The sequence below is a fragment of the Acomys minous genome (assembly GCF_964271855.1).
Source record: "Acomys minous genome assembly, chromosome: 11".
NCBI classification, from domain to species: domain Eukaryota; kingdom Metazoa; phylum Chordata; class Mammalia; order Rodentia; family Muridae; genus Acomys; species Acomys minous.
Genome location: NC_140492.1, coordinates 54,510,741 through 54,654,919, shown reverse-complemented (window position 1 = coordinate 54,654,919; position 144,179 = coordinate 54,510,741). Strand labels below are relative to the sequence as shown.

At 43.8% G+C, this 144,179-nt stretch overlaps 3 protein-coding genes across 8 annotated transcripts; 1 reads left to right on the top strand and 2 right to left on the bottom strand.

Moving 5' to 3' along the window:
- Positions 1–69,491: 69,491 nt before the first annotated feature.
- Positions 69,492–69,950, bottom strand: LOC311608035 (small ribosomal subunit protein uS14-like; the record flags this gene model as incomplete). The annotated part of the gene is made up of 2 exons (XM_084800327.1): positions 69,492–69,816; positions 69,931–69,950. The coding sequence occupies 2 exons, from the start codon at positions 69,948–69,950 to the stop codon at positions 69,591–69,593; spliced, it is 246 nt and encodes an 81-aa protein (XP_084656453.1). The 3' UTR covers positions 69,492–69,590.
- Positions 69,816–96,828, bottom strand: GTF2E1 (general transcription factor IIE subunit 1). Of its 3 annotated transcripts, none has more exons than XM_084801101.1 (5): positions 96,696–96,828; positions 94,067–94,533; positions 81,782–81,983; positions 74,302–74,543; positions 69,816–70,807 (listed from the first exon to the last, which is right to left on the bottom strand). In XM_084801101.1, the coding sequence occupies exons 2-5, from the start codon at positions 94,512–94,514 to the stop codon at positions 70,383–70,385; spliced, it is 1,317 nt and encodes a 438-aa protein (XP_084657227.1). In that variant the 5' UTR covers positions 94,515–94,533; positions 96,696–96,828; the 3' UTR covers positions 69,816–70,382. The 3 variants fall into 3 exon arrangements, with proteins under 3 accessions (XP_084657227.1, XP_084657228.1, XP_084657229.1); XM_084801102.1 differs by having other exon boundaries at positions 96,700–96,827; XM_084801103.1 differs by lacking the exon at positions 96,696–96,828 and adding an exon at positions 96,544–96,689.
- Positions 96,829–124,764, top strand: RABL3 (RAB, member of RAS oncogene family like 3). 4 transcript variants are annotated; one of them, XM_084801104.1, is made up of 8 exons: positions 96,829–97,007; positions 100,202–100,293; positions 112,152–112,281; positions 114,145–114,259; positions 117,717–117,867; positions 121,577–121,648; positions 122,807–122,845; positions 123,489–124,764. In XM_084801104.1, exons 1-8 carry the CDS (start codon positions 96,962–96,964, stop codon positions 123,552–123,554), a joined length of 711 nt encoding a protein of 236 aa, XP_084657230.1. In that variant the 5' UTR covers positions 96,829–96,961; the 3' UTR covers positions 123,555–124,764. The 4 variants fall into 4 exon arrangements, with proteins under 4 accessions (XP_084657230.1, XP_084657233.1, XP_084657231.1 ...); XM_084801107.1 differs by lacking the exon at positions 114,145–114,259 and having other exon boundaries at positions 117,770–117,867; XM_084801105.1 differs by lacking the exons at positions 96,829–97,007; positions 100,202–100,293 and adding an exon at positions 102,016–102,097.
- The last annotated feature ends 19,415 nt before the right edge of the window (positions 124,765–144,179 follow it).

Sequence of the window (144,179 nt, the reverse complement as noted above, 5' to 3'; positions counted from 1 at the left end):
GTACCTATTACAAAAATTAACTTTAAATGAGTCAAAACCTAATACAAGAACTAAAACCATAAAACATTAAGAAAGAAAATATAGGTGCAAATCTCTGCAATGTTGAATTAATGAATACTTTCTTAAATGTGAAACCAAAAGCACAAACAACAAAAGGAAAAATAAATTGCATTATAATTTTTTTAAATTCTGTTCTTTGATGAACACCATTAATGAAGTGAAAAAGACCACACACAGAATATGAGAAAACCCTTGCAAATTACACATAAGATAAGGAGCTTGACTCTAGAGTCTGTAAGGAATCACTGAGAAGACACAATTAAGGGGTAAATGAGCCACTTTAAAGTAGAATAAAGATTTGAGCAGAAGTATCCATACAGAGAATATGAGAATAGATGTCCAACATTTTAATCTGTGAATGAAATTCATAGGGATATATCACTTAAACCCCTGGAGCGGACATAAACAAAAGGGCAAACAAAAACAAATGTTGTAGAGGACATTAAAAAAAAAAAAAAAACACCGATCGGGTATGGTGGTGCACGCCTTTAATCCCAGCACTTGGAAGGCACAAGCAGGCAGATCGCTGTGAGTTCAAGGCCAGCCTGGTCTACAAAGCAAGTCTAGGACAGCCAAGACTACACAGAGAAACCCTGTCTCAAAAAAAACAAAAAACAAACAAACAAACAAAACCAAACACTAACCCTGTTACCTTCTCAAGCAACACGAAATGTAAAATGGAATAGATACTTTGAAAATCAAACTGGCATGTCCTTAAACTTTTTTTTTAATTACCATGTAATCCAGAAAGTTCTATATCCAATGTAAGTAAAGCCATGCCCATTGTTCATCCACAAAATCACATGTCAATATCAACATCACAAAAGAAAACATTTTAAAAGTTCCACGGCCTTTAAATTCAAACACTTAAAGGCCCAAGGTTTCTTTGAAATACTTAAAATTCTCTGAAAAATCCAGTCTCTCAATTGTGGGTTTCTATAAAATAAAATAAAATAAAATAAAATAAAATAAAATAAAATAAAATAAAATAAAATGTTAAATGTAAATACATTTTTGCTTCAAGAAAGAAAAGAATCAGGACACAGTCCAATCAAAGCAAAACCAACTCCAACAGTGGAAATAACTTAGTGTCTAATGTCTGGGATTCCTTCGTGATTCTCTTGGGCTCCTCCAAAGAGCTTAGGTCACATCTCTGGCTCCATCCTGTGCGGCATACATAGCTTGTCTCCTAGACCAGGCCAGCTCCACTTCACACCAGCCTAGACCGTCATCCTATAATGCTGGCATCTCCTGCTGCAATTGGGCTGCACTTTCACCAATAGCCTCTCCTGGGCTCTCTTTGTGGTGCCAAGCCTCAACTTCTCTGCACGACCCCTTCAGTGCCCGGCCTTCAACTGCTACTGAGGCTGCACCTTCACCAATGGCCTCTCCTGGACTCCCACAGTGCCAAACCTCATCTGCTTCCCATGACCCTTTCATGACTTCAAAAGCAGTGCCGCTTGGGTGACTCTTAGCACAAGCTCAGCTTCTGCGTCCTGACCTGGAGGAGCACTTTCTAGAAGACTTCACCTCAGTGGGGCTGGTCTCTTCTTACTCACTGCCAACTTCTCATCTCCGGCTAACCAGCATCACCCGTTATGGTAGAGCAAACGTTTCGCTCCAGTGCTGCAGGTCTCTTTTTATTCACAGCTAGTTCGTCAGCCCCAACTGACCAAAACCACAGATTCCTAAGCTAAAAAGCAAATGGCTCTGAAAGAGTCATTTTGGTTTTGTTGTTCTGGTGGTGGTTGTTGTTGGTTTGTTTGTTTAGTTAATTAGCTTAGTTTGTTTTGTTTTTGTTTCTCAAGATAGGGTTTCTCTGTGTAGCCCTGGCTGTCCTGGAACTTGCTCTGTGGATCCGGCTGGCCTCGAACTCACAGAACTCCACCTGCCTCTGCCTCCTGAGTGCTGGGATAAGAGATGTGTGCCACCAATGCCTGGCCTAACTCTAAGAGAGTTTTTGTTGTTGTTGTTTTGTTTTGTTTTCTAAGATGTATTTATTTATTATGTATACAATGTTCCACCTGCAAGCACACCTGCAGGCCAGAAGAGGGCATCGGATCACATTATAGATAGTTGTGAGCCACCATGTAGTTACTGGGAATTGAACTCAGGACCTCTGGAAGAACAGGTGGTGCTCTTAACCACTGAGCCATCTCTCCTGTCCCCTGTCCCCCAATTAGAGTCTTTTAGGGACTTTCAAGTTTCTCTGAACTTTCCCAAGCCATGCTCCATCGCCTGCACTGCCCTCGACGTGCTTATCCTCCAAGTCTCTATAAAACGATTCCCCAGACTTTGAAGATTCAATAGCTAATCCAGCCCAAAGTTTCGAAAATCCTCCTACAATTCTCTCAAAACACATGGTCAGGCTGGGCGTGGTGGGGCACGCCTTTAATCCCAGCACTTGGGAGGCTGAGGCAGGTGTATTGCTGTGAGTTCAAAGCCAGCCTGGTCTACGAATCAAGTCCAGGACAGCCAAGGCTACACATAGAGAGACCCTGTCTCAAAAAACAAACCAAACAAACACATGGCCAGGTCTGTAACATCAATACCCCATTCGTTCTTGGTGCCAACCTATGTCTTAGTTAAGAGTTTCTATTGCTGTGATAAGATAGCCTGGCCAAAACCAACTTGGGGAGGAAAGGGTTGATTTTGCCTGTACCTCCAGGTTACCAGTTCATGTCTAAGGAATCCAGGGCAGGAACTCAAACAGGGCAGGAACCTGGAGGCAGGAGCTGATGCAGAGGCCGTGGACGAGTGCTGCTTACTGGCCTGCTCCTCACAGCTTGTTCAACCTGCTTTCTTATAGGACCCAGGACCCTAGTACAGGCTGTCTCCATCCACAGTGGGATGGCCCCTTCTACATCTAACACTAATTAAAAAACATACTTTCCATGCAACTTGATCTTATGGCAGAATATTTTTAAAAATAGAGAATCTTTTCTTTCAGATGACTATAGCTTGTTTCAAATAGACCTAAAACTAGCCAGAACACCCATGAATAACTTATATATAAGTTTTTATAGAAGCGTTATTTATAAGTAAAAAAAAATCAGAAATAACCCAAAAACCCACCAACTGATGGATGGATAAACAATAGCTATCTAATGCAATATTATTCGTCAATAAAAAGAAATGAACTGGCATTTGATACAATCTGGATGAACCTTGACAACATTATATTAAGTGAAAGACATCCATCATACACTAACATGTTTATATAAAATGTCCAGAATGGGACAATCTGCAAAAAGAGAAAGCAGATTGGTAATTACGCAGGTCTGGAGGTGATGAGGGTGATAGCAAATGGAGGCAAGGCTCCTCTGAGGTGCAATGAAAATATCCTTGAGCCAATAGCAGGCATGTATTTGAAACTACAAACATACTAAATATCATGGAATTATATATCTTACATGGGTGGATTATTCAGTATATAAACTGCATCCTAATAAAAGTGAGATTTCTCTATGATGAGTTTCTAGTCTGTGGTAGACATGGCTACCTAGGTAACCCCTCAAAGAACTTGCTGCCCAGCTGTGAAGAGGGTGGCTAGCCCATATATGACCTCCTGTTGTCGGCTCTTTAACACTCAGTGTCTAGCCACAGGGATGAGCCCTCCCGCAAGGCCACTCTCTTCCAAGGGCAGCCCCATAACCCAGTGAAGCCAGGGCACGTCTCCACAAGCAGAAAGCAGAGACTAGTGAAAGCAGGGTTCAGCTCACATCTACTTTTCGTTCAGCCCAGAACTCTAGTCAATGCAATTAACTTAATCTAAATCTCTCTCACCAACACGCCCAGGAATTTATTTCCATGATGATTTTAAATGCCATCAATTTAACAATAAAGACTGTACTACACTCAGCTACATAGCAAGTTTGGGGCCAGCCAGGGCAGCATGAGCCCCTATCAATAGTATTGAGATATTTTCAAAATCTATGGAGTAAAGTTAACAATGGAAAAACAAAGTCATTTTAAAACCACGATGTTTCTTACTCAAAGGAAAGCAGAATGCTGTTCCACAAGGAAACAAAAGCCACGGTACATTATCTAGCTAGGCTGTAAACAGTATTTTTAATGCAATCGTAGTGTTAACATTTAAGACTAAATTACCTAAAAATTATATAGTTGCTGAGAAGATAGAGCAGGGATGGGAAGAAAACACGTAAGTACACAAAAGTGGAACCCTCACTTATAAAACAAAACATACCAGATAACTTTTTAAAAAGAGGGGGCCTTCCACAGAAGTCTGTGTATGTGATTTTGAACTATGGCCAGCACACAATGAAACTAAGAGACGCGGGCAGGACAGGCTGAGGACGGGAAAGCAGACAGGAAAGTACAAGATTTGGTTATAAATTTTACATTTGCCTTTTTAAAGCTGCGTGCCTACGTTTCCTCTGACGAAAATAAAATGTAATTGGAAAATAAAACCTCTAAAAAGTTTCTCACCTTCGCAGCCTAGTCAGTCTGAATTACTTTTCATCACAGCTTTTGGGAGGAAGAAAAAGCTTACAACAGTGGAGGGCTGGAGCTGTGGTGATAGCTCAGCAGCGAAGGGTACTTAACTGCTCTTGCAGGGGACTCACGTTTGTTTCCTGGCAACCATGCGGCAGCTCTCAGCCATCTATATCTCTGGTTCCAGAAGGTCCCGTGCCCTTTTCTGATCTCACGCGCGTTGCGCAATATACATACACGCACAAGGAAAACATCCACATACATTAAAATAACCTCTCAAATAAGGCACCGTGCTATGATAAACTCATACCTGTCACAGGCCCATCTTCTGATTGCTTGATAAATGTTACCTGTCAGGAATATGGAATCTCTGGGCCTTTCAGTCACCGCCCCCCCCCCCCACTGCCCACACTCTGTTCTCTACCCCCCAATATTGTTTTGCTTTAGCTCGATGCTTGCTATTGGCTATGAACAAACCTCTATCTTCCATTGGACATTGGAAAACTGTCTTCAACATGTCTCTAAAATTCTTCTAAGTTCTCTAAACCACTCCCCCATAACGTGTTTTTTTTCCTTTGAAATTCACTCCCGTGTGTAATTCCTGGGCATTTTAACATGCCGACCTTGGGAACGTAGGTGATTTGTCAACCTGATCAGAAGGCAGTTGCTGGACATATTCTGAAAGAGAGACGGCGCAGCACACACATTTAAATGCTGGGCTGTGCTCATATTTGAAGGGATTTCAGAATGAGGATGATTGGTCCAGGCCCATCTAAACCACCACGTGATACTGTATTATTTTCTTCTTTCTCAGAGTTAACACCCGACTCCCTCATTCTTGAAAATGCCCTAATTTGGTGATCTCATTCTCTATCTTCCAAACTAAATTTTATTATACAACTTCCTACTTGTTTTGTACATTCCCCACGACATCTGATACATAACCTACTCGCCAAATCCTCGATAACCTTTACTTGCTTCAACTGATACATAGAGTGAGGTAGGCCACCATATTGAAGGCGGAAAAAAAAGAACCAGAAACGGAAGCATGCCCTTGAAATAAATCCCTAGTGAAGAACCACAGATATCCACAGTTGGCCTCCTTCAAGGGAAAAAGTACAGGTGGGAGAGAAAGAATGAGGGAAGCAAGGTCTGTGCAGGGGGACAGCAGGGCTCTGGTTGGGTGGGGCCAATGTACGAATGGGAGGGGAGATGGGTCATCACAAGACCACAGCCTGCCTGTAAGTGAGGCTCAGGTACGGCAGTGGTCCTGGGGCTGGCGGGATCACAGTGACTATTATTATCTCCATCTTCAGAGTGTGCCCATCACTGAGCCCTACCACACATGTACAGAAACAAACACACGTTTCAATATTTACTCTCTAGGGCCTGAGTCCATGATGGTGCAGTTGTTGATCCTCCCACAGCCATCAGGCAAACGCTTGACTAAACAGATGGCCTTGCCAGTATTTTTTCACTTGGGTAGGAGGATGGACGCTTGCACAGCCAGAATTCGTAATTCAATATGTCTGCCTGAGCACGTTCTCAGAACAGTCAACCACCTTTAAAAACAAAACAAAACAACAACAAAAAAAAACACAAAAAAACAAAACAAAACAAAACAAAACAAAAAAACCACTGTGTGAAGTGGGGAAGGTGGGTCATGGGAGAATAAAGGACAAGGGGGTGGCTGCTGTGATTTTTTTTTTAAAAAAGGAAACCACAGAACTTGTAGTCAAAAAAAAAAATGTTGTTTCAAGCCATTTCTCATAAACTAAAATGTCATGTACCTCTGCAAATATCTTTCAACTTTCTTAGTCTTGGTTTCCTCGTCTGTGCAATGATGTTTGTTTTGCCTGCTTCTCATACTTTCAGAAGGATAAGGTAAGTTTAATTTGTACCAAAAAATTATACGTAAGCTATAAAACATTATATTGTCTCATGCTCCTACTCTAGCATCAGGTTCAACTATTTAAACCTTAGTTTTACCAAGGGGAAAAAGAAAGGTATTTTATTTTATTTTATTTTAAGGTCTGTAAAACTTTACATAAATTTGGTTTTACTACCAATTGGATAAGCAATTAGGGGACTTTCCCCAGGGAAAGAGATTTTTTTTTAATTTTTTTTATTAATTTATTCTTGTTACATCTCAATGGTTATCCCATCCCTTGTATCCTCCCATTCTTCCCTCCCTCCCATTTTCTCCTTACTCTCCTCCCCTATGACTGTTCCTGAGGGGGACTTCCTCCCCCTTTATATGCTCATAGGGTATCAAGTCTCTTCTTGGTAGCCTGCTATCCTTCCTCTGAGTGCTACCAGGTCTCCCCCTCCAAGGGACATGGTCAAATATGGGGCACCAGAGTACGTGAGAAAGTCATACCCCCTCTCCACTCAACTGTGGAGAATGCCCTGTCCATTGGCTAGATCTGGGTAGGGGTTTGAAGTTTACGGCCTGTATTGTCCTTGGCTGGTGCCTTAGTTTGAACGGGACCCCTGGGCCCAAATCTGTCTATCATAATGTTCTTCTTGTAGGTTTCTAGAACCCTCTGGATCTTCTACTTTGCTATTCTCCCATGCTTCTCTCATCTAGAGTCCCAATAGGATGTCCTCCCCTCTGTCCCAGTTTCCTGGTAAGTGAAGGCTTTCGTGGGACATGCCCCTTGGACTAATATGCAGATATAAGTGAGTATATACCATTTGAGTCTTTCTGCTTCTGGGTTAACTCACTCATTATGATCATTTCTAGTTCAGGCCATTTGTCCACAAATTTTGGGAATTCTTTGTTTTTAATAGCTGAGTAGTATGCCATAGTGTATATGTACCACAGTTTCTTTATCCATTCTTCCACTGAGGGACACTTAGGCTGTTTCCATGTTCTGGCTATTATGAATAAGGCTGCTATGAACATGGTTGAGGAAAGTTTCTTGTGTGCTGGAGCATCTTCTGGGTATATTCCAAGGTGTGGAATAGCTGGGTCTTAAGGAAGCCCTATTCCCAGTTTTCTGACATAGCACCAGATAGATTTCCAACGTGGCTGTACTAGTTTGCATTCCCACCAGCAATGAAGGAGTGTTCCTCTCTCTCCACATCCTCGCCAGCATGTGTTGTCACTTGAATGTTTGATTTTAGCCATTCTGATGGGTGTAAGATGGAATCTCAGAGTTGCTTTGATTTGCATTTCCCTAATGACTTAAGGAGGTTGAGCATTTCTTTAAGTGTTTCTCAGCCATTTGATATTCCTCTGTTGAGAATTCTCTGTTTAGTTCCAAGCCCCATTTCTCAAATGGGTTATTTGGTTTGGTGGTGTTTAATTTCTTGAGTTCTTTATATATTTTGGATATTAGACCTTTGTCGGATGTAGGGTTGCTGAAGATCTTTTCCCAGTCTGTAGGCTGTTGCTTTGTTCTCTTGACAGTGTCTCCTGCCTTACAGAAGCTTCTCAGCCTCATGAAGTTCCATTTATTAATTGTTGTCATTAAGGCCTGGGCTGTTGGTGTTCTGTTCAGGAAGTTGTCTCCTGTGCCAATGTGTTCCAGGCTCTAGGGAAGATTTTCAAACGCTTCTCTTTACAACAGAATCAGAGATCCGTACAAACACTACAACCAGTCAAAATGTAGAAACAAGTGATTTTGTAGTCCCAGCTGCAGTAGAGTCTTCTACAAAGCAGCTCAGAAACATCTCTGAAGAAAGAAAAAGACTCAGAGGATCAGGATGTTTCCTGTGAGATTGTATCTCTTAGACACGCGCTCAAAGAAGCACACCCATGAAGTCTCAACAACATGGCTGCCTAAAGAAGACCAGGACAAGGGAGGCACTGACACGGAAGAGGAAAATCTCAGGGAACCCAAATCGTAGACAAAGAATTCTATTTAACATTAAAAAAAAAAAACTATAATTCAATCATACCTGGCTGTTCTTTTGGCCTTTTTAAATGTCCTGAAAGAAAATCAAAGATTAACAGTGGAATCCTTAAGGTTGTATACAGAAGCTACAGAAAATAACTTACCAGCAGAGAGAAAGCACCAATCTTCCAAAAGATAAGCCAAAAGGACTTGGATACTTAAAATCAGCTTTGCAAACCATTGGAGCCAGGAGGCACTATTAATCTTCAGTGTGTTAATCCAATAATTAATCATTTGACAGTCTCAGGAGAGATTTTAGCAAAATCTAGGTCAGGGGACCAGCCATGCTTGATTGCTGATTAGCCTTGAAGCCCAGCTGGGGTTTGTGGACTTACAGCCTGCTGTGTGACTTCAGCAGGACAGCGTTTCCTCTCAAATACAATTAAGATTTTTTTTTTGAGTGTAAATATTTTTACAAGTTTTCTCTTAGCCTATTTAAATTCACAGTGTTCATTGCACAGTTTTATTGAGTTGATGTCAGCATATTTCTCTCCTATGAGGATAAAATCCCATTCAAGCACCATCTACCGCATATTTATCGAGCATCTGTAATGCAGGTAATATAAACAAATGCTTAAATCTATATGCTGTTGACCTCATGTTGAACTAAGCAAACATAGTTCCTGGGTCATTTCTAGAATTCAAAGCCTCATGAAAGAGGGGAAAAAATTAAATAAGAAATAAGTGTTATAGAGCCGTCTCTTATGATTACACCAGGAAGAAAACAAAAATAATGGGCAAAGAAGTTGCAAAGGACAAGTAAGAGTGGTAAATATGATCCAAATACATTATGTGCATGTGTAAAATTGTCAAACTGATCTTAAAGTTGGAAATTCCTTAGAGGCTTGGGGGTCTCCGGAAGGTGAGGTTTGCACTACGGTATAGCCAATGAGCATAACCAGCCATGAGGAGCCTGTTAGGGGAAAGCAGCATCTACAAAGGAGCCAGTGTCATCAGCACCTTTAAAAACATTCAGTAACTGACAGATACAAAGTTCTCATGTCCAAGACATGCATTATATTATTTGGATCTAGACGTACAACGTTATTTCCTCACATGATTGCCGTTGTCTGTGAGGAGAACGCTTTAAAGCAGATTTTCGTACCATTTTTCAAAAAGCAGAGAAGGGGAAGAGAAAGTGGTGGGGGAGGCCTCATCAGAGCAGTCCAGTCTAAAGGCAGTATTCATGTAGATAGGCAGGTACCCAAGAGAAGGCTGGCCAGCCCTACACAACCAAGATTTAAATTGGTAAAAGGCTCTGCTACCAGACAAACAGGAGACACAGATGCAGAAAGGCAAAAAAAAAAAAAAAAAAAAAAAAAAAAAAAAAAGATTTAGATTCCCAGAGACCTTGAGGAATAGCCCTGTGACGACTAGGAGCCAGTTTATAAAAGCAAATCATGGCTCCTCCCTGTCACATCAGCCTCACATCTGACCGGACCTTAATCTGTTCATCACGGTTTGCAGCTCTAAAGTAGGCTTAGATCCTGAACTATCTATGCACTTATGTGTGTGAACGGGCTGCTACAGTGGTACCCCAAATTTATGGTACTTTGTGGGGGAATTCCCAACTGCTTTGGAGGATTTTGAAGCAGCCTAGGTTCTCTGAGGAGCAGGTGGGGCAGAGCTGGAAACAGTGGGCTTTGCCCCCAAGCAAGAATGACTTCATAGCCTGGGTTAAAAATGTCTTTGTATCTCTAAGCACTTCTCTTGACAGAAAAGGTACTTGATTCATGCCTCTTGGATATATGAGTAAACAAAAAGATCTCTCAGCTAGAGGCTTATATAGCCTTCCTATAAAGTGAGGGAGGGTCACGTTCTAACTTGATCCAAACCCTGCCAGTAAAACAAATAAATAAATAGGAAATCATTTCTGAAGTACAGAGCAGTCAGCCTCAGGGGATGGAACACTCAGAAATTATCTTTGATTCTCGTTGGTCTCAAGTTTCCAGTCATTTCCAGAGATAGCTGTTCAAATTGCACTAAATCTTAACAGGGCAGAAACTGTTCCCATAAAAAACATTATACCTTCCTAAATCTCCATTGTCATTACTGACATGTGTGTCCTTGTTTTGTCCTTAAGCACAAACTCCAAATTTAATTTTTGATTCTTTAGTTTCACCCTGATCAAAGCCCTGTGGCCCATTTCACTGAGTTTTTATGTCTCTTTCCTGTGGAATCCCAAGTCACCACTCTCTTTATAGCCCGTTCTCCTTCTTCTTCTTCTTCTTCTTCTTCTTCTTCTTCTTCTTCTTCTTCATCTTCTTCTTCTTCTTTTTCTTCTTCTTCCTTTTCTTCTTTTTCTCCTCCTCCTTATCATTATTAGTAGAAGTATTCCTTTTCCTCTTCCTCTTCCTCCCCCTCCTCCTCCTCCTTTTCCTCCTCCTCCTCCTCCTCCTCCTCCTCCTCCTCCTCCTCCTCTTCTTCTTCTTCTTCTTCTTCTTCTTCTTCTTCTTCTTCTTCTCCTCCACCAATGTATCATCATAATCCTTTCATAGCTAAACACCCTTTTAAGGATTTCAGTTCTTTCAGCATTGCTTTCCAAACAAATGTCTCACCGTGTCTTTCTCTTGCTTAGGAACTGCTAGTTCAAGCCAAGCGTGTACAATCCCATAGCCCCAGCTACTTAGGAGGCTGATGTAGAAGGATCATTGAGCCTAGAGTTGAAGACAACCTGGGAAACGCAGTGAATACAAAAACTATCCGGGGCTAGATTGTATGTAGCTCAGTGATGGAGCATGAGATCCTGGGTTCCAGCACCAGCTCTACAACATAAAGCATACTAATTCCCTCTAAATGCCTACTGGCACAAATATTAATAAGTAGATATATATATATATATGTTTATATTAATGTTCCTTCTGAGGAGGTTTTTGCTTTTGTTTGCACTTTCTGCATGGTATAAATCAATCAAATTGTACCCTCATCAATTTTCTCCCAGTATTTCTAATGTGTGCATGCATTGCATACGTGGGTGCATATTCATGTGCATATGTGCATTGTATGCACATGTGTATGGGAGAGAGAAGAAGAGAAGGAGAAAGAGGGGAGAAAATGAGAGATGCAGAGAGAGAAGAGAGAGGGGAGGCAAGTTGGGGACACAGCCATGGCAATATCCATTAAGCCATCTCTTCAGCCTTCTCCCAAATCCTGATCATTCTTTTATTCAATTGCCTACAATTTTCATTTTTGCCTGGGTGTCTCTCAACACCCCTCATCAATTCATTATGCCATTCAATTAAAATCAGGTTCAAACTGCATACAGCAGCGTACATCTTGATCCCAGTACTCAGGTGTTTGAGTTAGATGAACTGCAAGTTCAAGGCCAAGTCCAACCTTATCTACAAAGCCAAACTCCATCTCTAAAAACAGAATGAAAATCAGATTGAAGATTCACTTTACTTGACTCGATCTAGGCCCTGTTAACAGGTACCTTGATTTTCATTTCCTTGTCCTATCAGTTAGATGTACAGACAGTTATATAAAAGGCATATACATATGCAAATGTATATAATTATTTTGTGTCCCAATATTATTTCATTTTTTCAAACTACTTTATATAAAATGATGGAACATTAGTACTTTAATGGCTCATCACTGTAGAGTGAGATCAGACACAAACTACTACACAAACATTACTACTAATGCCTATTGAGACACAAAGGAAGGCAGAGGCAGTTTGAGGCCAGCCTGTTCTACATATTAGACTGTATCTCATAAAAAAGGATAAGTTTTTCTTTGTAATATTGGCACTGCCACTCAATTTTCTTCATGAATAGATTTCTTGTGCCATCCATTCATCCATATAGTCATTCAGTCACTTTTGAGTATCCTCTGTGCTCTGAGCCTGCCTGAAGGGACATGGGACCTCAATATGAATAAGACACGGTCTACACTGAAGGAGCTCACAGTTCAGTGAGGAAGCCAGGAAGAACTAGACAGCTGCAGTTACAGCAGACACCTGGAATTATCATTTGCCTTTCCAGAAATAGCCATTTTCCAACCAACCAGTCACAAAGGTAACATCACCTATCTTTTCTCACCAAGATTATTGACCTACTAGTAAACAATTCACTCACAAGTAGTCTACATTTTTGTTGAGTCAATGATCCTTCTAACCAATGAAACAAGACAATATTTCTTGTACATAAAATGTCTGTTCTCAGTAAGATAACTAGAGTTAGACTAAACAAACCAATGGGGATCCAAAAAGAAAATTAAGCCTTTGGGACCTGAAAAAGAGTTACTTTAAAAAAAAAAAAAATTCTCTGAATAAAAAAGTTGGCCAGAGAATTTATAAACAGCCTACTTTTTTGAGCCCATTGAGGCTGTGTAATTCGGATATACAATATAACTTGGTCTTTTCAGTGAACATGATCTTGTTCTCTTCCAAAATGTACAACTCCTATCTGATGGCCGATCACTAATTTCCTCATGGTCTACCATTATCTATCCTTTTTGTTTCTATGTTCTTTGGGGCAATCTGGTTTCCCCTAGTCGCCTGCTGAAGGCACACTTTAGTAGTGCCATGGTTTGGTTTACAACTTTCTAATCCCACAGGATCAAGAACACATCCATGTGGGAAGTTGAAGTAAAAGAAAAAACATTTCCAGTGACCTTGGCAAGTGAGAAAATAGGACAAGATTTACAGATAGACACAGGCAGAGAGCAGCGCTGCACGACAGCACAGACCTCTGTAGCTCACACAGTGCTCTGCAAATGGGAAGAAGAGCTACATTGCACCCCAGCAGCTTGCATATTTGAAAAACTTAGAAAAGACCAATGCTCATCAGTTATCCTTCATGAGCCCAAATGAGGTAGACAGGGAAGATAATAAAAGTACAAAAGAAGAAAATAGGAAGAAAGAAAGAAAAGCTTTACAGTAAAGAACCCGGGTTTGGATCATGCACAAGTAAGAGTTCTTTTCCTACTAGAGGGATGAAATAGTGAAATGGCTCCCCAGAGACATGGTGGGTTCTCTAGTCAGTCAATAAGATTTATTGCTGTCCTCGGGGAATCGTCATCAAGAGGACTGAAAACTCTCTGAGCTAGAGGATTTAGCTCTTTGTTTGCTTAAAGAAAGGTAGCTGGGCAGTCTTTCATCATCCACTCGGGCTCTCAATGCTTTGAAAAAAAATATAAGATTCAGGAAACTTGGGAATCTATAATGCAAATTGTTCGAAACTGTTACGTTTAATCTGCCCCATGTTATATCCCAAATTTAAACAAAACAAGAGCTACGCGTGTGTTATGCGGGCTTTTCCTCTTTTAAATATTAAATCTGACCCTTTAAAGTCTGTTGATCTCCATAGTTGGCGGTGGCCTGAGGGACTATCTACTGTTTTATACTGGCGTCTCCCTCCCTTACCATGTATGACAGTATTTTTAAGTTCAGAATAAAGACTAGAGACTAATATATCTTCATTGGTAAGACAACATGGTAAAAATGGTTATGCGGCAGCTATGGAGATGTGGTGGCTCTGTGGATCTCTCCTCTATCCCAGAATTCCCCTCTCTTCACCCATCCCTCACAAAGTACACTCTTAAGGTGGTCATAGCATAGCCTCAGGCCTAGAAATGCAGACCTCATGCTTGCATCTCTTGACCCAAAGGCCACAGAGTAAAGGATTTTCGAGGAAGATGAAAGGAAAGAGAGCCAGTAAGGAAAGAAAGAGCATACTCACAAATCAAAATTCGCTAAGTACACTAACGACCACCTTCCTATGTCACACTTCAGTGTGTGTTGCCCAAGAGGAATATCACTTGAGCAGCATGTATACTTTCTAAGTTTGTGGTAGTTAAACATTGAAAAGTAAAATCAGATGAATAAGATTGATTTTCAGCCTGCCATAAACAGAATCTGCCTAAAAAATGGGCAACTTAGAAGCAGGCAGAGTCGATGGCCGCACCCTGCCAAGTCAGGGTAAGCAAGTCCTCAATAGTTCCTGCCCTGAGAATAAGTCTGGCAGAAATATTAGGCCAGAAAGCTGAAGATGAGGCTCCAGTGTTATAAAGTGTATTGGGTGACTGGTCAGGCAGTAAACTGTCTTAAGTCAATTTGTACATTATGGAAACTGCCAACCCACATTCCTGGTTCACTCAGGAATTTAAGTTTTATTCCTTCTCAAGTCTCTGAGGGGCATTGAAGACAAGATAGTATAGTTTTACAACCAAGCTTAGTTGATTAGGGCACAAGATTGTCTTAGATTAAGTTAAAGTTGTTAAGCTATTAGAGTTGAGATAGGATAGATATTGAATTTCATTCAGAAATTTAGACCCAACAAGACAGGAAAGACGCTTACTTCAAATGGGATGAATGCAAATGGCCAATTCACTATGAATGTAACGTGTACAGAACTCATTATTCTCATGATTGTCACATGGTTCTCCCTGCTGTATGTAGTTTGTTTTATACATGTGTAATAAAATAAAAGTATTTAAAAAAAAAAAAAAGATTGGGTTTAAACATGTTTTACTTGGCCGAACCACAATATTAACATTTCAGCACAAAATTAATATAAAAACAATAGTGAGTAGCAAGGCATTGTACATGCCTTTTTTTTTTTAAATCCTAATTTTGTTTCACACTTGAGGAATATCACAAAGTAGACATGGCTCACTTCAATAACTTGATATCTACGTAAGGGCTTCTGTGCGAAGTTCTAGGTCACATATCTGATTCCAGCTGGAAGGAGAGGAAAGAGCAAAGCCATTTCTATGGTGTTTGCTCTTCTCCAATAGTCTTCCCTGTTACCAAACAGTGACTATACTGTGGAATGAATCGAATGTTGCCAAGAAAGCTAAGACAAGCAAACTTGACTGTAAGATTGCAGCCACCCTCCGTCTTGCATTCCCGATTCTCTCTCACACTGCATTTTCTCTGTTGCATAGCACTGCTAAGTCCTAATATATTATATTATTAATTTAGCATTAGATTAGTCCTCCATTGTCTGTTTTCCTCCCCCACAGAAAATAAGGAGAGGAAAGATAGTGTCTTCTTAGGCGGCTAAGATACTCAAGTAACTGGACCAGTGCCTTGCACCCAGTTGCTGTTTTAATAGTAGTTGATGGATATTGAAGAAAAGCATGGAATTTAAAACTTTCTAACATTATAGATGACAACACCAGAGACCAAGGAAAAGTGACTTTGCATGGTCAAAGAAAGCGATCCTCGGCAGAGCCAGTGCAAAAACCAGTCTTTGAACTACTCGCCCTACGTGCCTTATGGCACCTCGTGTATAAAAGAACAGGCACAGAGCAATTTAGTTATCAAATGTGAAATATAGTACAACAAATTCATTTCGGGTTATAAATTCCTTGGAGGCAGAGACTGCCTTGTTCATCTTTGACTCTCCCTTTCTGTAACTAAAGAAGGCTTTACCCACAGCAGGCACCGACGCAGTGGGAGAGTGAGTGGCCAGAGGCATCTGTCTGTAGGATAAGGTGCGGGTTTGCTCCACTGAAGATGTTGTTGTGTTCACCATGTGCTATTTTTCCACCATGGCATGGAGATTGGGGATCAAGTTGACACACCTTCTGCCACTGTCAGCAACGAATCTCTAGAGCCAAGGCACTAAAATCTTAGGAAAGAGTAGAAGAGCCTACAGGCAAATTTTAACAACTATGAGTTCCAAATTCTCCTCCTTAAAGATGTCTCAGGGCCATGAGAGTAGCTTGGATAAAATGTGATGCTTTTGATTCTGTGAATCTCGTTTTTGGGTTTGTTTGTTTGTTTGTTTGTTTGTTTGTTTCTGACAGAAATCAATGTGGTGGCGATAATAAGGCTAACTAAATAAGCGACAAGAAGCCTTCCCATACACAAGTAATAAAACTCAAGTGCAACCGGACCCTCTCTGTGTGGTTTTTAATGCAAATAAGATATCTCTTTTTAAAATGATCCTTACCAACATCATTAATCCATTGATACCCCTGAGAGACTAGAAACAGACGATTGTTTCCTTCCCTTTATTCCAGGAGGAGATGAAGCTGGAGAGAGATATTTGGTTTTCACCTAACAAATTCCCAGGTTACAAAATTGCATGTACACACTTCAAGAACCCTTTAAAAGGCTTCGGATAAGAGTTTGATGACCTTCGAGACCTTTTTGAACTAAAGGTCATGTCCTCATATGAAAAGCAAGACCCAGAGAAGTCTTATTTGTGTTGGGAGCCCATGGTCAGGAGTTTACAAAAGCATGCTATCGGCGTCCTACTAGCTTGCTCAGCTTGAACATATGCTGTCAGATCCTTTTATAGACTCATAAAAAAAATGTCACAGTGGAACTTTGGGTGAAGCTTAAAGTGCAAACCTAGGATAGCTAGAAGCATCGCCCCTATGATTGGATTTGACGCTCAGTGGAGAATTTCAGTGGCTTTGAAGTAATTCATTTTATTTGATTTTTAAGTTTCTTTTCCGGGACCAGAGATGGAAAGAAAATACTAAAAACGGAGCCATATTTTGCAGATTAATTTGGCTGGAGGTATTAATGTCTTAATTTGCAGTGGCGGAGATCCAACACAAGGGAGACAGTCTTCAAAGGCTGATGCTGGCCTGGACTGGTAAATTTTATTACCAGGCAGGTGCTACACAAATGCAATTTGAGTTTCCATCTGTGAAATTCATCTTATACTAATATGGCTCTGAAGCAAGCCAGTGTAGCTAAAGAAAAAAATAACCCATTCTTGGGGGATCAGAAGAAGAACTCAAGCCCGGCTCAATTGCTTGACATGTATGACCTGAAGTCATCAGTCATCAGTGACAGGGATGACAATTCCTGAGCCTCAGGCTTTTCTCTCTGTTTCTGTTAGAGAGGGGGCAGGGTCTTACTCGACAGTCCAGGCTGGCCTCCAATTCACGATCCCACCTGCTCAGCCTCACTGGTGCCAGGTCCACAGGCATATGCCAGCATGTTCAGGCTTAAGCCTTGGGTTTTGTTTGTTTTTTTTTTTTAATGTGGAAAAAAAGTAGTAGAGGAAAGAGTCTAGATGAAGGGACAGTTATAAAGAGACTTTGAGATAGAAGTGACAGATTACCTGAGCTTCTCTGGGACAAAGACTATACGTTAAAATACCAAAAGATAATAAAGGTGGCATGGGTAGATTTAAGTAAGCGGAGTGAGAATAAGTATGTAGACTCAACTCAGTGGGCACGTGGTCCCCAGAGTAACATAGAGGACACATATATGACAGATTGTGAAAGAGAGTGGCAGAATGCACCGAAGAGCAAAGTTCCTGGAGTGAGGAAAACCACTCTGCTTCCAGGAAGTCCATTGCAGGCATCAGGCATCAAGAAGTACTGTGAGAAAATAGACAGGAAGATAATGCACACTCGCGCATGCGCACACACACACACACACACATACATACAACACACACACACACACACACACACACACACACACATGCACGCACGCATGCACACAGTGTGAGTGATGGCAAAGATAAGTGTTGCAATACACAGCGGGAGGAGAGAGTGGAAAGAGTTTCTGAGATGTTGAGTTAGAGGGTGACAGTAGCCAGCTATGGGGAAGCATTTAGTGATGTGTATTAGTGACATGGGAATATACATACTTAAAAATAAAGTATGGTGGTACCAGTTGAAGCCACGGGAACAGAGAAGTGCACAGAGAGAACTACTAATCAAAATCTAAGATGGAATGTTGGAGATTTAAATGTGCTAATGGACTTACTGTACTTAACACATGGGCTTGCATATAATAAAAGATCAGCATCTGGTATTTCTAAGACTAGGGGCCAGGAAGCCAGTCACATGGCCTGTACGCAACTGAGAGCCTGAGGCAGGAGGATCATACATTCAAAGCCAGCTTACATAACACGTGAGTTCAAGGGTAGGCAGGGCCACAAAGAAATACCTTGTCTCAAACAAACGAAAAGCCACATGAATACAGACTGGGGATATAGTTATGAAACAAAGAGATTGCATAGCCTTCAAGGCCTTGGGTTTAGTCCACAGCACTGGAGGGAAAAAAAAAGATAAAGAAAAGAAAGAACAAAGAGCGTAAAGGGATGAAAAGCCAGAGAGTTCCCACCGGATAGAACTCCCTTTCCTGATAGAAGGGTGTGGTTTCAAGAGCAGGGAAACCAGCCTCTGTGTGAGGGTGGCTCAAGGCCCCCCAAGACCGTCTTCTACTCAACCTCTCACTATCTATGAAGTAAATCTGAATGTAAACAGCTTCCTGGGTGGGGGGAATTCCCAAGAGCTGTGTTAACTTGTCATTCAGACTCTAGCTGAGAGCAACGGGAAGTATGGTCTATCTGGGGTTTTTTGTTTGTTTGTTTTTCTAAGCAACTGTGTGAAGTCCAAGCTTGCTAGCTCGAGTCAGCTTCTTGAGATCAGTTCAGGTCAGAGCACGCTTGCTTGTGCTGAATCTTACAGGGATCAGCATTAGCCTGAACAAGGACCTCTATCTTCTGATTTTTTTTTTTCCATCAGCTTCATGGTCACTTGACCTCTGTATACCGGGACAGCTCTCTAATCAAACAGCCCTCAAGGGAGGCATCTTAAAATGTCATAGTGCCCGTGGAAGCCCATGTAGGCAGATTCTACTATAAAACCAGCCAGTCACTTAACACATATTGGGCTTCCATTTTGGTCTGGGATGGCATCACCCACACACAAACAAAGAAAGGTACAGAAAACAGTGAGCCAATGAATAGAGAGGAGAGTGGAGCGAAAATAATTAGCAAAGGCTAAAGAGATGCAGGCTGTTAAAAAAAAATGTCACAGAGCATTTGAGGCTTCATCTATCTTTATAAGCTTGCTCCTGTTTACAGCAGAAAAGACAATTAGATGTGTAGGCTACTTAGTCCTAATTTCTGAACTCAGGAAGGGATTAATGCTTTCACAGAAGAGAGTAGTTTTACGGCGCTTTCCCTATATCAATCCAGCATGGACACAAACGCATGTCTGTTAAGGCTGGGAGGGGCAAGGGAAGAGAGAACTCGATTACTGCCAGCCCAGGCTCAGCAGACGGGAACAGGAAAGAATTTTACTGGCAGAAATTAGAAATTGTTCTTTCTCACTCCACCAACACATAAGTAATAATGTGGGGCTACCTTCTGCTGCCTCATAAGCCGTGTTACAAAAACGATGCCTCAAGGGATAGAAGTGGAACCCAAGTGCAGTAAAACTATACCACCCCACCCTAAACACCTGGAACACTACTACAAGGGGAAAAATGTTTTTATTCATGTTATCTTTGATTTGATTTCAACAGCATGCTCGGCGACAAATGACACTAAGATATTTAGGCCCTTGCAAAATCTCCAAAATTGAAAGCTATAGGGACTGTCCTAAGAATTAATAAAAATTAGCACACAGACATACAAACACAGACACAGGCACACTTGGGCTTGTGAACACATACTGACACACTCACTAACACACACTCACACATACACACACACACACATCCTCTCTCTCTCTCTCTCTCTCTCTCTCTCTCTCTCTCTCTCTCTCTCACACACACACACACACACACACACACACACACACACTGCAGTGTTTCATGTATGAGACATGGTATTTCAGAGCACACAAGATATGTGACATGGGATTAAAATGAGCCTTTGCTTGGCTAAAGCCTCTAATGTAACAAATGCCAACTACTCCCACATTCCAAAGTGAGGTGCTACATCCCTAAAGCAGAGGTGCAGTTTTGTGAACATCGATCGATCATCTGTCCCACTACCTCTAAAAATAGGGTGAATGATGCGGAGGAAGGTTAGCCTTGGTTTGTTTTGCAGTGCTGGGATTCAACCCAGGACCGCACGCATGCTACCTAGTGAGCTGCCGCTGCGCTGCCAGGGTATAGAGATTCAAAACCAACTAGAGGGAGTGTGGAAGTGCGATGCTATTTTCCTTCCCCTGCAATGGCTACCTTCCGCCAACATGGCACCTCCAGTGCAGCCAGAGCAGTGTCCAAGAAACACCAGCGAGTTCTGCGTGTCTCCAGGACCAATACGAGAAAAATCTTTAGGCTGCCTAGAGTAGTCTGAGGCAGCAGAACATAGCCCTGCAGCTTCGGGCAGCCACAGACCCGCTAACAACAAAGCAGAGACCTATGCTTGATGCGGCAGGAGAAGGTGGTTGGGAGGGAACTGGATTAGTGTGTGGGGAGGGCGCCTTGAGCAGCGGAGGAGCAGTGGAGGAGCAGCGGAGGAGCAGCGGAGGAGCAGCGGAGGAGCAGCGGAGGAGCAGCGGAGGAGCAACGGAGCCAGGGGGTCTCAGAGGGGTTCAAAGCTGGTGAAAAGGCTACAAGAAAGCTCTTCCCCCTGTATCAATCCCTGAGGAGCCTCAAAGCACTCACCACTGGCTTTCCTTGCCTCTCTGCCACAACTGGAGAAAACGAGGATCCACTACATTAGTTCTCATTAGACTTTTCTGTCCCACACCTCTCCTGGCTCCCTTACTAACATGCCATTAGTACCGAAAGGAGCCAGAGAGCCCAGAGAGAGGAGAAGACCAGGAAAAAACCCCACGCGCTCCCACCCACGTCCCCTGGAACAGCAAGCTTCCACTTGAACCAAGTCCAAGTCAAGGGGATGAAGAAGCTGTGTGTTTGAATGAGGTTGAGAATTCTTACTTACAGTGGACTAGCTATGTTAGTTAGTGAATGAGGGCTGTTTTAGGGAGTCAAATAATCAGAGGAGGCAGATTTTTATTAGCAAAATGTGAGAGGATACAAGCTATGAGGTCTGCTCAGGGCTTCATCTGAGAGCAGAGGAAGAAGACGCAATGGCACTGCACACAGGCGGAGAGAGAAGTCCAGAGCTGGTTTCCGATTGGACTCGACTCTTCTACCTCTGTCGTCTTCCACATCTGTCCGGAGTCTTTCGCTGCAGGAAATCATGTTTGTCCCTGCATATACCCTCTTTCCAAATTCCTGGCCATCAATCATTAGTATCTAACTAAAGCCAGCCAAGCAACAGACTAGCCGACAACCCACGAATAACCTTGTGCAAAGAGATAAATTATACATGAGACACTGTCTCAAAATGCTAAAACAACAACAGCTCTAAAAGGAAAAGGCATGAACACTCAGGGTCCTCAGCATAGGTGTTATGTGATAGATAAATTACACCCTGCATAACAGGTGTGGTACAAGGAAGTTTACTATGGGAAAGGCGAGGCAGAGACAGTGTGGGACAGCATATGAGAAAAGAGAACACAGAGTGGGGAGAAAGACAGAAAGAAAGTCAGAAGGACATGCAGAGAGAAAAGAGAGAGAGTACATAGTGACAGGTCGGTCCTTTATATCTGGTGCACAGCCGAAACACATCTGGCACACACCTGTGGCACCAGCTGATGATGTCAGATGTTGCTAAACAGCCTAGAGGCAGGCTAGTAGATATGCCTGTGAGCTAACAGTAGGGACCTGAGAAAAAACATAAACAGGAAAAGCATACCTACTCATGGGACTGAAACTAAGATATCATTCACCCAACAAATATTTATTAAGATCATTCTCCTGTTACAATAAAGATTAAGAAACAAAATTTCTGTCTTTAAAGAACTAAAATTCTAGTGGGGGAGAGGGCAAACAGCCAAATTAATTAATTAATTAATTAATTAATCACCGATGACCATTATTTCTACGAAGGAAGTAAATAAAATATACAGGTAAGAAACAATGAGCAAGAGAGGGAGATAGATACTTAGTCTCTGTGTAGAATAGAAGTCTGGGAAAGGCTGTCTGGAGTGTGATGTTTAAGCTGGGAGCTGAGGAATAATTGCTCCGTGTCCATAACAACTCCCTCAAATAAAGGCAAATATAAAAACGCTAAGGTAGGAAATTGCTCAGCGCATTCCCAGAAGTGACAGACGGCCAGGGTAGCTGGAAAGGGTGAGCAAGAGGGGAGATGAGGTCAGAGGGAGGCAGGAGCTAGGTCATGCAGAGACTGCTGAGCACAACGTGAGGAGGATGGAGGCCAGCGCGAACCATACGAAATCTACTACCTTGGTTCAAAAGCATGATGACTGAGGCTGGCTGGTAAAACCTAGAGCTAATGATGACAGTCGCCTGCGTGACATCACTTCCACCACCAACAGACTGCAGGTATGGTGAAGACTTCCTGTTGCCAGAATGCAGTTGCCACTGTGACCTCACAACACAACGCATTACTCGTGTGTCTGTGATACTGATGTGTGCTGACCTACTGTGCTGACATAAAAGTATCATATATACAACTATGTACAATGCACAGTGCTTGACTTTTATAATAATGATTATGTCACTGGTTTAAATTACATACTATAAACTACTGTTATTTTACATCTGCTCCTTTTACTTATAAAAAGTTTACTATAGAAGTTGTCATTCTGTTAATGTGCAGATCAAGAGGACCCCCCAAAACCCCCCAGGAATCTGAAGTCCTATGCAAAAGCAAAGAGCCTTTATTCTGCAGAGATCCAGTACGCTGGGGTCCTTGCCTGCGGAAAGCAAGATGGCAAAAGACCCCGAGTTGAGCGTGCAGGCCTTTTTTTTTTTTTTTAATAGATAATCAAGGGAAGTTCCAAGGTGGGTTAGGCGATCTTTGCTTCTATTGGCACAGATCAGGAGCAAGGGTGCAGGTACATCTGGAATTGGTTAGGGCTCTGGTCCAGGGCTAGGGCCTCTCTGAACTGGCTCAAACCGGCTCAAACTGGTAGTTGTTCTTGAGGCTATGTGACACTGGTCAGAGTTAGGGGCACTTCAAACTGGTAGCTAAACAACCTTATCTTCCTCAGGCCAGGTGTCCTGGCTGCCCCTGATTGGCTGTCCATGTTCTGTGGTATTTCCAGTGACTGCTGAGCTTATTTCTGGGGAATAGAGGCTCCGGCCTGCTCCAAGCTGACAAGAAACTGAAGCCCATCATAGAGTCAGCTAGGCTTACTTAACCAGGTCTCTTCAACTTCATGCCACATCTTCTGTTTCTATTTCTCTTCTATTTCTCCCCCACTTCTCCTCCTCCCTTCAACGATGCCTCCTCTTTCCAGTTTTTAGGGGACAGTGTCCCATGTACCTGTGGCCAGTCTAGAATTCCCGATCTTCTTACCTCAGCATGCTGAACGCTGTAGTTTGTAGATACATATGGTGTGCCAGTCAGCTCATCTCTCCTGTGTTTCTTGATTAGCTGAAGCTGTTTTGATTGGCCAACGCTGTTAAGCATGAAATATGTACCATGCGACACATATGGTATGAGATTTATTGCAGACATGTGGGAAAGGAAAATATGGGAAAGGGGCATCCCAGGGGAACAGAGAGACAGGCGGGGGGGGGGGGGGGGAGGGGAGAGAGAGAGAGAGAGAGAGAGAGAGAGAAGGTAGCACATTGGCTCCTTTTATATCCTCCCCCCCACCCCACACACTTAGTGGTGGGCAGCAGTGATGACATCATCAGTTGCTAGGCAGCATAGAGAGAGGCTTGTGGAGCTGCTCATATGCTAACAAACAGTATCTATGGTTTTGTATGTACACTCTATAACATTAACACAACGATGCTGCACTTCTTAGACTGTATCTGCATCATTAAATAACACAGGATTGTAAGTGCTTTCACATTCACCAGCGGTATATGTCAAAGGCTGGCAAGCCCTGTCTAAAAGTGACTAGGTGTCAGGTACCAAGGAAACTCCAACTCCACAAACTCCAAAGGGCATTCCAAACATCCAGATATGAGCTCAAGCTAGACTTTTGGCTGTTAGATAAAAAGCCAGCATTCCCCGGGAACTTGTGAAACTGCTTCCCATCTGCCTGAAAGGAGGCCTTTCCTTTACCTCTGCCAGCCTGGGAAATATGGCTACCTTTGTTGCCTATCAGCATATCAAAGCCAATGCTGGTCTCCAGGCACCCTCAGTATCATCTGTTATGCATTTCAAAGGCCCTATCCTGGCCCTCGCCACTTCTCAAAGCTTCTATCCTCTCAGATGTCCACCCTCCTTCCTTGTGATTCTCACCTATTCTCTCTCCCTCTCTCTCTCTCTCTCTCTCTCTCTCTCTCTCTCTCTCTCTCACTCTCTCTCTCTCTCTCTCCCTCCCTCCCTCCCTCCCTCTCCCTGCTCTCTTGTTTTTCTCGTTCTCCCTCCTCTCACACACAGCCCTGGCCCTGGCCAGTCAGTTGTACTTTGCTCTCTTCTCTGGACTTTTCCCAAGGCCACAGGATATTGTCTCTGTTTTACCTAAAATAACCGCTGCCCCGTCTCCCCCAAACCATAGCACGGAGCAGTCAGGTCACGATGGCAGTCTCTTTGGTGAGGCCCTCACATTCGCTAGGTAGTAAATAGCTGAGGTTTTTTTCAGACCAGGCAATGTTGATCACAACTGTTGGGTCTGGGGGTGGTACAACCAATGAGGACAGAACACCGCCAAAATCTAGTACCCCAGGAAGCAACTTTATTTACCGCAGGAGGAGCTAGCAGGCTAGGACTACAGTCAGACTCGGGTGCTAACTGTAGTGGCAAGAGGAAGAAGTGAATTTTTTAAGCAAAGCAATAAAACAAAACAAAACAACAACAAAAAACCCACAACCAAGTGTTCAGGGCAGGATTAAGTAAGCATTCGCTCATTCTTTGAAGTGAACACTCAGTCATTCTTTGAAGTGAGAGACCCCTTTCTGAGTAAAGAGCCTGTTGGGATGGAGGGGGGGGGTGATAGCGGGATGTTTACACAGGCTCAGGGTGAAGGGCAGGGCTATCTTTTTCTCTAGCCTGCAGAAGGTCATTTGGTGTTTCTCACAATTAGAAGAACCTGGCAGATGTCCCATTCTACAGAGCTACTCAGGGTAGTGGGGGTGGGGGGTGCAGGAGCGGACTTGGGCTAAGGGCAAAGTGGACAGGAGTGCATAGGGAGAGGGGGCCCTGAAAGATCGAGAAGGGAAAAGGAGCTTGTTAGCTCACAGGCATCTGCCTCTAAGCTGCCTAGCAACCTGTGACATCATCACCTGCTGCCAGGTATGTGACAGACTGTAAAAGGACCCCCCACTGCGCTTTCCCTCTTACTCCTGCACTCCTCTCTTGCGTACTCCCTAAGGGGAGCCCCCTCCCCATTTCTCCTTCTCCCTCTCCCTCTCCCCCTACCCCTTCTCTTTCTCTCCCTACCCTCTTGGCCCACACAGACCCTAACTCCTCTCCCCTTCTCTCCGCACACTTCTATAATAAATCTTTCCATACTAGATCTCTTGTGTGTCAACTCTATTTTTAAATCCTAACAGGGAGGGAGGCAGATTTCCACCACAGAGCAGCTGGATTTGACCCCAGCCCTGGCCCTGACTCCTGCCATCGCACCTCAGATGTATGCGGGACCCCCATCAGGAGTCCCAAGCCTGCATGGATGGACCTGGGCCTGAGTCATGCGGAGTCCTCCATGTGGGAAACGTGGTAGCGTGACCTCAGCCAGGCCCTGTGGGCTCTAGTCGGTGGTGGGCTTCACTCAGGATAGCGGCTGGCAGCTCGGGCAGCACCTGGGGGCATGAGGGAGGGCCTTTAACAACAGCTTGGCTTTTCTGTTGTAGCATGAAAATAGTCACAGATAACAAATCGGCATAATACTATTTGGGGATGCTGAAACTTGAATTTCATATAATTTTCATGTAAGAAGAAACAGACTTTCACAGTTGGAGAGATGGTTGGGGCGGGGGGCAGGGAGTTAAGAGCACTGGCTGCTCTTCCAGAGGACTGGGGTTCAATTCCCAGCACCAATATGGCCACTATCTGTAACTTCAATTTCACGGTATCCAACATTCTCTTCTGGCCTCAACTGACACTGCATACACGTACATATGCATGTATGCAGGCAAGACACATAAAATAAATGAATAAATAGTTTTAAAAATAGACTTTTATTTGTAAAGCATTTATAAGTACAAAAAATGGCCTTACCTCGTGGCCACAAAAAAATTAATGGTTAAGATAAATCCCCCTCCCAAGTCATAGTTTCCCAACTACCATCTTAGATTATTGGCTGGTAAATAATAAATTTAATATCTTCAAAGCCAAGATAGATGCAATGCATATATTCATTTTACATTGCTGGATATGGTGGCGCATGCCTTTAATCCCAGCACTTGGGAGGCAGAGGCAGGTGGATTGCTGTGAGTTTGAGGCCAGCCTGGTCTACAAAGCAAGTTTAGGATAGCCAAGGCTACACAGAAAAACCCTGTCTCAAAAAAAAAAAAACAAAAAAAAAAAAAAAAAGAAAGAAAGAAAGAAAGAAAGAAACTGAGGCAAATGTCTCAGCACAACCAAGATATGAACCCAGGCAGATATATCTCCAGATCACACGATGTTAACTTTGCAACCCAGCTTCACATTACTGAGTATTAGAGTCATGTGGAATGAAGGAATAGGGACCTTCAAAATCTGCTCCTCCACAGAATCAGAAAGCTGTGGGCTTCAAAAATCTATAAATTAGCCAAAGGTTTGCAATACTCAAAAGGAATTTTTTGAGTTCAATAAAAATGGTCAAATCTTCATATAAATAGAGAGATCTGTGGCATTTTAAAAGAATTATTTATGTTTATTTTATTCCCATTGGTGTTTTGCCTGACTGTGTATATGTGCACTTTACATGCAAGAGCCAGAAGAGGCCATCACAGGCCGCCTGGATCTGGATTTACAGATAGTAACGAGCTTCTGTGTGGAGGCTGGGAACTGAATCCAGGTCCTCTGCAAGTGCTCTTAACCACCGAGTCACCTCTCCACCCCTAGTTTGTGGTATTTTAAGCATGTCTTTTGCCCACTCTCTTCCCAGCTATTTAGTAATGCCGGAAATGAACAGCTTCGAATGTGAGATAGCTGTGAAAGGCGGCAGGCCTGAGGCCCCTGTAAGGGAGCAGCGCAGGCTTGAAGCACTCCCATTCCAGACAATGGACACATTTGCAACTTGGAAACCACACTCACAGAGCTTTATTTACTGTGAGTGGGAGCTCACTTACATGTTAACAGCCTTTTCTTTGGGATAGATGTAAAAATACAATCAGTGACAACCGCTTAATAGCACCGCTACCAGTGAGGAAGAAAGACAAGTGTTGGAGAGCAACTAAAACAATTTTAAAAATCAGGAGATGAGATAGCCCTAGAAAGCTTTAGAAAACTCCCAACGTGTTTCTGAAAACACGGAGATGGTGATGTGAACATCTAGGCGTGACCTGAGACCTGACCATAATGTCTGAGACTGAGGCACCCATGTAAGCAGTAAGCGCAGGATAACACAACGCTGTCAATTGTTGGAGTGTCTCAACAGGCACACACAAGACCCATGAACAACGACCAGAGACTTATGGCTTAAAGCAATTAAAGAAATCTTTGTACCATCATGAGGTACCACTGAGATTACCAAGCACAGCCTTCAGGGACTAAATTTGATGGAAAAATGAAAAATTGGCATAATTAGTTCAGGAAAATGACTAAACAAATAATAATAATGAGAGTAAAACCAACAGAGGTTAGAGGGATGGCTCAGTGGTTAAGAGAACTTGCTGCTCTTCAGGAGGAGCCAGGTTCAGCATCCAGCATCCACACAGTAGCTGGCAGCCACCGCTAACTCCAGTTCTGGAGGAGCTAGCCCCCTCTTCTGACTTTCCCAGGCACTACACATAGATGCAGGCAAGACATCCCGACACATAAAATAAAAATAAATAAATGTGGGGTTTGTCGTTGGTTTGGTTTGGTTTGGTTTTAGGTTTTGTGTTTTTGGGGTTTTGTTTGGTTTTGGGTGTTTTGGTGGTGGTGGTGGTTTTTTTGTTTTGGTTTTGTTTTTTTGGTTTTTTGAGACAGGGTTTCTCTGTGTAGCCTTGGCTGTCCCAGATTCCCTTTGTAGACCAAGTTGGCCTCGAACTCACAGTGATCCACCTGCCTCTGCCTCCCAAGTGCTGGGATTGAAGGCATGTACCACCACGCCTGGCTGCTTTTTGTTTTTTTTTGTTGTTGTTGTTGTTGTTGTTGTTGGTTTTTTTTTTGAGACACGGTTTCTCTGTATAGCCAATTTCTCTATGTAGCCTTGGAACTCACTCTGTAGACCAAGCTGGCTCTGAACTCAGAGATCCGCATACCTCTACCTCCCGAGTGTTGGGATTAAAGGTGCACGCCACCATGCCCGGCCTATAAATAACTGTTTAAAAGAATAAAACCAATATATTTCAATAAAAGGAGCAATCTGGTTCAAAATGTTTACAACACGTTATTTAAATGACTAGTTAGCAGCAAAAAATTAACTAACAAACAAGCAGAAAGACACTCAGCAAATTGTTAGCAAGAAAGCCTAGACACTGGTTATTCTAGGCAAAGACTTTATATCATCTTTCACAAATATGTTCAAAGAAAGAAAGCCACAGAGAAATGCATGGCAATGTCTTACTAAATGGAATGTCATTAAACTATAAGTCATATTTTCTTTAAAAGGATAAAATAAAATAAGACAAGTGAAAGAGAACCAAGCTGGGCATGGTGGCACACACCTGTGGGAAAAGAGTGAATTCAAGATCATAACAAGTTCGAGACCAGCCTGGACTACATGCATTTAAAGGCAATATACAGCAAGCCCATACCCCATATCAAACTAAATGGAGAGAAACTTAAATCAATTCCACTGAAATCCGGGACACGACAAGGCTGTTCACTCTCTCTGTATCTGTTCAATATAGTACTTGAAAGTCCTAGCTACAGCAATAAGACAACTAAAAGAGATCAATTTGGATACAAAGTGGAAAGGAAGAGGTAAAAGTATCACTATTGGCCAATGATATGACAGTATACATAAGTGACCCCAAAAATTCTACCAAGGAACTCCTATGGCTGATAAACACCTTCAGCAAAGTGTCTAAATACAAAAACAAACAAAAAGTCAGTAGCCTTCCATTATACAAAAGACAAAAGGAACAAGTCAACCAAAAATTCTACATTCAGTAAAATTATCTTTCAAAAAGGAAAAAGAAACTAACGAATTTTCAGACAAACCAAAAAGGAGGGACCTTGTCACTAGTGTGCCTGCTTTATAAGAAATAAAAGAAGAATGAAATGAAAGAATGCTTGGCAGTAACTCAAAGCTACACCAAAATAAATAAATAAATATTACTCAAAAGTTAATTACTTATAAAGGACTACATAAACATACTTTTGCTGTGACTCATTTTTCACCCGATTTAAAATATGTGTATATAATCAACAATTATAAAATCATGTTGATAGCTACAGCAGATAAAAATATAATTTGTATGACAAAAAATAAAGTACAGAAGGTAATAAAGCTATTTTGAAATATATTTTTAAATTGCTATTGAAGCTGAATTGGTATTAATCTGGCCTAGATCATTAAAATTAAGATTTTAGTTATAACTTCAAGGCAATACTTAAGAAAATAACAGGACCGGTGTGAAGGCTCAGGGGGTGAAGGCTCAGGGGGTGAAGGCTGTTGCCAGCCAAGTTGGTGAGATGAGTTTGGTCCCCGGAAACTGCATGGTAAAAGGGGAGAACTGACTTCCGTTAAGGTGTCCTCCGACCTTCACGTACACACTGTGTCACATACACAATGAATAAATGAAAAAAAGGAGAAAATAACAAAAATAGTAAAAAAAAAAAAAAAAAAAAAGATAATTTAGTACTATGAAATATCTCTCGATGACAACAACAAAGCTTCAGTATAAGGCTGGGCTGGCATGGTAGGGCGTGCCTTTAATTCCCAGCACTTGGGAGGCCAATGCAGAAAAATCTCTGCGAGTTAGAGACCAACCTGGTCTGCATAATGAGAGTCAGGTCAGCCAGTTACATAGTAAGACCCTGTGAGGAGACAGACTATGTAACAAACCCTGTGAAAATGCCACTGAGTGTTAACATGCAATCGCAGAGGATGGTAACATTCAGTTCCTCAAACCAAGAAGTTTAAAGCCACTGTTGACTTCTTTTTTTTCCTCTTCACAGTCAATATCTAATTCATAAGCATGTTCTTGGACAATGCGAATGCAACGCAACCTCTCTCCCAACAGCCTAGCGTCACTGGCATGGAGTTATTACACGGCCCCACCCCCCACCCCCCAAAGCTGCTTTTCCGCCTAATGCTCCTACAATCTAGTTGTCAAGCAGCAGGCAGAACAACAGCACTGGCAAATTGCAAATTAGATCATGACTGTTCTATGCCCTGAAGGAGCCGCTTAATCTGAGCCCTGGAAGCATCTCTGGCCCAATGTGTGTAACTGCGCATGCGTGCGCCCACCTCCTCTCTCAGCATTCTCATAGAAGCTGGCTTCTGGGTTGGCCCCAGCATTACAAACGTGTACTTGCCTTTAGCGCTGTGTCCTTGCTGTTTCTCTGCCAGGGGCACCCTTACCTCCACAGCCTTCCCCCTTCATTTACTCAGGTCTTGTGAAGTTTGACTTCTTCAGAGAGACTCTCTGTATCCCATCAAAAGTAATAGCCCGCAATTCCCTGTCTTCCATAAATGCTTTGTCACAGCATTTATTGCTACCTGACATTGCACAATTTTTATGTTTATTGCCTGTCTCTTCCTAGAAATAGCTGAACTCCATGGTTTTGTCTCTTGTTTACCGTTACGTTATTTTATTCCTACCTATAACGTACAATTCCTACGTGACACGTGATAAATGGAAACCATTGATTGGAAAATACTAACGAGGGGCAGAAACATCATTTTCAAGAAATAGGAGGGCTGTAGGGATGGATGGAAGAGAGTCAAGTCCAAGGTTAAAGCCTGAAGTTGATAAACCAGTGTCCTGGGCCATTTCCAGTTACTTTGCTCTCTTTATAAATACTTTTTTTTTATTAGAACGCAGCAGAACTCATTCATTTGCACAGCTTCTATGGCTTATTTCATGCTGCATCATGAAATAGTTGAAACAGACAACTATGTGGTACACAAAGATGAAAAATAGTTGCTCTCTGGGCCTTTACAAAATGCCCACTGAGCCCTGTTTACAGCAGCCGCGTGAGCAGCTCTCCTGTGATGCCGAGACCCACTGTCAAGCCTGAACCACTGTCCTCTCCCACTGCCCTCCCAAAGTCAGTACCTGAGGCCCTATTAAACCCCTTCCTTCTCAATGAATTCCAACTCGGCTTCAAAGACAAAATAGCTGAGTAAGGTGGTCAAACATATGGCTTTCATAGTTGGCAGGTTCTGGATTTTACATATGACAACAATACTGGATTATAAATATGATCTGAGCTGTAACCACGAGGCGACAGTGGCTATGCATGGTTGAGAGAGAATGATAATTCTTTACCTAAATAGCGAGCCTGTCCTTTTCCCTAGAGGAGTTCTTGCTTCTGGTAGTTTGCAGCTCTGGACTTTGCATTTTAGTTACCTCAAGACCTTTGGTTGGCTATCGGAGCATCTGAGTAAACTGGGACAGATAAGTGCTACGAGCCCCCCCCAACAAGTCAGCACCTACGTCACTGTAGCTGCCCTTTTAATGGAAAGTGGGGAGACTAAATTTTCTCAAGCTAACAAGTCAAACTGTTCAAATAAGATATCTACACATGAGACAAATAAAAGCCTTTTCCAAATTTCAGGTCAAGTTGTCCCCTCTCCCATGGGGTTTTTCTGCTCTACTAGATGAAATCAAACTCAGCTTATGTCACTTGTAGTATATAGAGTGCACCTCTAACAAATATGTCGCATTGTGCTTTTCAAGTCCCTTGTGAATAGATCTATACCCTTATATAAAAGATGAGCTCTTCCCTTGTCTGTCTTTTACCTTGGTAGCTTCTGAAGGCCAAGTGTCTGGAATAACATCACACACACACACACACACACACACACACACACACACACACACACACACTAGCTAATAACTGCCAGTGTTTGGCCTCCATCTTTTTTCATTATAGAGTCTGTCAGAGCTGCCTCGTGTACCTTGTGTTCTCTCCCTGTGGTGGTTTGAATGTGGCCCCGAAAAGTGCATGCCTACATTGGAAATGTCAATCCTCAAGCTTGTATTAATGATGTGTGGAGGGGAGGCATGTTGAAAGACAGAATGAGATGCAGTCAGGAGTGTAAGATGCGCCGTGATAAGAAGAAAGATGTGAGCCAGGATGCTTGGGGTCCTTTCATGTGATGCAGCTCAGCGGTCCTCACCACATGCTAACAAGACACTAAAACCATTATTTTGGACTTCCCAACCTCTATTTCTTTCTTTCTTTCTTTTTTTCTCCCTGAGACAGGGTATCTCTGTGTAACAGCCCTGGCTGTCCTAGACCAGGCTGGCCTCGAACTCACAGAGATCCACTTGCCTCTGTCTCCCAAGTGCTGGGATTAAGGGTGTGCACCACCACACCCAGCTCCCAGCCTCCATTTCATAAGCCAAAACACTCTATTGTTTATAAATTCCCTGTATTTGGGTGCTCTGTTCCAACAACAGAAAACGGACTGTGATACGTCCCTTTCTCAAACTGATTTGCTCACTTAAGGATCAACATAAAAACGTAATTCTGAAAAATGTGTCTTTGACATTGAAATTTTCTTAAGCACAGGTTTTCTTTCACGTCTGAAAAAAATGTTCATTGGGTGATAGTTTTCTTCCCTGGGCACTGTTTTCCCTCTAGCCTTAAATTATAGTCACCTTTGTGCACTCTCCCAAGCGGTGAAGCAAAAAGAGAGAAAAAGAGCTTTTATTTCCCTGTGTTCCCACCTCCCTGCTTCTGTGTCTCATCGATCCAAAGTCCCTGCAACCTTTTCTGGCTGGAGTGTCTGGTGAGAAGCATAACAGCTTCTTGCCCTGAATGTTAAACGTCATAACTGAGTGTCTCTGTAGCCCCACCCTCATCAGAGCATGGCTTTAGGTATATTTATATATGACAAGTAAATTTTAAATCATAAAAGAGGGAACTTATAAGAACAGAGAGCCCCACCATGCCTATAATATGCCCTGGGCCAGCTGAGCTACTGTCAGCAAAGATCCAATAGCTAAGTAAAAGGTTATGCATCCTTTCTGGCCCCAGCTCCAGGCCTGTGGCCCTGCTGCCTTTCCTGACGGTTTCCAGGGCTGACTCTCAATGTTCTGTTTTCCTAAGAACCTACCAGATGCAGCCACCAGACTGAAAGGGAAGAAGAATTGATTTCAGTTTCCAACTTGAGAATGTCCTAACTGCTTTGACCTTGGCCAGGGCTATTTCACTTTCTTGCCAGTCCTCAGGCAGAGTTTGCTATCAGCACTGTGTTGATGCATTTCTCTGGAATGTTTGGTTTTTTTTTTTTCCCCTTCTTCTTTATTTCTTTTCTGTGGCCTCTCATCTTGCCTGGCCTTGTGCCCTGACCCTCTCCAAACCCAGCAGGGCCTCCCAGCCAAACCAGGATAATGATGGGCACCAAGGCAGAGATGCGACACTGGCTCTTGGCAGGTTGACAGACACCAGGAAGGACGCACAGCTGGGAGGGAACTGGGCCTGCCTGGCCCGTCTTTCCAAGCCTGAGAATTGATCTGACCCTTGTTAATGAAGAGCAAATGGTCCTAATCTTGAGGTAGGGTGACCTTTGTCGGGAATCATGCTTATTTTTGTCTTCTGGGCTTTATTTTTAAGATGAAAATACCTGGAAGGCAGAAATATTCAGAGAAAGATAATGTCAGGGCAGTGGTCAGCGATCCTTGGAAGGAAGCAGTAATTGCTTTAGGTAAAGAATGAGAGAAAGTCGTACAGGGGAACTCAAATTTAATCAGATTCCCCAACAATAAGATCCAAACTAGATTAGGAAACTTCATCTCTGAGCAATTACACTTCCCTTTCCAGGGACTGTATCTTATTGCCAAGAGCTGAAACCTGCCTAGGAAATAATGCTTCCTGAACAACACTATAAAAAAACAAAAACAAAAACAAAAACAAAAACAAAAAACCACCCATTTATGCCATGGCCTATTCCTCTGCCCCCTCATTCGGGGGTGGACGGTGGGGGAGGGGGGACGGTGCGTGCACATCCCTACAAAGGATGCTGTGTGACTCTGAGTCAAAGTTTGGCTTTGTTGCTCAGATGCACAGTGAAGCTGTCAGGGGTAGACCAAGAGCTGGGGCCAGTTTGCTGTGGTTTGTTTGCTCTCTAAGGCTTTATGAGCTGGAAGCTTGGTCCCCAGTAGGACAGTATTTAAATGGGGAAAATTGGGAGGTGAGGGCTAGTGGTGGAGGGTAATGAGGTCATTGCGCCCCACACCTCAGAAACAATGAATGGTGGTCTTGTAGAGTAGGTTAGTTCCTGCAAGAGTGGGGTTTTGTGTGTGTGTGTGTGTGTGTGTGTGTGTGTGTGTGTGTGTGTGTGAGCCTGGACCCTCCCTCTTCTCTCTGTCTTCCTGTCTCGTTTCTCCACCTTGTATACACACCCCCACCATGACACCATTAACTATACCAAGCTTCCTGTGGAAGGCCCTCACCCAGAGCCAAGGGGATGCTGATAATTGTGTTCTTGAGTTTCCAGAAATAGGACTAAGCAAACCTCTTTCCTGTATAAAACACCAGCCCCAGGTATCTCGTTAGAGCAACACAATAACTAAACGACAGTTGTGTTTAAATTCGCTTTCCTTCTCTAGATCTCAATGTACTTCTCAAGCAAGAGAGATGGGTTCTTTCCTTACAGTCTCTTTAAGGCTCGAACAAAACCTTCTCTCCTGGATGCCTGAAGTATATCACAGCTGAAGCAAGAGGAAAATAATTAGTTTTGGGGGGGTCTATTCACTTTTTATTTGCAGTGTGAATGGAAACTCTTCTCAGGGGACCCCTCATATAACCTTAGACATAGGGGAAGAGGAGTGGTCACAGAGAGCTGTGTCTCAGCATCCTGGACATCAGCATCAAGTCCTTCTAAAGGTAGAGGACGGCATAGAGATCAGTAAGAATCTATCTCTGCCAGCTTAAGGTCTAGGGAGAAATGCCCATCAGAGGAACACCAAGCTGGGCAGACATGACCAGGCACTGGGGCGCATGCCCCATCTCCTATGCCCAATCTTTAGATTGGAACCGACTCCAATAAGCGTGGCCGTGGTGAGAAAGCTAAGGCTGTTTGAAAGGCATTGGCCGCTGGAGGAAGTCAGTTATGGCACGCCTTGAAATTGCATGCCAGTGTCTTGGAGGAAGACCCGTTTAGTGTATCCCCGCAGGTGCCCACATTGCAAAAGAAACCACAAGACAGGTTCATGTAAAGCCTTAACCTAGGCTCCCCCGACAAAGTCATGTGAACAGAGCCTGAAGGAAAAAGTCAAGAGACTCGCTAAACCAAGAGTGAACAGAAAGGTGGCTTCTAGCCAGGCACAGGGAAATTGGGCAGCAAAGAACGGAAGCGAGCTGCAGGTTAAAAAAAAAAAAAAAGAGTGGGTTTAGGATAACTACACAGCAGGATAAGGAATCACCCCATGCTTCAGCAAGTGCCTGCATTGCTTTGGGTACCCACGCATCTTCCCACTCCCCCCACTCCCCCACCTCCCACCCCCGCCTCTTTGGTAACGTACTCAATTGAGACTTGAAATAAGACTTGGAGACTCAAGCTCAAGCAGACCTACCCACAGAAATGTCTCCCTACTTAGGACAGGCTGGCCTCAGACTCACAATCCTCCTGCCTCAGCCTCCAAAATACTGGGATGACAGGTGCGTGTACCACACCTGGCTTTTCAGTATGTGTGAGGAGTATGTCTTACAGGTGTTAGAAAAACAAACAAACAAACAAAAACAACCAGTGCGGTTGTTTTGTTGTAGTTTGTGGTGGTGGTGGTGGTTTTTTGTTTTGTTTTGTTTTGTTTTGTTTTGTTTTGTTTTCATCTCTTGTCCTAAAGGAGGTGGCTATGATGAGGGAAGGAAGCTGGAAATGAAGGGTTTTCTCTGTGGGGCAGAAGAAGATGATTCTGACTTGTGTAGAACAACATCAGGGCCACTCGCTGAACATTAAAACAAGAGCCTAGACCAGAGACTTTGGAATCCTGAAATTTATCAAAGAAATCTAAGGCTGAGGCCTGATGACACTAGAGTAGAGACCGGGAGTGAGGCCACATTGCAGAGAGGAGCCTGCCCTGGGCCGAATCTCTACCTTCCTCTTAACACCCTGCTCCTTGATTTGCCCATCAACCCAGGAAACAGAACTTATCTCCCTCTTCCGGAGTCGCTGGCGACAGGGAGAGCAGCAGGGCTTTGTTCGGAGAGGAGCTGCTCTGGCAAAGAGATGTATCGAGTGTGAGCGCTCAGGGGGAAGAAGCTCCATTTCTGCAGGAGAATTAGGGCCCTTATTTGCATTTGAAAAACAATCTCATTACAGGAGCGTAATAGATGGTAAGATATCCTCCAAGAGAATGTTTTATGAGAACTATAGCACACGTTCGTGGGCATGTGCACGTGCACACACAGAGGAAGAGGCATCTTTACTGTTTCAGTAAAAAAGTGCATGCGTCCTTTTTCAACTAAAGGCCAATACATTGATCAATAGAGGTTCTTAAAGGAGGAAAAAGGATGTGGGGGTTAAAAAGGACTGGGAGGCGGAGGAACACGTATTAGAAGAAGCTGTGTGGAAGGCTGGGGGAATGGTAGGACTGATGCTATTTTAAAAATAGTCCCATTAAAACCTTCCTAATGGAAACTAGTGCATTTCAGTGACTTGGGGGGATTATAGTAGCTGCTCTCATTTTAGGCCTTTTAATTAGCTGCTTATAACCAGATGCACACAAGGCATCATTGCTGGTTACCAGAATTTTAATCAGCATGTTCTATACAACAGTGGGGTTCAATTCATCAGCTGGGTAAATCCTCTGATTTAAAGGGCTCTGTACCGGGTGGGGGGTGGGGGGACCTTGGATATGGGTCAGTGCCTAAAAATGCATGTTGTTCTTGCAGAAGACGTAGGATTGACTCCCAGCACTGACATGTCAGCTTAAAACTGCAGTTTGAGGGGACCCAATGCCTTTCTGGCCTCTGTGGGCAACAAGGATGCATGCGGTGCATAAACTTGGACACAAGCAAAACACTCGTATACATAAAATAAAATAATTAATCTTTAAATTTTCGTTAAAGAGGATTTTATGTACTACTACGTAAAACTCACCCCCAAATGGCTCCTTTGCTTTCACGTTCCTCCACCAACAGCTTTTCCTTTTCATGAAACCGCTTCAAATGCGGCTACTTGTTCACTTACCCTCTCCCTTACTCTACCTCTCAAATCATTTCACGGTCTTCTCTCCTGTCAATAATTAGAGGCACGAAATTACTTACATTGCAAAAAAACAAAACAACAACAACAAAAAAAACTTTAATTACTGTCTGTCTTGGGGTTTCTGTTGCTGTGATAAAACTACATGGCCAAGTTTAACTTCTGGTAGAAATGGTTTATTTCACTTACAGCTCCAGGTAATAGTCTGAAAGGGAAGTCAAGGCAGGAACTCAAGCAGGGCAGGAACCTGGAGGCAGGAGCTGATGCAGAAGCCACGGATGGTGCTGCTTACTGGCTTGCTCAGCCTGCTTTCTTATAGGACCCAGGACCAGCAGCTCAGCGGTGGCACCACCTACCATCAGCTGGGGCCTTCCCACATCAATCATTAATTAAGAAAATGCCCTACAGGCTAGTGTACAGCCTGATCTCATAGAAAAGTGTTTTGTTTTTCAATTGAGGTTTTTTTTTCTCTTGGATGGCTCTAGCTTGTGTCAAATTGACAAAAAAGTAAGAAAGAAAGAAAGAAAGAAAGAAAGAAAGAAAGAAAGAAAGAAAGAAAGAGGGAAATTAGCCAGCATACAATCTTTCTCCTTTCTTTATTTTAAAACTAAATTGCTTGTTTTCCCTAGAACCATGCAGCCTGACTAGAGGCAGATATAGACAGGCCTAGAACCCTTATACAGGTCTGCCATGCTGTTTGCTCTCCAGTGGCCCTCAGAGAACAGCTTTTTCATCTAATTTTCCCTTCTGGGAGCTTCTGCCAGCTCATTACAGTTCTCCTATGACATGGAGATCAATAGTACACACACACACACACACACACACACACACACACACAGTATGTTTGTACGAGTACAAGCTCACAGGCCCTGGCTTGATTCTTAACACATTTCATGGCCTTTTGGCCTAGTTTTGACGTTGGGCATATGTCTCACTGTAAGTGAGCTGCTGCACCAAATGCCTTTCCTCTACAAAGAAGGCTTAAGATGAGAGAAAGGAACTCAATAGGGATCATCTACTTTAAAAAAAAAAAAAGATTTAAGGTAATACAAACACATAACAGAAAATTAGAAGCTATGATCCAAGGCTAGAAGTGTACATACAGTGCTTATTTACCACATGCAAGGTCAGAACTTCATCCCAACAGCATACACACAAAAATATTTATGGCCCTATCTCCCTACCCACTGCTGTCATGTTTCTCATGCTTAATTCTGCCTTCCTTCACAAGTTCCCCTTTTAAACATCACTGCTATGCTTCTTTTACCCGAGTTAGGGTAAACCCAGTGTTCTAGCATCAGGAAGTGTCTGCAAACTGTCTTGGCCTTCCTTGGAAGCGACGAGAGGGCATCTCGAGGATGTGGATCCATCTAGAGCTCTATCCATCACATAATTCATAACTCTGTGGTTAGAGATTTACAGCCCAGGTGGCTACTTGCCTACTTAGTATCCTTAATTTTCATTTACCTTGTTAAGAGAACTTTAACTTAAAGCAGTCTAGGGCTGGTGAGGTGGCTCAACCAGCACAGGCTTTGCCACCAAAGCTGATGACGTCAGCTCTATCCCCGTAGCCCATGTGGTTTGTCCTCGGGCCCTCACATGCACGCTATACACACACACATCCACACATGCATGCCATGCACACACACATCCACACATGCACGCCATGCACACACACACATCCACACAGGCACACCAGTACAGGTGCACGCACAATTTACTGCCAAACCTAAGAGTTATATTTCAGTAGTCTGCCTTTCAGTTAGGGTTTGTCATATCAAGGAGAAGTGCCGACAGAAGGTGTGAATAGGCATTACAAAGTGTAATATTACAAGAAATGCTCTTTATAGGAGACAACCGAGCCAGTCAACAAGTATGTGCTCGACCCTCCTCTCCTCCTCCCTCTGTGGTGGGTGTGGTGGGTGGCCGTAGGAACAATACACTTGAAGGTGGAAACCACAAGCTAAAGATGTTGGCATTAAAAAAAAAATTTAAGTTTTGGACCTGGAGTAATGGATTCACAAGTAAAGGGCTGGCTGTGCAAACATGAGGACTTGGTTTTGGGGTTCCCAGAAATGACATCAAACAAACAAACAAAAGGGGCACACATCTGTAGTCCTAGAGTTGGGGATGAGGTGGAGGTATTCAGCTAAAACAGTGCCTTCCAGGTGGAGTAAGAGATCCTGATTAAACAGTTACGGTGGGTCGTGATGAAGGAGACAGTGGGACGTCAACCTCCAGCCTCACTGGCACGGCACACCTGCACACACGTGTGCATTCACACATAAACACATAAGTACACGCACTTGGCAGGGACTGCAACACTAATTACAACATAGTGCTACTGTACCGGGCCTAGAGTCCCAGCTTCCCAGCTTGATGCTATTTGAGAGAAATATATTCTATCTTCTTCAAGTCTTATTTTTTAAAAAAGCCTTTATTAGCTCTTTGAAAAACTTGTCCAATGTATTTTGATTATATTCACTCTCTTCTTCAACTCCACCCAGACCCACCAACCCTCCCCTGTTAGAGTCAAAGGAACAGGGTGTCTGCTGCTACATTCTCCTAGGACTGTCAGAGAAGATACACAATGAATGCTCAACAACATGGCTGCCCAAATATAAGAGCAAACAAGGATGACACCAACAAGCATGCTAACATGGAAGGGCGAAATCTCATCGGGGTCCAATCCCAGACAGAGAACTACAGGCAAGTAAGGAATGCTGAGAGCAGGAGAAAATTGTCAGAAAAGAGCCCCTGACTGGTTATCCAACACTAATTTCAGATCAGCCTGAAAACCATAAACATAGCAAGTAACAGTGTAGAGCCTGAGAGGGTCTCATATATATTTATTGTATGTGTGTGTGTGTGTGTGTGTGTGTGTGTGTGTGTGTGTGTGTACACATTATGTGTATGTATATATATTCAAAGAAAACGAAGCCAGAGGCAATGTATTTGAGATGGGGGGGGGTTAACATGGGATGCGGTTGGAAGGAGGAAAGAGAAAGGGATAAATGATGTGGTTATATTGTAATAAAAAAAAAACTATCAAGCTCAACTTATGCTGCCTATATACTCCTGGAGGTGTGGCTTTCCAGCCAGGGTTGATTTGTCAAGGGTCACACTCTTTGCTTGTTTGTTTGTTTGTTTTTGAGACGGGGTTTCTCTTGTAGTCCTGGCTGTCATGGACTCACTTTGTAGACCAGGCTGGCCTCAAACGAGTGCTGGGACTAAAGGCTGACACTCCTAAAAGAAACTGATTGTCCGTCTCCTAGCAGCTTTCTGCTGGCAAGAGTTCCTTGGCTAGGGGAACCTAGTGCCAACCTCCTTTCTCCATGCTGGTATTTGGTCTGGTTTGGACTTGTCCAGGCTTTGCGCATGTCGTCACAACAGCTCTGAGTTCACATGTGCACTTTCCCCGCTGTGTCCACAAGACACTGTTCCCTGTGGCCACCCACCACCTCTTGCTCTTCAACTCTGACCCCTTATCGTTTCTTCCACAGTGACCCCTGAGCCTTTGAAGGAGAGGATGAGACACAGCGGTCTTGTTTAGAGCGGAGCAGGCTGCAGTCTCTTATTCTCCGCACTTTAAGCAGTTGTAAGTATCCATCTTAATCACCGTCTACGGCAAATACCATATCCTCTGAGGAGAGCTGAGAAGCATTAATCTATGGGTATGACAACAAGTCATTAGGAATCGGTTTAATACTATGTCCATTTAGCAGAGTAATAGTAATAGGGTCTCCCGTAGGGCCCATAACCAGTCTGGCTAAAGGTCCTTAGACTGATAATGGTGCCAGGTATGGGCTTCGTCTTGTGGAGTGGGATTTGAAATCCAATCAGAAAGCCGTTAGTTACTCCCACAATGTCCATGGCACCTTTGCACTAATGGGCATGTCTTAGCAGGCCAGTCGCTATTGTAGCTCAAAGGCTGTCTGGTGGGGTAAGACTGATAACTTCCTCTTCCAGTAGCATGTGTAGCCCCTCCCTGCACTATAAAAGCTAGCCAATAGGGATGAAGCTTCTGGCTTGATTTCTCCATGTCCTATAACTCAAATATGTAATATCTTCAGTAGCCAATAGCATTGGCAATATATTCCCTGTAATGTTTGGGGTTCTATGGGACTTCACTGACCAATGGCTCCAAAAGAGATAACCTATCCCTGGCATGGGTCTCTATTTGTAGAGGCTTCTACAGTAGCGTATTTCCATATAACTTTTTCTAAATGTCTTTAGTGTTATCTACCATTGATCATACTTGAAAATAACCAGTTGATAGGGGATCGAGACAACCCTGAAATGCTCTCAAGAAGAGCTTCTCTGACATGCTCTGTGAGAACTGGGTCAGGGTCCTTAGGTGTTTGAGATGTCTCAGTCCTTTCTGTGTGCCTCCACTTCGACATCAATCCGTGCGACAAGCCAAAACCTCAGCCCTTGGACTCTTCAGGCTGGGCTCTTGTGAATGTTAATGTGGAGGCACCTTCTCGTTACTCTGCCCTTATTTCCAACTGCACTCCCCACACACACACACACACACACACACACACACACACACACACACACACACACACACACACACAAGGTCCTGGTTTTTCTTTAGACTCTGTTGAGGCTTCTGAATTTCACTCCCATCTCAACGCCAAGTTACTCTGTGCACTGGATAAGGGTCCTTTTGGCAAACTTTCTACCCAGGGCCTAACATGTAAAATTTCCCCCACAAAACATTCTCTAAAATACACCCAAGCTTATTAATTTTTTCATCTAAAATCTCTGGAGTTCCTCCCTCTATTCCAAAAGTCTCTATCAAACCCAGTCCCTCTCAGTTTCAGCCCACCTTCAACATGCCTGATTAAAATCAGCCCAAAACCTGCCCACGGGTAAATAACGCAAGAGTCTTTGATTCTATAAAACATATTTTCCTAAAGGTCAGTCATAAAAATATAGGGGCCCCATCCTATTTTATTCCTTTTCTTTTAACCTATCTATTTGAACACAGAAGATCTTCAAATATTGAGTCCAGATTTACTTAAAGAATACATGTGAGGCCGCGGCCTCCAGCACCACCGTGAAGAACATGGTGGAGGCTGGTGAGGAAGGGTGAGGCCTAAGTGTGCATAAGTGTGATCTGTGCCTCAGCTGCTGGCAAGGAAGGGTGATGCCTAAGTGTGCATAAGTGTGATCCGTGCCTCAGCTGCTGGCAAGGGTGATGCCTAAGTGTGCATAAGTGTGATCTGTGCCTCAGCTGCTGGCAAGGGTGAGGCCTAAGTGTGCATAAGTGTGATCCGTGCCTCAGCTGCTGGCAAGGGTGAGGCCTAAGTGTGCATAAGTGTGATCCGTGCCTCAGCTGCTGGCAAGGGTGAGGCCTAAGTGTACATAAGTGTGATCCGTGCCTCAGCTGCTGGTTTTCAGGGAAGTTCCTCAAAAGGGCCCCAACCTCTTCAAACACTACCAGCAGCACATCCAGAAGGCAATAAAGAACAAGATTCTGAGATGGGCGCAGTGGAGGACACCAGCAATCCCAGCACTCGGGAGGCAGAGGCAGGCGGATCTCTGAGTTCGAAGCCAGCCTGGTCTCCAGGACTGTCAAGGCTACACAGAGAAACCCTGTCTCGAAAAACCAACAAAACAAACCAAAGCCAAACAAACCAAGATTCCTACTGGACTTGGAGCTCATGGGCCACGGCAGAGAAGAGCCGGAAACTCCTCTTGACGTGCCTGTCACTTGGGAGAAGTCAGGACATGAAGAGGACCCTGGGTTTTGTCAGCTAAGACTGTGAAGTTTGCCACAAGATTCAAGGAATTCGAGAAGAGAGTTTTGTTTCTTCTTTCTTGGTGTTCCCTTCTCACCTCTGATGGGTTATTTGTCACTCTTGCTTTGAGACAATTTCACTTGTGTTGGCATCTTGCAGGAACTCTGAGCTACAATCGGACATCTTGGGGTTGTGATAAGTTGTCCAGAATCTACTCCTTGGATGTACATAATTACAAAGTGGCCATGCTTTTGCTGCAGAGGACATTAGGGACTCTACATGGGGGGGGGGGGTATGGGGAACTGGGGGGGAGAGGGCAGGAGACGAGGTTGGGGGGTGGGGGTGGGGAGTCATTGTTCATAAGCCTAGTTGATTGGGACCTCTCTTTCCTCTCAGGGAATTAATGCTCTGAACAGGGACCCAGACACAATAGTTTCTTTTTCTTTTCTTTTTTAAGGTATTTGAAATATATTTTATTAAGAAATTTGTCTCTTTTATTTTTTCTTTTTTAAAAAACTTATTTATTCTTAATTTGTTCACTTTACATCCCAATTGTAGACCCTTCCCTTGTCTCCTTCCAGTCCCCCCATGCCCCTCCCTTAGTCCTCAAAAAGGGGGAGCCCTCCTCCCCTATCATCGGACCTCAGCCTATCAAGTCTCATCTGGATTTCCTACACTCTCTTCCTCTGTGGCCTGGCAAGGCTGCCCTGCCAGGAGGAAGTAATCAAGGAATGGGCACCAGGGTCCATGTCAGAGGTAGCTCCTACTCCCCATATTATGGGACCCACAAAGAGACTGCGATGCCTACCAACTACATCTGAGCAGGGGGTCTAGGTCCTCACCATGCATGGTCCTTGGTTGGTGCATCAGTCTTTGCAGCACCGCACCCCACACCCTAGCACCCACATTTGTTGGCTCCATTGGTCTCTCTCTCTTTTTAAAGATTTATTTATTTATTATATACACAGTGCTTTTGTCTACAGGTATGTCTGTGCATCAGAAAAGGGCACTAGATCTCACCATAGATGGTTGTGAGCCACCATGTGGTTGCTGGGAATTGAACTCAGGACCTCTGGAAGAGCAGACAGTGCTCTTAACCTCTGAGCCATCTCTCCAGGCCCCATTGGTCTCTTTGTGGAGCTCCTGCTCCCTCTAGGTTTTGTCCCCCAACTCTTCCATAAGACCCCTGTGTTCCACTCCAATGTTTGGCTGTGAGTCTCAGCATCTGCGTAGGATCCTCTGCTAGGTGGAGTCTTTCAGAGGAGCTCTGTGGTAGACGCCCATCCTGTTCCTTCTCTTCAACCACTTCCAGTGTCGATTCTACTTGCCCTTTCTGAATGAGAATTAAGCATCCTCCCTAGGGTCCTCCTTATGATTTAGCTTCTTTAGGTCTGTGTAGTGTAGTGTGGTTATCCTGTATTATGTGGCTAATATCTGTTTATAAGGGAGTATATACCATGTGTGTCAAAAACAGTGGCTAGATGCCACCAAGTAGGTGGCAATGCCTTAACCATACGGACGTTGTTAGGCCCAAGGGCCCCTTCCGTCCTTGTCATGGGGAGTGCTAACCTTCTCTCCTTTCAGCCAACACTGGACACAGCAGTTTCTATCATGGCTTGGTTGTATTTTTATATAGTAACAGTTGTACCTGATGGTGACCTGGGCTAGCAAAGTGGAAGGCAGTCTAACTCGGCCTCTGCCATAACAAGGGGTCGGATTAACATGTGAGAGCTTCAAAAATGATGTAAACATTTTAGAGCTCATGCCATGGCTAATGGTTCCGCCATCTGGAGTGGCTGTGGAAGAACCACGGCCACATGGCCACATCTGTTCGTGGTCATAAATTAGTTTGGTCAAGCATTTTCTTCTTGGCTTCTAGTAGTTGTGTTTAAGCCAAGTGCAGAGATACTAGGCCTTCTTGGTGTAGATTTTCTACTAATAAGGCATCGATAGCCTAACATTGTGGCTAACATGGGTTAGGCTGTGCTATAGGACTCCTCCTTTCCCAAGAGTCTGAGACAGAGAAACATCATCAACAAGATCGCCATGGCCACACTGAGAGGAGACAAGATCGCCATGGCCACACTAGGAGGAGACAAGATCACCATGGCCACCCTGGGAGGAGAGGGCCGCCATGGCCACCCTGAGAGGAGAGGGCCGCCATGGCCACCCTGGGAGGAGAGGGCCGCCATGGCCACCCTGGGAGGAGAGGGCCGCCATGGCCACCCTGGGAGGAGAGGGCCGCCATGGCCACCCTGGGAGGAGAGGGCCGCCATGGCCACCCTGGGAGAAAAGGGCCGCCATGAGAAGAGTGACTTGAAGTAGGCTCGGCTTTCAGATTCATCATTTCTCTAGGGGTAAAAAAGTGCAAACGCAAATAAGCGATATCACAGATTGAATCTGTCCTTATAGAAGCCATTCTGAAACTTGGGGCCACCAACGGTCGCTGTTGAGACTGCTCAGAAAATCCAAACCTTAAAGTCTCTCCTTAGGGACTCTCATTTGCCCTTTCTGTTTATTATGCAAAGCCATTCTGCTTTTACTCACCAGAGTTACCTCTGTACGTTACCCCACCAACAACGATGACTTGACAAACAAAGGACCTCATCTCAGGTCCTAAACAGCAAAAGAACACTTTCCCACACACATAAACAAAAGAAAACACACCAGAATCCATGTAAGTGTCAGGACTCTGTGTGATTTTTTTTTCCTTCCAATTCTCAGTCTTCCCATACTTTATGTGATCCTAATACATATTAATGAGTGAAAGCATTTCCTGCACAGACTCTGGACCAGGCACTCTGCTAAGCACATTACATATTTTATGTCTCTTAATCTTCCTTAGCATTTTAAAATTTTACATATAAGAAAACCAAAAACTTAATTTCCAGTGAGTAACTTGCATGTAACTCCGCGTATATCTGACATTACAGTCAGAATGATTAGCTACTATGTTTATTTTTATAATGAAATACATGTTGACCTGGGCGTGGTAGCACATGCTTGCAATCCCAGCAAAAGGAAGATGCTGACTTTGAATGCAGCCTGGGCTACACAGTGAGTCTCTGTCTCAAAAATAAATGAATTCATACAAGCATGCATACATTTAGAAACACCTTAACATATTTAAATTAGGAAGTTGTATCTTGTATTTAGCTCAGAGAACTGAATTGTTAAGGCAGGAGGAAACGGGGTGCGGTAGTATATAGTGGCATATGCGTGTAAGGTATACAGTGGTATATATGCAATAATATATGGTGTTATATGTGTGATAGTATATGGTGGTGTGTGGAAAGTAGTACATGGTGGTATATTTGCCGTAGTATATGGTGATATATGTTTAGTAGTATAGTATCCAAGAACTTGGTTTCTGGAGTCAGAAATCACAAGCCTAAAACCCAGTTTTCTGTTTTGCTAGCTCTGTGATCCTAAGCAAGTTACATAGCTTCTCCGTGTCATAGTTTCTACACCCATAAAATAGAGATGGTAATGGCACCCACCATTGGGTTATTGTAGAGATTAAATGAATTACAATCTATAGGGTGACTTCAATAGGGCCTGGCGCATAGCAAGCGCTATAGTAACATTTATTATGGTTGTTGTTATATTAGCTAAAGTATTTTGGAGTCGGGTTTATACTCTCTTGCAATACTTGAAGTGCATTTGCTCTCCATTTCCAGGGGCACCCACCTTAAAGCCTTGCCACCTCAGGGTGCTGCGTGCCTTTCTGTATGTTCTTGAGATGAAGGGCGGCATGAGGCCAGGCACTCCCACTCTTGGGTACTCTGAGGTTGAGGCATAGTTGCCATGTGAACCAGTCTTGCAATTTGAGCAGTGCTTCCCAACTTGTGGGTTGTGACCCTTTTGTGAGGGTGAATGACCCTTTCACAGGGGTCACATATCAAATATTTTGCTTATCAGATATTTGTATTATGATTCATAGTGGTAGAAAAATTACAATTATGAAGTAGCAACAAAAATGTTATGGTGGAGGGGCGGTCACCACACGAACCACTGGATTAGAGGTTGGAATCAACAGATCTCTTGGGGTCCTCAGAAGGACTGAAAGTTGGGGTGCTGACCGTGACCAATGACTTAACTAATTGTGCCAATGTGAGGAAACCTTTATTTAAAAATAACAGACTGGACGCAGGTGGAGGGATGGATACATAGAAGTGCAAGTGTCTGAGGGTTCATGTTCCTGAAAGAACGTGGCAACTATGGAAGGCCCTGCCCTGTTCCCCAACACCTTGTCCCATACATCTCCTCATGTGGCGGTTCACCTGCACCCCTTCATACAATCCTTTATAACTAAAGGTAAAGCAAAAGCTATCACAAATGGAAGTTCTGAGAGCTGTCATAGGAAGTTAATTGAGTCAAGGGAGGTTAGTCATAGGAACTCCAACCACACCCAGGGGGTCAGAAGCAGATGCTGCAACTGGGGGTTTACAACAACTGGCATTTGAAATGAGAGATGGTCTTGGAGGGGCTGAGGCCTCAACCTGTGAGATCTACCACTGTGTTGAGGGTCAGAGTTTAATTATAGGACACCCAGGTGTTGTCTACTACAGAACGGCATGTGGAGTGTTGAGGGGGCTGCACATATCTAGTGTCAGAAATGTTGAGTGTGTGAAAGCAGGCTTCCCTTGTCTCTTCTATCCCTTAAATAGAAATTTGAGATCTGACTTTCATAAGTTCCTGGATAAGGGTTTCAAGAGTGACATAATGTGCTTTCCTAGTGGGTGAGCCTCAAGGTGAGGGAGAGTCTTTAATGACTAGAGGTACCAGGAGGAGTCCCCTGGTGCCGCTGTTATTGTGGCACAGCCAAATCTCAGAGCAGAAATGTCCTTTTCTTTCATTTTACTAAAGGCTTGTTCACTGTTCTTAAAAGCAGAAAAAAAATGGTATTTAGGGAATACCAAACAGAACACAAAGAATAAATAAAATACAATGTTTGGAATAAGAAAAATATTCCCACAGCAGAAACAGTAATTACCTAATAGGTGTTTAAAAAGTAAAGTGATTTCTGTTATTTGGGAAACTGCAGTTTCACAGTGGAAGAATTCCTAAGTACGCCTGGGTTATAGGATCAGGTGTTCCTAGGTGCTGCAGAAAGTGGCTGTGAGCCCAGGCTTGTCTCTTTCAGATAGTTAGCGGCATCCAATTTGGGACACAATATGCATAAAATATCAGATGAAGTTACAGCCGAATCCAACTAGTGCAAAACAGACATTGTGGTGTTCTGTTAGGTTCAAGGGATAGACATGAAACTGGTGATGTGTCTTCACGACTCACCTCACCTCTGCCCTGTGTCAAGGGGCAGATAGCTGAAAACTGCCAGATACTCAGAGATCTCTCTCTCTCTCTCTCTCTCTCTCTCTCTCTCTCTCTCTCTCTCTCTCTCTCTCTCTCTCTCTCTCCTAAAGGACAATGGTTCAGCTATTTGCAAGCTCCTACTGAGGCTGAGGCTGAGCTGAAATCTGCCTTCTTTAACCTCAGCTCCTTGGTCTAGCTTTACATCTTGACAGAGCTGAACAAATTTATTCTACCTGCCATAGGACAGAATCCTAAGTATTTGAAGACAATGAGGTAGCATTCTTTTGATGATTTCCCCACCCCCACCCCCCATCTGTCTCTAAGGTAAATGAAACCACTTCCGCAAACTCTCTTGGTTTCTCTAGCCTCACCATTCTATTAGCCTTATTCCAGTTGGTCAATAGCCCCACATAATGTGGTACAACTGTCACAGAACACAACACCCTGGGTTTGCTCTGAGCACAGGCCATTGCAACAAGACCAGAGGTGCTTGTAACTGCACCGGGCATCCCTTCATGTAGTTAAAGATCAGTGTGTTCTTTTTCTTTTCCAGTAGAATGCTGGATCACAATGTGGGCAAATATTCACCTTGTGGGTAATTAGTCTCCAATCCTTTCATATGAAAAAACTCACCTCAAACCAGAATTTATGTGGCTGGTTTTCCCTTTACTCTAAACATAGAATTCTGTGATTGTTTCTGAGATACTTTATCTTACTGAGTTAGACAAGACACTCCAGACTGTCTAGACAATTTTGAATTCTGATTTAGGGTAGTGGCTGTCTTTTCCAACTGTGTGTCACCTGTAGGTTTAGTAAAAATGTCACTGAACCTGCTGATGCATTGCAGGAATTCAGTCAACTCTTCTGACACCACTGAAAATTCAGGCTCTGGTATGTGATGCAGAAGGGCTTGGAACTGAGCTGGAGCAGTCTATAGACAGCTCCTTTCGAGCCTTTCCAACCCGCCTGCACAACATGTAGCACAAAGCACACAGAGAAGAAACGGCAGCCTATTGACCTCAGGTAGTGAGAGAGGAAGTGCACACCTGGATCTCCTTCCCTTTTCAGGACCAGGCAGTGTTGGGATGTGGTCCAGGCATTATCTCTTCGAGATCGGCATGTTTGTGATGTGTTTATAGTTTCTCTTGGACTGTGACTCTTTCAAAGCTCCCTTCTCCAAGGGAGATATAATTATACTGCTCAGTTTAAAAAAAACAAAAACAAAAACAAAAAACCTCTCTTACATGGGCTGATGTGTGTTCTCCTTTTTTACAGACCATGAATCGCATAGTCTCAAGTTGAATTTTAATAAATATCCTACACAGTTCTTTGAGTAAGACCCATAAACAAGAAAATAAAGGATAAAACTGTAGAGAAAGCAACCAGCCTGGTTGGTTTGGAATTGGGCCTGGTCTCAACTTTTGGCCTCTCTACTTATTAGTCCTGTGACCCTGGGCAAACAGTTTCCTCTGTTCCTCTGAGATGGATACATAGAAACCAAGTTGGTGTGTGTGGTGGTTTGAATGGAAATGTCCCCAACAGAGCAGGAGGCTGGAAGACTTGGTCCCTGGCTGGTGGTGCAGCCTGGGGAGGATCCGGTGTGGCCTGGGGGGGGGGGTGGGGGGGGGGCAATGAAGCTCCGGGATCAGGATTTGAAGTTTCAAATCCATGTGCCGTTCCCAGTTTACTCTATGCTTCCTGCTGGCAGTTTGGGAGCCATTCCTGCTGCCGTGACTGCCACATGGCTACCACGGTCTTGCGTGCCATGGTGGATTCTTATCCTTGGGAATCATAAGCCCAAATAAGCTCTTCTGTAAATTCTCTCAGTCATGGTGTTTTATCACAGCAGCAGAAAAGCAACTAATACAGTGTGCTGAGAATTAATTGCAATGTTATATAAACAAGTCTGTGAAACAGCATTTTTTTGTTTTGTTTTGTTTTACTTTTTCAAGACATGGTTTCTCTGTGTAGCCTTGGCTGTCCTGGACTTGCTTTGTAGACCAGGCTGGCCTTGAACTCACAGAGATCCACCTGCCTCTGCCTCCCAGGTGCTAGGATTAAAGGTGTGAGCTACCACGCCTGGCTTGAAACAAACTGTTAATATGGCTCAGCTTCCTTTTTAAAAAAATTGAGAGAGGGACAGAGAGAGAGAGAGAGAGAGAGCATGCCTGTGTGGCCACCTGTGGGTGGCTACGGAGGCCAGAAAAGGCATTAGATGCTAGAGATGGAGTCACAGGTGGGTGTGAGTGGCAGGCTATGGATGCTGGACCAAGCTCAGCTCATCCACAAAGCAGCAGGAGGCCCTGTCTGCTGAGCCATGTCTCCAGCCTCAGTGTTCAGGCTTTTTTTTTTTTTTTTTTTTTTTACTCTAGCGTACCAATTCTATGCTGTGATTTAAAACAATTAAGAGACACAGTAACCATTGTCACTAGGTCCTGTGGAACCCAGCATGCTAAGGACCTAATCAAATCTTCCTTTGGATGACAGCAATGGTGCACAGGAGGAAAATGGGGCCCCTTCTGGAAAGCAGTAAGTGGATGGCCAGGTACCCCAATCCCCACCCTGTTCCACTGTGGCCTTTACTTTTCTTATATATATATATATATATATATATATATATATATATATATATATATATATATATATATATAATGTATACAATGCTCTGGTTGCATATACACCTGCAGGCCAGAATAAAGCATCAGATCTCATTACAGATGGTTGTGAGCCACCATGTGGTTGCTGGGAATTGAACTCAGGACCTCTGGAGGAGCAGTCAGTGCTCTTAACCTCTGAGCTATCTCTACTTTTCTCTATAAGTAAATCAGAACTAGCTATGTGACCAAATGCAGATTTCCATGTTAGTGTACTTTATATGTAGGAATGTGACAGTCATCTTTGTGGCATATATTTAGAAGCTGTGTATTTATATATGTCATTTTGCAGAGAGAAATTATAGGAATTATCTATAAATACATATGCACAGCACTGTGAAGCTCATGCTCAAAATTCTGCAAGCACCGCCCCCATTCGCAAACAGTACAGAAGGATGAAAACAACCCAGGACGTGCAACTGAGTGAACCTGGAGTTAAATCCCAGCACCTGCTGCTTGTATGACCTTCAGCAAGTACTTAACCTTTCCGAGCCTTAATTTCCCCTGGAAAATGAGGATTTTGAAATCTGTTGTGGTGGGATCCATTCGGGGCACACAATACCTGGGTATGAAAGATGCCTCCTCAGCTGGATAGGGTGGCACACGCCTGTAATCCCAGCACTCGCGGTGGGATGGGGGAGCAGAGGCAGGTGGATCTCTGTGAGTTCGAGGCTGGCCTGGTCTACAAAGTAAGTCCAGGACAGCCAAGGCTACACAGAAAAACCAAGTGTCTAAAAACCAAAATATATACATAGACACACACACACACACACAAACACATACACACACACACACACACACACACACACACAAGATAGGTACTTACTCAGTTCCTTTGCTTCCCTGATTTCGGTGCTCTGGTAGAAGCCAGGCACTGCCAGGACCCTGGCAAGACGTGGGGGAAGAGGAGTCGCTGCTTTGCTTGTTAGACGTGGGATGGGCTTACGGACCTGGAGTGTTCCTTAAGACACCTTGGAAGTATAAGTGTACATCCTAAAATCCATCAACGCAGGAAGCACACATGAGCCACTGCTCCTCACCACCCTTTCTCTAAGTTGTTCATGCCAGGCCTCCCATGTTATTGGCTGGCCTCAGTGCAGTCTGCACCAGTCTGCATCCAAATCCTCAAAAGTCCACGATCACCTCAGAGCGCCTTTGCTTTTGGCGCTTGGGAGTGTCAGCTGCGGTAACACTATCTTAAGCTTCCTTATGCGTTAGGTATTGATAAATATTTATGAAAGGGAAGTGGGGGGAGGGGAGGGGTGGCAGAGGAATGACAAAAGGAGGAAGGAAAGGGAGGGGGAGAGGAAGCAAAGCCCAAAGGGCAATGGTGATTGGCACCCCCATGAACCAGAGAGTAACATTTTTGTCCTGAAAATTAGCATACACGACCATCCTAAAGGGGATCGGACGGAAATCCAGTAAGATGCAACGTCATCGAAAAGTGATGTAAAACATTCTGAAACAAGAATTTCACAGGAGCTGTTCCCTGGCCTTAGCATCACTGGGAACCCTGTAAATATTCAGCTTCCTAGAACCCCTCCCCCCCCCTTCCCTGAACCTAGTAAGTTAGAATTTTCCACGCACTACGAAAGTCCGTATTGCTTCCAGGGACCCAGGTGCTGCGGCAGCAACCAGCTTCCCCTGCTCTGCAGACACATGGGAACCAGTTCCCCTGCAGAAGAAGATTGGGCCAGCAGAGGGAACATGGGATGGGGGGGGGGCGTGGGAGGGGGACAGTCCTGGCACACTCTGACTCAAGCAAGCCTACTTCTAGAACAAAGTGCTCCAGTGATGCCTGCAACGCTAGGCTGTCTGGGGTGGGGGTGGGGGAGGTGTCCTGTGGAGGAGATGGGGCCCTGGGTGAGCCTGGTCACGCTGAACACTCCCACTGAACACTTCCTATCCTCCAGCATTCCCTTCTCAACGCTTCCTGCTCACCGAGCAACCTTCCGATGAACTCTCTTCCCATGCAGCTGGCATTGAGGGAGAGACGGGCCAGAGCGGGCCAAATGTTTCCCACTGTAAATTAATCAACTGCCATGCTGGTTATAGATCAGTCTCTTGTGGGTTAGCATGAGTCAGCATCGCTGAGTCTGATCACCTCAGAGCCTCTGCCAAGACCAAGTTCCTGATGCTGCAAAGTCGAGGGCTTGACCCTGGACCCCAGTGAATTGATCAGACAAATGTGTTCCCTTTGGGCTCCAGGAACCAGGCAGTTAGCCTCGCCAAGAGAAGGGAGAGGAAAGCACACTGTGGGGGATCTTTTACACCTGCTTTCTGGGGAGCACCAACTGAGGAGGACCGTGAGTCTCTGGTTAGCATGCTTTTTAAGTACAGCCCAGAGGGTCCCTTATGTATTAGCTTGTGGGATACTGGTGACAATCCTGGGAGTGTGAGGAAGGAAGGGAGAAAGGGAGAAAGGGAGGGAGAGAGAAAGAGGGGGAGGGAGGGAAGAAGAGACAGACACAGAGAGAGGCACAGACGAATAGATAGTTTTTTTTTTCTTTCATTAAATCAGAGATGAGGAATATGAGCACATAGCCACCACCCAGGAGCCAACGGCAACGTCGAGGCTGGGACCAGAACCTAGGGCTTGAGTACAGTACTCTTATCCCTGTCCCATTTAATATAAACACCTTACACTGAAAAAGTATTTTTAAAAAACCCAAACAGAAGGACAAGGCAGGAAGAACCGTGTGTGCTTTGTGTGGGGGGAGGTAGGGGAAGAGGAGCAAGTGGGCTGGGTGAAGGGCATGGATATAAGGGGAGACCAGAGAAATCAGAGCCAAAAAGGCTGAACACCTACTGTGTGCAAAGCTTCGTCTGTTAAATGTTACCAAGAAGAGCAGAGCTTAGGAAAAACTTTTCACAGATGTCCTGGGCCCTCCCATGCCAGAGCAGAAGTCACTTGTTTTTGCTTCAGTGGAAAACCCCATCTAGACCTGGTCTATGTTTTTTCCCTTACTCCTGGCGATGTAAGAATAAAAAAAAAAAAAAATTCTCAACATGATTTCATGAGGTGAAAAGTGAGCCTCCAATCTGTTTCCTTAATGGCAGCATCAAAAGTGGCCAGCTCTGACCACAGCAGTACAAGGGCGACAGGGGTTACAGCTGGCTGTGGACAGGATCTGGCAGCCTAGAGCATTTAGACATCCAGGATTGACGGCACGTCACCAGGGAGAATGTGCAAGAAGTAAGCAAGTGTCTTCTCAACCCCTTTCCTACCATGGCGTTTTATTTTAGTGACTTAAGTCCTAGGTGACGTCACTAGTGACAGTTCTCAACATGAATTGATTAAAAAAAAATGCTTTATAAACTTACACACACACACACACACACACACACACAATCTAGATTTCAAAGGCCCAGTCACTGGAGGAGTATGTCCCTCGGCTCTTCCTTCTGCTCTGACATAAGTTTCAGCGCTGCCCACAGTGGGGCTAGGGGCCCTAGGCAGAGATGGCTCTTAGCTAGCCCAGATGCCGTCCCATGACTCCTTTCAGTCTTCACATTTTGCTGGCTGGTTGATCTTGTTTTTTCTATACATCTGCATATTCCAGTGAGAGCTCTCTAGGGTGGTAAAGGGAGAGAAAGAAGGAGCTAGCTGCCTGGTCCCCACCCAACTGGTTCATGTCTGGCTGGATCAGCCCTCCCACCTCTCCTGCTGATTCACCAGGCTCAGTCTATTCAAACAGATGGCACATCTATTTAGGTATTTTAATAGCATGTATTTAAGATACCCTATTGAGAATCTGATCTGACAGGGCTTTGATGAAGCACTGATGTACTGAAGAAAAAAAAAAAAAAAACCAGGCTCACGAGGCAAATAACTTCTTCATCCCCAAAGCCACATCCTTGGAGTCAACCCAACAAACATAGACACTTAACTGAGGGCCTACTGTGTGCGAACGTGCTCGGCAGTAAGCTGAGAGCCAGAAAAGAGACAGAATGTTTGCCACATGCCCTTGGAAATTTATACTTTCTCTGGAGAGAAACGGCACATGGACAGACGGATGCAATTTTATAAACCTATTTTAAGGACCTACTATGTGCAGATAATCTGAACAAGTGAGTAAGCAGTAGTCAGAGTAGGTAACCTGCACCAAATAGTCAAGAGACAGTCAGAGGATGATGACTCTCTATTGTCTTTTGTGACAAGAAGAGTGAAACATAAGAGCTAACACTTACTAAGCCTCAACTGGAGGGAGTGAGTGCTCCAGGGCAGCACTTCAGGTGGCATCCACACTCCCAACTCTACCATGCTGAGTACACGCTGCCTCCCCCAACACCCAACCCCTGCTTTAAGATTACACTTGGCTTTCTCCAAGCCTTTGTCACTGTTCCTAACCGCAGGCAAGCACGCACCACCTCCCTCCTAGCCTTTGCTGTCCGTACTGTGCCCTTTGTGTGTTCGGGCTTGAAATTAATAGCACATTCCATCTTGAATCTTTCTGAGCTCCATGAGACTTGGGGCTTCAACAATACTGTAGGGTAAATTTCAATGTATGTTTGTTCAGTTGGTCCAATATTTGCCCTGTACCCACTTATGTATTATTTGCCACGGAAACAAATATACATAAGAGAAGATTCTCTCAGGGAGCCCAGACACGGGCTTGCTAGCCAGATGTGGAACGGAATCGCTTTCTATCTGGAAATCACTTAGTATGGTGGCATGCACACAGTAGGTCTGTGTAAAGGGATGCTACTGTCACTTATTACCTCTCTGAGACGGTGCGGACTAGTGGGAAATAGAATAAGCTACTTCCATGTTTTGACGTTTACAGCAAACCCGACCCAGGTGGCTTAAACACTAAAGGGGATCCGTTGGCTTTCCTTACTGACAAAGTCCGGAATAAGAGTCATCATGGCTTCCGCTTGCTCTGTGCTTTTCCCTGCATGGTACCTTTTACCATGTCGGTGCAGTGACGACTTCCCTAGGAACTCCAGGTACCGCACCCACACATAAGATCAGAGAAACGGGGACTTGGTCTTTCCTGATTGGATAAATAAAAAAAGGAAGTGCATGCCTGCTCCGAGGTGTGATGGAGGAGAAGGTTTGGTGTAGATAAAAGGACGAACACAGTCAGAGGCAGAGACGTCCGGAGAGTCCAGAGTTGAACAGGACCCTGAGCCCTCCTCGCGAGGAGCTGGGGAAGGGAAGGGGAGAGGAGCCGCCCACCAAGGGGGGGCTCAGGCATGGCCTGAGCGAGGAGACTGACCCAGAGGATCAAGGGTAGACCAAAAGGTAACTGAAATGGCTCTATTATATAGGGAAAGGCAGCAGGGAGAAGGGCAGACTAGCCTCTGGGCTGAAGACATTTAGGGCAGGGGCCGGAGCATGCCAGCCAGAAGGACCCTGTAACAGGTAGGGACTGAGGGAGGCTGGGATAATCTGGAGGTCAGCGTATGATCTGCTATGTTAAAGGGCACCTCAGCCATTTGTCCTGGGTTTGAGACCTAACACCCATGAGTCTATAAAAGTGCAGAGACTTCCTTCCCTGAAGCCCCAGAAGCCTTTCCTTATTGTCTTAGTGTGACAACTGACCCGGAAGCATTTTTCTTAACTCACTGGCCACTGAACACCAGGGACTGCTCACTTCCGCCAGTACTGTCCTGACCCCAGTACCGTCAGAAAGACGAGCCTGCTCTATGTTAGATCGGCCTCTTCTTAGGCAACAAGTTAATGACCACTCCTAACTCCAACCATTGTGCTAGGCTGCTCAGGGAGTGTGTACACTTCCCCAGGAAAGGGACCCTTAGAAAAAAATTAGGTATCATTAGAAAGGAAATGGGGGGAGGGGCAGAGTGTGATGGACAGTTGAAAGTGTTTACTACTGAAGTTTCATGAAGGCAAAAGGAACTCAGACATTAAAGGCACAAAGACATCACAATTATGAACAGACTGGCGAAGGCCAAGGGGAAGAGAATCGCCTGCAGTGGGGACCATGTAGAGATCAGCGCAGCTGAAAGGATGCAGACGGAAAATAAGCCAGCAAGGCCAATGGCGTGTGCTTACACCTCTGCTGCTGTCCCCTCCGATACAGGACAGTGTGCTTAAATAAACAATCAGGAAGAATATGGCAGGAGCAGGGGGGTGGGGTGGGGTGGGGTGGGGTCAGTGGGATGGGAGGCTTCAGGGGCTTACAGTGTTCAGAGATCTCAGATTGTTGGGAAATGGCAAAGAACCCAAGTCAAATGGGCAGTAAGGCCAAAGCCATCATCACCTGGAGGTGAAAAGGACCTTCTTAGACAAGGGTATGTCCACTACAAGTCACCTGCAGCAATAAAGAGCTATAACTCGGGAGGGTTGGTACAGACTGCTAAGACAGCATCCAGATGGTGGAAAGTGAGAGACAGCCATTTGGAGAGCAGTCCTGAAACAAAGACAAAGCTTCTAGCACAGTGGCTCCGCAGGAGTTAGAGCAAGGAGGTGCCCTGGGGGAGCAGACAGCGGGGAGGAGTTTACATTAGAGCCCCGTTCCTACCCAGGGGAGGCAACACAGTGTACAAACAGTGACTCTCGCTCTGCGGTCAGGAATCTTGCGCGCTAGTCTCAGCAGTGACCCGACATGAGCAAGTCATCAAAAACTGCTTTCAGCTAGTTTCCTCGGCTGAAGAAAAGGGAAGGCAGCTCCACCTCTGCCTTCTCTGGGGGTGGGGGCGGGGGGTGGGGGGGATGGGAGGGTGGTAGTGGGGAGTGGGATGGGGGGCAGACTAAAAGGCTTAGCATATGCATGGGATGATGGTGTCAACGTAAAGGCGGAGACCCACTCAGAATGGCCTAAGGATAAAACAAAACGTGTCGGGTCACATTCTCCGAGTAGTTGCAAAGGTGAAAATGCCTGCAAGTGTGACAAGGGACTTAGGTATTAATGTTGAACCTGTTCTTTCTCCCCACTGAGCTCCTCCTATTCTGTCTGTTGGTTTGATTTTTGGGCAGGCTGCCCTCCTTTGGTGACAGAGCTTGCCCTTAGCAGCTACCAATTATGTGCCACCAGCGCTGCGGCCCTTGTAGAAAAAGGGACTCCTTTCAAGGAGTATCCCCAGGGAGCTCGTGCTCTCTGGCCTGGATCACACACCCCTCTCGGAAGTGATCGCTGTGACAGACATTGAGCAGAACTGCACCACGCGGGGATGAAGACTGGGGAAGGGATGCATTGCACTGCACACCGCGGGGGGCGGGGGGCAGGTTTGGAGGACTCAGGAGGGGGGGGGGCGAGAAATGTCAAGGGAAGGTTCCAGGCAGAGGAAGCACCAGGAGAAAGGCAAGTTCAAAAGGGAGCTTAGCAACTGCAGCTTGTGAGGTGGAGGATACCGCGTATGTATGCAACACACGTGAGCAGACCTGTGAATGCAAGGGGAGAAGAGCAGTGGACTTAAACATCCTCAAGGTGGTTCAACACATACTCTGAGAACTCAGCATAGGCGGGGAGAGGCACACACGTTCATTTAACTCCTTGCATGGTGAGTATTCTACTGTTGGTGGGGTACGATGCTCTGAGCAGGGTGGGTGTTAAAAGGCTGCCTCCGTAGGAGCTATGCAGCTAGCTGATGCTGCAGATGTGGACACAGATGCCCGCAGTGCTACAGTAATGTCACAGTTTAATGAGTCCCCACGGAATAAAAGCGAATGATCGCTGGAGTTATTAAAAGTTATGGCCTCCCAAAAGGACATGAAGTGTGATTGACGTATACCTCACGGTTGGGCCTCTCCACCCACACACTAAACATAGAGGCCCAGGCTGCCTTGCCTTCCCCGCCCCCACCCCACCCTCCTACATGTATGCTATGCCTGCGCAGAGCAGCAGGGAAGGATTCTCTTGGAATGCTGTCAGGATCATTCTTCAGAGCTCCCAGGTAGGTCACTACCCTGAAAGGAAAAGCTGCCAGCCTCCCCCTATGGAAGCCAGAGGAAGAGGGCTGATTAAAGCTGACTTCACACTGAGCCAACGCTGGGAGAGGCAGTTTAGCTCCAGATCCGTCTTCTGGATGCTAACAAGTGCCATCACTATCACCCCTGATACGGGTCCAGCTTCAGGAGTGTTCAGACAGAAGGGCTTTACCTCCGTGCTTAAGCAAAGGAAGATGCTAGGCCACCTCTGACCCTGCACTTAAAGGCCTGAATAGGCCAGGACTGGAACACAGACAGCACTGCTCCAGCTAAGGGCACTGGAAGAACCACGCGAGTCTAGATTTTAACTTATGGTCTGAGTCCTAGGAGTGAGAGTGGACAATGCGGAGAGGCGAATTCCTTCGAGGGAAGGAGATTCAAAGCTCATAGGAATACCAGTCTCCCAGTCTCTGCAGCTATTGCCAGTAAGTGACAGTGTCCTCTTGGGACCACCACCACAGCCAAAACAGGCATCTTGGCTACCGTCCCCTGGCTACTTACTTCCCACTGATTGACAGTAATTGTTGCCCAGAGTGTAGGAAGAGAGATTTTTTTTTAAAAATAGTACCCAAAGAGCATTACTGTGTCAACCAGCAATGCATAGAATTTAATATTTGCTCTAGTTTGCTTTCTGTTGCTCCCGCTAATAATCATGACTGAAAGCAACTTGGGGAGGAAAGGGTTTGCTTTCAGGGAACAACGCCCAGGTTGGAGCCCATCACTGAGGGAAGCCAAGGGACCCAGAGGCAGAAACGGAAGCAGACGCCGTGGAAGAACGCCTACTGGCTTGCCTCCTTGCTTCTTCTCAGCTACCTTTTTCATACGAGGCTACCTGCCCCAGTTACCTGTGAAAACAGGTACTTACTCTTGATAAGCAAATGTACACAGCACTACTCTTCACAAGAGTTCAAATGGAAACAGCCTAGATGCCCAACTACAGCTGAAAACAGAAGCACAAACACACAGTCACAATACTAATACTATTCAGCCATAAAAAGAATGAGATTTTGACACATATTTCAATGTGTAAAAGTTGTATGAATATTATTCTGAGAGAAACTAAACATAAAAAATCATATGCGGTTTAGTCCCATGTATATAAACTATTCTTGAACTCACTGGCACAGGAAAAGGCTTTCTGAACAGAACACTGACAACAGAGGCACCAGGAACAGTAATTAATAAATGCAACCTCATGAAAATGAAAAGCAGGGCTGAGGGGCTGGAAGGTGCTCTGAATACCAGAGGAGAAAGGTAAACAGCAGCCCAGCTACAACCACTGCGGTCTGCAATGGTGACCTTCCTACAAGATACATGGGTGCTGTGGTGGCACAAAAGCCGTGAAAGTAACCAACCACTATCTGCCTGGATTAAGGCCCACTTCATGGGATGGGACAAATGACCAACACTGCCATGGTGCCCAAGAATCTGAGACTAGACAGGCCATGGACCCAGGGGAAAACAGCCATAAAATGACTCCTAACCACATCCTGCTCTACTCAGTGTCTTGCTCAGCCAACATCAGAGACGTTTCCTCGTGCAGTAGATGGGAACCAACACAGAGACCCAGAGCTGGGCAACGTGAGAAGAATAAGAGATCTTGGAATACTTCATCCTAAACGGACTAAACGTCTCCATCAAATCCTTCCCCTCAGGGCTCAGGAGAGGAGGGAGAAAGATTATAAGAACCAGAGGGGCTGGAGGCCACCAAGGAAACAAGGCCTTTTAGATAGAGGAGGACTGACGCACATATGAACCCAGAAACTCTGCAGCAGCACGCACAGGGCCTGCCCAGGGCTGTGCCAGGTGGAGGCCTAGAGCTGCAAGGAGAAGTGGACACAAACCCCCATGCCCTAACCCGGAAGCGTTATAACTGATACCCTCTTGCAAATGAAAAATTAGTTCTCTCTAACTGAGTCTCCCTGGAAATACAATCATCTTAAAGGTAGGCCCTGTGCCCAGCAGTAGATGCCAACACAAAATGGCAAAACAAACTCAATGGAGTCTTTGGAGACTGTTTGTCTCATGTTTTGTCAAGGATTTTCTCCCCAATTAAAAACAAACAAAAAACAAAAACTCAAACCAAAACAAAACAAAAACCCTTGGACTGGAAAGATGGCTCTGAGGTTAAGAGCACCATCTGTTCTTCCAAAGGCCCTGAGCTCAATTCCCAGCAACCACATGGTGCCTCACAACCACCTGTAAGGAGATCTGGTGCCTTCTTGTGGTGGGCAGAATACTGTATAAATAATAAATAAATCTTTTTTTAAAAAAGACAAAAACAAAAAACTTTACAGGTCCTGTGTGTATGTGTGTGTTGGGGGGGGGGCGGGGCCGACTGACTTCCAGTCTTATCTTTATGGGATTCCTGTGTGTACAAATATATTTGTCCTGCATTTGTGTTTCTTGTGCTTTTTCTTTGGCTCTTTTTCTTCTTCGTCCTGTCCTATTCCAGTTAGTTTTTGTGGGGTTTTTTGTATCTTATTATTATTCTTTATATGCCTGTTTGTTTTTTGAACAAGAGACAGGATGGCAGGGAAGGTAACGAGGGTCTCAGAGGAACTGGAGGAGGGGAAACTGTAATCAGGAATATATTGTATGAATTGTATGAAAACTATTTTTTTCAAGAAAATAGAGGAATAAATTATTTAGAAAAAGTGAATCCATAGGATAGAAAAGGATGGCAGGGATTAGTGAGAAGCCAGAATTAGAAACAGCCTGGTGGCGTCTGGGCTTCCTGTAGGACAGCAACAGCCCAGTGAAATGGATTGTGATGGTTACAACAGATTCTGTACATACTGGAAGCCACTGGAATTTCCACTCTTGAACAATTAATGTTACGTCATGTGAATTTTACCACTAAACAGACAAACGAACAAACGTAAAAAGGTATGCTGACTCAATTGACGGGACCAGAGCTCTCTCTCCTTTATGCCCCTCTTTTCTAACTGATGGGAAAAGAGGCGCAGCCGTTAGCATCCAGGAACTATCTGCCGAGACGAGGCGAGCATCAGATAGAAGGACCTGCACCTCCGACAGCATGAAGACCAGCACAGCCACCGATTCCATTATGAGAAACGTTAAGTTCTTAGTTGATTTTAGAAGAAGAAAAAGAAAATTGAAAGGAAGAGCTGAGAATGCAGCTTGGCCATGGAAGGCTTGCTCAGCATGCGCCAGGCCCAGGGGTCAACTCCCCAGTGCTGGGAAAAGTAAATAAATTGAATAAAGCACAAACACAAAGGAAGAAAATATTCCAACCTTTGCTCTTTATACATTTTTCTCCTTAAAGAACGACGTTAACAAACATGACATAAATTCCTGCGCGAGCCTTAGGTTAGATGCATTGTTAGATGGACTTCTGGTGAGGTGGTTTAAATAGTTACTCGGGGGGGGGGGGGCAGGGGGGGGATGTCCTTTGTAAAAAATGTTCTTCTAAAAAGGAAGCTGTAGACAGATAATACAAATTAGTATCATAGACATGAGTTATACAATGAACAAAGAAAATGCATCTTTCATAGCTTGTTCATGGTCTGGAGAAACTGCCATGTAATTTATGGTTCACTCATTCAGCCAGTGCATACTGACGACTACTACCTACGTGCCAGGCCTTGAGCCCGAGAACTGAACGGAGCGCTATAGTGAGCAAGAAGCAAAAGATTCATGGTAAACACAGGAGCAATTTAACTATAATCAGCACAAAGGGCTTCCCGCTGTCCTGGCTTAGTTCCCGCCTCTCAGCTCTTCCTCTTCTGGTGGGGCTTCCTTGTCCAGTATAGTGCCACTGGTCCAGCTAAGAACTTGTTACATCCTTATCAACAATGCTGCCAGTTCCCCTCAGGAAAGAAACAGAGCGCCCCACTCCGTTCTCCCCCATACAGCCACAAAGGGAAAAGAGTAAACCAGCAGCAAAGTTCACTATGGTCTCCAAGAATACTGAACCTACACACAAGACAAAGCTGACATTCCGGGGAAGTGATGGGAGGGGCAAGGGTGGTGCCGCATCCAGGCGAACTGTGTGAGTGGGGCTGCCAGCAGCCATTAAGCAGAACAGTTGGCGCTAGGAGCTGGATAGATGGCTCGGGATTTTAGAGTTCTTGCTGCCCTTGCAGAGTACCAGAGTTTGGTTCCCAGCACCCATAGCAGGTGGCTCACAACTGCTCATAACTGCAGTTCCCAGAGGTCCAATGCCTCTGGCCTCCATGGGCACCCACCCATATATGTAAGCACATATGTGCACACACGACTGTCTGTCCATAGAAATACATAAAGCAAGCTACAAATGTGACCTCTTAAGAGTTTTCAAAGTTCTACTAGCCACTTCAAAAGAGGGAAAAACAGTTAAAAATTATTTTAATAGTGTTTTTCTTTAACCCAACACATCTACAGTACTACTCTTTAAAAAAAAAAACATAATCAATATGAAAATTAGCTTGTGCTATTAATCTCCACGCTGAGTAGTCAAACCTTGAGTGTATACTATTCAGTTCTAGCACGTTTCCACTTGGGTGAGATATATCTCAAGTACTCGGCAGCCACACTTAACAAGTGGCTGCCATATCTAGAGAATGCAGCCCCACTACTCAGTACATTTCCTTTGCCACAAACGATGAAGCTAATGGCTCCCAGAACCGAAGCTTCAAGATGGCTAAGCTGCGCCTCAGAAGCTATAGCCCAGCACCCCCTACTGATGGGCTTGCAGACAGAGCCCTAGGCACCATGAATCACAAGTGAGCATAATTATCTGATTACGAGCATAATTAACTAATTTGCGATTCAGGCAGGAACAAAATGATCGGCCTTGGTACAGAAAAGTTCGTACCCCTCGACTGCTAACTCATCTGCCCATCCCTCCACGGCGTACTTGCTGAGCTCACCCCGCAGCGGAGTTCATTCTGCATGCTGGTGGCCTGCCCTCTGGTGGCTTACACTTTATTTTTAGGGGGGGGTGGGAGGGAGAGGGATGATGGGCATAAAGAAGACATTTATTTCAAAATTCAAATGTGCAATTAATAAACAAAACAGGAAAATAAAGAAGGACTGGCCTTTCGGAGGTGTTATCTGTGCTTATGAACGCAGTAACAGGCAGGAATGGCTAAGTGTCTTATACAGAGACTGGACCTAAGGCAGGCAAAAAGATGGTCTCTGCAAGCTAAGAGTTTTCAACGAGGAAATTAGTGGAAGGAGCGAGCAGTTAAAGGCCAGACCAAATAGGAACTGCTGGAAAGGGTAAGAGAGCTGGATGTTATTCAAAGAAAAAACTGATTTATGACTTTTTTCTTTTAAATCCGCGCGCGCGCGTGCGCGCGCGTGTGTGTGTGTGGTAGATGCAGGGAGAAAAGCTGGAGGTGGCTGCAGTCAGCAAGGTGAGAGTCACCATGGCTGAGAAGAGAAAAAGTAGTGGCGAAGGCCCTAGAACTGGCTTACAAGGCATCTCCAGTTCGTTGGTGAGTCCTGTCAGCTCCACCTTCAGAATCAGGTTATATAAGTTAGATTATGTTTTCAGTCCGACAGGACTGGGTGATACATTTGATGTACAGTGAAAAAAGAAAACAGGTCAGCTGCTAGCAGTTTTTAGGTTGCCCTTTTGGTAAAAATGGTGGAGCTATCTGCCGAGTGTGGAGACTGCCCTGCCCCTTCTGTTTCCAGTCCCAGTGAGCAGAGCCACTGTCCACACAGAAACTTCAGGTTCATCCAAGAAAACCATCCTGTCCAGTCACTAAATCATATTACTTCTCTCTCCACCATCTTTCAAAAAAATGTCCGCATCTCCCTACCAACACGGACTCGGGACACCAAGACTATTACTATGCCTCCTGACAGAAGCTCCAGTCCAGGCCAGGACTTCCCGTTCATCATCGCCGGCCACCTTTTAAAAGGACAATTTGGCAGCATCTGGAGGGGTCCTGCTGATCCGGATGAATGTACTAGGCTGGTCCGAGGTGCGGTCGGCGCGGTCGTTCTGGGATGGGAGGAACATTTAGGAGCTGGGACCTAATGACGGTCACATCGCTGGGAATGCAGAAGGGGCCAACTAATGCTGACTCTCCAAACGGGTTCTTTCGAGAGCATGCTGCAATAAAAGCAAGTCCTTCCCAGTGCCTGGCCTCCTCTGCAAACGGCCATTTTTCTCTCCACCCTTTCGTGTTGCAGCCAAGCGGGGCCCCGACCTGAGGCCAAACAGATGGGGGAGTCTGATTTTGGGACTTTCAGCCTCCAAAAACTCATTAAACACAAATGTCTGTTCCTTAGAGAGGAACCCGCCTCGGCTATCTGTTACAGTAACATAAGGCAGACCATCACACCCGTTGGCTATTTCTCTTATGACTCTGTTACAGAAATAACAAACAAAACAAAAATTCCACTTCTACATAGTACTGAGGCTAAAAGCCTAGAAGATGCACAGAATGACAAGCAGACTGTCAACAATGGTTTCCTCAGCACAGAGAGATGGGGGTGGGCTGAGGAGGTCTCAGTTTTTACTATATATATTCCTAACTGGGTAACTTTAAAGCATTAGGTACATTTATGTAATGATGAGACTATACAACCATCTTGTATGTCTTGCCGTGATTCAAGAGCCTGGCACTTGCACTCTTTCTAGGCTAATTTCACAGACTTACTTACACCGGGTAGGCGATAACGCGTTTTTGTGTGATGGGAATCGTGAGCTGCCGGTTGAAACTGGGTCATGCACTCGGCCTAGCGGCTTTCTGAGTGAATTCGAAGGGCTGCCTCTGGTTCTCGGGAGGTAAAGCTCATTCCGAAGACAGGCCAGTTTATCTGCTCCTGCACTTAAAGGCGTGGGGGAACCAACCGGTGCATCCCTTTAGCTCTCCAAAGGGAGATTTCATCACCTTCCCCATTCTAAACCCACTTTGGCTTCTCAGGTTTTAAGAGTGTCTGCACTAATCCTGTTCAGTTTATTTTCTTTTATGGCAGGGGGAAAAAAAAACAGGAACCAAACAAAACAAGAAAAACCCATGAACAATTTGCCATAGGACTGGTTTCTTTCTAAAAGTCATTTTCTGGGAGGGAATTTTTAGCTATTAAAAAAGTGACAGCAGCCCAGCTGTTAAAGGTAACATAGCTCTGATGAAGACAAAGCAAAAAACAATAGGGAGCAAATCGTGCCAATTTTAAAAATCTGAGGGCTTTTTATTCCCCGTGGTGGGAGATCCAGCCTGAGGCCTTATATTGTTAAGACAAAGAGCTCCACCAATCCTCATGGCTTTTAATAGTTGAGAATAAGAAACAGTTATTTTATACTTCCTTTAAAAAAAAAAACAACTCAGGAATAAAGATGGGGTGGGGGTGGGGGATCAACAAATCTACATCTCTTTTACTGTGGTCCTGGCTGGAAATCTAGGCATGGAGCCAACTGACGGAATAAAGTGAACTTGCTCTGGCTGTTCCTGTCTCCTGCTGGTGCCCCAACCTCTTATCATGCCAACAATTATAAAAATACTCAATTAGTCTTCCTCCCTTAGTCGTGCAGATGACTAGAAGTGAAATACCACAGCAAGATGGGGCAGCAGAAACCCCACTGGCTGCCGTTCATTCTGTGACTCGTGACACTGCCAGTTCTGAGTCCCATCTTCCACCTTAGTCTCTCAATTAAAACGCCCTCTGCCTGGTCTTGACTTCCTCTAGCACATCACAGGGCGTTTGTGTTAGTGTTGCTTGGCCTTATTTTAAAAATATGTACCACTTACCTCCCTAGGAGCTGGAATAAACCTGGGGACCCTAGTACAATCAATCCATAACTGACCCGCTGAGAAAATGGCGGGGAAATGTTACACTGGGTAACAGCATCGAGGTGAGGTGTTTGTCCAGCCAGTGTTAGGATTAGCACCCGGTCCCCTGACTTACACCAGGATTTGCTGAATAGACTTTTAAGTCATTTGAATTTAATATTCCTTAAAATGTTTTGTGGAAAGGTCGGAGGAGAGGCTTCAAAATAAGCAAAAAGCATCAACTTCAAGGGCAGATGACAAGAAGCACCCAGACACGTTTGGATATCCGAGGGCTAGGGTAGCCATGATTAACTTCCCACGCTGGCTCCTTGGCTAGGGAGGCAGCCATCTCGACAGGCCCTCTGGATGCTCTACAAGCTTAAAAGGCAGCTATTTGAAAGGAGCAGGAACTTAGAACTCATGAAAACGTTCCAAAGCCTTTTAGGGGATGGGGGGAGATGTCATGGAAAAGAAAAAGGGAAGCTGAAATCTTATTCAAATTTCATGGCTGATTCCTACAAAAAAGGTCACCTGTCCTCCCCCCCCCCCAACACACACACACAAAAGGCTTTTCCTGATGCCTTCCTTCCCTCCCCCAGTGAAGACCCTGCTAGTACACAGACTGGGGTTAACGATACTGGATAGAATCCATGCAGGTAGTGTAGACAGAGAAACCAAGGTAGCAGAGTAGAGAGAAGATCCGCCCCTGGCTTCCTTCCCCGCCGAGGAGCAGTGCTTTCCTTAAGAAATGATACTAGAGCAGTGTTCCGTGTTAACAAGTCCAGGAAAAGCTTGAGAGCAGTGGGAAAGATGGGCTACATAGACAGCTGACCCAGCACCATGAAAAGATGGCCAACCCAACTCAGAGAAACTGCGCTCCTGCCTGCCCCTCCCGACAAGCTGTGGGTGGTGATAACTCCTGGCGCCCTGGGGTCCCTCTTCACATCGCCACCTCTGGGGAGAGCTCTGCCTTTGTAGAGGGTCAGAGACTAGCAGTTAGCAGCATTCCCATTTTTGGTTATTGAGCAGCTTGAGAAAAACATACCTGTCTAATAAAATAAGAGCAAGCTGTCCTGAGGCCTATTACATGTTATTGAAATGTAGAAGCAAGTCAAAATTTACATATTAAATTATATTGTCTTATTTTAATTTGATTAACTTAGAATTTAAATACAAAAAAAGGAATATACCTAAAACTCCTAACACTAACATAGAATTTGCTTTTGTCATTCCACTATTTCTACATGTATTCCATCATTTACATGCTATTTCTATTTCTCTTTTCTATTGTAGACGGCACTGAGGTCAGTGCAAGTGCCATTCCCTACCTCCACTCACACCACCATCCCTGCTTCATGCTTGTTCCAAATCATCAGTCAAATAAAGAAGCTAAAAGTGTCTTGCACACAGCACCCGATGTCCCTGACAGAAAATGTGAATCCTTCCCATGCGTCACAATATGGACACCTTTTCTTCCCCAGGCCTTCCTATGAATGGCTCTATTTGCATTGGAAAATACTTAGTTCCTGACTAGTGCAGATTTAGTGAGCACAATCATCCCTCATGCATTTCATACACTGTTTTAACAAGTGCCTTTATTAAGTCATTTTCCACCACAGAAATGCACACTCACACACTCAGAAAATACAACAAAGAACATATTTAAAATTACTCAGTTTAAAACTTAACGTCTTTCTAGAACCATGAAAGTTTAAAAAACAAAACTTAAAGCTGAACAGTTCATGTATTTAAGATAAATACATAAAAGGTATTCTAAAGCAATTAATTTATTGCTCCCAAAAATGTGTAGATCACATCCAATTGTACCTCTGATGTCAGATGATGGCCACTGAGAAGCCTCCAACCTCTTTAAACGGGAAGAACAGTCAGTCTAGTTATGCTCCAAGTTGCTAGAGCTAGAAATGAGCCAGTATTAACCAGTAGTAACCAGACTGTCAATATTCAGTCATCCAGCCACCAGGTAAATGAATCGTCACTTTAAACAAGGCTCAGATACTCTAAAATGCTCTTAGCTTCACACATACACTTCAAAATGATAATTAAAAGTCACAATGCAAGGGAAAACACTATAAAATTTTAATTGTTGTAGACCTTTCATCAAAGTCCTTTACTTTTAAGGTTGTGCCTTCAGGAATAATACCATGCTACGTGACTATGTTCCTTGAGGTTCGATGCTCAACAACCCAGCAGAGGCACTAAAATACGTTGTCTGACGAGCCTCAAAGGAGGGACAGATAAAGGCTTTGATGATGCTTAGAAGAAAGTGAGGAGAGAGTGGAGGCATCAGTAGATCTATACTGATTTCTACCAGGATAGGCTCCTTAGTTAAGAGACCTGGCAAAAGGGCTGCAGAAGGGGAAAAGCAGGGCCGGTCTCAGCTTTACATCAAGGAGCTCCGAATCAAACCGGGGCAGTTCTACGGCACAGTCCCCAACGCTCACAGTTCTTCAGCCCCGGACAGACTCCTTGCCCTTTGTGCATGCTCTCCTCTACTTTCTCCATGAGGGTGTACTTAACCTGCTTTGTCATCTGTCACCTAAAATATAACCCAAACCATATAAGGAAACAAAACAATCTACCAGCCTCATCAGTTGTTTTTGAAGGTCTTCACTTTTTTATTCTTTATGTACAAAGGCTAGCATGATCGGTTTCACTGGGTAGACAGTCTTGAATAATCCACTCAAGGTCGCTCAGTCCAACTTAATGAAGCCTGTGTCCTTCTCGTACTGAGGGAAACACTGACGGCACATGTCGAGCCCATATTTCAGGATCAGACCCTGGCGGTTAGAGCAAACGCAGCAGGAGCGAGAACCCTGCCTGAACTTCCGTGGGTGACTCCAGCAGAGCTGCTGGTGACCCAGCTTGCCTTCAGACAGCCAACGAGGAAAAAGGAGCGAGCTAGCGCACGCATGCGCTCTTTAAAGATTTTTTCCCCCAGACTCATCAGTTCTACAGATATGAACTCTAGTTTACACATCAACTTAAGATTCAGACCCCCTGCCCCGCCCTGTACTCTCTCACTCCTTTTACAGGTTGACCCCAAACTCCATTTTGAGAAAAGATGAGGTGTCTGGGCATTCCCCTCATCAGCGATCTGTTTCTTGGCAAGCTGCTGTTGTTGAGAGGAATATAAGGAATTATCTCAAATGTTTGACCAGGATATAGTTATAATACTAGGAAAAGTTTTTCCTAGTAGGGTTATGTAGGTAGACAGCAACATTTTAGTCAGAGTGAGGAAAATATGTCTTAATAAGGAAAGGAAAAAATTAGACAAGGAATTACAGAAAAATGTTAATACTTTAGTAATAAGAGGGTAGCCTACCTTATAGCCTGCCTACCTTTCTGGGAAGTTTCTGACTTAAAAAAAAAAAAAAATTCCTCTCCTATTATGTTTCAGTACTAGATTAACAGGTGCTCTGCATAAAGAGGCAGGCAGCCACCTGAGCACCTGGTGGGCAGTTTCCCTCTGAAATGGGGAAAGCTCACTCAAAGAGATCCTCAAACATGCGCTGCCCCATGGCTATGTATGCTTCCTTCTCTTCTGGCGTCATCTGGGCTACCAGCTCTGGCCGCTGGTTAACTTCACTGTAGGAGACCGGGCAGCCAGCCACCATAACAACGGGGTCATCCGCCACTTCCTCAAACTCATCATCTTCCTCCTCTTCGTCCCGATGATGAGTAGCCATGGCTGCTGGCCGGGGTGGAGAGTCATCGTCTGACTCACTGGTCTCACTCTCCGAGTCACTGCCATTGGCAGCCGTGGCTGGAGCGGCTGCTCCCACCGAGCCAGCTGTCGCAGAAGAAGTCTTTTTCTCGTGAATGAGTAGCGCTCGCATGACCTCCTCATTGTCATCAGGCCCCGCACGGGCTTCCGCACGCTCCTGAAATGCGTCCATATCGATGCCACCTGGAAGTTACAACCCACAAAGTCAAGATCCTTCAGTACAAAGAACATTCATTTGTAACTGATGTAAAAATAGACTCACGTGTGTAAAGTTTAAATCGGTAAAAACAACACAGAGCTCACTGCTTCCATTTTCTGAGCTACTGTTGTACAAACGATCTCAAATGCTTCTGCACAACTAGAGCTTGGAGTAGCACAATGACTAAGCACATGGAATTTACAGGTGACAGAAGCTTCCACAAGTGTGAGTTCTCCCTCTCCCCCACGCAGCCGCACTATCTTGAGCAAAAATTTTGATTTCTAAACTTTAGAAAGGTGACAAAAGGTGCACCTACGACTCTGGACAAGAACCTGTGAGTAATGCCGAGATAGGACCAAGCACAGCAGCAGGTACGGCAGAGAATGTGGGCGTGGCTCTTCGCCTAGTGAGGAGGAGAAGCCAGAGGCCATACAGTGCCTATAAAATGCTGCCTCATCCTGAACTGCTCCTGGCCACCTACCCATCCTCCCGCCCTCATTCACTGTGCATACTCCTCAGGGCAGTTGTACTGCCTGTTTGCTCTCACAGAATTATTATTTTTCTAAGTCTCTATGCAACTAACTCCCTCCATCTTTTATGTCTTTACTCCAATGTCACTTTACCAAGGTTCTCTGTTTTCCCCCACATGATGACGTAGGCTTCCTGCCTCTGTTGCTCTCTTCCTAAAGATGAAGATTCTGGCACGGAAAGTTTTAATCTTCCTTACTCACTGTAACCCAGTGCACTGGACAATACCTGTCACGTGCTAGGCAGTGAGTAAGAATTTGCTGAACAAGCAAATAATAAATGGCAGTATCATTTTTCCTGAAGCAAACTGCACAGATCTGAACTCATTATAAAAAGGTTACTAATTTAAGGAACACATTTTCCCTCGCCACATATCACCACTTTATACACACATCTTGGCTAATACACTGCAGATGACACATTTAAGAAGAATGCTTGTATTCTGCATTCTGTTAGAATCAAACAGACTCCTCTTTCAAATACATAAAAGGATTAAAAGTGGCACTTGGAAACTGCCTCCTTAACTACAACAGTAACACATATATATTGGCTGTGTGGTTTGGGTAAAGTTGCACTAATTTTCTCTTCTCCAATTTCCCCAAGTACAACAATGGAAAAAATAATAGTATTTGCTCACTGTGGAGCCCAAGTGAATATGAGGTACTCACAATGGGTCTGATAGATAGGAAAATTACCAAGCATTAAGAGAAGGTTCAGAAAATGGTCAGTTCTGGCCAGGAGTTAACTGAAATCACCTTGTTACCATACCGAACATTCAGCTGGAAGCTGGATGTTTGAAAAGAACATGAGATACTGGGCAGAGGAAGAGAAGAGACTTAGTGTACCATGGACTTCAGAATGAAAGTCAGACACTGCTGAGGGCAGAGGCTCCTCCCAGAGTGCTCGCTGCCACAGCAGCACTGCAGCAGGGAGGCAGGGAGGCACGCGGCCCTTGGGGCAAGCTGTTTCGAAAGAGAGCTTGCTCTAAATAAATTTACCAACATGGTATTTTAATGTTCAAAGTACAAAATTAGAAGAAATGCAAATCCATTATATAAAATAAATGAATACAAATCCAATAGATTCTGATGACCACAAGGCTGGGGGGAGGGATTGTTTTGTTACAGATTAAGACAAAACAAAACAAAACAAAAAAGATGAGTGTGCATGCTTCTGGTCGAGAAAGCAGAGGTCAGACTTGCAGGAAGTCATATGTAACAGCTAAGAGTTACAAAGAAGACGCGCACCCTCAGACCAGTTCACTAATGCTACTAACCAATTTGGGGGCTGAATATCCAAGGCGTAGAAAAACGTTTTGAAAAGCTAAAGTTTGTACAAGACAGCAAAAAGGAACAGGCGGGACAGAATCCTCCTTAAGGTCCCTGCATGTTTCTCATGGTATCAGTCCTAGCATGCTTCCAGAACCCAAATGACAAATGTCAGGAAGAAACCAAAACAGTATTGAAGATAGGACCTGAATCTTCAGTGACTGTGTATAAGCTACAGGTGCAGTTCTGGTGACTGGGTCTCACGTTTATTAGGGCTAGAGATAGTCTGAAAAAAAGACAAAATAAAAACTCTGATTGCAAATGACTTTCGGAAAGAGGGCCACTGGTTTTTGTTTGTTTGTTTGTTTTGTTTTGTTTTGTTTAAAGCAAGAGTGTAGGAATTAGAGCTTTGGCGTAGTAATGAAGATATGACTGACGTCAGCAAAAATTCAGGTAGGTATAAAAAATAACTTGATGTTTGAGGGAAATTCAGTACAGGACAAACATGATATTGAACATGATTAGCCCATGTCAACATCGTGACAAACAATGACAAGTCTAAGTGTGTAGATTTAGACAAATATTGACCATCTCACACAGAAGACTTGGGGAGACTAGGTAATTAAAGCCCCATGACTCATTCTATTATCCTAGACATTATAAATATCTAAAGTTAAACTTATTAGCTTAATTGCATATTTATTGGTTAAAAATAATTTTATCTGAGTTAATTTTGTTTTTAAGTTCATTTTAAAAAAGATGCTATTGCTTCAAGAACAGGAAGAAGACAATTTTGGGAAAGTAAATCTATTAAATAATACAACCAAACTACTACATACATCAAAATAACTAAATAACGCAGTTAATCAGTGAGGAGGAAGGAAAAGTATGGTTGTCATGGAATCAATTCCCTGCAGCCTCAGTACCTACACCTCCTCACCTTCATCACTGCTGGTATATATAGTATACTAAATGCAAATCTTAGGAGAGAAGGTTAAAACACAGGTGGCTTTCAGCAGCTGACGATGCTCAGCACTGAAGAGCCCATTCATGTGACAGCTAATAACACCACCTAGCCCAGGTACAGAGACTGCATTCCCATGGCCTCTGCTTTCCAGTTCCTCAGCAGTTTTTGCAGTACAATTTCAGGGGCTGTTTTCTATATCATCATGCAAGGCTGACTCCAGTACCTAAGCTAGAACTTACAAAGCCTTGCACTTCTTACACTTGAAAAAGTTATTACCCAACTGCTAACCCTTTCGGGCTCAGAGACTTAGAAAAGTGTCTAGAATAAAGTTCTATCAATCTTCTTAGACAAAGGCACACTCAACACTTTATCATGTGGTATCTCTGTATATTCTGTGACTAGTTCCAGGGTCCCTGACATCCTCTCTGACCTCCTTGGATACTAGCTGTGCATGCAATACATACACATATGTACAGGCAAACACTAAAACACATCAAAATAAGTACATTTTTAAAAGAGATTTAAAAACCTATTTGCTATTTTGAGTTAGCTGAAAGATAATAGAACATGTTGGTTGGTTTTAATGCTTATTGCTCAGTGTCATACAATGTATTTATTTTCAACAAAACCAGGAGTCACCCAGATATTCTCCTTCTAAGCTGAGTTATTTTCCACCAAATCCATGACACATTCATCTTACTGACTTCTCACTTACCTTCCTTCATCTCTTCAGAACTATATGCTCCTTGGACCGTGCTCTCTCTCAACCAAATGGGCCTCTCTTTGGCAGATTTCCCCTCCAGCGAGGTGCGATGACCATCATCCTGGTCGTCCATGCTAATGACAACATTCTGAGTGTATAAGTCCTCATACGAGGGGCCTTTGCTGGTCCATGCTTCCCGGTGGTGCCCACCTGCCAGGCCAGCAGCTCCAGGAGTGGCTGCTGTGCGGTCCTTGCTGTACAAAGATTAGAGCACAGAGGAACTCTTAGGGTCTGGGGCTGAGCACGAAGGGCAGCTGAAGAGAAGGCTAATGCTTTAGTGGTATGAACAAAAGCTGTCTTGCAATCCAGCAGGCATGCTTCAACAACTTGTAGCATGTAAGTATGGATTACATCATATTCAAGTTCTGCAAACACTCGCATGTATGAATGACCAATGTTTTAGAGGTTTATATGTGTCCATTAATATGCTTGGGGAAGGGGAAGGACACAGTGACAGCCTACTTAGTGACACTAGGCTGGCAGAACCACTGCTAGTCATATCTTCCATGAGAATTTTATTTAAAACAAAACAAAATAAAGACTATTGTATTTTTAAAATATTTTCTCAGTTTAATTTCAATCTAGGGTGGTTTTGTGTGCAACCATGGAAGAAGTTAGGAAATTATTCTACAGCATCAGATCTCAATTTAGGATTAATATTCTCCTCCTGCCACTCACCACTGAACAGGGCACACCCATCTTCAGAACCCAGCCTCTATGCAGCTGGTCTTTCTATTTCTACAACTATACTCCCTGGCTCCAGCCACTTCTCCCCTCAGCAGGATTCTCATCCGCCTCCTGTGTGGTCTGGTCTTAACCTCTACGGCCCTCCTCGCCTTGTCAGCGTGCTACAGGCCTCAGCCTCCCTCTGGTCTCCAATCCCCAGACTTCCCCATTTCTACGAGCTAAGCCAGGTTTTCCTTCTTGCTGCTGCCTCCTTCCCTGCTTACTGTTTTCAGTCTTGATCTGTGTCAATTTGTCCTGAACAGGCCTGTTTAGAGGTCTCACTCCATTAAGCCATCATGTCTCTTGAACTACCTGCTCACCCTACCCCTTCTGTAACGTTTGTTCAGTGACCACGGGTACTCTATACCTCATGATTTCCCTTGACTTCTCCCACATTTCTCTAAATCGTTTCCCTCCATTTCGATATTCTTTTTGAAACTATGTGATCCTAAATCTAAACAACATTTTTTGTTAATCTTCTTCTCTTAGAAGCTACTAGGAACCAGCATCCTTGTTTTTCTGCTCACTGTGATGCTTTCTTTCTGAAACCACCTCAGAGCCCCTTGGGTTTTCCAACCCACGCTGAGCTGAGGTTCCAGTGATGTGCCTGTGTTCAAGAACATGCCTGAGTGGTCACGTGTGTCTTCTAACACTGCTCCTGACCATCCTCTAGGGCAGTCTGGGGCTCATCTCATCCCTCCTGCCCTGCTTCTGGTCAGAATACTTTTGAAACCAAGCAACAAGCTCTTTCCAGCTACTTAACGCATGGCTTCCAGCTGCTGCCTCTGCATTTTTTCAATTATCCTACCTGTTGCCAGGAGTGCTCGCATCACTCTCACCCACAGCGTTTCTCCTGGTACCAGTCCTATCTGGCCTTAATAATTTGTTTCACTTCCTCCCTATTTCTCTCCATGCTCCTGCTCTGGCTATGTCCAAATATATCCATTCCATCATTATGTCTTACTTTTTTTGATGTCTCATGCTACAACTGCAAGCACTTGATTTCTCTCCACCTTCTGTTCCCTTCTGCATTCACATGATGTTACTTTTTGAATCAATCACCACTTGTCTGAATTCAGCCATACCTGTCCCTTTCTACCCCTGCAGCTACCTTTACTGTAGTCTGACTAGCTACTACAGTGCAGCTTGGCTTTTGGATTGTTTTTCCTCCCTTGACATTCATGTTCCTTTCCTTCTCTCATCCTGATCCACTTTGTTTTCAGGTTTTACTACACGCTGAGTTCTCCTTGCCTGTCTCCTTTCAATGCTTTGTCTATCCTTAGCCAGTATTTCCCCCCCTGCTGTACCTGACCTGCTTTTTATATCTGTCTGCCTCAAATGTGGCGTCCTGAGTTAGCTATGGCCTGTCAGGAGAGAGAAAGGCATAATGCTCTGGAGTGGACCTATCTTTACCTCACTCTTGTGACCATGATGATAGTGACAATGACAATGATGGTAGCTTTACACTATCAGGACTCCCTAAGACTGTTTCTCTTTACACATAATCTTGAACATATAGCCTCATAGAGTTAACCTTGATGATTTCATGAAGTCATAAAATGTACTTGGAAGAAAGAAAGACAAGAAAAATAGAAATGACAAGCAGAATGAATAAAGAAGACCATCTTAAAAATCTTATTTTTGGCATTCTTAAGAGAAATATAAGGTAGATTTTATTTGGGGCATCAATTAAATGACGGTAAATGTTTGCGTCTCAGCAATGAGTTAACTCAGGTTCAACAGGAGGCTGCCTGCAATGAAATGGTAACACTTCCCTATTCATCCTGGCGCCTCTATTTTTATTTAAATATCAATAGCTAGAACTCTGGGAACTCTCCCAGGCAAAGTAAACCTGGCTGGTCTGAGTACCAATGATCTAATTTCATTCCCCTTATCTGATATTGGTTTAAAATAAATAGACAAAGTAATTCTAGCCAGTAAAGCAGTGGGGGACAGATAGCATGAAGGGTATTTTCCATAACGTTTCTTTAGTCCTGTTTTAAAATAAGACCCAGGGAAGGATGCCATCTTCGCTGCATTTGGACCCTCATAGTCCTAAGAAGACAGCTCAACAGGAGAGAACAGAGATGGAAGAATCTAGACCCTCTAGCATGCAACTGAGCTATGCATTGTTCTAAGTCAGAGCCCCTGGTCACAGAGGACAACTCATCACAGACAAAGACACTCTAACTGACACCTGGCAGGAGGAGGTACGTCCACAGTAACTATAAAGTTACAGACGTCTCTGTTCAACTGGAAGAAATGAAATTAGCTCAGGACTTCCTATTTTTAAACAGTAAATACCAGAAGGAACTAAACAAAGAAATAGAAGCTCTACCAAAAAAAGTCCCACTGAGTGAGACAGCACAATCTCAAAAAGACAAATATGTATTCCTTTCTATGTAGATGTTAACTTTGATAAGCAGGTACAGCCCACGTAACCACACAAGTTATGTACAGATCAGGGACTTGGAGGTGGGGCATGGTCGTCCTGGGAAGGGGAAATGGAGCAGGTAGCTATGAACGGACAGGGAGTGGGGCGGACTGGAATGGGGGGACCAAATGGCGAAGGCTAGTGAGGAAAAACAAGGAGGAAATGCAGCAGGGCCGGCTAAACTGAGGGCTACTTGAGGGGCTGCGTGGAGACCTAAGATGGAGAAGCTGCTGCTGCTGCTGCTTTTCTGCTTTGTTTTTTTGTTTTTGTTTTTGTTTTTGTTTTTTTGGGGGGAGAGTTGTTTGCTTGTTTGTTTGTAGACAGGGTTTCTCTGGCTATCCTGGAATTCTCTGTAGACCAGGCTGGCCTCAGAGGTTCACCTGTCTCTGCCTTCAGAGTGCTGGGATTAAAGCATGGGCCACCACCACCTGGCAGCCTCTTAAAACATATACATATATGAAAGAAATCTAAATGGAGTCACCAAATAACAGGGGAGACAAAGCCCAACTAGACAGCTCTTGCTACCAAAAGAAACCTCCAGTGCTGAGAACAGGAGCTGCTGGCTGAGCTGTTGGCCAAAGGGATCCCATGGAAACCCCCAGACAACCCAGGCTACCTCCAAGGCTACTGCTGGCTCTCCACAAACTGATGCTAAGGACGACTTACACAACTCACCGAGCATGGAGCGGTCAAGCTGGTGCTTACTTAGAACCTTGACCACTACTGACCAGGGCTGACGGGCTGGAAGGTGCTCTGAATACCAGAGGAGAAAGGTAAACACCAGCCCAGCTACAACCACTGCAGTCTGCAATGGTGACCTTCCTACAAGATACAAGGGGGCAGTAGTGTCACGAAAGTTTTGAAAGTAATCATCAACCACTATTGATTGAGGCCCACTCCAGGGACAGACCTCATGACTGACATTGCCCAGGGGGCCAAGAGTCTGAGACTAGATAGGCCATGGCTCCCGGGGAAACTCAACTACTACTGTTCTGCTAAAGAACTGGAGCAGGAAGATGGTTCCTAGTGACATGCTGCTATGCTCATACATCAGTGTCTGCTCAGTCGTCTTCAGAAAAGCCACACAACTAGATGAGATGCAGAGACTGAGAGATCTTGGAATGCTCAGTCCTACATGGGACATCCCCATTAAATCCCTCCCCTCTGTCAGAAACTGACGAGTCACTGGGACAGTCTGTGCACCTGTTTTTTGAGTCACTCTCTGTTCTGGGGACGCCCTAATGAATTACTGGCTGCACATCCCCATGGGAACGTCCAGTTGCCTGTTCCTCCTAGCACGCATTTGGGATGTCTTTTAGAGGATTTCAAATCCCTACACCATATAAAGGGCTACTAAGCTTTCACGTCTCGGCAAAAACTTGGACAGATCCAAAACTGAACCATTTTAATTATTGCCAGCAATCAGGTAAAATGGAAGGAGGTTCCCCATGTTCAAACCTTTTCTTTGCTCTTCCCAAATTTTCAAGCATTCTTTCCTTATTTTCAAGCCTTGTCTCTGATTTGCTCTCCCAAGAGTTTCAAATATACACCTAAAGGGAATTTTCTCCCTAACTTACTAACTTTGTCTTCTGCCCACATATATGTTGCAGTATCCTGCCAGACTTCCTACATCCAGGACATCATCAGAGCAGCTACCCACAGGTGCTCCAGTCAAACCTCACAGGTAGTATCAGCTGGACCCGCACTGCTTCTCTTAGCCACAGATGTTCTCAGATCCCGGACAGCAAATTCAACAGTCTGTTCTTCCAGGACCTGGCCAACGTTTCAGCCTTTTAAGCCCCCTATCGCCGCCCTACTGTCAGCAGGAAGTAGTTAAGATGATCACATCGGCCCTTATCCTTTTACAAAAAGCTGAAATGGTATGCTCCATGCCAGGACAAACAGCTCCAGGTTCTCCTGGTGCTCCTCGGTCCCTATCTGCAGGACATGGCTGACACACCTTGCTCTCTAACCCTGAACTCTCATGACAGAGCTTTTCCTTCCCCTTCACTATATAATCTGGACATTTTGTTCTCTCTCTCTCTCTCTCTCTCTCTCTCTCTCTCTCTCTCTCTCTCTCTCTCTCTCTCCCCCCCCCCTTACATGGCAGCCAAAAGCTGCTTCCAATGAACCTACATTTATATATTTTAACTTGACCTTACATAAAAACAATCCAAAATTCCTCATTTTTTAATTATAGCAAAAGGGAGTAATGTTAGGATTCTGCTTCAGTCTGCCTACCTGTGATGTCATTCCTACCCGCCACGGGGACGTGGCCCTGCCCAGGGCTGTATAGAAGGACAGACCTACCTTGCTGCTCCTCTTCTCTCTTCCTCTCTCTCCCTATCTGTCTTTCTGTCTCTCTGGGAGTACCCCTTCCCCCCCTTCCTTCTCTCCCCATGCTCACTTAATAAACCTCATATAATATAAAATCTGCTGCCTGGAATCTTATTTCTTATTACATTATTGTCTTATTTCTTATTATTAAACAAAAAATTTTGTTTTATGAATTTTCTATGTGTGTAAATATGTGTGTCTCAAGATCTGTACGTGTTTCTTGTGCTTTTTCTTTGGCTTTTTTGTTTGTTTTGCCCTATTCTGGTTTGTTTTTATTTTATCTTATTATTATATTATTATTTTTATTTAGATGTCTGTGTTTTCTAATAAGAGAAAGAAAGGGAGGAGAAAGGAGCTGGGGGAGACGAAGCAGAGAGGATTTAAAAAGGAACTGGGGGAGGGGGAACCAGAATCAGAATATACTACTTTCAATTAAAAAAAAAAAGATAAAATAAAATAGAAGTTCCAAAACACCTGACAAATATAATAGAAATGGTCAGGAACAGATTGATGGGTGAATCCACCATAGAAGAAAAAGAAAATAGGGCAGAACAAGAGAACACCAGTTCTCTTATGCTTTTCAAAAAACAATATAATATACATCCATGGGCCAGAGAGATGGCTCAGAGGTTAGAGGCATTTGCTGTTCTTGCACAACACCTGGGTTCCCTTGCCAACACTTACAAGGTGGCTCACAACCATCCATATTTCAGTTCTATGGGACCTGACATCTTCTCCTGGCCTCTGTGGGCACCAGCCACACATGCAGCATACTTAACATTTTTGCAAGCAAAACACTCATACACATAGACTAAAAGTAAATAAATCTTTTAATATATATAATGACTTTTCATGGCATGGTAGAACTAAGCCTGCCTAGCAATTCAAACACTATAACACATGGTAGGGGGAGGGGGGAGGGAGGAACCATTGTTAGCCGTCTCAACCCATAGCTAACACTATAGCACATGGGGGTGGGGAGGGACCACTGTTAGCAGCATCAACCCATAGGTAACACTATACCTTCACAAAGTTGCATTTAAATTGAGTAAGACAAGAAGTTTGTGTTTAAAATGTTTAGAAGAATAAAACAAAATGTTGTATATTCTCACTGATACACAAATCCTAGCTTTTAATTTTTATGTATGTGTGTGAGAGCATATGTGTGGGTGTAGATCATCGAATTAGAGAGAGAACCAAACTACAAAAAGGGGAAGATGTTCTAAAGAATGGGCGGTGTGTGACTATGGTAGCAGTGAGTAAAATACACAGGACATGAAAGTGGAAAGAGTTCAAGGGACTTCACGGGATGCGATGGTAAGAGACATGAGAGAGAAAGCAGGGAGGAGGGTTAACAAACAAACTGTGTGCAAAGCCCGTGACAAAACCTATACACTAAATTAAAAACAAACAAGAAACTATAGGAAGATGCTGTATTCCTCAAAGAATTTTGGCCTTTAAAAGCTAAGAGCCAGGCAGTAGTGGTGCACACCTTTAATCCCAGCTCTCAGGAGGCAGAAGCAGGTGGATCTCTGAGTTCAAGGCCAGCCTAGTGTACAGAGTGGGTCCCAGGATAGCCAGGACTCACAGAGTGGGGTGTGTGTGTGCGTGTGTGGTGGGGGACAGTTGTTTAGGAAACTCCAAATATTCCCAAGAGGCACAGCTAATTTAGAATTCGATAGCAATTGGTTGAATGTGCAGGCCCAAGCAGAGGAGTGGCTGAGGTGAAAAGCATTTAAGTATTTTTGCCAAAGGCCCACATTCTACTGCGTTCAGTACAGACAGATGTGGACCCAGGCACAAATTAACAAGCGTGGCAGAACTTGGAACTTCTGTGACATTAGTCTTTTAGTCTTCTGGTAAATACCTGCTCTAACCCTCCAAGGTTACAACTAGTTCAAGTTTTAAAGGGCTCTTGGTAAAGGCTTTACTTACCTCTGTTTCAGGGCTGGGATTTCTGTGGGTTCTGGCTCAAGTATTTCATAGGCCAAGTTTACATCCTCTGTCTCCCGGAGCAATGCATAAATGGGCTCAATTTGTTCATTGAATCTTGCCAGAAGTGTGCGGGCATCTTTTTTGGGCATTGCTGATTCATCTTCTTCTACCTCTGTATGGCAAAAGGTGCAGCGGAAAGTTCCTACAAGAAGCCAAGTCTCGGTCAGAAGAGGGAAATCTCCCAGGTAAGCCCTAGCTAGCCCCGCGCCTCCACCTACGTGCTAACAAAACTTCCAAAGACACACACACAAGTCAGAAGAACTATACAGCGATTATCTATGAGCCCACCATCAAGTGTCTACAATTTTCTGTCATATTTACCACAGATCTGTCCATCTTTATATACGTCCATCATTTTTATGCAAAAATTCAAATTTTCATCCCTCATAGCAGTTTTTGAAAATCATACTTCTAACACATTTATATTTAACTTACAGTTAATTATTTACACCTTACTGTTGAATTTGTATGCTTTTCCAACAGCATTCTTCATACGTTACAAATTTGGATTATTATTTTGGAAAAGGCCAAATAAATACCCCAAATTGAAAGCTTTTGGTGGCACTAGGCATTGTCAAAGGGCTATTTCTTTTGCTCTTCTTCTTTTTAGAATTCATGATTTAACCGTGTGCTTGTGTGTACCCCCATACACACGTACATGCAGGTGCCTTCAAAGCCAGAAGACACTATGGGTCCCCAAAGCGTAAGTTAGAGGAGGCTGTGAGCTGCCTGCTACAGGTGCTGGAAACAAACTTCAGATTCTCTGCAAGGCAATGGAGTGCTCTCAGCCAATGCGCCAGCTCTGTAAGGACTATCATTTTATGTTTATAAGCCATTTGTACAAAGAAATGTATTCAGACAATCTCAAATGTAAAGTTCAAGAAACTTATTTTTGTTTCTACCCCAGATGTTCAACATAGAACTGCAATGATTTCAAAGAAATGTCCTGAATTTTTCACCACTCCTGTCATCTTCTTAGGCATGGCTCCCACTGCAGCCTCCAGCAGCCTTCCTAAGCATGCGCCTTGGCTGTAGGCCCTCCCTCCCCCGTCCCCTGTACCACGCCTGTGATTCCCTAACCCCCTGCTCTAAAGCCTATTTGATAGCTCAACCTAAACTTCTTCACATTCAAGACACTGTAGAATTTGGTCCCAAAACATTATAATCCAACCATAAACACCTGTGATTAACAACTACTTTATTTATATAGTACTGTTTCTAAAGCACTTCTTTCACTTTTTGATCTGTACACTAACTCTGGAAAGGGCCAGTTGAACTAAGGCTCATTTATGACTTGTCCAAACCATACAGCTAATACAGAAAAGAGCAGCAACTTTAACTATTGTACCTTGAGTGTTTACAAAGTCTTGGGTAATGTCAACCTCTGACATTTGCATTACTATGTCTACTTAAATATGTCAAATATGCAAGTTCTAACAGCTTCAGCAATCTGGTCAGCTAGCTGGGTGATGGCGAGGAACCAAATCAGCTCAACTATTATGCTAAACTAGTGCCTTATTATTACCCTATAGCCTACACCACTACTGAAACACATCTCCAGTTTTGCCTTGCTCCCAGGGATGTGAATTCTTCCTTCTCTACAGACTTTACCTGAGAGATTAAGAAAGATATTTTGTACTAGTGCAGGGTACACAGCAAGGACTATCCCCTCTTCTCGTCTCTTCCCCAGCACTTCTATTTCAATGTCACAGCAAATCCTCCCGACATGCTCCGAGTGGAATGCATTTCTATGGCCAAGAATGAGTGAATGCTTCCGTCACAAGTCATTCTTCCTGATTTTCTACATCTATCTTGTATCATTGAGTAGAAACTGGAGCTTATAATTACCTGAGTCAGTTCCTTGAGCCCCAGTTCCTACACAGTTATAGGAGGACCAGGTGAAATTGTAATGTAGTTGGTTTACTATAGGAAAAGAAATCCCATAAGCATAAGCATGCCTATCCCTTGATCTAGAGAATCACTAAATACTGAGTATTCAATAAGCATGTTCTAGGAAGATAATATTTTATTATACTAACCCAAAGCTGCTTGCTATACAACCATTCTTATAAGGGAAAAGATTTCTAAAAGACTTGTCAATACCTCTACTTCCAAGGCAGGGTTACCATGAGAGTCCTAGGGCTAACTGTCTGCATCTGGAAGGGTTGACCTCACACCTGAGTCCTGTGGCCACCACAGAAGCACAAGATGTAAATGAGGAGCAGCTGCCAAAAGCCAAATGCAGAAATGTCACCTTTTATGCAAAACTACTTCAGACCAGTTTACCATACTGTCTTCATTTTTATGACCTTTACTACGCATTACGAAAATGCAAATCAGCTTTCCCCAAACCAGAAAGGATGGTGAACTATCAGAGAAAGGGAGCATGGACACTCAGCACACACCAAGAGTGGTGCTGAGGTCTTCTCAAAGAATCTGTCATCAATAAGCTTCAAGTTTAATAGAGAACAAGTTACCTAGAAACCAAGGTGCAATGTAAGAATAAATTAAACAAATCATAAGTGTTTCAGAGTCTAAAGAAAATATGTGACTTCTAGCTGAGGCCATGAGAAGGCTTGTGGAAAAGCTGCACTTTTCTGGGGCAGGGCTTGGAAGATGAAAGCTTATTCCAGAGATGGATGAAATACGGGGAAGGAAACAGGATGTTCCAGATCATAAGTAGGTAATAAGTTGCAATTTTAGTGTGGGAGGAAGACAGTTATCAAAGAGAATGGTAAACCTGAACTTACAGGACAAACTGGATGATCCCAAGAGTGCTTTAAACACCAAGCTTCCCCAGGCACTATCCTTCAGTAAGAGGAGGGCCACTGACAGGTCTGGGAGAGAACGGAAGGCAGCAAAACTAACACTGTAAAATGTTGATCTGCTCCAGTAGCAGTGATACCCACGCCATCCCCAGAAACCCTGATCCAAAAGGTCTGGAGTGGGGAACAGGAACATGAATTTTCAAAGTTCCACAAGGAATTCTGATGTATACTGCCACTGCTGGAGAACTGCTATTAGTGACTGATGACAACTGTTCATGTGACTGAGCCAGCCTTCACTAATCTGTACTGACAGACTGCCAAGGACAGGAGAAGAAATTGGGATTTAAACCCAGTGCGCATTTCATCTTTCCCACACAGAAGACCAAGGCAAGAGTACTGAAGCCAAAGCATGTGAGAACATGCAAGCCAGACCCCACAGTGTGGAGCAGGAGGAAATAAACCGATTCGGTGCGCAGCTTGTCAAGAATGGGATTAACAAGGAAAGGAGCTATCTATTCTCACAAACTATTAAAGAAGAAGCTACTTCATAAATACCCCATGTGTTCATCAGAGGCAAGTCTGCACAATAACACTGCCCAAGTCTGACATGTCTGGGAATAAAGGTTTAGAGATGCTGAGTTTACTGGATTACATCTCCAAGACGAAAACCACTAAACCCAGATTCAAAGAACAAATCTCTCGATTCAAAAGACTAAACTCTGCCATCCTGAACTGAGCCTCCCTTCTCCAACGTATTATGTCTAACAGCTCTAATCTAACAAACTTTTCCCATGTAGATACTAAGTCCTCTCTTCTTAAGAAGGAATAGAAAAAGGAAGAAATTGTATCAAAGGATTTAACAAGCATTAGGTGCCCATCACATGGCTGGCATTTACTTAGCTGACCATTAACCTATTACGTTTGCTAGAAGGATCAAAGTAAATCCAGTTGCAAATAAGCATTTTAAGTAGGGAGGAAAAGAGACTTTTACCAACAGGCTCTTGAGAACAATTTCACAGCCATCTATTTGGCAGTGCAGCAGTGCCCTAGCTCTGCAGTGAAGGCACGCTACATGTCAAAGGGAGTGCGGAAGGAAAGAGAGACTTCTGTACCATTAACTTTCCAAACATAAGAAACAAAACAAAACTAAATTCAAAATGGAGACTGTGGGAGATAAGGACTTGGGACAAAGGGGTTAAAGAAAAACAACCAAAAAGGTCAACAAGTCAAGGATCAAGAAAATATACGTGCAGAGCATCACGCTGGAAGGCCTGCACCTGGCCTGCCTCTCACTCGCTACTAACTTTAACGAAAGCTATCTACCCACTAAGTGAGTACTCAGCCAAGAAAACATTAAGCACAAACACAGCCAAAGTGAAAACCGTTTACCAGCCTCCCTTCGACAATGAAGTGCTGGGATATTGTAATTAAGGACAGGGGACAGAGGTGTCAAATGATGGGAGGTACAGGTAGAAGACAGGGAGGCTCCAATCTCCAGACAGCTGACCCCTGAGGATGACATGCTTCTCTTCCTCCAACTACAGACAGAGGGCCATCTGCCCCAGAATCACTATCAAACATCTATCAGAAGTGTCCAACAGACTGGGACAGCATTTAGCCACTTTCCTGTAATCCAGCACTCGGGAGGCAGAGGCAGGTGGATCTCTGTGAGTTCGAAGTCAGCCTGGTCTACAAAGTGAGTCCAGGACAGCCAAGGATACACAGAGAAACCCTGTCTCAAAAACAAACAGCACCAACAACAACAAATTAAAAATCAAAATATTTCCAGCTGCTCTGAGAGAGTGCAATGCTGCAGTGAGTCACTGGGCAGCTCACATCCTCACCGCTGGACAGGGAGACAGGACAATCATGTGACTACTACACAGAAGCTGTAACCAGAAACAGTAGGTCTGATGTCCCCATGGCGTTTCCACATCATGTTTTCCTAAATCCAACCAATCCTATTCTGAGCTATTTTCCTGGCAGTCATATTCTACGGGCAGACAGTCAAGATTATATAAATAAATAAATAAATAAATAAATAAATAAATAAATAACATCAAGTATAGATTGGTATTATGAAAAAAAGGAAAGAAAGGAAGATAGAGAAAAAACAGCAAAGGAAAGGGGATATTATTTCATTTCTAATACAAAGAATTCAAGGGAGTCATTTGTGATGCCCTAAGGTATGAATGGAAATGTCAAGAAGTAAAAAGGACAGGAAGGCCTGTAGGTATCTGGGCAGCGAGGATGACTTCTGCAAAAAGGCAAGGAAAGGCACTGCTCACAAGACACAAATACGCTAGCTGCTGTGACTATGGGACAAGGATAGAAACAGTCCCAACTGAGAGACCTTGTAAACTCTGTGAAGCATGGCATTTTCTGAGTACAGCCGTTTGAGAGCGTTCTGTTTCCACGCTCTACCGTACTCACTCTTTGAGAGTCGTTAGCTACTACCTGCTTCTTCAACGCACTTCCCATCACTTCCTTACAAGCTTTTGATTTAAGAGTTCATCTAGGGGGATACATATATCAAAATAGTAAGTCAAACGTTGAAACATCAAAGTCACCTTTTATTCTGTCCAGTTTCAAACTACTTTCCTAACACCAGTTAAACTGGCCATGGGAAAACAGATGAAAAGTAATTACTATTATCTTATATATGTGAAAGCAACATAGTTATATATTTCATAATCACTGTCCTATCATAAAAATAAATTAATTGATCCCTTAATGAGTCATTGTACAGCGCTCCAAAAATGTGTATATAAAAGAGCAACATAAGATAGGTTTAGCATTTTTTGAAACCGAGATCTTAAATGTACTGACAATACACAAATACAATCCCCACCACTAAACTGCGTTCATCTAGGAAGCTGGCTTCTGCCCTCCCGCAGACGGACACTTAGCCAATCTAACCATCAATTATTCCTAGGTTCTGGAACTCATTATAAAGAGGAAGGGAAATGTAGCATGCCTGGAGGAGGAATGAAAAAAAAAAATGACAATGTGAACCACAGTACTTAGATGCCTATGAAAGCTTGCGATACATTGTTAAATTAGGTTTCAATCAAATTCATCTCAAAATGCAGTAGGCAGGCAGAACATCTGAGGTTTTGACATATTTGAAAGACAATAATCAACTGAATATCACACCAGAATCAAAACCAAAGAGCAACTTTTCACATGTACGTTAGTACTTATGTCAACATTCCAAAATAAGGTCTTAACAGAGCTCTCAAGCTGACGAGGTCAAAAACCAGGTGTGGATTCGCATGACTCAAATCTCAGCTCTCAAGAAGCAGAGGCAAGCCTGGTCTACATAGCAAGTTCCAGGCCAGCCAAGGCCACGTAGTGAGACTGTCTCAAAGCAAACAACAAAAGACCAAAAGCAGCAGAGGTCTGGGCTGGGGCAATGGCTTTGGCAGAGGCCGAGTTTGGTCACCAGCTTCCGTATTACTTCCACACACACACATCTACACATAATTAAAGATAAAATAACTCATTTTAAAATTAGCAGAATTTTAAAATTAAAGAATCTAAAGGTTTGGGGGATACTGCTGTTTACTGTATTTCCATAACTTGTGTGTGTGCTTCTGATGTATGTGGTGCAGGCACATGTGTGAACAGGGCACACACCCATGTACACTGGGAGAAAAATCACTGGATATTCTTCTCTATCACTGCCTTACTCCCCTGAGGCGCTCGCTCTCAGTGAACCTGAAGTTTGCTGTTTTGGGTAGGCTAGCTGGCCTGTGAGTGCCCTGCAATACTGGTGGAGGTTCCAGACATGCACAACCAGCCCCAGCTTTTACGTGGGTACCTAGGATTTCAACTCAAGTCTTCACACTTGAGCAGCAAATGCTCATCCATTCTTCTCATTCTTCCAATCTGTAGCTTTTGGACATTATTTTCCAATTAATGCCTCTTGGGCACCATGTTTAAGAGACTCAGCAATTGAGCAAACAATCCTAGATTTTTTCTGAATTTGTGCTTTGAGCATGTTGGGAACAGCAAACACGTCACAAACACAAACAAAACAGCAAACACAAGACATCGATCTGCTGTTCCAAGCTTTAAGAGATGGAAACAGGAAAAAGTGCCCTGTCCTAGCAAGGCAGACACTAACAAATCAAAAGTTTCACAAATGCCAGACCCTAACAGTTTAGATGTCAAGTTTACTTGAATATTTTAAATCACTCCTAACTCATCAACAGAGGAGGCATATTACCATTGCTGACTTTGAGACAGAATCTCATTCTTTAGCCTAGGATGGCCTGGAACTTACTAGGTCAGGCTAGCCTTGACCTTGCAGCAATCATCCTATCTTGGCCTTCTGAGTGCTGGGGTTACAGGTGTGAACCACTGTGCTCACTTACTGTTGGCTATTTTTGAGTTATTTAACTAAAGATTTTATTTAGCTTGTATATCTTTATGTTAATCCTAAAAATGGCTTCATCTGTCCCCGGTGCCACAGGAAATAGGCCTGAAGGCTACCACACACTTCCCTCATGCTTTGTGTAGAGCATTCTAGCAATCTTTACATCCCAGACTTACCATATTACTCTGCAGATCTTCCAAATCCAGCAGTACCACATGGGCATGTATGTGTGGCACCCATACACACATCATATAATGAGTTAACTACAGCATATTTAAATGTTGATGTTAAAATCTTAATAAAGATATGTATTTCTTTAAGAATTTCTAATTACTTCTAACTCAAAGTTTATTTAAAATGGGTTTTTGTGGTCTCTGTGTAATCAGTAGTAAAGGCTTCCAACACATTTCTAATTCCAACATTTGAGAATTTTATTCCACTTACAATAAAACTACAGTGCCACATATGCATTTATAGAAGCCACAAAGCTACATTCTTTTGGCAATAATCTTATGGAGAAAAATTTAAGCAATATATACAAAGGAATACAAAGCACCTTATTGACAACAGAGGGGAAAAAAACAAAGAACTCATGCTATGGCAGGGAAAACCAGACCTATTAACTATATCCTGAACATGATAAAAAGAAGAATTTGGTATATTAAGGAACCAAGAGACCAACAATATCCTAGGCTACAATTATAAATATAGGTAACAATAAAAAGGCCAGTGGTTTTGTTAGTGATTTCTTTTTGCCTTCTTTAATTTCTTTCTGAAATTACGGATGCATATTTTTAAACTATAATGGAAAACAAAAAGCTATTTCCATTTCATCTAACCCTAACATAAAAAAAGAATAACACACGTTGCTAAACTTAACTCAGAAGTGCCATTAACTACATCACATGTGGCTGAGAGTGTTAGGATGGAAATACTAAGTCTATTTACATTGTTAGAAGGCTTGCTAAGTCACAACCATGCACTTAGGAACCAAAAGATGCTATTCTACTGTCTGAGAGATTTCATGTCATGTCTGTTTTAATTATATAACCTCCCCATATTTCTGGAACCAAAACAGCTATTTTTGTCTGATTAAACTTCTGAAACCCAGAACTGGTGGGCAAAGACTACCAAGGCTGCACCCACTTAGCCATATGCTAACTATGAACGCGTCCAACACAAAATCATAGATGTACTTAAAGCATCTTTAGGGTTTTTTTTTCAACTACATTACACAGTTCTCAAATATGAACTATGCAGATGACCAGGTTGTGTTGCTTGTTAAATGTTGGCCACACTGAAAGCTACTCCAAATGAAATTTTAGAAAAAAGGATCTACATTTACCAAATATCTACAGTTGGACCCAAGAAGACCAAAGGCAAAACACAAATGGCAATAATGGATAAAATCTACCAACCTGTAGGAAAAAGAGCGGGGTAGAGAAAAACTGTATCGGAGTAGGAGACACTGACCTATACACGAGATGACAATAAAATAATCATTGCCCACATCGAGCCCAGAATCCCCCATGCTCCTGGGGATTCTTCTAGGAGTTACTTCCTTTTGTTCACTGGCAAAGAGTTGCCCATACCATTTGAGTTAAAAACTTTTTATCAAAAGTAGCAAAGTATGGCAGGCTCCAAACCCAACTCCTGAATATTCGCAGATGGCTAAAATAAGCCACAATTCAACCTAAGAAGTGCTGAAGAAGAAACAGAAATAGAAACTCACCGTGTCCATCACTTAGCTGGCTAATGACACAGGTCTATATGCCTAATGCCTAAAACAGCGGTTCTCAACTTGTGGGTCGCAACCCCTACAGGGGTAGCAAACAAGATAGCCTGCATATCAGATACTTATATTATGATTTATAACAGTCACAAAATTGCAGTTATAAAATAGCAATGAAATTAATTTTATGGCTGGGGGTCACCACAGCACAAGGAACTGCATTAAAGGGTTGCAGCCTTAGGAAGATGGAGAACAGCTAACCTAGAACGCAGAGGCAGAAGGATCAGGAATCCAAGGTCATCCTCAGCTACGCAGCAAGTTCAAAGCCAGCCTGGGCTACCTGAGTGCCTTTCTCAAAGACCAAGCAAGCAAGCAAAAGTCCGCCCTCCAGCTCTCTCCATCATCAGACGAGGGACATCACTGATCTCCAGAATCAAATGAAAACAGGATAAACTTGAGGTGTGCAGAGGACCAAGGTTAGAAGGAAACCTACTGTGTGTGAATTCAAATAGTGCATACATAGTCTTCACGTATGTCTACTTCCTATTCTTTCCCATAATGATTTCTCTATAATTTCTCCTCAAAAGGAGAGAAAACGAAGCAAAACAGGACGGAAACAAAGGTGGGAGGAGCCACAAAAAGCTCTAAAGAGGACATACAGATAAAGAAAAATATCAAGATCTTAGCAGTTTAAGAATTTTTAAAAACTGTTTATTATCTGTGAATTAACATGTGGAATGGGGCCTAATACCAACCAATCAGCACATCTGTCCTTAGGTAAAACACAATAAAAGCCACATTAGCATCAGACGGCACACACATTCAAGAACAAGAGTGCTTAATTGATTACAGGTTGCAGCTATGCTAAGCCAGGTTGCACTATGAGCAAAAACCCACCCATTGAGCTTCCCTGCAGGCTTCTGAGTGCCCTGTCCTGGGAGGCAGCAATGGCTAAGTGGCTTTTTTTCTCTCCCACACCCCTCTTCCCACACTTGTGTGGATTATCAACCTTGTACTGAAAGTACATACTGACTACAACACACTTGCTTCAGCTTTAGTTTTCTTTCAGGAAAAAAAAATCTTTTCATGCCTTTACCCTCTCTCATCTCACTGATCCTAATAACTAGCTCTCCTTGTAAACCACAGCAGCTTCTGTTTCCAAAGGCAATCTGTTAATGACAACTAGCTTTGTTCACATTAACCGTGAAATTAAATAGATCTCAAATGACGAATAAATGTAGACGCACCCTACTACAGATTGTCTTTCTGAGGAACTAACTAGATAACAGATTTCACTGCCACCGAGTACGACAAAGACAAGACCACTGTAATATGAACAAAACCCCCACAAAAAACAGAACCCAAGATTCTTTGAGAAACCAGTTAGAGTAAATGACAAAAACCCCTAAGACTTAGCTAGTCTATTTTGAAAGAGCCCCAGATAAATTCTAGAAATCCCTCTGTTATAGTCAAACAATGCTTACACCCAACATGATAACTAAGATTTTTCTTATGGTCACAATTTCACAGCCAAGCATGATACCTCACACCTATAATCCCAGGATTGGGAGCCTGAGGCAGGCTTATCAAGAGTTCAAGGTCAGAGGCGGGGTGTGGTGGCATATGCCTTTAATCCAAGCATTAGGGAGGGAGAGGCAGGCGGATAGCTGTGAGTTCGAGGCCAGCCTGGTCTACAAAGCGAGTCCAGGACAGTCAAGGCTACACAGAGAAACCCCTCTCGAAAAAGAAAAAAAAGAAAGAAAGAAAGAAAGAAAGAAAGAAAGAAAGAAAGAAAGAAAGAAAGAAATAGGAGTTCAAGGTCAGCCTGGGTAACATAGCTCCTGGTAGCCTTTGGCTACAGAGTAGACTCTGTCCTGAAAAAACAATAGGTAAATAAACAAATAAGATTCCTCCTAGTTAGATGTGGGCTTTTGAATGAGAAATGTCTCCGATGGGCTTCAGTATTTGATACTTGATTTCTTGCTGATGGTACTATTTGGGAAGTAACCTTTAAGAGGTGGAACCTTGCCAGGGGAAGTATGTCACTGGGGCCAGTCTTCCAGTGTTCATAACATCAGCCCACATACCGCTGGCTCCCCCTGCTTCCTGCATGTTAATGGAGACATAACATCTTAGCTCACTGCTCACGCCTTCTCCAGCATGGAACTGTAAACCAAAACAACCCCTTTCTTCTGTAGTCAGTTTGGGGCATGCTGCTTTATCACAGTAAGAAAAGTAATTAATGCGCAAGGCAGGGAGGTGCAGGTGGTCTATGATCAGAGCATTCTGGAGACTGAGGCAGAAGGATCAATTCAAGGTCAAGGTCAACATACTGAGTTCCAGCCTGAGCTATACAGGGAGATCTTGTCTCAGAAAACCAGGGACAGTCAAAACCTAAAAGCCTCTGCTAAGTAAAATAGGTTGCAGTCAAGGTAAAAAGACAAAACTGTTTCACCAAGTATTTGACAAAACTTCTCTCATGCTTAGTTTAAAATTAAGCATTTAACCTAGCAGGCCAATGTTTCCCATGTTAATGCCGGCTATACTGTATTTTAGGAAAACAAAGTTCATTGAAAATTCTTAAAACTAAAATATGTGATTAAATGAGGCAAATCATATGCTGTTAAGATTTCTCTTCCAGCCAGGTGTGGTGGCGCACGCCTTTACTCCCAGCACTCGGGAGGCAGAGGCAGGTGGATCTCTGTGAGTTCCAGGCCAGCCTCGTCTACAAAGTGAAACCAGGACAGCCAAGGCTACACAGAGAAACCCTGTGTGTGTGTGTGGGGGGGGATTCTCTTCCATTAACCCACCTAAATTATTGATCCATTTGTTAAATTAAAAGGGCTCCCCTCTTATTTGGTCTGGCTAATTCTCATAAAATCTTTTCAGCTCGTCCCTCTTCTAGAGACCTTTCCCAAACGCAAATCACATGTCCTACTTACACACCCCTACTGGCACAACACCCGCCCACCAGCCAAGCTCTTCAGCATATTATGTCACAGGCTTATAAGCTTATCTGCCAGTGACCAACACTGGAATAATTTGCTGAAGAGTGAGGTCACAAGTAAGTCAGAATAGCCTCACAGTGGTAGAGGAATCAATCCTTGGGATTAGGCTGCGGCAGTAAATAAGGGTTAGGGTGGGGAGGGGATTTAGGAGAGCTGTTCGCGGGAAAGCCCCATGGATCAGCACACTTTCCTGTGAAGGAAGACGCAACTCGAAACTCACAAAGCTGTATGTCAGTCTATGATTGGTTTGCAATTTAGAATAACTGGAAAGAAAAAGAAAAAAAAAAAAGAGTCCACATCTTATTTCACTTGATTCATAAACTGGGTAGGTCTCACCTGTCATGGGGTCAAACAGCTGATTAGCTTCTAGGTCAGTGAAAGTACTGCAACAGACAGGGCATTTGAAGGAGGCCCTGTTGGTGGAATTTCTCTCATCGGTTTCAATCCTTCTTCTCATGTGGTCCAGCTTGTATTTTACGACATTAACAAGGGTGCGATAGTTGATGAAGTAGTAGTTGTGGCGTGTGGTCTTCCCGTCAGCCGCAGTCTCTACCCTCATTCTGCATTTGATGAACTTGTCTCCCTTTAAATTATTCAGAACGGACCGCAGTTGCTTCCGGTCAAACTTGAGCAGCTCCAGCATGTCCTCTTCTTTCACACAGGGGTTCCGGATCAAGATGTCCAAGGCTAGCACGTGCTCAATGCCATAAAAGCCCCGGATGACATACTTGGCTAACCGCTTCAGTGCTGCTGGGACCTCAGTGAGGACATCGGGGTCCGCCATCTTCAGCAGTGAACTTCAGCTACAGTGGATCAAGGGCAGTGGAATTAGGAGGCATGAGGACACACTAATCATTTTAAGTCTCTAACACACTCTTACTGAGAGCTATTGTTATTTTTCTCCACATATAAATGATTAAAGTGCCTTTCTCACACAGTGTATAAATTAAATCAGATAATGAACATAACGCGTTCTGCTTCTGGGCCGGCGTATGAGTCCAACTCAAGTACTGGCCTTCAGAACAAACCCCCATCTAACTGATGTTTATGCCAAGGAGCCGGTATGAAGGTGGTTGCACTGAGGTTCTATCAGGAGGTGTAGTTATAAAACCTAAGCTTAGGAAGGGAGGAATTGCAAGGACAAGATAAACGAAAAATATTACAGAAATGAAATCAAAAGGTTCCAACAATATCCTTGCGGAAAAATCAAAAGCAACTGCTTTGAGCCATTGTAAGAAGGAAAAGTGCATGAGAAAAAGGCAGCATCTGAAGAGGACTAAGTCTTACAGACTCAAGGCAGGGGCTTTGAAGACACACAAGGCAGTTGTATTTAAAACCAAAACAACAACAACAACAACAAAAAACCACTGGCGCTCAGGTAGGCTACCTAGTCCAAAAATCTCAACTGTCACACCCTCCTTCCTCAGCAGGGCCTTCCCTCCTTCACCACTTCCCCATCAGGATGAAGCAGGATTAGTCAATCGCTGCATTACTTAAAGCTACTTAGATCAAGTTCTGAAACTGGCAGCCCATACAGAGTGCTTTGAACACTTTATAAATCAGCTGTCAACATTTCAAAAGCTTAGCTGCCTAAAAATCTCAACTTCCCACTCCTCTTGAAAATTGGAAATAAGTGGAAAAAGTGAGGCCGCATTCCTTCCTTAGCTAGTTTCTGTAGCTAAGCTGACATTAATGAAAGGAACGTCTCTGGTCTATGGAGGCTTCTTGGTGTGATTGCTGGCAATCTTCGTTTTCTTTCTCTCTTCACTAATCAGGCATCTTCCAGCTTCAGCCTAGCCAGGCAGACCCACGCTCTAATTGTACGAACAGTTAAGGATGACTGCAGCCCCGGGTGCAGAGTTAGGAGAAACAAAGTTGAAATCACTCTGCTCTTAGCACAGCCAGCCTCACAACCGCATACCGTTTCCCTCTGCCCACAAATCTTGTTCCTAACGTTCTTCTTTGCCTTGGGTCAAGTTTCCTGGCCTTCCCAAACTCCCAACAGTGGCATCTAATAATGCTCTACTTCACGTTCCCTCATATTTCGCACGGTTTCTACCTCTATCTCTTAAGACCAAGGACTTGCTCACCAATGCCAGCGCCTAGCATAAGCTACTCAAGTACATGCAGTACATCTTCTGGGCACGTGTTCTTATAACATAGCCATCCCGCCAGCAGTCACACAATTCGCTTGTTTCACACCTGCATTCCAATAGCAGCTAAAGCCATCCCCCCCCCCCTTTTTTTTTTAAACTTGTAATTGCTTTAAGCAAGGAGTTACTAGATAAAACTTGTGATTTAAAAAAAAAAAAGACTAAGGCGGGCGTGGTGGTGCACGCCTTTAATCCCAGCACTCGGGAGGCAGAGGCAGGCGGATCGCTGTGAGTTCTAGGCCAGCCTGATCTACAAAGCGAGTCTAGGACAGCCAAGGCTATACACATAGAAGCCCTGTCTCGAAAACAAAACCAAAAAAAAAAACCCAAAACCAAAAAAAAAAAAAAAGACTATATTGGATTAAGAGTGGGGGGATAAAGGAACAAAGTGGGGGCAAGGAAGCCCAGCTAGTTAGACTATTTCAAATTAGTACTTCCCAAGTTCTGTTAGGACTTGGATTCTACACAACCTCCGCAGTTTCCTGTTACTGTATTTTACGAACTCTCCAGCCCTTCGTTCTTCAAGGGGCCCCACGACGGAGGAAGCTCCGGACCCAGGTGCCCTCTACCAGCTGTGCTCTAAGTGTTCAGACCCCACAGTCCCTCAGACGCGCCCAGGGGGCTCCCGGGCCACACTCGACGCCGCCAAGCCCGTCCTACCCGAGGTCGCACACGGGCCGCTCCGGGGCAACGGTTCTTTGGAAGACTAAGAAGAGGAAAAGGGACTAGACAAGGAAGGGGCGGCCGGGAGAAACCGTGAAATACCACGCCGGGTCAGAAACCGGGAGCAAGGATCAGGGGATAAGGTTTACCCACGCGGATGCTCGAACACTCCCACTACAGCCGCCCTCAGCAACTCAACTCCCGGCTTCAGCCAGCCCACGCCACTTGCCAGACACCGACAAACGCCTAATTCCTGCGACCAGTTTGGAAACCACCCGTTAATCCACACAGCGAAGCTTTCAATCAAACCAGTCACTCTTGCCCACCAATGAGATGGTAGGACCTGCCCCCAAACCCTGTTCTCATTGGCTGAGAATCCAGGAAAGGGCGTTAACCTTAAGGAGACCGTGGCAAGATGGCGTCCTTGGATCGGGTGAAGGTTCTGGTGTTGGGAGACTCAGGTGAGCCGCTTAACCCACGTCTGGGATTCCTGATACACCCGAGCTACTCGATACTGCCCACTCTTCGCTGTTTCATCGCAACTTCCTAGCTCGTGGGTCCATGCGTGAAGTCCCTCTCAAGCCCTTAAGACTACACTTCCCAGAGGACTTTGCTCCTTTTGACGACGTGGCGTGGCGGGAGGTGGGGGGCGCTGAGCCTGGGTCTTTTCTCTGCCTTTGCTTTTCATTACGGCCGTCTCCTAGGCGACCCCAGACGAAAGTATATTGTCAGTTCCTTTATTGCTTTTGTTGGACAGAGAAGTTGGTAAGATCGCGCCTTCAGGAACCTTTGTTCATTAAGTCGAGTGTACACTAAGACTACACTAGCGTGTAGTAAGTAACTCCTTTAATTCTAAAATCAGGCTTTTAACTCCATTCCACAGATGATAAAACTGAGGCGAACTGGTTCAAACCCAGAATTGTGAGCTGTGTCATGCGAGGAGACAAAGAGATAGTAGTCACGGTTTCCCTTTTAACTTCCTTGTTCACATCTAATAGTTGAATACCTGTTCGGTTTTGAGATGTACGGAATAAAGAAGTTTGATAAGGGCCGAGCACAGTTTTAATTTTAGTGTTAAAAATCTTTTCTACACCTTGAACATTTTATGACTATTATTGAAGTCTTTATTCCCCTCTCCCGCCTCATTATTCTTTTCTTGCCCATTTCCAGCTCTCAAGAACGTGAAGGCACACTAGCCATGCGTTTTATAGATGGGTTTTTCTGGAAAGGACCTTTTGTACTCTAAAGAGACGTCCTTCTGGATGCTTGGAAGTAGAGAGAACACTAAATATTTAATTCTAAGACTGAAAACAGTCTTAACTTCCCCAATTTTTTTTTAACATTTTAACATAATTTTATTTTGACATTATAATTCAATTAGATTGTTTCTCCCTACCCTTTCTTTCCTACAAATCTTTGAATATGCTCTCCCTTTCCTTCAAATTTACCGCCTCTGTTTTCATTAACTGTTACTGCATGCATATGTGTATTTGCATATACATATATGTATTATTCTTAAGCACAACCTATGAAGTGCGTATAATGCTGCTTGTATCTATGTTTCCAAGGCTGACTGTTTGGCCCTGGACAACCAACTGCTGTGTCCTTCCTTGGGGAAGACCACCTGTCCCGCTCCTGCCTTTACTCAGTCATCTGTAGTTGTCTGTAGGACTGAGGCCTCATGGGTTTTTCTCTATCCAGTGTGGTGTGATTGCTCACTGGTGTCATCCTTGTTCAGCACATGATTGGGCAGTGATGTGGGTTAAGACTTTATGGGTGTAGCTTTTGATAGCTAATCACTAGGAGACCCAATCTCACAGCGACCTCCCGGATCCTCCGGCTCTTACAGGGCTTTCCACCTCCTCATCTGTAATGTGCTCCCTGAGCCTCAGCTGCAGGAGTGTTTTGTAGATGTAGCCACTGGGACGGGGCTCCACAACTCGGCATTTTGACTGGTTGTGGTTTTCTGGAGTGGGTTCTGTCTGTTGCCAAGTGAAGTTTCCTTGACGGAGGGGTGGAGACTACTTATTTGTGGGTACAGGCACAAATGCTTATAGACTGTTATTAACAGAGATGTTTGTCCTGACACAGTTAAGCCTGCTTTGGGCTCAAACATATGTCAAGCTGAGAACTAAATCCCTGGGTCCATCTCCAACATAAACCTATATGTAAACACAAAAATCACCAATATACTTTAAAGACATAGATGACAGACACTGTGCAGTAAGTGTGATGACAAGACCGATTGAGTGCCCTGAAATTTTAAACTCTATATCTAAAAGAATATAATGGAAATCCGAGAAGATGCTTTCTTCAATTATGTGAGGTGTTTAATATCATTTAATATGTAAAGAGGTCATACAGGGCTGGGACGTTTCTTCACTTGCCAAGCACATGCAAGAACTTGAATTCATTACTCAATACCACAGTATGACACAAGCCGTCATATAAGTTAATAACACTAAAATCCTTTATTAGTTAAATAGGCAGAACACATCAGTAGAAAATTCCTAAGAACGGTAAGAAAATTGAGTTGCAAAGATGATCATTGTGGGTTTTACTTTTAATTTCTTTCTGCATAGCTGGGAACTGAACTAGTTTTCTGCAAGAACAACAAATTCTTGATTTTAATGGCTGAACCGTCTCTCCAGCTCTTTCACCTTGCGTTGTTGTTGTTGTTGTTGTTGTTGTTGTTTCATTTTTGTTGTTTGGGGCGTGGAAGTGTTTGAGACATAGCCTTACTTTGTAGCCCTGGCTACCGTAGAACTTGCTATGTAGACCAGGGTGGCCTAGAACTCATAGACATTCACCTGCCTCTACCCCCAACCTTCTTTTTAAGACAAGGTCTCCCTTGGCCTGGAGCCTCTTGGTTAAGGCTGTCAGACCAGCAAACATGAGGGGTTGCCTGTCTCTGCCTCCCCAGCACTGGCACTACAAACATGTTCCTCTGTGCCTGCTTACTGTGTCATTTCTCTGGATGCCACTCAGGTCCTTGTGTTTGTAAGAAAGGCACTGAGCCCCAGCCAGTTTTTATTGCTTTTAAGTACACTGTGTGTGCAACCACAGTTACAACATGCTGATAGAAAACTCCATATGCTTGGCAGTAGTGATCTAAGGTGATTTTTCCTTCTTACATTTTTTACTTGTTGGAAATACGGTTTTTATAATAAAAAGTAAACACAAGTAATAGGTCCATGTATTATATTGCACACAAAGTTGATTTCCTAAATATTGATGCAATGAACAGTCCGTAGGCAGTTAAGTGAATGAGTGACCACACCAGGATGCAGATAGAGGGCTCATCCCTTTCCTCTCCACCTAGGTGTGCAGGAAGTGATTAGTGTTAGGGACAAGATTGCCTGAGCCCAAGAGATCCAGAATGAGAGGAAATACTGCTTCAAAATAAAAGACCGTGATGAAGAAAAGAGAGTAGACTATCATCATCATCATCATCCAGAGAACAAGTCTGGGGCCCAGTGGTTAGCTGCCTTTTTAAAGCCCCCGTGGGAGCACTAGAGTCCTTTTAGTATGGAGTCGTGACACTGACGGAATTCAGACAAGTTTGTGGGATATTTCCTGGCTTGGAGGAAGTGGTAGAGATGTCCCCATTCAGGGTTGGGGAGCCAGCTGACTAGAGACCTTGTATCGTCCACAGGTGTTGGGAAGTCGTCACTCGTCCATCTTCTGTGCCGCCATCAAGTGCTGGGAAATCCGTCGTGGACTGTGGGCTGCTCAGTGGATATCAGAGTACGCTTTCTCCTTTTCGTTTTCCACTGAAGTCCTCCAAATCACATGATTAAAGTGCAGGCCTCAATTAAATTAACAGTGATAAGTAGGATTGATTTAGCTCCTGCTGTGCACCAATGCTTTACTGTCGCTCCCTATTTAATCTTTCTTGAACTGTGAATTACAAGCACAGAAACTAAGTCATGGGGAAGTAAAGAACAACCAAGTTCAGCTTACAGGAAGCCTAGCCAGCGGGTGAGCCCATCTGTCTGATTGTACAGGCTGTTATTTTAATTTCTATATTTTGAGAATTCAGCTAATCCTTCATAAATACTTCTGCCTAAGTCTGTAACTCTAAGACTACAAACTTGGGCTTTGGTGTAGAGGTAAAAGCTTCCAGAGCCTCGTGCAGGTTAGCAGCTCTGTGTCACGTTTAGGTATTCAGCGCACTGCCCACTGAGTTGGGTGTTAAAGTCTAATTCTGGAAAGTCTGGCATCTGCTGGCACGGCTTCTTACCACTGCATTAAGAACAAAGACAGGGCCTGGTTAGAGCAGCACAGCAGGCCAAGGCCCTTGCCGTCAAGGCTAAGGACCCAAGTTCAGTTCCCACTAACTCACACTGGCCTCCACATGTATGCCCTGGCACAAACATGCCCACAGACATACAGACAGTAAATAAATAAACATAAAAGAAAGTGGAAACAAGCAAGGAAGAAAAGATACATCAACAGCTATTCTCTTCTGTTCCACAAGACAACGTGTTTTTTTCTTTCTTTCTTTCTTTTTTTGTTTTTTGTTTTTTGTTTGTTTGTTTGGTTTTTGGTTTTTGGTTTTGGTTTTTCGAGACAGGGTCTCTTCTGTATTAGGCTTGGCTGTCCTGGGCTGCCTTTGTAGACCAGGCTGACCTCGAACTCACAGAAATCCCCCTGTGTTTGCCCACCCTCACCCCCTCACCCCCCACCCCCAGAGCTGGGATTAAAGGCATCTGCCACCACGCCTGGTGAGTAATACAATTTTTAACTTCTCAAAATATCTAATCATTTTTAAATGTCAAGTTTTTCAAAATCTTATCTTTTCACAGTGGATTTTACTTTTAATTAACTTATTTTTCGCATAGTCACATTGTAGTTTCTTTTGGAGTATCTTTTTTTTAATGGTTAGGTGAAGATTTTACTTGAGATCCTACTTTACAGAAATATATCTTGTATGATTTGTAATTCTTGGAAAATGTTATCTTTTAGGAATTCCTTTTTTACGCCCATCAGTATTTGCCCAAATGTGTGCCTATGTGCCGTGTGTGCAGTGCCTACATAGACCAGAAGAAAATATTGGATCTCCTGGGTCTGGAGTTACAGATAGTTGTAAGCTGTCATATGGGTGCTAAGTAGAACCTAGATCCTCTGAAAGAGCAGCCAGTGCTTTTAACCAGTAGCCATCGTTTCAGTTCTATGTCCACATTTTTCTTTTAAAAAGAAAGAAAGAAAGATAGAGAAAAAGGAAAGAAAAACCCACACACCTCTTTATGGCAGCCCTGTATGCATGTTGGGCAAGTATCTTTGTTTTGACTTGCTTCTGTTGTCACCAGTGACTTAGCAGTTTCAGCACTGCTCAGAATTTGTAACTTAGCATTTCTCTGACAGTTAAGTATCATAGATTCCCTCGAGGTCTGATTGTGGTGCAGGCCTGACGGTTCCATTTCATAAATGTCTCTTCTACAGCAGCTCTCCTCCCAGTGACCCTGGCAGGACACCCTGCTCTATGGACAGCGCTTTTATAGCCACCTGCTCCCTGACTGAGGAGCCCATCAAGGGCTCACGTCTGAAGGTGGGAATGGCGTGCAGTCCTTACGCGTCGCCCACTCATACTGTCCCGTACAAGCTGCAAACTGAGTCTCCTCTTCCTGGGCCAGCAGTGACTGCAGGCGCCCGCCACCCTCGCAGCGCTCTGCCATTTCCCACTAGGTCAGCCTTAAGGCTCGTCTTCACTTCCAGCCTCTAGAGCTGCCCTGTCCTTTCTCCTTCTCTCTCACTAGGTACGTTCTCTCTCTTTCCCTCTCTCCTTCCTTCCTCTCAACATATTTTATAGCATTTCTTTGAGTCTGCAGTAGAAAAGGACCCTCATTTCAGCTTAGCATGCTCTTATATTCTTAGCTATATAAGAAAACCAGCTCTAAGGGATGAATTCAAAAGCAATTTTGTTCAGGTTTGGGAGACTCGGTAACATATTCAAGACAAAAATTTCCTTTTAAGTTTTTCTAACTCCCTTCTTGAGAAAGATCACAGCACATTAAAAAGAAACTTAGATCCTGGATCAATTGCCTTTCTACTTAAAGAGTTGCCTTAAGCTAATCAATATACCTCCCAAGGGCTAGTTATGTCATTTATAAGAGAAAAGAAAATTACCGGGTACCTAACTTTTGCACAGTTTTCTGCCTCTCCTTTTATCGGTCCCCACCCAGAGCCCAGCAGGTCTTTGTGTATTTCTGTCTCTGACTCTGTCTCTCATAGTCTTTTTTTTTTTTTTTTTTTTTTGGTATGGGCGATTTGCCTGTATGTTATAGCTATGTACACATATTTGCAGTGCCCTCAGATGCAAAAAGGAGGTAGGGCATATGTGCACATGTGTGTATGTGCAGTTGGGTGTGGGTGCATGTAGACACCAGAAGTCAACTTGGAGTGTCATTCCTCAGGAACCATCCACCTTGTCTTTTGAGATAGGGTCTTTCAGTGTCCTGGAGCTCAGGAAGTGGCCAGGATGGCTGGCCGGCACGCCCTGGGGTTCCACCCACCAGTCAGTCACTGCCTTCCCAGCTTTGGGATTATGCTCAGATGCTGCCACACCCAGCCTTTAAAACCATGGGTGCTGCAGAAGGGAGCTCAGGCCCTCGTGCCTGCCTACTAAGGACTTCACCAGCCGAGCAACCTTCCCATCTCTATGTTTGCCCTGAATTTCACTGGACTGTCCCTACCTCTTTGGGTTTAATTTGCTCTTTTCTTTCAAGCTTCTCTTTGAAACGAGTAGTTGCTTCTTCATTGATTGCTTACAGGCTTCCTTCAGAGCTCAGAGGCGCCGAGTTTTCTGTCTACCACGGCTTTAGCTGCCTCGTTATCATGGAGTCTGTACACTGTCTAGTTTCCACTGTGGTTTCTCCTTTGGCTCATTTGCTATTTGAAATGTGTGTCTTAGTTTCCAAATATTTGACAGTGTGGATGACCTTTAGTTGTTGGTTACTTTCTTGGTTTTGCTGTTGTTGTTTTGTTTTGTTTTTTTAGTTTTTCGAGACAGGGTCTCTCTGTGTAGCCTTGGCTGTCCTAGACTCACTTTGTAGACCAGGCTGGCCTCAAACTCACAGCAATCCACCTGCCTCTGCCTCCCAGAGTGCTGGGATTAAAGGCGTGCGCCACCACCGCCTGGCAATGTGCTCAGAGGACATGTTCTCCATCCTTCATCCTTCTAAGCTGACGGAGACCTCCTTGTCCTGTTTTATGGTCAGTTTTGTTAATCACTTGTTAAGTATTTTATGTATAAGTCAGAAAGATGCTGCCATTGCTGTGTGCGGTGCTCTGTCTACTAGGTCAAGGTTACTGAACATTTTGTTTGTCCCCGCTGGATTGCTTTTCCTCATCCACTTCATCATTTATAAGGAATATATGGTATAATCCTAAACTATTTTTGTTTTTGTTGTTGATGTTTAATTCTGCCTGTTTTAAGATTATATACTAGTTTGATATTGCTTAAATTGCCTGAAGGATTTCTGGGACTTGAACTCAGGCTTTCAGACCAGTTCAGCAAGCACACTGGGCAGTCTGACAAGCCCCTGGATTTAATGCTTTATTGCTTTTCTGTCTGGTGATGTTTTGTGTCATGAGGTTTATCTTCTCCGATCCTGAAATGGTTTAAACTAATTATTCTTAGTGTTTCTGTATGTGTCTCTAATTCCATTTTCCGCCTAACTCTTCACATGTCCTGTCCTTCCAGTGTGTCTCTTGGTAAGTAGGATATAGACAAATTTTATTTTAATTATCAGTCTGATAGATTCCCGTCCTTTAACTTGGTGTATGGGTCTTGCTCCAGGTATTCTTATTTAGAGATAGATATGCGTGGCACCCAGGAATCTGCATTTTATGAAATATCTACGGCGTTTTAACTAGAGATAAATGGGATGCTGAATAAGTTTTCCAGATGAATGTAGAGGTGGTCTGAATGCTCACGGACAACTGTTAGGAATATAAATGACACTCCAGAGTTCAACGAGCACGGGTTTCTCAGGTAGTGGTAAAGTAATTAACCGAGAGGAGCTTTGGGGATAAGCAAAGTATTCCCTGTTTTTCAACACAAAAATAGAGCGTTTAAGAATAAACAGCATCTAAGAGGGCACACAAAGCTGTTTCTTCTGGATAGAGATAGTTACTGTTCATACAAAAACTGAGGCTAAGAGGGAACAGGATTGTTGCAATCACAGAGTAAGAAGACTCCAGGAGGAAAAGTAGAAATTCTTGGAGGAAGGAGATAAAATTGAGGTTGACTAATAAGCAGTTTGAGGACAAGAGTGAAAGAGTTCCAACAAAGCCCCGCCCCAGGTGTGTTCAATGAGGAAAACAATGCAACTGGCAGTAAAGATTCCAGAACAGTCTGTCTCTGCAGGGCCCTCGATGTGAAGGAGGCCTGTTGATCTCTGCAGCCAGGGCTTTTGTGCAAGTCCTGGAGAGCACACCAGCCGTACCAGCTCCTTCCCAGAGCTCTGACTTACTCAAGAAACAGCAGTTCCCTGAGAAAGCTTTGCTTGGGGACATTACCAAGTTCAGAGTTCCTTTAAGGGCATGCTGGGCCATAGAGGTTCTGTTGTCCTGTTTTGTTTTGTCTCGTTTAGTCTTGGTTTTAGTCCACTACATAGTTCTAAGATCTCTGAGCTCATTGGGACCATGTGGCTAGCTGATCATTGTGTTCTTGAAGCTCAGCGGGGCCGAAAGGGGCCTAGCTAGTACTGCTGCTCGCTCGTGAGCTCTGTCTGCCTTCCCCGACAAGGCTGTGTTTCTGAAGTGGTAACATAAGCAAAGGGCATTTTGAAAGTATAATCTACAGTTGTCATAGAAACACAAATCACTACTATTATAATCAAAGGAGCGGTTGTTCCCTATAGCAAAATGATTAAAGCATGTCTCAGGGGAGCACTGACCTCTGAAGCAGCTTTGGGAGCACAGCCACGGTGTCTGTGTTAGGGAGCCTGCGAGGGGGAGAGCTCTAGTACTGACGTGGACACCTGAGCGCCTTCTCTACAGACCTTTTGGACACAGGTGCGCTGTTGAAGCTCATTTTAGACATGGTAAGAACCAACTAAAAATAGAGCTCACGGAGGTGATAATGTGACTGTTTCAAGCCCTGCCTGAAGTTAATGAATTTACTCAGTAATTATAACATTCTGGATCCATTTATTCTGTGCAGAGGCCCATAACTGAATTGAGTAGGGAGTTTTATTTTGTGGTATTCTTCACTCCTGGCTTCTGACTTTGTTACCCTAAAGCTAATGGACTGATGAGCGCATGGCTACTCCTAATAATGACAACACGGTGTTAGAGCCTAATCTTTTCACAGATTATAAATAAGGAAATTGATTTGTCATTTCTAGTTCACTTTAATGGGATTCTAACTCTCCAACTTGTACATTGCATGCAATCAATACTTATTGAATTTCTCTTTGGGTAACGAAACAATGCGCAGGCACTGGGGAAAAATAAAAGGGCATCGTTTTTATCCTCACTAGGGATATGAAGTGGATTTACTTGGAAGGATAAGGTCTGGATATAGTGGCCTTTAAAGTGACAATAGTAAGCACGGCTAATGCTTCTTTAGTGCTTGCTCTGGCTAGGACCCCATGTACACAATAATTCAGTGATTCCCCACAACAGCTCTGTGAGGTGGGTGTTGGTGGTGCGCTTCAGCACCGGAGGCAGTCGAGGCACAGAGGTGCTGTGTGATTTTGTCAGGATCATGTTGCTAGCAGGCGGCAGAACTGGAATTGAGGTGCAGACAGCCTAACTCAGAAGCCAGGGGCTCTTAGTCACGCTGCTACTGCCTCTTCTTCCAGAACAACGGGAGGGAACGAGCACTCTGATGGTGCGCAGTCTGGTAACAGCTAGTTTCACCTGGCAACCAATTTGAGTTTATTAAAAGAAAAAATTAGCTCAGCGGCTGAGTGAGCTTTAGTAGGTATCTGTGGCTAGCAGTTAGCCCTGGCCACGCAAGGTGGTAGCAGTTTAAAAGTGAGCTGCACGTGGAAATGGGGGATTCTACCAGCTGCTGCTGCCCAGTAGCCTGGGTTACGCATAGACAGACCTGCCCCTCCTCCAGGGGCTGCCAGGGTAGCCTGGGTTACCGCAAAGGCCGACCTGCCCCTCCTCCCAGGGGCTGCCGGGGTAGCCTGGGTTACACATAGACAGACCTGCCCCTCCTCCCAGGGGCTCCAGTGGAGAAAAAGAGAAGGAAATCATAAGAAACTCAGTTCTAAACACGGCTGTCTAACTGAACTTCACCAGAAGCCTTTAGTAACGAGGCGCTAACGTTTGCAGTCATGTGAACAGAGATCACCCTAAACCACACAGCCATGAGTTAGAAAAGAATTAAAGGCAAAAAGGGAAACGTGGAGGGGGCGGGGGGCGGAGGAGGGAATGTTTAAAGAGTTGCAGTTCCAAGGAGCGTCAGAGTGGAGGCAAAAGGATGAGCTACCACAGAGCAAACGCCGGCGAGTTCCTGGGGGGGCTGGGCTTTGCCATAAAGTGCCTGAGATATGAGGTGGAAAAGAAAAACAGACATTGGGTTTTAGTGAAGTTAGCACTAACCTTTGGTTGAGTGATATTAGTGGCCAAACCAAATGGAGTGACTGGGCAGCACAGGTTTAAATCAGTCTTTTATGCAGGTTAGAAGTTTGTTTTTTAAGGAGAGAATGGGTGTAGGGTATAGGGGAAGAGCTTTTTTAAAGAGTAAATGAGCTTGACCGAAGGCAAGTGAGAAGTCACTAGCAAAAAAGCAATGACATTAATTCAAATGCCCAGGACACCTGTCGCATCTCTTTGGTTGTTGGTTGTTGGTTGGTTGGTTTTTTCAAGACAAGGTTTCTCTGTGTAGCCTTGGCTGTCCTGGACTCGCTTTGTAGACCAGGCTGGCCTCAAACTCACAGAGATCCGCCTGCCTCGGCCTCCCGAGTGCTGGGATTAAAGGCGTGCGCCACCACGCCTGGCTTGTCGCATCTCTTAGTTACTGTTTTTCCCGCCTGTCTCTTTCTTCCAACTCTCTCCTAAGTCTCCCTACTGTCCCTTTCTTTGTAGAAGGAACTCTACACTTACTGATTTGAACTTGTTAGGGTCTTTTCCTTTTCGCTGTGTATTATGTTTATGGACTTTATTTCCTTTTAAAAGTTCCCCTGACACTGGAGGACCAAGAAGGCTAAGTCTGATGAAGCGAGACTTTGCTGATACACTCCTCCTAGACAAAGGGGTGGAGAGAGCTGCCCTAATCGGAGAGAACCACGGGGCTGACTGTACTGCCCAACATCTTCCAGCACTGTCTTTGCTATCATTTAAAATTAATTGAACAAGAATTGAAGAGGAAAAAAAAGTTCCACTGGCGTACTGAAGTGAAATGAGCCCACATGTCACCAAGGTGTGTTGCTCAGTAGGAACATAAGAGGGACGCACAACTGGGAAGGGTTTCTGTTCTCCGTTCGATGATTCACAAATATATTCCTGCTTCCTATTGAGAAAGCTGGTCTACATTGCCATGAAGCCCTGATTGTCTTTAACTCCCAGATCCTTGGTGACTTGATCTAAATTTAAAAGCAAACAACAAAAGCAAATCAAATAACTACTTCTTCCCATTAGGTATAACAGACTCTTAATATAGTAACCGATGCCACAGACTGTGTCAAGAGCCTTGCTTAGTATAGTGTTAACTTTCTTGTAAACAATACTTTACATTCTTAGGACTCATTGCATATGGATTCATTTTTTGAGTATTAATTCAGCAAGTTGGGAAGGAAGAAAAATAGCTTTTCTTCTAATTCTAGAAGGAAATTTGAAAAACTTTGGATTGAGAAGGTATTCCCTGGTAGAGGAAAGTATAGATGCGTCATCACAGTGGCTTACGGGTATGTGTACGCAGAGTGTGCTGGCTAACAGGCATCGCAAGGCTGCAGAGCATGATTTGTAGGAGTTGTACTACAAAAATACAGGCTTTTGATCCTGTCTGAGAAGCTTCAGGGATGGCCCAGGAGCCTCTGTTTTGTTTTTTTGTTTTTTGTTTTTGTTTTTACAAAGTTCTTACTCTGATTTACTTCATCTCATAGCTCTACCTAAGAAAAAGAGAAATATATAAGTAAACTAAATATAATAAAACATTGAAGGATAACGTACTATAAATATATTTGAAAAACATGTTTTAGGGGTCGCACTATTTTCTAGGGATTTGAAGATGAATGGTACTTGACCCCTGCTCTCTCAGGCACAGAATGTGATAAAGGAGATGCTGGGTGTTCGCTAAGACAGTGCAGACAGTGAGATGATACCAAAGTAGAGAGTTATAGAAACATGTAGAAAGAAGACCTACCATGCCCTGACTTGCGTTTGAGAGAAAAGCAAGATCAGGAGGGGTTTGTGGAAGAGGCGAAGCTTGTTCATAACAGATCGCTTTCTCCCTATTTAAATAGTTTTGCTTAGAGTCTTTATAAAATAGGACATCTATTTCCACGGGTTCTTAACAAATCTCATGTAGGGTAGCCTTTTTTATTTTGGTGGTTTGGCATAGTCACGTGATATCAGTTACTTATGTCATGTAGCATAGCAAAATAGCAGTACTTTTTGTTGCAGTATACAATGTTAATTTCCATTCTCTAAAAGAAGGTTCAGTGTCTGTAACTTGCTGGTATCATTTTCTATCTTGTTGTCTTTGTTTTATCTTCTTAATGTCAGTGTGACTATCTAGTGCCACACATGTATTTAAATGTTTTCCTGAGCCAGGCGCAGTGGCGCATCCCAGCACCCAGGGAGGCAGAGGCTGGTGGATCTCTGTGAGTTTGAGGCCTGTGTGGTCTATAAAGCGAGTCCAGGACAAGCCAGAGCCACACAGAGAAACCATCTTTAAAAAAAAAAAAACAAAAAACAAAAACAAAAACTGGTTTCCTGGCAAAAGGCTTTAGAGCTAAACAAATGAATACAGCAAAATACAAAGCACTTTTTGGAGCGTAATACATGAGGGTTAGTGGATTTTGTGACATCTTTTTAACAGTTGCATTGTCTTTTTCATCATTTTTTTTAAAGCCAGTAGATGTTTTAGAGACACATAGTGTGTCAGAGGCTCGGCGACATGAGGGCTGGTTCATGGCAATCTGTGTATAAGCCTGGCACCAGCAGAGTTCCCTTCTGTAGAACCAGCAGATCTCCAGCACAGTTACAGCAGAATCATTTGGAGATTTAGATTCCTAGGCCTCACCCCTAAGAACCTGGTTCTGCTGGTTTGCCATGCGTATTTTTCATTTGGGGGAAGAAGAGAATACTGAGGTGTGGTGACTAACGGTCCCACAGTACAGACAAGGCCGACTTCAAGTGCATGATCCTCCTACATCAATATGTTTAGTGCCGGGCCGGGCATGATGATGCATGCCTTTAATCCCAGTACTAAGGAGGCGGAGGCAGGTGGATCACTGTGAGTTCGAGGCCAGCGTGATCTACAAAGTGAGTCCAGGACAGGCAAGGCCCTGTCTCAAAAACAAACAAACAAACAAACAACAAAAAAAAAACTTTAGTGCCTCAATATCTTTAGAGATTACAAGTGAGTACAACTCACCTGGCTCTATATATTTATTTTTAAGTTCCTTAGAAAAGTCTGGTATCAACCCTTGAACCATCATATATCTGGTTATTGTATGTCAGAATGTGTTCCTAAATAGCAAATATTTGAGTAGTTAAATAGGCAATGAAAGCCTAGGTCATGGGGGATAAACAAAGACCTTGAAATGTATTATGAATGAGAAAGCCGTTAGATGGTTTGGGCAGAAGGTAAAGATGATCTCATTTGGATTTAAAATAATCCCTCTATTATGTGGGAAATGCTTCTAGTAGGGAACTGGCTACAGGACCATATGTTAGTTAGTCCAGGCAAAGGAGTAAACAGAGGCATCGACCTAAATGGTAAGAGTTGAGATGGTGACAGATTAAAGCCTGGGCATATTTTTAAGATCAAAGGAACAGAATTTGTGGATGGACCAGATGGGCAACTGTGAAGGAGTCAATCACTCCTAAATTTTTGACCCAAGTTATTGGGAAGATATCAGTGATATCTATCTCTCTCTCTCTCTCTCTCTCTCTCTCTCTCTCTCTCTCTCTCTCTCTCTCTCTTTTCTGACCTCTCTGGGTACCCGGAATGTGCATGACACATATACATACACAGAGGCAAAACACTTAGGCACGTAAAATAAAAATAAACAAATATTTGAAAAAGAGAATGTGAGGGCCAGTAAGATTGCCCAGCATGTAAAGGTGCTTTCTGCTGAGCCTGATCACCTGAGTCTGATCTCTGGCACCCACCCCGTAGAAGCAGAGAACTGACGCGCACAAGTTGTGCCCTGACCGCCACATGTACATCATGGTATGTGCCTCTCAAATAATAATAGTTATTATATACACATGTATGAAAAAATCATAAACTACATCCATGAAATCTCAACAGTAATTATACCTAAATAAGACCTACATTTTACTACCAGTTGGCATGCCAGTGTCGATGGAGGAAGTTGGACAAGGTCCCACCCCTGGATGACTGCTAAGAAAGGGAGAATCCCTGGTGGGATAGGCAATGCCAAGTGGGCAGCTCTAAACAAATCTGCATACAGGAACAGTAGACTGACTCAGTGGGCTGTATGTACGCTCGCGCGCGCACATGCAACTGAGGTCATGATTTGGAGAAGGAGTTGGGGACGGACACAGTAGGAATTGCAGAAGAGGAGAGGGAAGGATGGAAATGTTGTAAATATGCTACTCGTGTATTCTCAAAAACACATTTACAGTGAAAAAAGTGAGGACAAAATAGAGCTGGAGATAGATCACTTTGGAGGGGTCTTTTCTGTGAAAATGAACAGAGAAACAGCCCGGTAGTAGTGGGAAGACAAGCCGAGAATGGTCCTGCAGAGGAGGAAACGCCGTGCTAGAAATTGGGGATAACTGGTGTAACTGCATCTATGCGTGATGAAATGGAAGGGGATTCACAGCACAGAGGAGCCAAATTTAGCCCGAGAGGCCCAGGCAGCCCAAGGTAACAACAAGAGGAAAGTGATCCTATGGACGTACAGCCAGGGAGGTAGAAAGAGCGGGTGGAGGAAGTTTTTTGTTTTTTTTTTTTATTACTTGGTCCAGAAAAGAGATACTGGAAATTTCAAAAGGAATAAGAAGGTATGAAATTATTATCAGAGAAAGGAAAGTGGGCAGCAGAACTGATAAAGGATGACTCCGGCACACTTGCATTCAGTCTGCCAGCATGTAGTTTTCTGAGCTCTGCATTCAGGAAGCTGCATTTCGGGTTCAGAATAGAGGAAGAAGAGGCTGTTGCCAAGACTGGAGTTTTGTCAGATGGATGCCATGGTGAGGGAGGTGGAGCATGATGGGAAGCGTCAGGATGGGTCGTGGGACCTGTGCTGTGCTGGGAAGTAGGAGGGGACTTGTAAAAAGATGTTCTTGTTAAGCATGGGGTGAGTTGGAGTAGTAAAGAGAGGAAGGACAGACAGAGGTGACTCAGTCCCAGCAGGATGCTGGTAGGCAGGCGTTGCTCTACACTGGGAGAGGGCGCTCACCACAGTGCTCAACGGCTTTAATAATTATTTTAATTCATCTATTAGGTTCATGACTACAAAGAAGGAACCCCTGAAGAGAAGACCTACTATATAGAACTCTGGGACATCGGAGGCTCTGTGGGCAGTGCCAGCAGTGTGAAAAGCACACGAGCAGTGTTCTACAACTCTGTAAATGGTAAAAGATTTTCATTTCTCCTGTCTTAGTGACCTAGAAGTATTGATCGTTTGATATGAAGTGCCATGACATGCCGGGCTAATCTTATTGTGAGAGCCCTGATGCGCTTTCAACTCTTGGTTTGGATGTGTATTTCACATTCTATCTTGTTAGCCCCTGGTGTCTAGCCAGGGACTTGTCGCCTTGCTACAAGGTCCCTTCGTTTTATTCCTTAGGTATGTGTGTGTAATATATAGGCATCTTAGAAGCTCAACAGTAGTGGGTACCCATGTATCCTTTCCAGAGATCTTTAGTGATAGTCATCCCTCTCCGTACTCCTGCCTCAACCCTGCTCTTCCACTCCAACCCAAGCTTAGCCCTCCCTGTCCCATTATTCTCTTTAACCCTTAATACCAGCCCATTCTCTCTCACCTCCTTTAGCCGCCTCCTCATGGCCCCTTAGTAGTTCCCCGGCCTCTGAAAGCACCCCAAAATGAAACACACCTGGAAGTAAGTTCCCTCTCCTTCTCCCCACTCTGACCACCTGGCCTGCTGGTCTCAGCAGAAAGCCCAAGAAGTGTCTCTGGCTCCTTAAATTAGAATATAGTCTCATTAGAGTATAGTCTTAACTTTTCTAGCTCATGTTCTATAAAACATCACTTCAGCATAAATGAAAAAAGAATTTTAAAAGGATGTTCAAACACCCTTAAGCACTCAAAAGCCTTCCCTAAAGATGTTCAAGAGATAACATTAAAGGTGTTTATTACCCATCTACTAGTTAGCCTGCGTGAGAGCCTCTCGTTCTTTTGCCCTGTGAGATCTTATTCTACTGCATTCCTACCATCTTTTACTGTCAGAACACTTGACTGCAGATTCTTGCTACCTCAAAAATATATTCACCTAAACAAGCCCTGCACAGCGACATCAGGTAACTTGCCACTGTGGACAGAATACATCTCACAAGGCCCCAGCCCTAGCTGAAAAGCGACAAGGCAGTTAATGGCCGCTGAAAGAGACCCAGTCTTCTCCAGGGATGGTTCGCTGATAGGTTGTTCAGCTTCACGTGCGCAGCCCTAAGCATGTACACACCCAAGCAACACCAGTAGACTCCGCAGGCTGGATTCCAAGTGCAAATATATGCAGCAGTACCTGAAGAAGGGCCATGAACCTGAGAGGGAATGGCGGGGGGAGGGGCACAGGAAAAGTTGGAGGGGAGGGCAGGAACGGTGAGATTATGTAAGTGTTATACTCATGAGATTCTTTAAAAATTGTTTTAATTTTAAAAAGAATTTGAAAGTCTATGGTTCAGGTATTTCGAGATGATGTTCTAAATTCCAACAGGCGTTGAAGTTTTTCTTTTAGCTCCATTTTATTATAATAATTACCTACTTTGTCTGCTATCGCTCCCGGCTTTTTTTGTTTTTGTTTTTGTCTTTTTAAGGAAAAATAACAGTTATAAAAAAAACTAAAGTGAGCCGTTTTAATGTATTTTACCAGTCCAGAAGCAATGTGACTTTTGAATAATGTAATCTGTTAATAAATAATGTTCTTTATTGGTAAAGTGCCTCGATAAGCAGTTCCAAGCCTGAAGTAGGCACTCCGGGGCTGCGGGATGAAGAGTAAAAATGCTATCTGAATATTTCATGACATTCTGTAAGCCTTTGGAAGGAAAAAAAAATTTAAGTATATTAGTATATTAGTGGCAACACTTTCTAGTTAGTTATTTGTGTTTGTAAAGGACATTTTGAAATTCATGTCTGCTTGTGTTGCCATAGTTGAATTCTAGATCACTAAGCCACTTCTGATCTGTACTTACTTGCCTTAGTTGACTGTAAAGTAAGAGGGACTGATGGGTACTGACATCATGTTACCTGATTATTTCAGGCATTATTTTAGTACACGACTTAACAAATAAGAAGTCATCTCAAAACTTATACCGCTGGTCACTGGAAGTTCTCAATAGGGATTCGGTTCCAACTGGAGTCCTGGTGACAAATGGGTAAGCCCGGAATTACTCTACAGTTGGTTTTAAGTGTGATTGCAATCCTGGGAATGTGCTTCACAAATTATCCTTTGTAAGAAGTGTGATTAGTTCTGTTTTAGCCTCTACAGGGTCTTTCCATTATTTGACTGGCATCTTTCATGGCGGTGGTTTTTATTTTGATGAAACCTAATTACTTAGTTTTTCTACTCTGGATTTTGCTCTTGGTATCACATCTAAGAACTCTTTGCTTAATCTCAGATCATACAGATTTTCTCCTGTGTTTCTTCTATATGTTTTATAATATGGGATTTATATTAGATTTATAGTCTGCTTTACTTTTATATAAGTGTGATTTGGGCTTAATTTTAAATTTGAATGTTCACTTGTCCCCACATCCTTTGTTGAAAAGACTATTCTGTCTCCATTGAGTTGCCTTCGTCTCTGACAAAGTCAGTTGACCATATTTGTACAGGTCAGCCTCTGTACTCCGTCCTGTGGATCTGTGTGTCCACTCCCTTTGAAACTGTGAGCCAACACAAAAGTTTTTCCTCCTGTCAGGTACTTGGTCACAGTAACCGAAAAGTAATGAAGGGGTGTGTGTGTGTGTGTGTGTGTGTGTGTATTTATGATCATCAGATTTCTTCTACACAGTGCTAGTTTGGTAGAGTTTGTCTGAGTTTAGATATGAGCCACCCTGTCATTCCATGGTCACAGTGTGTTCCTTCTTTCATTGTATATGTTGCTGGGCTTGATTTAATGTTTTCTTCCAGTTTTTTTGTTCTGTGTTCACGTGTAATATTGGTTACACTTTCTGTTCTTATAGTGTCTTTGGCCTATTTGATTTGAGAATAATGTTAAACTCAATGCTTCTTCCTTTCCTATTTTGGGGGAAATATTGTATTTATTTGATGTTATTTCTTCTTTGGATAATTGAATTTACCAATGAGACTTTGGCTATTTCATTTGGAAAGGTTTTCACCTTCAGATTCAATTTTTTTTTAAATAGTTAATGGATGGTACATGTACTTTGTTTTGTCTCAAGTGGACTTGGCTAACTTGAGCTCAAAGGAGTCATGAAGTTCCTTTAAGTTACTGATCATCTGTGAGCAAGGTTGTTAATACTATTCATTATCTTTTTGTAGTCTGCAATATCTGTGTTTTTTCATTGTGTTTTCTTTTGTTTCCCTTTATACCTGCTACTAGTTTGATGGTTTTCTAGTCTTTTCAAAATTTTTTTTAGTTTCATTGATTTTCTTTTTTTTACTACTCAAGAAATTTATTCTTAAGCCACAAGTAGGAGACTGTTTATACCAGACTATATCTGCATCAGTGTTAAGGAATTAAAGGTGGCAGTAACAATTACAGATGCGTAACTGAGCTGCATTTTGACACTGCAACTTCCGTTTGTCCGTGAGGTGCACCTGCACACGTATTAGACAGTAGTGCACGGGTGCTTCTTTGCTGCATTATTTGTAACAGCAAAAGATCTGGAAGCAACTCTGAGGTCTGAAAGAAAATTCGTTAAATAAATAATGGTCTAGCATATACTGGAGTACTCTGCTTACCTATTTGAGAAAGCATCAGGACTTTGCTAAATGAGAAAAAAATCAGGAGTGCTTCTGTGTAAGAACTAGAGGGATTTACAAAGGATTAAAACAAGGCCTTATGATGTGTAAGGGAGAGGGGAATGGTGCGTGCTTGTGTGTGCATACAGAGCCCATGAAAAGGGCTGTAGCTGTAGCTCGGTAGAGCGTTGCCCTAGCGTGCATGAGGCCCTAGGATCAATCCTTAGCACCACTTTAAAGAATGCAACAGCAAATCGAAAGCGCTATTGTATCTTGTAAGTTTATTCCTTGAATCTTAAATCTTATTTTCAGTTATAGTATTGAAAAGATGAACAGTTTTTGCTTTTGTTTCTGAAAGGGTTATTGTGCATATAAAATAATCCTTTTTTTACTTTATGGGATTATTAGCTATGTCTGTCTATAATAAAATTCTTCATCGGTTTTTCACATAATGATTTTAAAATGATTTCAAGATCTAATGTCACATGTGTGTATGGCTTTTATGAAAAAAGGTGATAAGGAAAACCAAAGTCAATGTGGTATAATTTTCTTTAAAATTAATATTTAAGTGGTGAATCATTGTATAGATTTGTGGTTCAATGAATATAATTTTTAAAAAATGAAACGCTAAAAAGAAAAATGAGAGTGCAGCATAGATATACTTACACAGTAGTCTATGGGAGATTATATAAGAATTTAAATAGCAGAGAGCATGTGTGTCAAAGATGGTATTCGATAGAAAACACAAAACTCCATGAGAGAATTTGTGAATATAAGAAAAAGAAATAATCCTGAAAAATCTCATTCTCTAGTAATTCAAATTTCAGTCCAAACCATGTCTCCTAAGTCAGGAGTGTGTAGGCAGGAAGATGCTGGTTCAGGACCTTGGACTTGAGCTGTTATTGGCTTCAATGCAGATAAAACAGATGGTGATATTTGTATGAGAGGGGTTACATAGTTCAAAACAGCTGTGTTCTGAGATGGAAGGGTTGCCGAGGCTCTGCAAGATCATCGTGGAGGGCGGAGAGATGGGGTATGTAACCCTCTCCTCCTATCCCAGTTTAGATTACTCGGAAAGAAAGAAAAGTACTCAGACCAAAAAGTAGCTGCGTGCAAGTGGGTTATTGACTGGATTATACAGTATTGATTGCTCAAAAGCAGATTTTGCTGACTGCTGCCAATTGAACTTATAATGTGTCAGAAATCCAGATCTACTTTGCTTCTGATAGGCAAATAGAGTTTCAATTAATTAACAACAATGGACCTTATGTTCCTTTCGGTAATGAGAACTCTCATGTGTATTGCTACTCTATCCTTTGGGTGGAACTGGAAAGAAAATGAATTAACAGACCCCTTCTAACCCTGAGAGCATCTGACGGTCGATCCTGTCTCATGGCTGTCATGTTAGGATGATGATTTGGAACTCAGTTTCTTGCCTTTTAACTGCTCATAGCTTGGTAATACATACGCAAGTTAGAGACCTTGTGAAGTGCCTACATTGCATGCTAGGCTCCTGGGCTTTCCATACACTGAGCTTTAAATCCACTTCCTGCTTTTACACTGAAAAATTTTAAAGCTGCTACTTGTTGAAGACAGTGCATTGTGGACAGTGAAGTCACATGTTCACGGTGTATTTGGTAGGCCCTCAATGACCCGAGTTATCAGTTATGAAGACACACAGGAACAGACTTTGAATAACAAGATGAGTAGCTGGGATCTCACTAGATGATGGGTTGATAATGAATAGGTACGTGGAAGAAATTAGGAGAAAAAAACGATTTATAGGTGATGATGAGCAGCAATCAGTTAATTATCACTAAAATTGTGTAAGCATCTTGGATTTACATATTACACATCTGCATTGGAAAGGTAAATTCTATTCACCTCTTCACGGTTATTTATCACAGGGATTATGACCGAGAACAGTTTGCTGATAACCAAATCCCACTGTTGGTAATAGGGACTAAACTGGACCAGATCCATGAAGCCAAGCGCCATGAAGTTTTAATTAGAACTGCTTTCTTGGCTGAGGACTTCAATGCTGAAGAGATTAACTTGGTATGTATTCTCACTGATGTGTGTCTGCGTTATATCCCAGCCAAAGAAGCTTTATACTCTCAAAGCAGAGGCTCACCAATCCAAATACAAAACAGATCAAAGTCAGCGTACCTGGCCTGTCACATGAGGTTCTCTTTCACTGTGAACTTGCACACTGAGCTATTGGAACCCTCAGACTATAGTCTATGAATAGAACAATTCATAGACTCTTTTTCGAGAAAACTTTAAAAGGATACCAAATTCAAAATAACCATATCAATTAAGGTGATACTATACATTGGTTATTGTTGTTATTTTTAAAAGGAAAAAAAACTCTTAGTCACAGCACTTTGGAAGCAGAGGTAGGTGGATCTCTGAGTTTGAGGCTAGCCTGGTCTACAGAGTGATTTACAGGACAGCCAGGGCTACACAGAGAGACCCTTACTTACTTATAAAATAAATAGAAAGAAAGAGCCTATTGATTTCTTACAACACAGTTTAGCTTGAAGGGCACACACAGATATGAGCAGATTACAAACTGTAAACGAGGAGAGCATCAAAAGGACTGATCAGTTCTGCACATGGACCTCTCTGTGATGGCTGGTTTAGTTAGAACAACGGGGCTAGTGAGGCTAGGACACAGCTCATAAAAACAGGTCACGTCACCCAAAGAAGTCCTCGCCCGCAGCCTCAGAGATAGGATGTTATCATCATTCACAAGCAGGATTGCCACACCGTGAGCACACGTCACTCCAGCTGTGCAGTGCCGGTTGTCAACAGTACCGATGGCCACGTCCCACGCACCATCTTCTCAGCAACCTTTGAACGTAGGCACTCTTACCTCCATCTTAAAGATGAAGGCAGAGAGGCATGTCATCACAGCCAAATAAAGTGTTCCAACTGAAGAGCCTGGGTTGTACAGTTAAGCCTGTTTCCCACTTGATTATCCTTCAACTAAAATGTAAAATGTTGGCAGTGTAAAATGTTTGAAATCATCTATTCCAAGTTACCCAAAGCTCCCTGCATATTTATATAAGAAATATCACCTATGAACTTTTTTAAATGACTATTCTTCAAGTTAAAGCTTTGTGTTCATAATGTTGGCAGGGGCACCAGTACTCTGTTAATTACTTGTTTTTTGGTTTGTTTGTTTTTTTTTAATGTGCTGCTGGGCCTAATACATGAGGAAAATACTTTATCACTGTCTTACAGCCTCTGCCAGTACTTTTATTTTGGACTATTCTAGTGAGTCTGATTATTTTTTTGCTTGATGAATCAACATCTATAAACACTGCCTCTACCCCCATGTCTGACTCAGCCTCTGCCTGCCATCATTGTTTTTTTATGTTTTACTGTACAGTGGAATGTGTCTCCTTTTTGCAGCTGTCACCGTGGAATGCTCAATGTAAACACCCTGGGTAGTCAGTGTTGGACCATAGTATTCCAGAGGGTTCCTACCATAAAGCTTATATAAATATGTTATCTCTGTAGAATTAATGCTGGTGTTACTTTATTTGCACATTGTTTTCAAAGGGTAATTTGCCATTAAATACACATAATTAGTTCCAGTAGTAACTTTAGCATGTTTCTAAGTGTATCTTTGTCTAGTGCCTACTGGTGTCTGTGACAACCAGCTAGACACATACTACTCCTCCTGAGCTTACAGAGGCTAGGGCAACTTCAGTTGTTAGCTAAACCAAAAGATAAACAGTAGGACTTAAGCACTGAGAATCTCCCAAGAGTTTACATACAACATGTGTTTGGTTTGTCAGTGTAGCCTTCAAGAGCTCAGTAGAAACAACGATAGAAGTGGGTAATGAGGATGCACAAAACTACAGTGATCACGGGAATTTAAAATAGTCAACAAGTAAATATAAAACTTCAGACTGAGGCTAGTCCGAGTCCTATACATTAGTGCTAGCTCACTCTTGCTTGTGTGAATTTACTTAAACCTAACATGCGTATATTACATGTTTCTGTCTATGTAAGTGCAAGTTACTTGAATGCACCTAGGCTACGGTTAGCGTGTGCAGTACTTTCCCACGCGTGTCTATTCAGTGATTTTCCACATCCAGACAGGCTATCCAGAGCTGCTACCTCTCAGGCTTTCCCTCAGCCGTGATGGATGGCAGGTGCCTCCTTCAGCTCCCACACTGTCATCCTAAAATGACATCCACTTTCAGATTTCCTGCTCAACTTGAATCTTGGAGCCCAGCAGTTAATTTTTATGGGGGAGATGGGAACTTATTTGTTCACTGTTTGATTTAGTTTTCTTTTTTAATTTAGTAATTTTAACTCAGTCGTTATTTAACATTCTAATGATGAGGTGATCAATTCCCATTTTACAAAAACATCTAGTTTTTAGGTCTAAGGCTGATTTCTTGTCTGTCTGAACAAGTGCAGACATGTATCCAAACATCCAAACATCACTGCAAATACAGCAGTGTGCACAGTGATGTGCCAGGGTACTTAATCCTTATGTTTATAGTGAATATTTTTATACTTAAAAATTCAATCTGATAGCATTTTCTTACAATGAGGAAGAGAACTGATGTTCCAGTGTCTGCTACGTGACTGGCATGCAGTACCTCTTTGAATTTCACAGAACTCTGAGTGGAGTCATCCCCATTTCACCAATGCGTAAGGCCAATGTTAGAGCCATGATGACTTAAGCAGGTTACACAAGCTGAAGTGTTGGCACAGGCATTTGAACACAGAGATTACCGGCTTCCAGGGTTCCTGCTTTCCCTAGTAGTTTATGATCTTTGGAAACTATTGTAATTACAGCCAGTCAGCTTCCCCTCCTCCCCGTCCCCGTGTAGGGTGGGGGATAGGGAGCTATTGTCGTTTCTGGCCGTTGTTTAATGTGTGATCCTTGAAATGCTGCGTCTGAACAAAACAAGAAGTTGTTTCTAAATGTATTAGAAGGAAATCTGTGGGCCTGGCTGTTACCAATCAGCATTACTAAATACAGCAAGAGTCACCTCAGAAATTCCTCAAGGGGCACAGACAGCCCACAGGTGCATACAAGACATTTATCTTCCCCAGAGAGCCTGAATGGTGTCTGCACAGTTTGGACTTGATGGCATTTGAGGTAAACATCAAAGCCAACTCCATCTCCTGAGAAGGCCAGCACTGGTGACACGCAAAGATGATGTAGCAATGGCAGTCACAAGCCGTTGTGGTGACTTAGTGTCCCAGATTGTGCCACCTCCTCTGAGCTATGTGCTTTCCTAAGTAAAGAATCATACTAAATAATAACAACATATCTCTTGATTATTATTATTATTATCAAAACAAGTGTGTCTGTGGTATATGAAGAAATGGAGAAATCCTTAGCAGCTATTTGTTCTTTAACTAAATCTTACTTTGCCTAAATCTTATTTTTATCTTCCAACTATTATGCAAACCACATAGTACTTAAATACTTGAACACTTAGTTCCTGGTCTTAAATAAGTGTGTCCTGTTTGTGTGACTCCTGATCAGTCCCTTGGTTTTGCTAACAAACTGCTAATAATTCTGTGGGTGCGTTGACTCCATATCTTCCAACGTCGCTCAAATGGCAAGGATGAAATGGCTTTACTTTCATGCCTTCTGTTCACACATCATAATCTGAATATTGCTGTGTGTTTTATGAGAGCTCCAGTGATTTAGCACAGAGAGGCATCACAGGGAAGCATGCACTGGAACCTCCTTCCTGACTTTTCTGTGTGCATCTTTGTGTTCCAGGATTGTACAAACCCACGGTCCTCAGCTGCAGGCTCCTCCAATGCTGTCAAGCTCAGTAGATTTTTTGATAAGGTAATGGCTTCAATTAAGTTATTTTTAAACTTAACATATGATAGCTTAAAGTCTTTGTAGAGTGCTGTGTCCTTTTGTTACTTTGTCCAAAACCCCACAGCCTGAATACCTCTTTTGATCTCTCTTATCTGTTGGAATAATTGCTCAAGACCTGCTGACGTACTCACTCCATCACTAGCGTCCTCTAAGCAAAGAGTAAAGGCTATTGGATTCAGTTAGGGTTGTGAAGAAGATATGTGAGCCCCCCCTTAAAACAACTTATACTTGTCCATTTTTTTAGCGTTTTGTATAATTATTCACTGCTCTGTCTCCCAAAAGGCACTGAGCAGAGGTTAAAGCCCTTTATGCACTCAGCTATTAATACTTTCCGTGTAAATGTTGCTCGCTGCTGCATGCACATCATCTTGAGGATAGCAGCCCCCCCATAGGGAACAAATGATTTGCGTTGTCTCATTTCTGGAAAACTCTAGGAACCTGTTGGGACGTTATTCTGTGCTATTTAGTTTTTATGTGTTATTTATTTGTGAGTTTTGTTTCCATTTAAGGCAAAGTCTTACTACATAAGCCAGACTGGTCTGGAACTCACTGAATTACCCAGGCTTGCCTTGAATTCCTGATCCTCCTGCTTCTTGAGGACTGGAGTTGATTACAGAGTCTCACAGTCACAGAGTGGCACCATGTCCTGCTCAGGGCTGGTATAGCCCTCCTTCCTTGTGGAATGAGTAGGCATTGGTTTCAATCTCATTAGCACCAGATTTTAAAGAGAGTGTGTGTGTGTGTGTGTGTGTGTGTGTGTGTGTCTGTCTGTCTGTCTGTCTGTCTGTCTGTCTGTGTCTGTGTTTTCATGATTGTCCCATGTGTGCAGGTACCTGCAGAAGCCAGAAGGTGGTCTGGGATCCCTGGAGCTGCTTGCGGATGGTTGTAGGCTGCCCAGTGTGGGTGCTGGACACCCACAAAAAGCTACGAGTGCTCAGCTGTCGAGCCACCTCTCAAGCCTCAGCACCAGATTTTTAATTCATTGTATTAAATGTCCATAGCTTTTAATGTCAATAGACTTTTAATTTGGCAGTATTTCCTATAGTTGAATTACTGAACATTGTAACGCGTCACTTTTCCCAGGTTAAATATGCTAAACCCAAAAATCTTTGTTTCTTGCAGGTCATAGAGAAGAGATATTTTTTAAGGGAAGGTAATCAGGTTGGTATCTATCTTTTCCTGGTAAAATGGCTCCTCAAGTTTTGAAAGAGAGGTTCCCATCCCCCCCCCCAGAGGTTTTTTGTTTGTTTGTTTTTAATTTAGGAAAAGCTCTTTCTAGGCACAGGCAACTTACTTTCTCTTGTCCACTTGAATACAGAAGAAGAAGCCCAAACAGGCAAAATGAGGGTCTGCAGTAGCAGAAGGATGACACCGTAGCCTAAGTGTAGAAGGATGCAGGAGCGAGGTGGCACCGTAGCCTAAGTGTAGAAGGATGCAGGGGCGAAGTGGCACCGTAGCCAAAGTGCAGAAGATAGGATAAAATTTACTTCAGTCTTCAACAGTTTTTGTCTAGAGTCTTCCATAGTTCAGACAACTGATATAAAGTCCAGTTGGTGATTTTAGGAGATCCATCCTTTTTCAGACTCCAGAGGATGCTGCGCCTGTTTGTTGGCACCTGTTCTCCATGTTTGTGGAGCTTCTTCTTTATTACCTGTCATTATGTGGGTTTCTGAGTGGAAGCCCAGGGAGCTGGTTCCACAGTGAGCAACCGGCTGGAGCACAAGAACCCGAGGCCGGGAACAGTTTAGTTTTAGCATCTGCATCTTCCTGCCTCCGGCGTAACAGGATTCTTTCTTGCCTACAGATCCCAGGCTTTTCTGATCGGAAGCGGTTTGGAGGAGGAACATTAAAGAACTTCCATTATGACTGAGTTGCACTCATGCTTTACGTGAGCGGGCTGCGGCCCTTTCCACAGCTCTCCTCTTGCTGTGTCGGGTTATCAACTTCTCAGGCTCTGATAACAACATCTCAAAATGCTACCTCACCCTACGGAAATGGAAAAGAAAGCAACGATGTGGACTATCCTCCTGTGCCCTGTTCTGTATTCCTCACCTCCTGTCCTGCTTGTCACTTACGTAAAAGCATCAAGACAATATGAGATATTGTCAAACCAGTGCAGTAAACAAGTGTGACAAGGACTGCAGAGAAAACTGACTCTTGCTTGTGCAATTTCCCCACACTCGCTGCTGAAGGCTTAATGAAGCACTCCAGAAACCTATCTGTGTGGTTTTGCCTTCTTGAGGGTCATGTTAACCAGGCCTGAGTTATCCACCCCAAACCGTCGCTGTCAGTTTTAAAGAAGCCCAATGGTGTTATTTCATTTTCTCCACCCTCATTACACACAGGGGCGCCTACGAATAGCAGCCCCATCTCCTCTCCTCCCCCTGGGAAAAGGCTTAGTGTCTGGCAGAGATGAACTAATAGCTGGTGTTAAATAGAAATACAAATTAATAATACATGGAGAATAGGACAGGAAAGAGGTTTTGCAGACACGGACAGCTCTCTCGCTCTTCCTGCTTTCTGTTTGGAAACTGGGTGAAATCTGAGCCCTGCGCCAGGGCAGGAAGAGATACAGCGCTTCTCTGGTGGTTGGTTTGTTTGGTTTGGTTTTTTCTATTTGGTTGTTTATTGTTCTAGGTTTTGTTGTTGTTGTTGTTGTTGTTGCTGTTGCTGTTTTCTTGGTAAGGAAATTCAACTCTTGAAATGCCCCTTAATATGATGAACACTAAACTATGAATATTCTTCTTATGTTAACAATGTGTGTATGGGAAAGTCAGCTAAGCTCCTGAATGAAGCATTCACATTAACGATGAACCAGTGTCCAGGGCTTCATAATCACTCCACAGCTTTTTGGCGGTGGTATGTATGTGTTTGCAAAATTGCTCATCATTTTTAGCCCATCTTTTTTGCCACTTTAATTCTCTCAGCCCAGTTTTTCCTTAGTTTATAAAATTGGTTGGGGAAAAAATAAAAAGACTGAGTGGCTGCTGTGTTCAACACTGTATTACCCAGATGCTTCTGTCTCCACTACAGCTCTCTGCTCCCTGGTTTTGCACCAAATTAAAAAATAGTAGTATAAATATACAGTTTCATTTCTTTTCAAGCCAGGTAAAAACTACAATGCTCACTTTCTGTTTCATTTTAAATTTCAGAAGGACTCTGGAAGTCAAGGTATGCCAGAAGAGAACGTTAGGAACTCAGAAAGGCAGCCTGGGGGTTAGAAAAGCGCTTCCCCTGAGCCGGGCTGTTCTCACCTTTACTGGCAAGGCCCAAGCCGTTTGAGCATTTGAGTGTTTGAGCCTTTGAGCGCTTGCTGATTTGTTTCTTCTCAGGTGTAATTGGTGTTATGCAAATCATTATCTGTGTGTTCTGGCAGAGGCCTTGAAGTTGGGAAAGTACAAACCAGACCTCCTCACAAAGCCCTATCTATATTGTCTTAAACTCTTCATATTTCTCTTTTAAAACTTAAATCACAGGGCATGGACTGCAACTCAATGGTAGAACCCTTACCTAGCATGTGAAAGTACTAGATTTGATTCCCAACATCAAAAAATTTAACAAATGAATTTAGTTAAAACCATTCCTTTTTTTTTTCTTCTTCTTAATTTAGAAACCCATCCCAATTTTTATCACTTCTTTCTTTTTAAGAAATAAAAGGGCTGGGCGGGGGGAGATGGCACATACCTTTAACCCCAGCACTGGGGAGGAAGAGGCAGGCAGATCTCTGAGTTCTAGGCCAGCCTGGTCTACTAGAGTGAGTTCCAGAATAGCTAGGGCTACACAGAGAAACCCTGTCTTAAAAAACAGAATGTAGAATGAACTCGGGAGGCAGAGGCAGGCGGATCACTGTGAGTTCAAGGCCAGCCTGGTCTACAAAGTCCAGGACAGCCAAGGCTACACAGAGAAACCCTGTCTTGAGAAACCAAAAAAAGAAAAGAAAAATGTAGGATGAAAGAAGGGAAAAAGGAAGGAAGGAGGGAAGGAAGGTGGCTGGAGCAAAGGATTGGTAGTTAAGAGCACTTGATGCCCTGGCAAAGAACCTGGGTTGGGTTCCCAGCACTGACGTGGACAGCTTACAGCCATCAGCAACTCTGCTCCCGAGGATCCTAGGACCCTCTTCGGACCTCCGTGAGCACTACGCATATACACAGTGCACTTTTCATGCATAAAGGCAAAACACTCATACATATAAAATTAAAATAAGTAATATTTCTAACTGTAAGGAGATAAAAACCCATCAGTGACACCTACAGAGTCAGACTTGATAAAGTAATAATATTCCTCGATTCCATTTTTTTTCTACCAGCACGATTCCTTGAACTATAGGGGTATTTTAAAATATATAAACTTTAAAGCCGGGCGTGGTGGTGCACGCCTTTAATCCCAGCACTCGGGAGGCAGAGAGAGGCAGGCAGATCGATGTGAGTTCGAGGCCAGCCTGGTCTACAAAGTGAGCCAAGGACAGCCAGAGCTGTTACACAGAAAAACCCTGTCTCAAAAAAAAAAAGAAAAAAGAAAAGAAAAGAAAAGAAAGAAAGAAAGAAAAGAAAAAAGAAAAAGAAAGAAAAATATAAACTTCATTAAAAAAAAAAAGCTTGTATCAATCAAGGACCATGCATACACTGGACCTGGACCTAGGTCCCCCACATAGATGTAGCTGGTGAGCAGCTCAGGGTTCCTGTGGATCCTCTAGTAAGAGGAGCAGGGGCTGTCTCTGACATGGACCTATGGTCGGCTATTTGATCCCGCCTTCCCCACCCCACCCCACCCCACCCCCACCAATGGGGCTGCCTCACCAGGCCAGGGAAGAGGACAAGCTCAGCTCTGATGCAACTTGATGAGCTGCGGTGGAAAGGTAGGAGTGGCTCCCCTTTTCTGAGGGGGGAGGGGGTGGAGGGAGGGAGGGTGAGACTGAGAGGGGGAGGGGGCCGATCGAGATGTAAAGTAAGTAAACAAATAAACAAACAGGATTTTTTTAAAAGCTCGTGGAGAAAACAAACATCACACACCCAAATTAATTCGACCCTAAGTCTGTCCGTCTTCAGGGGTCCTGTGCTGTTAGAGCTGCCATTCTGAAGCTGTGGAGCTTTGCACTGGACTTATTTTTGAGCAATAGTTTGCTAAGAAAAAATAAATTTTAATCTGATCATCTGAAGTAAGTTTGTTGCAAGTGTACATAGCAGCAGACAAAGCTGTTTACCAAGTGAGGGTTATTTGCCAAACATCCTCAGAAGAACATTCCTGAACCATGGCTTTTAAAGACTTAGTCATATATACTACTTGTAAACAATAATTTGAAATAATGCAAAAATAAATTATTGTAACTGCCAGAACTGTTTAATGTATTTAATCTTAATTATCTTACCTTCTTGATGGCACAAGTTGCTAGTAATAGCTGTTACCCATTTTTTTTTCCTCCCTGTATAATTTAGAGTTCTTGACCAATATTCTCCCTCAGTGTAGAAGCACCCAGATGTAAGAGCATGGCAACAATCATCTGTCTCTCTGGTGGACAGGACTCTTGCTTGGAACCTAATTGAGTGTAGGCTTTGAACTTTTTCAAGCCTACTTTTTTGGGGGTTCTTTAATGCTTTTACCTCTCCAACCCACCTACCCTAGACAGGAGAAAAGAGAGACTAATGGAAACAGAAGACGTAGACCTTTTAAGACCCAGTTCCTTGGAGCAATTCCACTTTCGTTGTCAGGATTTCAGCAGGCCCATTAAACAGCCAACCAGCAATTCAGCAAAGGTGGCTGCACCTGCAGCAGCCAGAGCCCAGAGCAGCAACTGGAACCCAGGACCTTGAAGCGTTCTCTGGAGCGGTTCGCTCTAGGTATGTCTCAGAGTAATGAACATCGACGTGATGGGAAGCAATGCCAAAGCCAAAAGGCCAAAACCTCTTGTTTGGGGCACGTGCATGCATGCGTGCGTCCCCTCTCAGAGTCCATACTAGGGTGTTTATCAGTTGGCAAAGACTACGCCCTGGCAAGAGGCAGTTCCTCTTCTACTGGACAAACATCCCGTGCTCTCTCACAAGTCTGTTTCAAATCCCACACTTAGGATCAAATAAAAAACCTTTACATCCACTACAAGTGAGGATTCAGATGCTGTCACCACCCCAATACCACTGGGATGCAAACACACTATAATACAGTACCTTGGCATTTTAGAAAATGGCAAAAACGTGAGGATACCATCACTCCCTCCTTATTCCTTCTCCGACAAAGCAGATTGTAGAGCCTGACTGCCTTTTCCCTGGACTTGATCACAAAAATCTTTATTCCAGGCTGGAGAGATGGCTCAGAGGTTAAGAGCACTGACTGCTCTTCCAGAGGTTCTGAGTTCAATTCCCAGCAACCACATGGTGGCTCACAACCATCTGTAATGTGATCTGATGCCCTCTTCTGGCATGCAGGTGTACATGCAGACAGCACTGTATACATAATAAAATATATACATATATATAATCTTTATTATGTATGTATATATATATATAATTTTTCCATACCCCAGAAGGATGGGGACACCAAGTAGGATCTCTAAGTGTGCCTTATCGCAGACACACCTGCTTGTTTGAGGTTCACACCATCAGTTTGCTTTTCTCTTGCTAATCTACCTGTTGTTGGTGCCTCTACCATTAATGAGAAAACAAGATGTCTTCCCTTACCTAGGGCATTCATGTATATAGTCACTATTTTCTGTCCACTTTGAAAACAGCCTTCTTGGAACTGATGTACTAGGCCATGAGCCATTATCTTCATTTCAATGGCTTGAATAATTGCACCTGACATAGGTGGAACTTTGTATAGATAGTTAATAGATGGTGGTTTCACTGGATCGAAGAAATCTGATGGTTTCAATGGGATGTCTGCATTGATTTGACAGCTTTAAGTTCAGAGGACACTGGGGAAAAAAGAGTATGAGGAATTAATATGCCTGTCTTCATAGTAGAAAGACAGCTAAGTCCTCTCACAGGAGAAATGAGGGTCTCAGGAAGTCTAACCCTGGGTCTCAACATTCCAGTGTATGCTTGCATGTGTACAGCATGTGGAGACAGGGTTGGCCAGGGCTGTTCCATGGGATTAAAAGGCTATACGATTTCCAGTTGCAATTAATCAATACCTCTGCTGCAGGACTCCAATCAGCTGTATTCAAACTCAGAAGTGTGTAAAAAATCTTCAATACTGGATCTAAATTCAGATTCTAGAGTTTCGTCTGTCTTCCTTCTCATCCCTTAATTCTATATGTATGTAACAAGTTACCTGTTTCATTTTGATGTTTTTAATTTGTGTGTGTGTGTGTGTGTGTGTGTGTGTGAGAGAGAGAGAGAGAGAGAGAGAGAGAGAGAGAGAGAGAGAGAGAGAGAGAGAGAGAGTAAGTATTCCTGCAGAGGCCAGGAGAAAGCATTGCACACACTGGAGCTGGTGTTATAGTCAATTGTAAGCTGCCTGATATGAGTGGTTTTTGTTTTTTTTTTAAGATTTATTTAGTTAGTTTATGTATATAAGTTTATGAGTTTCTATCTGCATGTGCACCTGCAGGCCAGAAGAGGGCATCACATCACATTATAGATGGTTGTGAGCCACCATGTGGTTGCTGGGAATTGAACTCAGGACCTCTGGAAGAGCAGACAGTGCTGTTAATCACTGAGCCATCTCTTCAGCTCCAATATGAGTGTTCTTAATTGATGTTATATATTTAATAGACCAATGGATCCCAATGCAGGTAGTGAGGATCTAGCATTTCCGAAAGGCAAGTGAACTAAAAACTACAGAATACACAGAGTGTAAGCTGAGCCCTTTATGAGCACCATCATACCAAATTACACCAACATTCATTCAACTTTAATCTCACCTTAATGATCGGTCCCATTTCTTTACCTCTCACAGCCATGCCACCTGCTGACAACCAGGAGGTATTTGTCTTTGGTGTATTGCCAGCATTCTTGGTGATGCTAATTTCTTAGACATATCTGTTTCCAGTCCAGGTCCTGCTATTTTTAACAGTGCTCTGTGGGCTGTCATAACACACCACTTCCTTTGACAATGTTTTGTTTTCTCAACTAACTAACCACTAAGCTTTCCCACATAGTGGTACAACATGTAGCCTGTAGACTCTAACCAAGATGTAGTAGAACCAGCTGAGCGTGGTGGCGCACGCCTTTAATCCCAGCACTCGGGAGGCAGAGGCAGGCGGATCTCTGTGAGTTCAAGGCCAGCCTGGTCTACAAAGTGAGTCCAGGACAGCCAAGGCTACACAGAGAAACTCTGTCTTGGGGGGAAAAACTTTACCTGTACCAATAATACGGGGATATTATTTTTAAATATGCCTGTCTTGGTTAGGTGATTTGGTCACTGTTCTATTGCTGTGAAGAGACACCACAACCAAGGCAACACCTATAAAAGAAAGCATTTTCCCTGGGGCTTGCTTCCAGTCCCAGAGGCTTAGTTCCTTATTAGCACGTGGGGAGCATGGTGGCAGGCCTGGTAGGCACCGTGCTGGACATGTAGCCAAGAGCTACATCCTGATCCTCGGGCAGGGGGAGAACTTGGGCATACCATCAGCTTTTGTGACCTCAAAGCCCACTCATCCCCAGTGACACTCTTGCCCCACAAGGCCACACCTCCTAATCCTTTTAATCCTATCAAAGAGTTCCACTCCCTAGTGACTAAGCACTGAAATATATAAGCCTATGAGGTCATCTTATTTGATCCACAATAATACCTAGTCTGTATGTGTGAAAATGTCACACTGAAACCCATTCTATTGTACAACTGATGCATGATAATGAAAAGCAAAAAACAACCAAAGATTTGAAAATGTTAATTAACTGTCTACAGTTTCTTTAAAATAATAATTTTCTAAATTTAGAATTCTTGAAAACAATACAGCAATGAAGTTTAAACATCAACAGTGTCTTTAAAACAACTGTGTGTGTGTGTGTGTGTGTGTGTGTGTGTGTGTGTGTGTGTATGACACACATGTATAATTTCCTGGGGAAAAAGGCAAAGAAAGCTTTAGTAAGAAGCATACAACCAATTGCTGCTTACCTCTCTCCATAACCTATTTCTGAAAATGTTGCATGCCTTGGTCATAATACAGAGAAATCAAGCTGGAAATGGGCTAGGTCCTTGTTCCGTGATGGCTAGCCCTCACAGTGCCTGACGATGCTAGGCAGACTGCTGGGAGAGATGGCCGTCAACAGTCTTTATCAGCTTTGGACCATGTATGCAACAATGTCAACTAGCTAGATAAATAAGATGAGCCCCACAGTGCAGCAATACCAAGTCTGCTCCTGGGTAACCAGTGGCAACCTGTTGGAATTGATGCCCACTGCATAGGAAGGAATTCTTGTCTAGTACTTTAAGATCCAAAAGCCCATCTCTCAGATTATAGGCTCTAGTGGGGAAGCCACTGCTGTTGTTTGCTAAATAGCCATGATATGCCCATCAAACTGCCTTCTAAATAGCTGTGTTTAGGCCTATAGATTAATGTTGTTCTTAGCTTTGGTCAGAGAACTTTTCGATAGTGGTCTGCGGTTGCTTCGGGGACTCATAACTGTTCAAAGTACTGAGAATAAATGACAATTGGATGTTCAGCCATAAATGAAATGTTTATATATCATCCCCTCCAAGGCTCATGGAACATTGTAGAAGGACTAGAAAGAAAGGGAAAAGGGTTGGTGATGGGTGCTGGCTTCTAGGCTTGACATGGCTGTTGTACTCTTGAACTCAACTGCTATGGTGGCCTACACAAGATCTGCACAAGATTGAAGCCATTGCCGGGCGGTGGTGGCGCATGCCTTTAATCCCAGCACTTGGGAGGCAGAGGCAGGTGGATCACTGTGAGTTCGAGAGCAGCCTGGTCTACAAAGCAATTCCAGGACAGCCAAGGCTACATAGAAACGCTGTCTGGAACCCCCACCCCCACCCCACCCCCCGCAAAAAAAAAGATTGGAGCCATCAGCGCCCTGTCCTGACTGGAGGACAGAAGAAGAATCCATGTCCACACAAAGGACAGTTAACGGTTGATGGTGGGAAAGGGTAGGCAGCAATCTGACAGACAGACAGACAGAGAGAGCATAAATGAAAAAGATGGCATACTCTGGCTTCTTCACCCAGGGCAAAGATTTGACAGGCTTCACCTCCCCTTTGGAAACTCCTTTCAACTGACCTGTCCAAACTGCTGTGTCCTAGACAGGTCCAGACATGGGCTACGTGCCAGACAGCCCACTCTAATCTGTCTATAATGACCAATCCAAAGTAAGGGCTGGAAGACTCTCCAAATCCACCTTTCAAGCCCCCAGCCCTCTAAGATTAAAAATAAAATAGGTTTCAACTTCTGGCTCCTGTTCCTATCTGTGGCAAGTAGTCTGTCTCTTTAGTTGGCACATGCTCTTTGTATTTAATAAAACGTGTTTGCTTGCTGTGTCCGGCTTATTTCCTGCCTTTTAGATCTTTACTTAGCAGAGAAAACAAGCCTGACCCAGGACTCTTAGACAGTAACAGCAGCACTAGTAAAATGCCCCTGAACACCAAAAAGCAAGAGCCGTGACAGCGGAAAAGGGGCCAGTTGAGAGGAAGACAGAGTGGAGAGGGGACAGCGGGAAAAGGTAAGGAGTGCATATGATTGGCATACGCCATGGATATCTATGATGATGATGTAATGAGGCCCATTTTATGTATAATTAATATATGTCGATACAAAGAAAAATAGCCAAGGCTTTGTCACATTCTTTCACGACAAAGCTTCTCTCTAGTCCATCAAAGCGTAAAAGTATTTTAAAGGGTTATAAAAATTAACATTTTTATTTCCCCAGCCTTTTCTGAGTAAGCCAGTTAGACAGTGTAATAGTCAATTAACATGCATGGTTCTGGTAGCTGGGAAATGAAGCCTTTTTCCGTCAGGCTTCCAATTATCCCCTTTCAACACAAAGAAGAAAAACCTAAGTAAGGTGCTGAATTATAGATCATTACAAGTAATATTTAATGGTAAATGACTGTGATTTTTTAATTCAAAAATTATTGCATTCATATCTATTTTTATACGAACAAATTTTCTACCATGTATAGCCACACACACAAAAAAGAAAAACCCAGGATTAAAGGATACAATCTTGCCATTTCAGATGTAAGGGTTATTCATTCATAAATAGACATAGGATGAAAAGGAAAGAAATATTTTTGGGACTGGTAGGATGGCTCAACAGGTAAAGGCTTTTGCTGCCAAGCCTGACAGTGGAGTTTGATCCCAGGACCCACATGGTGGAAGGAGGACCCAATCCCTCAGGTCAGTGGTTCTTTTTTTTTTTTTTAATATTTTATTAATTTATTCATATTACATCTCAATTGTTAGCTCATCCCTTGTATCCTCCCATTCCTCCCTCCCTCCTATTTTCCCCTTACTCCCCTCCCCTATGACTGTGACTGAGGGGGACCTCCTCCCCCTGTATATGCTCATAGGGTATCAAGTCTCTTCTTGGTAGCATGCTATCCTTCCTCTGAGTGCCACCAGGCCTCCCCATCCAGGGGACATGGTCAAATATGGGGCACCAGAGTTCCTGTGAAAGTCAGTCCCCACTTTCCACTCAACGGTGGAGAATGCCCTGTCCATTGGCTAGATCTGGGTTGGGGCTCGATGTTTACTGCACGTATAGTCCTTGGCTGGTGTCATAGTTTGAGCAGGACCCCTGGGCCCAGATCCACCCATCATAATGTTCTTCTTGTAGGTTTCTAACGCTCTCTGGGTCCTTCCATTTCCCCATTCTCCCATGCTTCTCTCAGGCCAGTGGTTCTTAACCTTTGCTGCAACCTTTTAATAGACCTCATGTGGTGACCCCCAACTATAAAACTATCTCGCTGCTATTTCACTGTACCTTTGCTACTGTGAATTGTAAGGTAAATATCTGATATTCGATCCCGGTGAAAAGGTTGCTTGCCCCCCCCCAAATGGTTGAGAACCATTTCTTTGAGTTCCTTAGATTTCCGCAGGTGCCCTGAGACATGTGCAAGCCCCCTCCACACAAAATACATTGAGCATTTCCAGAAATTGTGTATCCCATTATTTAGTAAGTTATCCACTGACCCAGAGACATCTTCCAACCTAAGATCTTTAGAGTTGCAATACATACATACTGTGACGATCCTAGAAATGTAGTGTGGGGGGGGGGGGGGGCAGGCGGGTAGAAGGGAAGGCTGAGGGCTTGGGGTTGGGTTTTGTTGTTTTTCTTCTGAATCAGGGGGGTCACCCCGTATTGCCCAAGCCACCTCCCACCACCACACCACACCCTGCCTAAGCTAAAGTGAACCTCAGCATCTGCTTCAACCTCCCAAGTACCTGGAGGCTCATCACCATTTACGGCACTTGATTTTTTTTTGTTTTGGGGTTTTTTGTTTTTGTTTTTTGTTGTTGTTGTTGTTGTTGTTGTTGTTTTTTATCGTTTCCCCCAACCTGCTGGTAGCTGAGAGTTTAGACCTTGTCTGAGGAGCTTCCACAGAGAGTGAGGTTCCTATCTGCCAGCTCTAGAAGGCAGCAACACCAGCAGGCTTCCAATCTTGTGTCTCTGTTCACTGTTCCACACATCCCCAATACTGGCTCATCGAAGGTTTTGTTAACTTTGATTTTGTTGCTTGTGACTTGGGTGTTGTCACTCCGCTCTTGTCCAGCATGCCTTTGGCTTACCCTGACAGTGTCACCCTTGTGCTGGGTGTGCGTTTAAATGTGGCTCTCCTAGCCAGGTCACTTGTGTTTCCTCTGCTTCCAAAGTTTGCCAGAAGGCTCCAGTTCCTGGGAGGTCACACTGAATCAAGTCCGGGGTTGGAAGGGGGGCAAAGGTTACCATTAGACTAGTTCCTGCTAATTAGGGGCCTCAAGTTCCTTGGGGCAAGTTATCTCTTTGCTGTCAGGGTGTCTAATTTCTTCTTGTTTCTTCTTTGCACTCAACTACTTATACTCAGCCAACAGCCCCCCCACCCCCACCCAGTGAGGCTCTAGCATTTATCTACCCTCTGAAAAATTCCCAGAATTCCAAATGTCATGCAAATACAGAAACTTATCTGCAGCTGGCAAAATCACGCCCCTACCAGAGCCGGAGGCAAATCATAGTCAGCTGCTGCCAAGACAGCGCCATATCCCTACACCTGGAACTAAAACGAAAACATATTCTTATAATATTTCTGTGTTTTTAAAGAAACCAAAATTCCAAAATTCTCACTGAAAAAAAAAAACACTTACAATGTCTTTCTCTATACTCCTGGCTGTCCTGGAACTTTATGTAAACCAGGCCGGCCTGAGACTCACAGAGATCCACCTGCCTCTGCCTCCCGAGTGCTGGGATTAAAGATGTGTGCCTCCAATACGCAGCTGTGAAACATTTAAACCTGCCTTGGAAGCTGCCTCCACAGAAAAGTGAAGCAGTGAAAGGTTTCCTTCGTCTCTTACTGGGTCCCGTGTATTGTTTTTCTAACCAGCAAAGCCAAGTTAGCAGTCAGTAATGAAGCTCCTAGGTACTCATAAACTCAGACATGTGAGAGACACCTTCCTTGAATTTACTGTTTCAAGTCTGCATGCTGGATGGTTAGCCTGAATAATACAGGAGTCTCCGTATACTTCCTTCGAAGTCTGAACATAAATACCAGAGTTTGCATAACATATAATGTCATGTGTCTATGTGCTGAGGTTCTCTGTAAGCTGCCTGCCAGAAATTAGTCCACGAGTTTGTACCAACGTCCCTTATTTCTATTCACGTGGTGCATAGGGCTGGCCCTCCACCTGGAACACCTCATACACAGGCAGATCGTTGCACTGAAACTATAGTATGCCACAGTCCTGCGCTCTGAAGGTTGCTCAGTCCCTTACTCAGGGCCTCAGGCAACCTGGGTCCATTTCAGACCTAAACACATGATTTTTTTAGCTCTATGGTTAAATTCTCTATCTCCACTGTTAACCAGCCACTCCCAAACTTAATAGTATAAAACACACGCCATTCTGTTTCCTCACAAGCCTGGGATGGGCTTACTAAGGGTTCTTTTGGTCTAACCTGGGATCACTCACACACCTGCAGCCATCTGGCTCACAGATTGCCTCATCCACACCTGTGGCAGTTAGTGTGGCCGACAGAGCTGCTGCCTGGCCCCTAGGAGTGAGTTCCACCTCTTTATATATTAGTTTGAGATAGCAGGGAATATACATGTGATGGGGCAGTTTTTCAAGCCACTGTGTTATGTTTTCTAACATCATATTTACAAAGATCCAGAGAAAAAGACTTCATCTGGTGCTTATTTTATATATATATATTCTCACTGTGTTGTCTAACTTGACCTTGAACTCAAAAATCCTCTTGCCTTCACCTCCCAAGTGCTATGGTAGCAGGCATATGCCACTATGCCCAGCTAAAAATGCTATTGGCTGATGGAACAATGAAGTCATGTTGAAAGGGCACACAGAAACAAGGAGAATCTAGGCTATGTTTTCAATTTACAGTAATGTTCTCTTTTTTTCACTCCCTCCTTCCTTCTTTTCTTCCTCCCTCCCTCCCTGCCTTTCCTCCATTCTGAAATGTCCTATATTATATGCCAAGGAATAGAGGAATAAAGGGGTAAAAGAATGCCATTTAAACTCACATTTCAAGGTTAATCATTAAGGAAAAAGAAAAGAAAAACACTTTTGTATTCCTCTTCTGCGTGCCAAAGATCATCCTCCGATGCCAAACTGATTTGTCATTTTGGAACCAACCAACCAAGTATGTGGGACCGTAATGGCCCAGGGTTACAAAGAAGGGTTGAGGGATCTTCAAGCCTGGATACCTCAAACACGAAGACAGCAGGAGTTGGCCACTTACTCCCCTTCCAACCTGGCGCCACAAAGCCAGCTCCCCCCACTCCCACCATCAACCCTAGTAAGAACTTATTACCCTAAGAGTTATCAGTCTTCACTCCCTGTTTGACCTTATAAGAGCCCCGTGCCCCCCACCCCCAGCTCCTGAATATGCAGACGAAACATCTTCCAATACCCCAACCCTGGCGGATGGTACACAGCCATACAAACCTTACCCCCCACAGACCCTGGCCACCTCCCCTCCACTCTCCAATAAACAGAGTCAGTTCTCTGAAGCCATTCCCGGAGGTGTCCATTGCCTGCACACTCATCACCTACTGATATTCTGCATTGCCCTCACCTGGGCCAGGCTAAGCTTCTCTCCTCCAGTCCAGCGATGGGCCAGGCTACCCTAAGGGGGAACCAGACATGGGGAGGCACAAATATAGTAGCACAACTTCTCTTTGTGCACTGGCATTGGCCTCTTTGGCCTTGTGTGTCTTGCCCTTCTTTATCTATAGCCAATATAAGTTAAATATAAATGCTTTGTATTTCTTTTCTCCCAAGTGTAATTATAAAGCACACCAACTCCTTAGGTTGGGTGGACATGTGCTAGGTGCTGTCTAATCGTGTCATCCATGTATTGGGGACTCCGTCTTAAGATGGGTTCTTTACCTTTCAGCTTGTGTCTACACAGCTCAATAAACCCTTTCCTGTCAGAAACCTCTAGTTACAGAAGTTTGATTTATCATTCTTGTCTTTTTTTTGGCCAACGTTTAAAAATTAGCATTTAACTTCTGGAAAATCACCTAGCCTGATCGACTCAGCTGTTATTCGCTTCCTATTGCATCTGAGTTTGTAACAATAATGCCTGCTTTGCAAAATTGTTTTTGTGAAATTAAATGAAGTAATGTCTATGGGGGAAATCTGGCACACACCAGCCTCTATATTTATTTGCTTCCTTAACATCCCCTGTCACGAAGTTGCTACCTTTCAGTGGCTGCAGAGGATTGCTAAAAGGAAAGATCAGAGAGTCAAGGAGAGGGCAGCTGGAAAGCAGTCTGCTTTCAGAGGAATAAAGGTACTAGGAAACAAATGGCTAAAGAATCTTGAGGGTTAAAAAAAAAAAAAGAATCTTGAGGGTACTAACTGTATTCTAAGCAATCAAGACCAGTGACAGTAAACATCCCAATTTGCTTTAAGTGCAGCACTTTGAGGGTCTCAACAGTTCTCACTAGGGGGCTGAGCTCATCCAAGAGGGGACAGTGGCTGGGGGTGTCCAGTCCTTGTCCCCATCTTCCCACAGCTCTTATTCCTGGGTCAAAGCACGTTGTGGGGTTTGTTTTTTTTTTTTTGCATGAGCACTGGGTACTGACCTTGTTCCTCCCTGGCCCGAGTCAGGACTGAGAGAGAATTCTCTGTCACATCAGGCAGGTGCTAACTAACTCCCTTCTTAGATAGTTTTACATTCTCTGCCTTGGGGGTGGGGGGGGGAGGGAGGGTCCTTCCTTAAAAAGTGGAAAAAAATAATTGGTCAATATTTACCTCAGGTGAAAGGAACCCGTTCTCTGCGTGTGCTCTCAGAAAGGACCTGGGGTTAACAGTACAAAAGAAAAAAAAAAAGTTGTGCAAGAATTTTAGATGTAAACATGTTGGACTTTCTGACCAGTGTGTCAGTTAAGCAACTCTGCCTTGAGTGACCTGCTGACCAAGGGGGCAGGCAGCTGATAAAGCCAAGATCGTCCAAAAAGTAGTTTTAAAGAGACACAGAAGGATCAGTATCGCTAAAGTTCCTCGCCCTGGGTTTCCTTCCAGCAGAAGGGAAATGGCAGAGTTAAAGGTAAGAAACCAGCTAGCCGGATTTAGCTTACAATCAGACAATGTCTGGGGCTGTAGCTTAAACCGGACCGCGTACCCTTAGCACGTGTCAAGGTCCCAACATTAGATAAAGAATGGGAAAAGGAAATGGGGAGGATAGAAGAGAGGGTGGGAGAGCAAGAGTGAAGACATAGCTAACAAGTTTACTGTGTCAGAGTTGTAAAAGACTTGTGGCTCAAGGCTGTAGAGATGGCTTGGTGGTTAAGAGTACTCGCTGGTCTTCCAGAGGACCTTGGTTCAGTTCCCAGAACGGACTCAGCGGCTCCTAGCTTTAGTTCCAGGGGCTCTGACACCCTCTTCTAGCCTGGTGGCCTCTGTAAGCTCATGTGCATATGTATACACACACACATACACACACACACACACACACACACACACACATACACACACACCTGAAGGGGCTGGACCTAACCCCTGTGTTCAGATGCTGTACCACTGAGTTAGTAGGTGTGATTGAGCTGCGTTGACAGAGAAGATGTGACAAAAGGAAGCGACAGCACCCTTGCCTTTGTTAACTTCTAATATTGTCTTGTGGCTCTGTGGACATGTTAAGAGCTCTCCTTCTGAACGAGCACACGTATTTTCTCACTGTGTCTCTCCTTCTCCACTGCTCTGCCGTCCTTATGGCTGAACCTTCCTGGACTGCTTCAGGTCGGCCAGCTCAGTGTACTTAACCTACTTAATTGGTTGCTAGTTTGGACTCTGCTTTGGACAGTACGTTTTGTTTAGTGTGTCATTGAGAAGAGTGACAGGGTCACGTGCAACATGTGGTAGGTGTTTTAACTGTGCGTCAGCGCTCTTCACAGTAAGCCTGGGATGTGGGTGTTTTTTGGTTTTGTTGTTGTTGTTTTTGGCTTTTTTCTATTTTAACCCAATAAAGAAAATAAGTGTCATAGGGACGAAGGGACTCATCCAAGGTCCCCACTGGCAAATGACGGAAACCGTGGTGGAACTTGGGTTTGTCAAGCACTAAAATTTCAGGCCCCCAAAAGAGGGTTGGTGGCACCTGGTAGGCTGGTGCCTTTGGAACAGGGTAAAGAAGTGTGTTCCCAGTGTCTAAAGCCCTGCCTGCTGCTCTCAGCTCACTGCGTGCCACCTACAACATCCTGGCATATTGGCTCCAGCTGAGCAGGACAGCCTCCCTACACCTACCTGCTCCTGGAATGCGGGGCTTGAACATTACCCAGAAGCCTGTGGGTCAAAGCTGGGACAGGAAATCTGGCAGGCCTCTAATTACTAGACACCTTGAAGGTGCTTAGCATCACAGGAAGGAGTTTTTCTCCTTCATCTTCACACCAGATTTGCCAGTGTGTGACACAGCACTTAATGCAGCACAGACATGGAGAAACTTCTCAGAGGAAGCTGATCCGAGGTGAAGGCGCGAAGTGCACAGAAAGATCTGTGCATCCCAGGAACCTAGTATTTCAGCTAACTTGGAGCTGCTGCGTGAAAGGAGGTACCCAATGCATAGCTCTGAATCTTAGGAGGCTGAGGGGGCGGGGAGTGGGCACGGCTACCAGGCACCATTATGCCAGCAGTGCAGCTGAAGATGTGGAAGAAGGCGAACTCAACAGAGGTTTGTTCTCTGACGGAAATCCGACGAGGAAGCTTATCAAGGGAGAAAGCGTTCTTACCATTTATAAATAAATCATATCTAAAATCCTGTCCTGCCGAAACGTCTAAGCAACTTATTATGAAAACAAACAAACAAAAAAACGGCCACCACATGCAAAAATGGTATGCTGGCCTTAGTTCTCAGTTTCCAAGGCTGGCCCAGCCTGCTGTCTATCTCCAGAAGGAAAGATCGTTTCCAGAGGTCAGGAATCTGAATACAGAGAACCAAATGAAAGCGCACCCATCCCAACCAATAAACATTACAAACCTTGCGTTCCCTCCACCATTCCAATGGCTACGCCAACACAAAATCTCTAACGAAATCACACTGACCTACAAAGACAACTACAGGAAGCAAATTCAGAAGCTGGAATGGTTGCGTCAAGTTTAAGGTGGACTCGCTACGTTCCGGACCTAACAACGGTCTCCCGTTTGCCATACGGAGAGCTGGTTTCACATGCAGACTTGGGGCCCCACCCTCAAACACTTGACTCGGCTCTCTACCTTTAGGTCCCAAATGATTCTTCCAGTGAGAGGACCCGCTGGTGTATATGGCTTCCTGCTGGGCTACACCAAGTTACCGTAACTTGCAGAAAGCAACACTAGCCTTCTCCTGCACTTCCGGAGAGCAGATGTCTTAAGTCAGTCCCACTGGGCCAACATCGAAGTATCAGCATGGTTGAGTTTGCCTGGAGGTCCTGAAGAAGGCTGCTTCTCTGGATGAAGTTTTTAGAGAGCTGACAATCCCACCGACGCCCATCTTCAGCCAAATAACCCTCTGCCTCGGTCCTAACAGAACACCTTCGATTACGCTTAAAGAACAGCTCAAGTAATCGCCAATCTCCCATCTTGGAAGCTGTTCACCTAGTGACATCAGCAACTTCATTCCAAGTTTCTTTAGAGCAGCTGGAAATTTACCTGGGCTTTGGGTGAGGCAGCCAGATGTTAGGGAGACAGAGACCAGAGTGAAGAACTCGCTGCCTCTAGCAGGGGTTTTATTGAAATGGTCATGAAAATTGTAATCCCCCCCCCCCCCATGATTTGAACTTCCAGTGAAAAACATCCACTCTCCCTCCTCAGGCCAACCCAGGAAGACAGAATCAGCCATGATAGGATGCTTTTATTTTTTAACTTTGCAGTCAAAGGCTGTTCTGTGCAACCCCAAACTCAGGGAAGGTATTTGAGCTTTTGTTTGCTTTGGGACAGGGAGCAGGTACTTATATTTCCAGTCACTAATTCACCTCTTGGCTTTGTGGCCAGTGTAAGCACTGCATTGGTTCCTTCAAGTTGTGAGCCCCAAGTTGCTTCGCTGGTTCCTTTGTCTGTTTTATTTCATCTTTGTCTTTCATTTCTTCCAGACAAGGTCTTGAGTATCCCAGGTTAGCTTTAGGCTCACTAAACGGAGGGTGACCTTGAATTTTTCTTCATCCACCTCCCACAGTACAGAGATCACAGGCTGAGCCATCACACACGTGGCTCCTGGTTCATTTTAAACCAAGCAGTAACAAGCACTTTGAGGAATGTTTGCCAGAAGGTTGGGTTTTCAAGGTTCTAAGCTATTTTAAAAAGCCTGCCTCTTAGGTTCTGGCATTAAGAAATAAGACATGGGGCTGGGCGTGGGGGTGCACGCCTTTAATCCCAGCACTTGGGAGGCAGGTGTATCATCACTGTGAGTTCAAGGCCAGCCTGGTTTACTTAAGTGAGGCCAGGACAGAGAAACTCTGTCTGGAAAAATAAATAAACAAACAAACAAAAACAAAAAAAGAAAAGAAAAAGAAGAAAAGAAAGAAAGGAAGAAAGAAAAATAAGATACAGCAGCCATTTCAGACTATTATTCAACCTGCAACAGCAACCTGCAAGTTTCCCTAACCACCTAGATTCTGGACCCTTTGGGGTGGGGTGGGGGGAGGAGAGGGGCCTCTGTCTCTCTCCCCAGACTTGTCTCTATTTCCATAGCACCCAGTAAAAGGAGTGAGGTGCACCATCTGCTCCCCCTTCAGGTGTTATCCCGAACCTGACTCAGAAGAAAGTACCTCTTAAAATGACTCTGACAAGTAAATCATATCCTGGGGACCAGATGAGAATTGAAAAGCTGGATGCTAGGGGCCAGCCAAAAAAAAAAAAAAAAGGGGGACTGTACTCAAGTCACGTGAGCCCCAGAAATGTATTCTTTCATTTAACAAGTATGCATATAATTCTCTTGGAAGGAAAGAAGATCGTATTTTTATATAGCATCACATTATTCAGAAATCTGAGCTGAAGGAAACATAAACACGCTCGCTTAACGTCAGGTTTTTATTTCGTTTTCTGCAGAAGGTGCGTCTTTACATAATCCCGGGCGGCAGCGGGAGTTGCAACGCTTAGGTTTTTCACAGCTAATAAAAGCAGAGTTCAGCTTGTGTCCTTGGACTCTAAGCCTTGAGACAGCAGCTGCAAAACAAAGCAGCGCTCTTTACTGCGAAGCCTTGGGCGGGGAAGGGGGGGGGGGTACCAAAACAACCAAGCCCCATCTTAAGGCTCTAACAACCGCCTCTATAATTTTGCTCTGGGAGGGTTTAGGCCGACCAGGCAGCTAATGGTGACTCAGCAGCTTCCACCCGCTTTTTAAGCTAGCGCACTTCCATGAGGTGGAATAAAAAAGACACAGAATCGCTCCTTCCCGCCCGCCCTCCCTCCTTCCCTTAGAGGTCTGGGAGGCTGCCTTCCCAACCAGCAGTTGGTCTTTCTTTCTGTCTCTTTTCCCTTTTTCCTTAGAGCACAGCCTGCATCAAATGCTTCAAAATCACTAACTCTAGTCTCCCTTGCTCCAAACACACTTCTAACCTCTGTTCTGAGGGCAGCGGGTTACAAAGCCCTGGAAGGTTAATCAGTAAACCCACCGCTGCCTGCCAGACAGCTCCGCTGGCCAGGACCGCCTTTCAGAGCCTACTTCCTCCCCGCAGCCGACAAAGAGAGAGCCTCTGTCATCCTCACTGGCTTCGGTCGCAGGCTGATCTACAATTCTGTTTCACAGAACTGAAGATAATTTGAGGTCATTACTGATTCTCTCGGCAGCTCGGATTCAGTCCTGTTGGTGGTGAGCGCCAGGCTCATTTTGAGAAGAGAAAATTGTACTCCTCCGAGGCTCCGGGTAGTGGATTGCTTCTGTCATTACCCCAAAGCTATAATTCCGAACTGCATGAGGCTTGGAACAAATCTCATTATAATAGAACTTGGTTGGAGGGGGTGGTGGTGGTGGTGGATTCTGATAAATTTTCAGAGCGATTTAAAAAAAATAAAAAATAAATGCGGGGGTTGAGAGGTTTAGCTCAGTGTCGAAGCGCACATACCTGAGGCCTCAAGTTCAACTCCCGGCAACACCCTCATCCGAGGGGGGGAAAAACCTGTGTCTGATGGCAAATGAATAATTTCACTCCACTGCTTTCTAGGTCATAACATTTCACATTTCATATTCCTTCCAAATATAGACACTGCTGGCCTGATCGTCGCTCACACATCCTGGCCTTTTACATCTAGCTCATTCTTCCAGGCGCTGCCGAGAAGTTTGAAGGGCGTACCCTCCGCCCACACCCATCCTTCGTATATCTCTCAAAGAACTGTGTTCAGATGGTGGCATTTCACTCACCCAGTAAGGCTGCGCTCTCCTTATCCTAGACTAAAATCAACTGGCGTTTAAGTGAAAGCAAAGGGAAGTCAAATCCCACTCACCGTGGACTAGCCCTGAGGGAGAAACAGATGCTCACTGAATAGTTTCTGGTGGGCAGAGACACAAGGTACACAGAGGAGAATAAAATTGGTATAATCCCAACCTTCAGGAAACAGAGAACAAAGAAGCTAGTAAAAGTTAGGTGTGCTAAGTGGTACAAAAGTGAGCAAGCCTTGGGGCACAGTGGGTGAGCAGTAACTGAGCCACAATGTTGCAGAATCTGCTGCCCCGTCCTCAGATCCCTGGGGAAGGATGAAAAGCGGCCATTTCATGCAACCATTTTGTAAATACATTTCCAGAGAGAGAGAATGAAGATGTTTTAGGGCCAGGTGTGGTGGCACACGCCTTTAATGCCAGCACTCACGAGGCAGAAGCAGGCGGATCCCTGTGAGTTCCAGGCCTACAGAGTGCAGGACAGTCAAGGCTACACAGAGAAACCCTGTCTCAAACAAACAAACAAACAAACAAACAACAGCAGCAAA

Coding starts and splice junctions, on each gene's coding strand:
- RABL3 (XM_084801104.1), top strand. CDS start 96,962: ATGGCGTCCTTGGATCGGGTGAAGGTTCTGGTGTTGGGAGACTCAG. Junction 100,294..112,151: donor GCTGCTCAGTGGATATCAGA/GTACGCTTTCTC, acceptor TTCATCTATTAG/GTTCATGACTACAAAGAAGG. Junction 117,868..121,576: donor ATGCTGAAGAGATTAACTTG/GTATGTATTCTC, acceptor TTTGTGTTCCAG/GATTGTACAAACCCACGGTC.
- GTF2E1 (XM_084801101.1), bottom strand. CDS start 94,514: ATGGCGGACCCCGATGTCCTCACTGAGGTCCCAGCAGCACTGAAGCGG. Junction 74,544..81,781: donor ATCCCAGCCCTGAAACAGAG/GTAAGTAAAGCC, acceptor ATCTTTGTACAG/CAAGGACCGCACAGCAGCCA. Junction 70,808..74,301: donor TTCTGAAGAGATGAAGGAAG/GTAAGTGAGAAG, acceptor TGTAACTTCCAG/GTGGCATCGATATGGACGCA.